General features: G+C 38.7%; 10 protein-coding genes across 12 annotated transcripts; 5 read left to right on the top strand and 5 right to left on the bottom strand.

Annotated features, from left to right (window-relative positions):
• Positions 1-3,802: 3,802 nt before the first annotated feature.
• On the bottom strand, positions 3,803-12,538 carry LOC130103450 (beta-1,3-galactosyltransferase 2-like). Its single transcript, XM_056269693.1, has 2 exons — positions 12,402-12,538; positions 3,803-5,089 (listed from the first exon to the last, which is right to left on the bottom strand). Exons 1-2 carry the CDS (start codon positions 12,425-12,427, stop codon positions 4,003-4,005), a joined length of 1,113 nt encoding a protein of 370 aa, XP_056125668.1. The 5' UTR covers positions 12,428-12,538; the 3' UTR covers positions 3,803-4,002.
• A 35,073-nt stretch (positions 12,539-47,611) lies between these two features.
• On the bottom strand, positions 47,612-48,746 carry LOC130103451 (beta-1,3-galactosyltransferase 2). Its single transcript, XM_056269694.1, has one exon. It carries the CDS (start codon positions 48,722-48,724, stop codon positions 47,645-47,647), a length of 1,080 nt encoding a protein of 359 aa, XP_056125669.1. The 5' UTR covers positions 48,725-48,746; the 3' UTR covers positions 47,612-47,644.
• An 8,856-nt stretch (positions 48,747-57,602) lies between these two features.
• aars2 (alanyl-tRNA synthetase 2, mitochondrial (putative)) lies at positions 57,603-68,499 on the bottom strand. 2 transcript variants are annotated; one of them, XM_056269683.1, is made up of 22 exons: positions 68,231-68,499; positions 67,718-67,906; positions 67,024-67,169; positions 66,752-66,943; positions 66,180-66,324; positions 65,942-66,087; positions 65,757-65,865; positions 65,637-65,675; positions 64,815-64,929; positions 64,395-64,522; positions 64,148-64,292; positions 61,539-61,708; positions 61,333-61,446; positions 61,105-61,245; positions 60,891-61,028; positions 60,082-60,185; positions 58,824-58,932; positions 58,628-58,753; positions 58,428-58,538; positions 58,261-58,344; positions 58,071-58,184; positions 57,603-57,994 (listed from the first exon to the last, which is right to left on the bottom strand). In XM_056269683.1, the coding sequence occupies exons 1-22, from the start codon at positions 68,486-68,488 to the stop codon at positions 57,812-57,814; spliced, it is 3,006 nt and encodes a 1,001-aa protein (XP_056125658.1). In that variant the 5' UTR covers positions 68,489-68,499; the 3' UTR covers positions 57,603-57,811. The 2 variants fall into 2 exon arrangements, with proteins under 2 accessions (XP_056125658.1, XP_056125659.1); XM_056269684.1 differs by lacking the exon at positions 68,231-68,499 and having other exon boundaries at positions 67,713-67,851.
• Positions 68,500-70,620: 2,121 nt separating this feature from the next.
• On the bottom strand, positions 70,621-81,788 carry rrbp1b (ribosome binding protein 1b). The gene is made up of 26 exons (XM_056269682.1): positions 81,057-81,788; positions 80,806-80,954; positions 80,589-80,711; positions 79,934-80,086; positions 79,719-79,837; positions 78,700-78,853; positions 78,018-78,156; positions 77,698-77,849; positions 77,503-77,540; positions 77,145-77,252; positions 76,947-77,009; positions 76,803-76,863; positions 76,688-76,722; positions 76,500-76,587; positions 75,726-75,818; positions 75,463-75,555; positions 75,214-75,318; positions 75,040-75,129; positions 73,920-74,012; positions 73,776-73,838; positions 73,516-73,608; positions 72,866-72,949; positions 72,723-72,788; positions 71,805-71,885; positions 71,578-71,709; positions 70,621-71,055 (listed from the first exon to the last, which is right to left on the bottom strand). Exons 1-26 carry the CDS (start codon positions 81,739-81,741, stop codon positions 71,020-71,022), a joined length of 3,096 nt encoding a protein of 1,031 aa, XP_056125657.1. The 5' UTR covers positions 81,742-81,788; the 3' UTR covers positions 70,621-71,019.
• A 6,965-nt stretch (positions 81,789-88,753) lies between these two features.
• LOC130103453 (protein PET117 homolog, mitochondrial) lies at positions 88,754-89,551 on the top strand. The gene is made up of 2 exons (XM_056269696.1): positions 88,754-88,960; positions 89,389-89,551. The coding sequence occupies exons 1-2, from the start codon at positions 88,865-88,867 to the stop codon at positions 89,539-89,541; spliced, it is 249 nt and encodes an 82-aa protein (XP_056125671.1). The 5' UTR covers positions 88,754-88,864; the 3' UTR covers positions 89,542-89,551.
• A 1,326-nt stretch (positions 89,552-90,877) lies between these two features.
• Positions 90,878-97,541, top strand: kat14 (lysine acetyltransferase 14). Its single transcript, XM_056269685.1, has 10 exons — positions 90,878-91,136; positions 91,311-91,432; positions 91,666-91,787; positions 91,882-92,063; positions 92,673-93,092; positions 94,543-95,123; positions 95,204-95,337; positions 96,403-96,578; positions 96,665-96,855; positions 97,034-97,541. Exons 1-10 carry the CDS (start codon positions 90,878-90,880, stop codon positions 97,205-97,207), a joined length of 2,361 nt encoding a protein of 786 aa, XP_056125660.1. The 3' UTR covers positions 97,208-97,541.
• A 1,728-nt stretch (positions 97,542-99,269) lies between these two features.
• dzank1 (double zinc ribbon and ankyrin repeat domains 1) lies at positions 99,270-109,189 on the bottom strand. Of its 2 annotated transcripts, XM_056269688.1 has the most exons (20): positions 109,062-109,189; positions 108,835-108,988; positions 107,069-107,192; positions 106,916-106,958; positions 106,426-106,526; positions 106,239-106,327; positions 104,286-104,403; positions 104,078-104,191; positions 103,897-103,989; positions 103,652-103,774; positions 102,947-103,102; positions 102,643-102,865; positions 102,450-102,553; positions 102,192-102,275; positions 102,007-102,097; positions 101,120-101,205; positions 100,950-101,033; positions 99,891-100,018; positions 99,712-99,786; positions 99,270-99,636 (listed from the first exon to the last, which is right to left on the bottom strand). In XM_056269688.1, the coding sequence occupies exons 1-20, from the start codon at positions 109,168-109,170 to the stop codon at positions 99,465-99,467; spliced, it is 2,271 nt and encodes a 756-aa protein (XP_056125663.1). In that variant the 5' UTR covers positions 109,171-109,189; the 3' UTR covers positions 99,270-99,464. The 2 variants fall into 2 exon arrangements, with proteins under 2 accessions (XP_056125663.1, XP_056125662.1); XM_056269687.1 differs by lacking the exons at positions 106,916-106,958; positions 107,069-107,192; positions 108,835-108,988; positions 109,062-109,189 and having other exon boundaries at positions 106,420-106,616.
• A 1,710-nt stretch (positions 109,190-110,899) lies between these two features.
• On the top strand, positions 110,900-117,635 carry polr3f (polymerase (RNA) III (DNA directed) polypeptide F). The gene is made up of 9 exons (XM_056269695.1): positions 110,900-111,189; positions 111,826-111,943; positions 112,031-112,098; positions 112,336-112,403; positions 112,517-112,629; positions 112,715-112,858; positions 116,627-116,734; positions 116,820-117,011; positions 117,361-117,635. The coding sequence occupies exons 1-9, from the start codon at positions 111,134-111,136 to the stop codon at positions 117,436-117,438; spliced, it is 945 nt and encodes a 314-aa protein (XP_056125670.1). The 5' UTR covers positions 110,900-111,133; the 3' UTR covers positions 117,439-117,635.
• A 1,934-nt stretch (positions 117,636-119,569) lies between these two features.
• Positions 119,570-123,594, top strand: nptxrb (neuronal pentraxin receptor b). Its single transcript, XM_056269689.1, has 5 exons — positions 119,570-120,499; positions 121,681-121,915; positions 122,005-122,246; positions 122,326-122,505; positions 122,913-123,594. The coding sequence occupies exons 1-5, from the start codon at positions 119,807-119,809 to the stop codon at positions 123,144-123,146; spliced, it is 1,584 nt and encodes a 527-aa protein (XP_056125664.1). The 5' UTR covers positions 119,570-119,806; the 3' UTR covers positions 123,147-123,594.
• A 3,561-nt stretch (positions 123,595-127,155) lies between these two features.
• On the top strand, positions 127,156-131,539 carry dnal4b (dynein, axonemal, light chain 4b). The gene is made up of 4 exons (XM_056269745.1): positions 127,156-127,262; positions 127,750-127,832; positions 130,721-130,804; positions 130,892-131,539. Exons 2-4 carry the CDS (start codon positions 127,761-127,763, stop codon positions 131,054-131,056), a joined length of 321 nt encoding a protein of 106 aa, XP_056125720.1. The 5' UTR covers positions 127,156-127,262; positions 127,750-127,760; the 3' UTR covers positions 131,057-131,539.
• Positions 131,540-131,859: the final 320 nt, after the last annotated feature.

Raw genomic sequence — 131,859 nt, 5'->3', positions numbered from 1 at the left:
AGGTGCAGGAGCAGTGAGAGATGCAGTGAGGGGTGCAGGAGCAGTGAGAGATGCAGTGAGAGGTGCAGGTGCAGTGAGAGATGCAGTGAGAGGTGCAGGAGCAGTGAGAGGTGCAGTGAGAGATGCAGGAGCAGTGAGAGATGCAGTGAGAGGTGCAGTGAGAGGTGCAGGTGCAGTGAGAGATGCAGTGAGAGGTGCAGGAGCAGTGAGAGATGCAGTGAGAGGTGCAGTGAGAGGTGCAGGTGCAGTGAGAGATGCAGTGAGAGGTGCAGGAGCAGTGAGAGATGCAGTGAGAGGTGCAGGAGCAGTGAGAGATGCAGTGAGAGGTGCAGTGAGAGATGCAGTGAGAGGTGCAGGTGCAGTGAGAGATGCAGTGAGGGGTGCAGTGAGAGATGCAGGAGCAGTGAGAGATGCAGTGAGAGGTGCAGTGAGAGATGCAGGAGCAGTGAGAGATGCAGTGAGATGCAGTGAGAGATGCAGGAGCAGGTGCAGTGAGAGATGCAGGTGCAGTGAGAGATGCAGGAGCAGTGAGAGATGCAGTGAGATGCAGTGAGAGATGCAGGTGCAGTGAGAGGTGCAGGTGCAGGTGCAGTGAGAGATGCAGGTGCAGTGAGAGGTGCAGGTGCAGTGAGATATGCAGGTGCAGTGAGAGGTGCAAGAGCAGTGAGAGATGCAGTGAGAGGTGAAAAAACTGATTAGCTTTTTCCTGGAATGCTTTTGAATGTGAACATTACTGTACATGTGGACATACCGTTCCCAACCAAGAAATGTACACTGTAAACCCTAATGTTGTCTTTACTTAAACAATCAAGTGTACTTGACTAAACATTACTTTAAATTTAGCATTTTGCCCCTGTCACTCAAAAATATAAGTTCAAATAACTTACAAATAACAAATAAACTTAAGATTTCAAGTGCTGTGAGCTCAAAATCCTGATTAATCCTTACTAAAGGTCATTTTCATAAATGTTGTTTTCTTGACTGTGAAATGAATACATTCATACATGCTTTCTTCAAGTGCAAGGTGTCATTCTTATTTTACCAGAAAACAAATGGCTTTCATTATATTACAATTATTGATCGTAATGGAAATAAACAGATTTTTATTTTTAAATCTGATACTTTAAACTTGATAAATAAACTTTAATACCCATATACAAGTGTTTTTGTAATACAGTACATCTCCAGTGTTTAATTTACACATTTCAGTGTTTATATGAGTCCACACTCAAGAGTGTTATAAGTAACACTGAACCAGTGTTAAAGTTAATGAGATAATTAAGTGATTAATTGAGTGATGATTGAGCGTCATTTGTACAAGTTCTGAAAGTTAACACTGAAAACACTAATAAGTTGATTGAACTCAATTGATTTGAGTAAACTCGTTCCCTCAATTTAATTGAGTAATGGGGTCTCCCAAAACGTGCATATTTAAGTGTACTTAACTTGGTGCTTATGTAGACTTGACTTAAATTGTTTAGTTCACCAAACTTGACGATTATTTAATGTACTTAAACAATAAAGTTAACTTAACTTAGTGTTGATTTCAAGTGTACTTGTATATTTAAGTGCACAGCAAAATCCCCAGTGTTAAATTAACACTGCTCAGTGTTTATATCAGTCCACACTCAAGAGTGTTATAAGTAACACTGAAGCAGTGTTAAAGTTAATGAGATAATTAAGTGAATAATTGAGTGATGATTGAGCATTATTGAAGTTACCTGATGTTAACAAGCAGAATCACTGAAGGAGAAAACCATCATTTTTAAGTCACCATTATGGTGATAAGTGTTTGGTTTAGTTGGGCTCTTGATCATTAACTTTATATTTTGTTTGACTGCTGTAACTCAGTTATAACAGCCAGGTGAACAAATAGAAAAGGTGATCTGATGGTGGTGATTGTGTTTTAACCTAATCATTATTTCACAATCTTTTGACCTGAATCCTTAACTAAACTCATTTAAAGCCCAATTTCTGAATTAGATTTATGTTATTAATTATAGCAACACTGTCAACAAGCATTACATTTTCAACGATTACATCATAATGCAAACAATTTCTTTGAAGTTGTTCTTATACATATTACTGTATATTATTTTTAGACACACAGACATCAAGATTTAGCGTATGAATCTCAGCAATGGTGATAAACAGATAACCTCTGAACATAAGCTCATTATTTATTCATGCAGCAATGCATGATGGGAGCCATGAATGAGTTTTGATTGGTGGCACCCAGAATGCACTGCAATATGCTTTATGTCACCATTGTTGAGATTCAGAGGCTGATTCTTGATCTCTATGTGTCTAAAATAATATGATCTACATATTTTTTATTATAACAACCTTAAAAGAGAATATTTTGATTAAAATTTAAATGTTACAAATATTATATAAAATATAAACAGTGCAGGTGAACATGATTCAGCTTTATATGACTTCAAAGATTAAATTCCATTCATTATGAAATAATGATTATGTTAAAACACAATTACCACCATCAGATGACCTTTTCTATTTGTTCATCTGGTTACAACTGAGTTACAGCCATCAAACAAAATATAAAGTTAATCAGTTAAGGGTCAAGAGTCCAACTAAAGCAAACACTGATCTCCACAACGGTGACTTAAAAATTATGGTTTTGTCCTTCAGTGATTCTGCTTGTTAACATCAGGTGTCTTCAATAATGCTCAATCATCACTCAATTAATCACTTAATTATCTCATTAACTTTAACACTGCTTCAGTGTTACAGTCTACATAAGCACCAAGTTAAGTACACTTAAATATACACGTTTTGGGAGACCCCATTACTCAATTAAAATGAGGGAACGAGTTTACTCAAATCAATTGAGTTCAATCAACTTATTAGGGTTTTCAGTGTAGTGTAAAAACGGTGGATTGCATGTTTTGCATGCAAATACCTGTAAAACTGAAACATCAAAGTCTATGCAGTTTTTGTAATGTCAACAATAGCCAGTATTTTGAAACCTGGTGTACTTTGATTGACTGCAGGTACCTTGTGAAGTGAAAACAAGTGTTATTCTTTGACAGAATAATTTAATTTTGAGTCAGATTTCCAGTGTTTTGGTAAAGTTAGTGTGTGCAGAGAAAGATGTGTTCTCTTTTGAAATGAAGAGTTAGTATGTATTTAACAAAATGTGTTTTTGAGAAGAAAATTATCCATTTGGCCAATTGTGTTTTGTAGGTGTGAGTATGTGTTAAGAGTTTAGAAAAAGTATCTGAAGTATGGGTAAACGCTTGTTAGCGATTGAAAAAAACTGTAAACCGAGATCATTGTTTATGGCTATGAACCTAAAAGTTAAATAAAAAATAATTGTACAGCAATGATTACACAGGTTATACACCTCAATTTAATTTAATTATATATATATATATATATATAAAATATGAAAACTGTTTTCACAAAGCACGGGTATTTTTCATAAATGTCTTTTGGGGAAGGTTGCTAACTGGTGTCATATATATTTTGTAATTTTATACAATTAATTAATTCTATTTTCTGTTAGCCAGAAGAAGGTTTTATATTTATGTCCATTAATATTTTTTTTTCTTCTTTTTACTGTTTTGTGGATGTCATTAATGATTTATTCTTTAAATATTGATTGGGGGAAAAACAACATAAGAGGGAGAAATCACATTTTCCTAGATTTTCCTAGAAAACAGACTGCCAGTCTAAAAAGAGCAAGTATGTAAAAAGTATTTAATTTGAAATATATATATATGCGTTTTCAAAACCCACTTCCCCAATAACAGAAGTTCAATTTTAAAAACGCATCTCAAGACCCCATCAGAACTTATTGTTAACAGGTTGTGACCAGCTTTAAAAATATTCTTAAATAAACATCCACCATGTTTCATGTCTTTGTAAACAGAAATCTGTGTTTCTCATTTTTGTTTGTTTGTGCTTCCATCCCAGACAGGGATATTGAGATACTTTTATGTATCCCAAATGATACTTTTAGGAAAGTTTGGGATACCTTTATGTGGGTCTCTTTACGTCCTTCCAGATGTCTATTAGCTGCTGTGGGGATCCTAGGATTGTTGTAATAACCCTGAGAAAATCCTCTCGATTATATTGTCCCAGATAGGCTCTAAACTGTGAAGGGTCTGGGGGGGATAAGGGTGCAATGCCCACATGTTTCACACAAGCGCCCACATATGCGTCTTCTATGTTGAAGGGCTTTATTTCCTTGGAAGCCTCAACTATTTTTTCTGGCAGGTCATTGGAGAAAACATATCCCATTCCCAGCAGGTAAGTGGGGTATTTCAGTTCGGGGTAGAGCTCCTCTGACACGTACCATTTAGAATTTTTGTCTCTGACGACAGGCCGGTCCCACATCACCATTCCAGTGATGTAGTTCTGTCTGGGTGTGTTGGGTGCCAATAGAAGAGTCATCAAGTTTTCCATGTTTAAGTACATGTCAGAATCGACCTTCATACTGAAATTGGCTTGAGGACAACGAGTGGCCAACCAGTCCATGATCACCATCGTCTTTATGGTCAGGTTTAAGTATGAGTCCACAAAGTTGCTCTGCAGTAAGTCTCCGTGTTGTCGGCTCTCTTCCTCCAGCTGCTGTTGAGCTTTTTCAGAGTCGGATCCTCCAGTCAAACCCACCAAGAACAGAGTCATCACTGCTTTTCCCTGGACTGTGCTCTCATTCCCCCACGTGCTCCGGATGGCGTTTCGAGCTTCTACCTGATGGGGCGCCACAGGGACCATCAAGACCAGGAATGGATTCTGCTGACATTTATCAGGTTCATCCAGAATGTAATGATAGTTGCTTGGATGAGCTATATGATAATAAATTGTTGAACCTCTTTGTTGTATTTGCTGATTGGGCAAATGTGCTAATGTATCTTTTTGATTATGATCGGTCCAAATGCTGTCAATTACCTTATATTGAGTCTGATTCATGATTTTAGTAAACCATGTTTGAGGGAACATAATTGTGTCCAAAGTGAAATCAGAGGCGTAAGCAACGGCAAACAATAAGAATGTCGATGTAAGCAGCAGAAAAAATGCCGTTTTAATTTGATGTATAATTGGACCTCTATCCTGAGCCAAACTGCATAGAGAAAAACAAAAGAGAAACAGGTCAAAATTAGTCTCACAGTGAAACATCAGAATTTTTTAATTAAAATATGATTTATCACAAAAATAACACTGTTGCAAATCGTTAACTATGGTTACACGTTACATCAGTTAGTTATGATAGTGATTTAAGTTTCATGAACTTTAAGTAGGCCTACACAGCTTTTGTCAGAAATATTGACATGGACATCACTTAAAGATAGTTTGCAGTAAGTTGCATTCTTTGTCTGATTCAGAGAATTTGTTAATTGAATGAGTCATCAGTCGGATTCAAATGGCATAGGATTTCCAAATCTCGGGCTGGAGGATGGAGGGGCGAGAAAACACAGAATTGTTACGTGCGAAACAATTCTGAACAATTCATTAAAGGAACTATCTCATAAGAGTCATTTGTTCATAGATTGCAGGCGAAAAATTCCTGTATGACTTTTTTTGCCGCAATTTCGAAGAACGCATCTGATGTAGGCTCTTTGTTCATGACGTTAGGAAATAGTCGTCATCATAAATAGTGGGGGAAAGCAACCTCGTCTGTGAATCCAAAATGGTGGTATGTACAGTCTGGGTTTTATTACATTTATGAATAACGGTAGAGAAATAAGTTCTTCATCAAATGCAGAAGTGTTTTGACTATAGCCCTACTGCATTTCAAGATCTTTGATGGAATCTAGAATTGATGCTTGCAGGTGATTTCATTTCCTGGTAAAGCCAACTTAAAATATTTTGAGTCAATAACAAGACATCCAATTTGTTGTACACCTAAATACACCTCTTAGATCATCGGTTCCCTTTCGTAGTCACTTCGAGTTACGTTGAATGACGACGAAATGGGGGTTTCGCTTAGAAGCCTATCACCTTCGAGTGTTAAAAAACGAGCCAATGGCAAAGAAATGCCATGGGTTTGCAGAATTTGCATAGCGTAGCTCCGCCCCACCTCGTGGGTATATAAGGAAGAACGCTGGCAAGATGCAGATATGTTTCTGCTTTGGAACCAAGAGGTCCTCTTCACTCCTGCAAGCCTGATTTCTCTGCCTGTCATTGAGTGTCTTTGAGACGAGCAGCTCTTTTGTCTGTGTTGGTGCAAAGGCGATTTCCAGCGAGATTCACATCCCTGCCTGCTGATCTGTGCAGAGGTCTGCATCCAGCGTGTGTGTTTCTCCCTGGCCGCTTCAGCGTAGGCTGCTGAGCGTCCTCTCACAAAAAGAGATTGCACGGGCACGTCTTTTTCAAGATCTCTCGCCCGTGTATTTCTGGGTGCGGTCGTTCCATTTCTCCCTCTGATGGGCATGATCGCTGCCTTGCGTGTTTGGGCTTAGAACACGCTAAGGCAGCTGTCATGGGTGAGTCATGTTCTCACTGCGGGAACATGACCATCGCTGCGTTGAGATCGAGACTCCATGATCTTACTAAAGGTAGAGTCCCCTCTGCCACACCCCGATCTACCCCCTCCTCGAGAGCTGGTACTTCGGCTGGTGGCCAGGGTGATCTGAGGGTGACGGTGTGAAATTCTGCCCCGGCGATGCTTCCTCGGGCCACACCCCCCTCACCAGCGCAGCAACCTGCGAGTTTCTCAGGTGCAGCCGCGGGGCCGTCTTCGGATGTGCCTCTCCTATCATTCGGGGCTCCAGAGGAGGATATGATGTCGATCGCCGCATCACAAGGCGAGCTGGAATCTTCTGGGGATGAAGATTCGGCTGTGCTGCCACCCTCCAGGGTCCCAGCATTGTCCGAGTCTGACCCGGAACTGACAGCTATGCTCTCCCGGGCCGCCGCGAGCATCGGGTTAGCGTGGAACCCTCCACCCTGCCCTGAGCGCTCACGCGATCCTGGAAGGCCCCGTTGTCTTCCGGCGATCGTTCGGCGGCCTCCTCCGCCTTCTCTACCCTTGATGAGGCCGAGGTACACTGGGGTTCCTCCTGTTGAGAGCTCTGTTGCGATGCAGTTGTGTCCTCAGAGTGCTTCTGTCATGGTGTGGTGACCCAAAGCACCCCTCCAAAGCCTGTAGGTTTTCGTCTACCTTGGTGGCGAAGTCCTACAGACTTGCGGGGAACGCCGCCGCCTCGCTGCATGCCATGGCCATCCTCCAGGTCTACCAGGCCAGGATGCTCAAGGACATGCACGAGGGTAGAGCTGACCAAGGGCTCTTTGATGAGCTGCGTGCCACCACCGACCTTGCTCTCCGAGCGATGAAGGTGACCGCACGCTCCCTTGGTTAGGTGATGTCCACAGCTGCGGTCCAGGAATGACATCTGTGGCTTAACCTGGCCGATATACGGGATGCTAAGCGGACCCGTCTGCTCAACTCCCCCATATCCCAGGCAGGCCTATTCGGCGGTGCAGTCGAGGACTTCACCTAAAAGTTCTCGGCTGCCCAGAAACAGACTGAGGCTATTAAGCATATACTGCCCGGGCGGCCAGCTGCTGCCTCCACCCAGCCGCCGGCTCAGTCCACTCAGTCTGTTTGCCGCCTAGGACGCCCTCCTGCGACTCCCGCCCCTCCCGCATGGCCCCAGCAGCAGCCTTCACCCAGGCCGCGCCGTGGAGGTAGTCGCAGGAAGGCGTCCCAGTCCGCTCAAGCCCCGCCGCCCGCTAAACGTCAGGCCAAGCGGCGCTCCTGATGCGGCCAGCTCAGAGATGGGCTACAGTTCTGTCAAGGAGGTGGTAGCAGGACCACTCCTTCCCCGGGTGGAGGGCTGGGGGAGAATCTTTTGTGGTTTTTAAATATAACGCACATTTTTGTTCATTTAGCCTACTTTTATACATTGTAAGCATTTAATAATTTATTTGTAATAAACACTGGACTACCACCTAAGTGTTAGGACTATTATGTTAAATTATGTTGTAAAACATATGCGCAGAGTGTGAGGTCATATTGTGTGTGCGCGTCTATGGTGCGCGTAGAAAAAATTCGTCAGCAGCCTCTCAAAAAAAAAACATTTGTCCGTTCTACTCCTGACCGCAAGTCCACCGTCAGTGTTGTAGGTAGGCACTAGGCAGGTTTTCTGTGTTCATTTCTATTGTATTACTTGAAAGCAGTATCAATAATGTTAAAAATATGATGTGCAGTCAAGTTTTGGTGTGTGTGCTGTTTAAATGAGTGTTCTCACCGATACGCTTGTTGTTATTCGCAGAGTTTTGACGAGTAGTATTTTGACGACTAGAATCCAGCGCTGACTAGAATCACGCAGCGGCGGAATGGATAGTCACAAGCCATTAAAAAGTATTGACCTAAGAAACACTTATATTTTCAATAAATCATGTTGCCATTCACTGCGGCGACGAATTTTAAAATGAATTAAACTAAATTCTATTTATAAGGTAAAACTTAAAAAAAAAAATGTTAGGCATTATCAATGCCAATGCCTAATGCCAAAATGTTTTCTTTGTTCACCAAGTAATTTACTTGTCAGGCATTTTTTGTTAACTCGCAAGACAGTAAGGAGAAAATGACAATTTGATGGATAATTTAAATATATTCTGTAATCACATTTTGGTAATGTATTAATTCCGCCATTACATCTGAGCGCAAAACACTGCTTGGATAGTTTCAAGATAGTTAAAAATAATTAATAATACAATAATAATTTAATTTAATTTAATTAATCATATGTGTTTATTCTTGTTAGAAGATTTTCTTTTTTTTACTGATTATGAACACAAATTAATCACGACAAACCAAATTAATTGTAATTGTATTAATTATACCATTGATAAAAACCAGCTGATACCAAGGTATTTTAGGCCTACAATTCTAACATAATTTTTCATGAAAAATCATGATTGTATTTATTTATTTTTCGAAAGTAAGGTTAATGTAAGTAGTTTCTTGCAATACTCTCCTAAATGAGTAATAAAACCTACGTGCAAACATTACCGCTTTAATGACCGTCCTTTATTTTTCAGTGCATTTGTTTTACAATATATGGCTATTACTGTCATGGGATTAATATTATAACTATTATTATGTAGTAGTGTAATGTAGACAGACACAACTAAAAGAGGTTTGAATTTTCCTTTGTTTAATTTGCACACTGAATATGGGTTGGAGCTTTTAATTTTGAACTCTCAAAGTGCACCAGATTGTTGAATTTAACATTAAAATGCACAAAATTTTCTTACAGGGGGGCATGCCCTCGAACCCCCCTAGAAGGCCCGAGGACCACCAACCACAGATTTAACAAAAAACCTGTGAGAAACACTGCTATTGCTATGCCAATGCAACTTATAGATTTTTTAATCACTGTGGATTGTATTGTTCAATTGTATTAATAAATGACAATTTTGTACTTATTTCATCTGTTAACTCTCACTTGTTCTTGCTCGCTCATAACATGGCATTAGTTGGGGGACCTGGATATTTTATAGGGGGTGCTGGCCCAAAAAAGGTTGAGAACCACTGCGCTAGAGCATCGTCCACGACTCGTCAGTACATTAAATTTCTATTTAGCTGTGACAAAATGCAAAAAATGTATAAACAGTCTTCTGGTGGACAGGGTAAAATGCAAGATTATTGTGATGGTGCGCAATATGCTGGACATCCTCTGTACAAAAACCATCCCAATGCATTACAAATTCAATTATACTTCGATGATTTGAAAACAACAAATCCTCTTGGAACGAAAACAAAGATTCATAAAATGGGGGCAGTTTACTTTGTTTTACGAAATGTGCCATCAGAGAACAACTCTGTACTTCCCAATATCCATTTATGTCTTCTATTTAATTCTATTGATAAAGACATTTATGGTTTTGACAAAATTCTGGAACCATTGTTAACAGATGTCAAAGAAATTGAGCAGAATGGTATAGATGTCACAATAGGTGATGAATGCCAATTACTTTATGGGACTGTGTGTCTGTTGACGGCAGACAATCTTGCCTGTCACTCCCTCTGTGGCTATGTGGAAAGTCTCTCTGCAAACAGATTTTGTCAGTTTTGTATAATTGACAAACCAACTTCGCAGTATATTTTTGATGAAGATAGCGCTGAGAGGCGTACAAGGGAAAACTATGCATACCATGTACAGCTGAATGCTGCAAGTGCAACTGGTGTCAAAGTTAACTCCTGTCTAAATACTCTACAGTATTTCCATGTAACTGAAGATTTTGCCGTGGACAAAGGGGTTCTCTTTTGTGTTAGAGGGAGTCGCACCTCTTGAGGTCAAATTGATGCTTCGACATTTCATTTATGAGGAGAAAACATTTTCTCTGGAACAACTAAATGAAAGAATAGCAGGGTTTGGCTATGGATATGAAAATCAAAAAAATAAACCCATGTAATTGTTAATCTGAAGACGTCTGAAAATGCTATTAGGCAAACTGCATCACAGATGTGGTGTTTACTGCTAGTGTTGCCTTTTCTGATGGGTGATTTAAGTGATCCGAACAGCCCAGATTGGCATCTTTACCTGTTATTGAGGGAAATTTGTGACATAATTTTTGCACCTGTTGTGACAAAAGGGCTTGCTGTTTATCTTAAACAACTGATCACCACACAATTCAAATTTCTTTATCCTGACAGGAATCTAATTCCTAAACACCATTTTATGACACATTACCCGAGCGTCATGACTTTATTTGGACCTCTTTCCAAGTTGTGGTGCATGAGGTTTGAAGCGAAACATGACCCCCTTATGCGACAGGCCCAAGTAGTGTGTAACTTCAGAAATATTTCAAAGACTCTAGCTCATAAACATCAGATTCAGCAAATGTACAACTGGAAATTGAGTTCACCACTCAATTTTGAAATGACAGTACCCAATGCTTTCCCGGTTATGATTGCATCTTTGTACAAGAGCGACAAATTGCTTGACAAACTGAAGACAGACTCCCATTTTTAGACTCTCACTTTAACCAGTTCAATTCATGTGACCAATAATATTAATTTCTTGGGGACATCATACAGGACAGGATACATTCTGCCTTTAAAAGCAGATGAAAGGAGAGAACCTTTATTTGGTGAAATTATACACATAATCCCCCAAAATGAAAGTGAATGTGCACTTATGTTCCTGAGAGTTTTAAAGGTACAATATTTTGATGAGCACCTGTTTTCTTTTAATGTCATTAAAACCAAAGAATTTGATGTGGCAAAGCTGCCTGGTGACTTAATGGACTATAGACCATTAGATTTTGTATTATTTTGTGATCAGCAATATATCACTCCCAGATACAAAATTTTGTTTTAAATAAGTTAGTGTTAGCTTAATTTATTAGACATGTTTGGTTAATGATGGATTTTGATTTGTGAGTACGAAATGTGAACTATGTGTGTCTGTGGTTATTTATTTGACTACAATTTTCAAGTTTATTCGTATATTTCTGTTTGTTGTTATATTTGAGAACAAGCTGAGTAAGTTTGGTCTTATTTTGGAAATGGTTTCAGACTTTGTTCTATTTGACATTGTATTTTAGTACCTAACATATATGAGTTTTATAATATTTGATGTAGGCCTAAGTTGTTGTTTAAAGTGTTTGATGAATGTTTTATATGATTAATGTTTTGAAATGCTTATTTTTTAACAGTATTTTTTACAATATGAATTCCATGTAGAAACCAGAAAAAATGCAAAATAAACACAGTATGTGAACCGTATTCAATGCTTCAGTGTGATTTCATGATAACTGTACATATTGTATTCTGATCTAGCTTTAACACACAGTTGTGTTAGATGTTTACAAAAAGGACACAAGGTTAGGTTAACTAAAGGTTACACATTTGTCTGTGTGTTTTCACAACACATATTCTTTGTTGTATTTTAACACAATATGTGTTGTCCCTGAGCAGTTAACTGCCAATACCACATTTGTGTTTCCCTTTTCTATCACATATTGAAAGACACTGAACAAAACAAAGTGAAATTATATATATATATATATATATACACACACAATCACACATACACATCTGAGCTCCTCCATCTAATCTCAGATATACAGTATTCAACGTTTAGCTCAGCTGCAGTCAAATGATTTAATCTGATTTTGACCCTTTTATTCAAAGGACATCAAATTATAAGTTCCTCTAGTTGAGAGATCTTCAACTCTGCTCCTGGGGACCCACTGTCCGGTAGTTTAGAGTATTTTGAAGCTCTCCAGGATCGCTTGAAAATACACAGGCAGGTGTGTTGAAGCAGGTTGGAAATAAACTTTAAAGGACAGTGTGTCGCCAGGAGCAGAGTTAAAGACCTCTGCTATAGTTTATAATAAGACGTTGTATGTAAACAACACAAATAACATTATAAAATATCTAATAATAAAACAAATAATTAAATGATGGGTTAGCTTACCTGTGCCAAATGTTTTTAATAGCCATTCTTGTGTGTTCAACTAGTAACCATACTACTTCACGTATTCCTTCCTGAATAGTCTCTTAGACCTAATAACCAGGAAGCATTTATTTTCTCTTGCACCTATGAACAAACCCACTGCTGAAACTTGTCCATCTTCAATGATAATACTCAATTTTGAATGCAATCATAGATTGATAGACATATATATATATATATATATATATATAGAGAGAGAGAGAGAGAGAGAGAGAGAGAGAGAGAGAGAGAGAGAGAGAGAGAGAGAGAGAGAGAGAGAGAGAGAGAGAGAGAGAGAGAGAGAGAGAGAGAGAGAGAGAGAGAGAGAGAGAGAGAGAGAGAGAAAAAGAGAGATAGAGAGAAGCTACAGACATCCAGAATCTATGGGAACATCCTCTCGGTATTGTTCTCATTATGGGGTTAGGTTTGTTGCCGTGAGTAACATAATAGCTGCACCTTTATCAGGAGCCCTGTTATTGTCAGAATGAATTTGATTCAAGTGAGGTGAAAAGTTGCTTTAAACCTTGAAGAGGAATAAATGCACAGAATGGAATAATACTTCCTTGCAAAATGTACTATAACAGACACTCCCAAATTTCTAGGGAACAAGGTGTATTTCCAATTTGTTTACTCTGATGATTAGAAACAATCATGAGCTTCACGGTTTTTCTTTGTTCAATAGGCTTAACTGTCTTCTTACAAATGGATGAGTTACAGAAATGTTGTGAAACCAGTATTTCTGTTTTTTTGTTTTTTTTTTGTTTTTTGAGTACTTTGATTTCTAACATTATTCTCTCAACAGACATTTAGATCGATAGTCTGGCGTTATAATTTATTTGCTTTTGGTGTACTGTGAAGTGGGTAAAACTGTTGTTAATGGCAGGCTAGCAGTTACCGTTGACTCGCGCTAGCCTAGCACCGGCGAACTATGCAACTGGAACGATTGGATGAAATTTTTTGAAAACTGTCTCCACTGATAAATAACACCCAGGCTAACTTGGAAATGAGGTCCGATGTCCAAAATCCTGAACCACCCCTTTAACAAACTGGGCATGGACCTTCATGATTCACATCTTTCCTACTCAACCAGACCGCCCACTGCGCTCCTGTCACACCCTCACTTGTATCCAGCTTTGTTCTCCTCAAACCCAGACGGCGGAAAAGATTGAGATCAGCAGAATCAAATCTTCAGGGACAATCTCAAGGCATCAGACGTCACACAAACTACAATAACTCATGCAGAATTACACATGGCCTTCAGGGGATCAATGATTTTGGGGCGGGAATGGTAGATATAAATAAATATATATATATATGTATATATACAGAGATGGCGACAAAGAGGAAAAACGCCAGACTGCAGCTTTAAGTTACTTTAATCAATCACAATTCAACAGACCGTTACAAATGAAAACATTTTCAAGCATTAACTAAATCCATTTTTACACTGCAAAGGTGGAACAAGTTGCATCTGACATGGCATTTATTATGTGTATTTAAGAATAAAAAAAATACAAAGAAGGTGTACACATCCCAAACACCCTGTGCACCTGAGCCCCGTTAGGGCGTTTGGGATGAATCTCTTGCATAAGGTAAATAGCCTATAAACATGAAGTCATTATAGGGGCGAAGCTGCAATATCATGACAAAATCATCATTGCTCTTGAAATTGTAATTATGATTATCAAGTCGACAAAGTTTTCGGGCTACAGACTGTAATGGACATTTTTAATCTAACCAGCTTATACCATATATGGTGTTAAAAGAAACTGCAAGCATAGCATCGTCTTCCTTATTTGCTGAAGACGAGTTGAGAAGAACATTCGCAGAAGAACAATTTGTTTCTCTCTAAAACGGATAAGCTCGCTTGCACTAAGAGAAAATGTGTTGCAGTGGAAAATATACTTAATGACGTAAGTGTGTGCGTACAACCTCATCACCCTATTTTGAGAGAACAACCGGCTGGATGTACATTATCCCTTACATAAATCATTAAATACATGCATACATAGGTTACAGTATGTATGGTATAATTAATCCTTAGGTAGGGTGGAACATAGGCTTCTATTACAGGCACTCATATGCAATAGTTAGATGAGGTATTATAAGCCATTGGCTTACTTTTGTTCTCCCTTTTCTGAATCGTTTGTTCATCTATTCAAAACTAGAATGTTGCTGGATCCAGTCCAGACAGTTCAGCTGCTGCAGCAAAGTCACATTGCATGGACGTAGGAAGACAGCAATGAGAGAGACACACACACCCTGACACAGATGCTGCCAGTTTCTTAAAACTGGCACTAATTATCTATTAGGAGGAACCTGTGGAACAGGTGGCACACACACCTTTTCACCACACACACAAATGCACATGCAGCACACACTAGCAACACTTCAGCATACTTTAAGTTACAAATAATTGTAGGTTATATTATAATAAAGGATTTAAAAATGTAAAAATATGTTGGCACACACACACACACACACACACACACACACACACACACTATCACTGCTGCTACTATTTATAGTTTTTGCTATATATTCTATCCTCTTTTGTGCTATTGTTATTACTTGTTTGTATTCATGTGTTTCAGTTCAGTTCAATTCAATGTTGAGAGAGCAGTCAGTGAGAAAACATTTTGCTGCAATGTTTTCATTTTGTGTTCATTAACTAGCTGGAATCAGTACAGCCAGAGACCCCTGCTTTTCCAATACCAGTTCTGTGAGGAAGGATGCTATGGTAGGCCTAGCTAGCAGAGAGGGGGGAGTTTGGTAGAGGTAGGGAAAAAACAGTGACACACAAATGTACTTTGGGTTTGTAATTAACTCTACATTGTAATTAACTCTAATATAGCAGACAAACGGCATAAACAGACAGCACACAGACTCTACAACATCCTCAGATTCTTTTTCTTTGGTTTTTACTGTATGTGTAAATTTGTTAAACGTGTGCTCTTTAAAAAGTATAGCATTGTTTGCCAGTCACATAGCCTACCGGTACATTAAATGTTTGAATATCTGTTACATTCAGTACTGCTTATTATTTCACCATCTGTACACAAATGTAAGCAGTGAATGTGCCTGTCTGTGGGTGTGGTAATGTGGGCTGGTGTGGCTATGTGCCAGGGCTGAATTTTTGTCCCAGTCCGCTAATATGTAGTATTTCAATATTGTTGTGTTTTGATTTAGAATATACATTTTTTATGAAAAAAGTCAATTTTTTAATGATGGTTAGGGGAGAGCGGGGCACATCGTAACGCGGGGCTAGTTGTAACACACTTGTTTTAAATACTTCCACACTAGCATGACGAAACTTAGTGTATTTACTAGTTGCCATATCAACACTAGGCTATATATAGAATAAATTGCGCCAAAAATCTTTGGAAGATATCACTGAACATTTATTTAACCATGGCAAAAGTCAATTTCTTATGTTAATTTTTCGCGTTACAATGAGCCCCTTTTAGAACTACGCTATTTTATTCTATACTTTTATGAATTATATTGAGAAAACATGAGAAAAAGGTGAATAAAGACAGAGTCGATGTTCAGACATTATTAATTATCATTATGTTTTGAACGGTGTTGTATAACTGTTTTCCGGTGTGTTCGTTGTCAAACTCAAAAATGTGTTTATTTTTAATTATTAAAACATTGCATTATTTTATATGGAAAAAGTTAATAATGGTATTTTATTCAGACAATATTTTAGTTTGTCTTGTATATTTTTTTTGATTAGATCAGATAGCATTTTAAGCTGTCACATGGTCATGTTACAATGTGCCCCTCACATGTTACAACACTTGGGCATGTTGTCACATTTCACTTCCATTCTTTCGGGGTATAGCCTATCAAGAAAGAACTTCGAAATATACACTGTATTAATAAACCAAAACCACATAATTGTACTAGACGTGTGAAATTAATGTGGGGGAAAATAAATACTCTGAACCCTAAGTAGATTTACACAAATTGAGAAAGTCAAAAAGCGTTACGTTGTGCCCCGCTCTACCCTAAGCCTATTCACTCATCGTGCCCTCGAACCAGAAACTCACATCAAGCGCCAGACAGAATGCGAAATAGGTTTCAGCTAGGGTGAAACCACAACCAGTCTGGTGACGTTTTTATGAAAGCAGAACCAAAGTATGCAAATTACACCCCAAAGTAATTATAGGAGCAGCCGTAAAGGAGGCCGAAGAAGAACACATTGAGCTCATATACACAAGTTTACGCGCCAAATCATGGGCGCCGCCATAACTCTACTTAAATGCACTTCATTTCCGCCGGAAGAGGTTTGCACACAGCGTCTGCCGGTGTACACAGCGACGGTTCCACGACTGGAGATGGCGTTACTATCCCCCACCCGAATTCAGTGCAGAACACTAACATGACGACGTGGCCCAGCATAACGTACAGCGAGATTTGCTCCTACTTCGTGCAATCCATGGCAATAGATGGAAAAGCAATTGGACAATCTGAAAGCCGTCGAGGCATATCAATATCTGCACAGCAACAAAGTCGGTTGTGTCATGTCATACACAGCTAGATAAAACAGACATAACGTGCAAATAACTATCAGTTTATGTCCGTGGTAATAGCAAATGTATCTGTGTGTTACTTTAATGTTTCTTTTAACATAATAACAACAATTGTGGCTAAATAAGTGTTTGCAGTTTATAGCTTAATCAGGGAAGACATTTACATGATTATAGGAAATAAAAGAAGCATGTTGTTGCGGATGGAATACGTGTTTGTATTTGGAAAACGGACTGTAACCTATAACATGACTTACTGCTGAGCTATAAATAAAGACATGATCTCTTTTGCAATTATCCTTATGACTCTGCATTGTTTTACCTGCTGTGTACCAACCAACCATTTTACCGGTTAAAATACCTTTAAATGTCGAAACTAACCCCTTAAAATGCAGTAGCCTATTCTACTTACAACAAAACGATTGAAGCCTCTACTTATTGCAATAAATAATGCAATCACTTTTCGCCACCGTGCCGGATCTCCGGCGTGCGGCCGTGAGAAAAATATTTTCCCGATTCATTTTTGTCCAGCTTTAACGTGTTAAAATATTTAATGCAAACGCAACATCTGTTCTTTCTGTCATCCTTTTGCTAGGGTTATGACCATTCTCTTATTCACGCAAATGCTTTAACCACTCATGCGCGACAAGACAAAAGAGAACGCGCTGTCAGTGAATGTCCTCCTGACGATCCGAACTATATCATAGGCTTCTTAGCTAGAGTGCAAAGTGTGTGTGTGTGTGTGTGTGTGTGTGTGTGTGAGCCATGATGATAATAATTAGGCGATCGAACTGTGTGTGAGAGAGAGGCGCGGGCGCGATACTGTGTGAGTGTGTTTGTGTGTAAACAATGGAGCGCATGGACCTCTTCGTAGCTGGTTTGCGGTCGTAGAACTCTCTATCTAACCACTCGTTCAGGTGCTTTCTCGAGTGTTTACAACCAACTATCACACACATCGTTCCCGAACCACCTTTCTTCATGTTGTAATTGTTATGTCACTGCGATATCAGCGCTTTGTCGAAGCTAGCTAGCAAAACAAACCCAGACCGCCAGAACGGAAGTGGGTTGCATCGACGGGAGGAGTTTAGGATGTAGAGCGGAAACGGCTCATAAACTTGTGTATAGCACAATGAAGTAAAAAAAAAAAAAGTCCTCAAACAATTGTTCAACTGTTCAAAGGAAAAAGATACATTTCCAACTTACCGGTACATTATGTTATCAATAACAGGAACAGGGCGCCGGTGTTGTGACACCAGGATATAGTCTAACAGTTTGTTTTAAACCTAATCTCTGAGTTGGTGTGTAATTAGCACTACAAACAAGTGTAGCCTACTTAAAATCGTGCGGCTTATTGAAAAAAAGGTGTGTTTTTATCTGTCTAAGCGATCAGAGAAGTAAACAATTGAGACATGTTCTCTATTGTGTAGCCTACTTTCGTCAACCCTTTCAAGATTATGTTGGCATTAAAAACCTAGTTACACTGGATCACTTACTTAGAAAACGAAATGAAATGCTGCACAAAACAAACTCCCTTTCTAAATGGCACCAAGTCACATTTCTTTTCTGATACTAACGGTCGTCCTGTAACGACAGTACAGCTGTGATGCCTCCCTCTAGTGGCTCAATTATGAAGGTAAAAGAGCAGCAATACTCGAGAGCACGTAGATGTGAATTTGAGAACTTGTACAATAAATATTCGTACTCGTATGTGAACATTTACACTCACAGCTCCAATGTGAAAACCTGTAAAATAAAAATCTGAAGTTGAATGTTGAAATTTGCCCTCGCAGATAATAGTCACAAACCTGTGTTCTGCATTTGAAGCTGCAGACAAGTAGTTACAACTGTGTAAAATGTATGAGGCGCCACGTAGGATTTAAATCAAACTTCGCTTATCAATAGTACATACATAACACACGTGCATATAAACCTATACATTACTCGCATATACATGTATACTATTGGATGTTCAAAATACATATATGAAATACACGTGCACACTAATGAAATTCACACCATTATGTTAGTAATAATGAATGCATATAAACTTCACTATCAGAGCTACACCACATTCAAAATGGATATGGTAATGTGCCTACAATCTGTAAATAGTGGATTTGGTCTCATTTAACTCGAAGAGATAACAGGGGGCAGTGTGTTTAGTAATGTTCTTAATGCAAAAAGGATTTAGCCTAAGTTAAGAGTAAAAAAGACAAGAGGCTAAAGTGTTACAATGTTTTAAACGTTTAATTAAATTTATTTTCAAGTTGGTATACTCTTGAATGTCTTAACACAGTTAAAACTGTTTGTTAGTAAAAACTGTTAGAAAGCAATATCAAATGTCAAAGGAATAGTTCACTCAAATGTAATCTGTAGGATTGTTTTTTTTTTTAGATTAACCTTAAACAATTTTTCATACTGCATAATGTTTGGCCTAAGTGCAATAAAGTCTATACATATAGTGTGATATACATATACACACGCACATCAAATAAATAAAGTGACCCCATTTAGATTCCCACTGACTTTAATTGTGATAAAAAATTTTTTGGGTGAACTTTTCTTTTGGCATAAAATTTGCATTAATGTTGAAAACTTATATACATACCACATGTACATGTCAAAAACAATTAAAGGATACCAATGTTGAAAAAATGTTTGGCACCTGTTGGTAAACTCTAGTAGTTGTATAAAAATAAAGAATGTTATTTTCTACCAATAAATATTGTACAGTGGGTAAATATGGAAAATGAAAGCTCCACACCTACAGATTAAGCAGTGTGTACAAAAAGGCAAGAAAGCGTAAATGGAATTTGGCATGGACTAACTTTCAGTTAATCTCTCAACATACTGGACAGTGCTAAGATAGAGGTCTACTCCATAAGACTCAGAATGTTGCATGGGGTTGATGGTTTCTTGAAGTTGTGCCATTTCATCGTCAGTCAATGAAATGTCAAGCAAGGGAACATGCACCCCAAGGTTTGGGTCCTCCAAGTATCCGCTATCCTCCCATTCAATGTTGGGTATGGCTACATTCTGAAGAAAACAAATTTCATAGATAATTTTACAATATTTTTGTTTAAACTTTTACACATTTAATATTTGCCTCCATTTTACGTGGATGTCAAATTTACCTCTGGATCCATAATTGGGTTTTGGAACTGGCCCACTTGCCACAACTGAATGGGTGTTAGATTGTGTTCTGTTCTTATGGGATGGTTGTCCCACCCCTCAGAAAAGACATCCAAGCTGGCCTGGATGCGTGGCAGGAACACATAATGACAGCTGAATAAATGGCAGGAGTTGCTGATATCCAGCAGGTGACTGTCCTCCAATGTCTGCAGAATGTTGTGGTAGATGCTTGTTACCCCTACGAATACATCACGCCAGAGACGCTCTATTCTGTATAAAAAGAAAGAAAGATAGTATTTAGCCTAGTACAACCAGCATTGATTAAGCACACCACATAAACGTTCATGTTGAGTTTGTGTGAACAACATTTACATCTGCTCCTGATCTAAAGTAAATGATAAGACATCAATATTTTATGTCCTTTGTCCAACTGTCAAACACTCTTCCATTTGTCAGTTATTGGACACTTTCACTCATGGATTAAATTAATCATGACTTCATGTGAATATATACATTGGTAACTAAAGACTATGGATTTCTAATGCTGCATCCAGCATGCTAGGTGTCACTGGAGCTTCTAAACAACACTTGCAACTTATGGTGAACCCATATAGTAGGGGGAAAAAGTGAGAATAGTATATCCGAATTCATAGTATTCATAAACAGGTTAAAAGCACCCAGATTACCTACTATTTCTGCTGAGGTGTACATTTGATGAACACTTCACTATCCCATGAGGCCATGGGAGAAGATTTTTGAATTGGCAGTAAAGCAATACCACTGACGCCATAGCACACTAAATGTGGTATGTTCAAATTCCATTTATACTACACATATTTGTACAATATAGCAAATTTTTAATGGTCATGAAGAATTTACTCAAAAGAAGTACATAATCTGAATGCACCTTTAATGCTGTCAGAGCACCAACATAAAAGTGAATTTACCTCTGATTATGCACACTTTTACCGACGATGAAGCTGTTGTCATCAGTGCCACGAACTGAAAACATTAGTTCTGCAATTCCCACATTTTCACCGCCATGATCTCCTCCCACTCTGAAACAAAAACATCACACATTTTGATGGGTTTCAATTATACACAATTAACTTAACTTTAGCAGATTATCCAGAAAAGTACAAAAGTATGTGATAAAATAATAGAAAAAAAATAAACGTTTTGCAACTTATTATTAATTAATACCTCTGTGGAAACCCATGTGTATTCACTGCCTCTCTGAAAAAGGCCAAATGGGTGTCTGAGCGGTTGTTGTCTGAAATCTTCAGGTACATAATCTGTAGAATATATTTAAACATACAGCTGGAGATATACAGTAGTAGAGAGAGATGTTTCTGTACCAACAGATGGCAGTACAAATAAAAACAGCTGCAAGCAATGATTATTGGGGTTCAAGCTCTTTAAGACCTTTATCGCTTCTATTCTGTTTTGGTCTAAGCCAACCCGAGATGTATGGCTGACACCAGAACACATCCATGATGGAGAATTCACAAACACACACAGAAATGAAAGGGTTAAACTATAATACTTAATACACACCAAGCATACTCTCACACACACAGACACACGGTGCTTCTCAATTCTTATTTGTGCATCCTCATTTCCTTTCCTCGCGTCTCAGCTCCACCCCCTGTAGGATGCGAGGGAAGGCTGAAAGGAAAGAAAATGAGGACAGAGGGATCGAAGGAAAGCTTATTTATACATTGGAATACTCGATCACTTGAGCGTCACATATATCACATCAACAGCGCTCAAAGCATCTGCCCTTGTGTTGTTGAAGTTTGGCTATTTAAGAAATTAATAATAAAGCAAGATACCCTGTTGAAATATGTGAGATGTGTGGTTTATTTAAACTGCAAAGGTAAAGTATAAATTAAAATGATAGTGACCGATGTGAAGGGGGAGGAGAAATTATACGTGTCACATTTAGTAGAAAAAACTCATAACTCCTCAGGAAGCTCCTCACTCCTCGATCCTCGCCTCCTCGCGGTGCAATTAGATAATTGGCTTTATGCCACAGCTTCACTACTTCCTGAACTTCAGCCACCCCTTTGTTTCCTGTCTGTCATTATTGGACAAACTGATTAATCCAGGTGTGCCTGGCCTCAGTAACAATAATCAGGCACAGCTGGATTAATCAGTTTGTCCATAATGACAGGCAGGAAACAAAGGGCTGGCTGAAGTTCAGGAAGTAGTGAAGCTGTGCATAAAGCCTATTGAGATGTCCTTCAAGATGGCTGAGCTTGATCAGTTTCCGGGTCATAGGATGTAGGACGGAGGAGCGAGGAGACGAGGAGGGATATTGAGAAGCACCCAGAGTTTATTGTAGATATATATATTTGAAATAAATGATAGATACCAAAATGCTTATCTGAAGTGTTCTTTATAATACCATTTTTATTTTTACTATTATTCATAACATGGAATAATTGTAAAAAATGATACCACAGTACAAATGAATGTGCAATAATCTATCTGTGTGCCAAATTTCACAAACTTTTTACCATACGGTTCTATGGGCTGCCATAGAGTCAAGATTGGAAGAGAAGAAAAACACATTCAGGCTTAACACCTTTGGTGCATGGCTCTTAATAATAATAATAATTATATAATCCTTACAATTACAATAGTGTTTCAGTGCCTTTACCTCTGTACAGATAAAAGGAATTTTTAAGGCCAGACAAATTACAAAAGTAATTTGGTGATGTCAATTTGTAAAGAAAGACTACACGCCAATGCACATATATATTCAAAAGTGCATACCTATAGACTAAACACATAATAATCATATGCATGTTGTGAGCGCTTTCACAGATTCACATTTTTTTAAGTTTATACTGAAATAATAAAAATCTTCAACATTTTCCACTGCTTGTAACCTATTTCAAGGTTTGCGTTGAAACACTGCACAAAACACTGTTGTTGGCAAATGACGGACCGGTGTTTGCGCATTGAGTGTTTTCTGTTAAAACGGTATCGGTGTCGTGTTAATAACTAATGATCTTTACAACGGAAGTAAATCAATCAAAACTATCTTTAGCTGGACAATAACTTTATTCTAGAGCTGCTGTAAAGCCAAAACAATCTCTGTTACTTAAAGGAGAACTCCGGCGCAAAATGAACCTTTGGTCTAATTACACATTGTTACCTAGTCAACCGTTATCTGAGATTTGTTTTCATGATTATCGAATGTAAACAGTTTTATCTCTAAAAACAGTTTAGCCTATAAAGCTAGTATAACGCTAGTATATTGGGCATGGAGTAATGACTAATAAAAATCGCTTGTTGTTATTACCACTAACAAGGCTCTAAATAGCCCCACACTAACACGGTAGCATAATGAGGGTCCCTACCTTCAAACCGAAGCATTGAGAACTTTGTCAGTGTCCAGACAGTTTAATAAGAAGATATTTTTTACATACAGTCAACTTCGCGTATACAGGCAGAAGCCATCTTTGAAAAAGAGTCTCTACCAGTTGATCTACGAACGCCGATCCAAGTGCGCTGGTGAGATGTGAACGAGCTATAAGTTGTGATAAGGTGAGCGCGAACAGCAGGCTTGGATCGGCGTTCGTAGATCGACTGGTAAAGGCTGTATTTCAAAGATGGCTTCTGCCTGTATACGCGAAGTTGACTGTATGTATAAAATATCTTCTTATTAAACTGTCTGGACACTGACAAAGTTCTCAATGCTTCGGTTTGAAGGTAGGGACCCTCATTATGCTACCGTGTTAGTGTGGGGCTATTTTGAGCCTTGTTAGTGGTATTAACAAGCGATTTTTATTTGTCATTGATCTATGCCCAATATACTGGCGTTATACTAGCTTTATAGGCTAAACTGTTTTTAGAGATAAAACTATTTACATTCGATAATCATGAAAACAAATCTCAGATAACGGTTGACTAGGTAACAATGTGTAATTAGACCAAAGGTTCATTTTGCGCCGGAGTTCTCCTTTAATTTCCTATTATCACTGTAAAGCTGCTTTGAAACAATCTATATTGTTAAAAGTGCTGTATAAACGAAGGTGACTTGACTTGATGTGCTTGCCTTGAACCATTAACAAACATTTAAACAAGTCTTACCTTTCTTGAATAACCATCTATTCCGCCGAAGATTACCATGCTGTACCTGATAAAAATTAAAAACACTTAAAAGTACATGGCCTGTGGTTATATCAGAAGTGTCAAGTTTTCACTATTTCAGATGACAAAAAAAAATAGATGGTTGAGAAACAGGACATTAAAAATCTGAGGATTAATGATGTCTATTTAGTGTTATTTTAGAAAAGTTAATAAATACCAAGCTTGCAGACATACCTGATGAGTTTATGGTTGGTGTCTATGTGCATCAGGTACTTGGGGTAAGGAACACTATATCTTCTCAGAGCAATACATCTCAAGTTGGTCATCCTGGAGAGAACACCAACACTGTCCACACGATGCATGGATGCACACACCCTATCCCACTGTACGCGGTGCCCCTGTGCCAGTAGAGCCCCTCGAACCATACGATATCCTGCGTCTGGCATGGAGGTCTTAATCTCTGTGACAAGGGCATCAAGCTCTTCATCTGTGCATGTGCTGTACAAAGCTCTCACAGATAAGTTGTTTTCATTCATCCTCCTGAACAGTGTTGCACGAGACACACCAAGTAAATTTGCAATAGACTGGGTTGGAAGCCCGAGTTCTATTAGATGGGTAAGGTTGATCGTAGAAATTGAAATTCTTGGACGTCCACGTCCATGTCCTGGTTCCAGCTCCATTGTTACAGATACCTCCTCCAAAGCCTCCATATCCCTCTGACGCTGTATAAGGTTGCTCAGATTTGTAAGAGCTACCATTACATCCTCTGACATTTGTACTATTTCAGCCAGGGCACTAATAAATACTAGTTCCTGTCTGCAAATAAACTCTAGGTAGTCAACGTTCAGTGGCTGTCTCTCCAAGACATGAACTAAACGATCATGAAGTCTCTGAAGAATATACTGCTTTAGATATTCCTAAATTATAAGAAGAGAAAGATGCATTTCAATGTACAGACAATATATTTACATGTTAAACAACAATGTTTCTAAATATCTGATGTTGTTTATCTTGATCAAACTACATTGCTTCAACGTAGTGGTTAACAGTAACTAGGCTACATATTTTGAAATGTATTACTGTAAAAGCAAGTTCAACTTCACACTGACCTAAAAGACATTAATTTATAAAACAAGATTATTTAGAATTATAATTTCACAACACTCAAAATGTTACTTTAGTCTTTACAGGTCTTTCTTTTTACTATCCTGATTGCAGTTTAATTTATAATTACTGTAACTGTCCTGTTACAACTGTATGTTTTTTTCTAGTTTTCTAACTATAAAAACTGTCTGGATTGAATGTGTAAACGATAAAACGTGTAAACTCAGACTTTTATGAAATACACTAAACTCTTACCCGTGCTTCCCGTTCTTCGTTCGCCATGCTGGATTACTGATGCAAGGCTTAATTTCCGTTCTAATTAATCCATATTGCGCAAAAGGTGCGCAGAATCGTGCTCCTTGAATGGTTGAATGGTAAGCTCGCATCTGATTGGCTAAAGAGTACGACTGCTCTGTGTAGGAGGAGAGCGTTGCCAGGAAAGTCTCAAAAACACACACACACATCCAAGGCGATTCGTACGTGAATGACGATTTGCACATTCACATTCAAGGATAAACTCGTACATTTTAAACATTCAAAGGTTTTTGCGCACAGTTGTATATCTACGAATAGACCTTATTCGCAAACACCGGAAGTAGCTAACCGCGGCCATATTGTTGATATGACAACTTTTCTTTTTTCTTTTTTTTTTTCTTATCACAATAAACAATAAAAACGTCTGACAAAGAAGAAAAATATGACATCCTCAAAATGTACAATATAACCTTATTGTATTGCAAACTAAGAGTCACACCTCCTGCAAATCATCTGAAAATACATTTTCTATACTGTTCACATGACAAGGGAGAACAAACTAGATTGAAAGAACTCAAAACAATAAAAATAAACAAAAACAAAATAATAACATAAACAAACCAAAAAGAGGGACTCAGCTCATCTGAAGTGTTATTAAACGATTATACAGTTTTTTAGCCTGGGCATTCTCAACCTTTATAAGACAGTTTTGAAACAGCAAAAGTTTGTTGACATGACAACTGTCCTGGGGCCCGTTTCAATAAGGAGGTTCAACCAACTCCGAGTTAAAACTTGAACTCTGAGTTGACTTACCCTGAGATGGGAAACTCTGAGTTTTCGGTTACAGAACAGCTGAAATGAGTAAGTTCAATCAACTCTAAGTTGACTGACTCTGAGTTAAGCGCGTGCACCACAACTATAAAAAGCCATTATCAATGGAGCGCAGATATTATGAGTCACCATGGTAACAGCGCCAGACAAAAAGAGGTCTGCATATTTCTCACCAGCAGTACGCAATTTTTTTTTTTTTAAGTAACACGGCAGCAGCGCTGCCGTGCAAAGGCAAAAGACCGTAACTTCGTGTTTGGTCGAAAATTAGTTTTTTTTATATTTTTGGCACATTCAAGACCCCCTTTATCATGTGGATAAGTATCTTGAGTCAATTCCGTCGTTTTTTCGAGAAAATAATGGGTTGTCTTAACAGTAACTTCCAAAAGCCCGTGAGAAACCAAGGCAGAACACTGTAACACCAGTTACCGCTCTTTGGCTTAGTTTTGGAACGCTCATTTTGAGTTACGGTACTCAGGTGTTTCTCAATGTCAAGGAAGGATCCTCGAAAGCCGGAATTTCAAGGATGCTACGTCATCGACATCCGTCGAAGGACTGTTCCAATGTCAAGGATCCTCAGAATTTCAACCAAGGGCGGAGTCCTTCGTTCGAAAAATATCCCATACACAGGAAAGGATGCATATGTGTAGACTTCGCGCTCTTAATCACCCACAATCCTATGCGCGCAGTTTTGCTATCTTGTTAAAAAAAAAAAAAAATGGCGGACGTTAGCGGAGTCGGAGCGAAAACGGGGCAATATGCTTTCAAGTGTAAGTATATTTACTTTACCATACATTTGTTATAACCGTAGTACATATAAGTAAAATGTAACGTTTAAATGCCAGTTCAAATTACTACCGTATTGATATTACAAATTACGTTACTGATGGTTAACTGAAACGGACCTGTCATTTAACATGTTAACTTGGTTGCCGTCACCGCATTTCTTTTATAAATAACTAGTTAAGTTGTACAAAGTAACTTACTTCAATATTATACCATTCACAGCGTTATTCGTAGCTTTCTCGTCTTTTTTAACAGGGACCAAGGAACAAACGGAGGCGTTCATACGTCTCCGTGTAGACAACATTCAGCTGTTTACCGGGGGGAGAGACACCGCGGCGAACGGATATCGGTGAGAAGCAAATTATTTAATGTTCAGAAGTGATAGCTGTGTAATCTTCTTTTTATTTCTCCCCCCCGTCATTCACATAGGCTTATATTGGAGAAGATGGGGCTCGAAGGGAGGGTTTCCCACGCCCAGGCCAAAAAAAAGTGGGACAATTTAAAAACCAAGTACAAGGTGGGAGACAAGTATGGAAATAATTGTCTATGCACATTTTAATGTAACTTGTGATTTTTTTTAAAGTAAGCCTTGAATGTAAACCTGACAGACTTGGGCCTGCTTCCAGTAAGTATAGATGCAGTGCAGTGGTGTACAATAGTACTAATAAAACACTACCGTTCAAAAGTTTGGGATCAGTGAGAATAATATTTTTATTTTTTGGAGGAAAGAAATCAATATTTATCAAGGAATAATTAATTTGATCGAAAGTGACAGTAAAGACATTTAAAATGTTACAAAAGATTCTATTTCAAACAAATGCTGTTCTTTTGAACTTCCTATTCATCAAAGAATCCTGAAAAAAACTGTACAACTGACAGACCAACAATTCTTTTCAACATTGATACTAATAATAAATAAATAATAATAAATGTTTCTTGAGCATCAAATTCTCTACTGATTTGTGAAGGATCATGTGACACTGAAGACTGGAGTAATGATGCTGAAAATTCAGCTTTGATCACAGGAATAAATTACACTTCACTTATATTCACATAGAGAACAGCTGATTTACACTGGAATAATATTTAATACTAGAACTGATTTTTGTTGTATTTTTAATCAAATAAGCGCAGCCATGGTTAGCAGAAGAGAATTTATTTTAAAGCATTTAAAATCGTACTGACCCCAAACCTTTGAACGGTAGTGTACATCATCACAACTTTTTGATCTTCACTGTTTAGGAATGTAAGTGTCCTGCCACAGGTCAAGGGACAGAGGATGGCAAGGCGACGGCAGGAAATTGGCCCTGGTTTGCCCTCATGGACGAGGCATTAGGGCAGTCTGCAGCTGTCTCGCCCCCTTGCCTTATTGCCTCGATCCAAGTGGAAAAACCAGGGCCAAGCACTGCACAAGAGATAGATGAAGGGAGAGACGAGGATGAGTATGAGGATGAGGAGAGAGTGAGAGACAGCAGCAAAGAGAGAGCAGGGCACAGAGGAAAGAAAAGGAGAAGGGAGAGAGAAGATCCAATCCTACAGCTACTGAAGGAGGATATTAAATACCAGAGGGAGGCAGATGAGAGGAGGGAAGCAGAGGCCAGAGAGAGGTCAAACCGCTTTTTTTTGCTGTTGGAGAGGTTGCCGGAAAAATAAAAAATAAAGTCAATTAAATTGAACTGGTTTTGTCTTTGCCCCTTAATTATTTAACAATATTGAACACTATTTTCACCCTTATTTACGTTTTGTGATTAGGTATTCTAAGCTCTACAAAAAACATTAATTTCATCTTTGTTACATACATTTTTTTTATTTAAACATTTCTATATTGACAACTATATACATGAAGCAGCAAATTCATTTAAACAACATTCTCATATCTACAACTATATACAACAACTTAAACATTTACAACTATATACAAAAGTAGTCATGATCAAGAGGTGCCTCGTGGAGTGCAGACACCTCGTTGGTCAGCGCAGCCCGCCAAGCAGCTCCACTCCGGCTCTCCCCACCATCAAGCTCCACAGGTGGCTGGTTGTCCTCCTCCTCCACAACCTCTTCCAGCACATCCCCGACACCAACACAAATGTTGTGCAGAATCGCACATGCCGTCACCACCTGTGCACAAGGCAGAGCAAAAGGATACAGAAGATAGTGTGACTTTAGCAGTTGTTAAGCATTCACTGTTATTTTGAGTAGGATACTATGATTTGATTAAGAAATTCACTACAGAAATATTGCAATGATTTATTACCTTAGGGACAAACAGTGTATGTACTTCAAGTGCTTCTAAAAAGATGCACCTGAAGCGGGTTTTCATCATTCCAAATGCACGCTCAATGATTGTGCGACCTCTGGAATGATGGTAGTTAAACCTTTGCTCTGCCATGCCTCTCACTGGCCTCTTATATGGTGTGATAAGGGCCAGGGGTTCCTGTAGGGTAGCCACCATCAGCTAGGAGAAAATACCCAGGCGGAGGGTAAGTCCCCCTAGTGTAGATGGGGCTGTTCTTGATGATGCGTGCATCATGCACACTTCCTGGGTAACCCACAAAGATGTCAATAAAGCGACCCTGATGGTCACAGACTGCCTGGAGCACCACAGAAAGGGAAAAGCTTTCTGTTGTTATAATCGTGACCATCAGGGCCGCCGGGACATTTTATTCTTATATGGCAGCCGTCTACTGCCCCTGCTGCCTTGCCAAATGCTTGGTGATTAGCCAAGCGAGCAAAACCACCACCAACCACTTGGAGCTCCTCCTGTGTGCGGGGGAAGTGGACGAATTGGGGGAGCACAGCCACCACCTCATCCACCATCCTGTGGACAACCCTGTGCACTGTTGGAAGTGGCATGCTAAAGACCCTGGAGACAACTCTGTAGGCTGAACCGGTGGCCAGCCAGAACAGGAACACGAGTGTCTCCAGGGTCGGGCCCCATCCATGCTGCCTGTCTGTCTTCAGGGCCACCATCAGCTGCTGCATGGCCTCTCTGCCCAGCCTGAAGTCTGGCCGAGTGTCCTCCCCTCCGTAATACCGCTGCAGTACAGGCACTGTGGCATTGATGGAACAGTAGTGCCGAGCCTGTACAACATGAAAAAGAGAGGAAGGTTTAAGTATAATTTCAGTTTTGCCATTTATTTAATGTTTGTTAAACTATTAAACATATCGGCTCAACTGATTTGCAGAGGGGGATTTAAAGCTGTTCCCTTTTACTGGTAATTCTGACTTCATATAGCTTTATAGCTTTTTTTTTTTGTTGATCACATATTTTACCATTTCATGCGTTTTAACAGCTAGAATTTTGCTATAGACGCAGTTCTGTTCACTCAGGCAATAGAATCGTTTTTAAATCAATAAACTCCTTTATAAATCAATATTTGACAAAATAAGGATTTAAAAAGGATTTTATTGATTTAAATCAATAAATTTGATTTATTGCCTCGCTATACATTATCCCTTACTTTATTTAATTTTTTCTATGAGGGCTGACAAGACAAAATAAGGACTGTCAAGTGTGTTTAAACAGTGCAGGTCAATTTGACCCACATTTTACCATTGCATGTGTTTTAACAGCTAGAATGTTGCTATGGACGCAGTTCTGTTCACTCAGGCGATATAATCGTTTTTAAATCAACAAACTCCTTTATAAATCAATATTTGTTTCAAATGGTTGATTTATTTGGTAGGTAGCCATGTAATAAGCGGGATAATGTATAGCGAGGCGGTTGTTATCGAATACAAACCCTTCAGGCTGATTCAAGACCCCTCCGCGTCCCGTAGAGAGGCCTACTAGGAAATGTTAATATTGTCTACACATCAAACAATCTACACATTCAAATTTCTTCACATTATTTATGTAGAGTATAGGCTATAGAATATAAGTTTAATTCTAAGTATAAACGGATATTCTTATCTCTCCCCGTCCCCAGAGTGTGGAAGAACAGCAGGAGGAAGGTCCATCAACTTCTGGTGCACAGATAAACACAGTGATTTTCAGTGAATGCCACAGTTTAATTCTGTAGAATGTGTTTAGAACTACATGATGTAACTCTAATCTACTGTATTTTCAGTTGCCAGTTAAGGACTTATATTGACTTCATCTTGTTTAAAAAAACAAAAAACAAAACAAAAAAACAGCAATGAATAAATGTACCGAAAGAATGAATGAGGTGTTTAAACACCGCTTCCTCTTTAAAAAAGGGGAGGAGACCGAAATAAACTCTGGGTTTACGGAAGTAAACCTGCTCCCGACCAGGTTAGGTTCACAGAGTAAGTTACCATGGTAACTGACTCTGAGTATAAGTTACCTCTCTTTCAGAAACGGGCTTGACTTACCCTGCTTTCTCAGGTTTGACTTACCTCCCATTCTGAAACAGAAAACCCAGAGTTTCCCTCATTTCAGGGTTAACATACTCAGAGTTTTCACTTAACCTCCTTTCTGAAACAGGCCCCTGCTGCCCCTAGCCGCGCGCAGATTTGACTTGAGGGGAGCAGTAGCCTGGCTTCATCTCGTCGGTATCAAGAGAAGATAAGCTTGATTGGTGTGGACCCACATCAAATAGACCCAATAGCATTAAGTAAAGATCCGTCCTTACTGCCAGCCGTAACTTATCCGGATATTTATAACTATCTCGTTCATACAGTCCGTATACAAACTACAATTTACCTCAACAAGGCAACATAATGAACGACACTCGTCTCATTCGTGGAGGTGAAAAAAACAAGTTGTGACATACAAGATTTGTTGTATTAAAATGTAAATGCAAAAGAAAAGGCATGAGAGTCGGTTGTGTTTGTCAATTTTAAGTTTTAATTTAAAATGTTTGCGATTTTAATATAAGTACATGGTTACATATTTGACCACTTGCTTGAGCAACTTAATATATAGAAGTAATGCATGGAATAATTGGCTTATGTTGTTAAATAGTGAGTATGTGTTAAAATAAACATAGTGAGTACCGGGGTGTATGTGGTACAGCCGCGGATCAGTTACGCACTGAAAACGCAGCATATAAAGCACTATAGCGTGTCCTGCTTCTGTACCGTATACGCACCGCACACGCATTGCACACGGATTATGTGTGAAACCTGTGGTAAAATGATGGGAACAGACTTTTCTGTGGGGAGTTGGCTGAAAGTTAGCCTATTTATCCTAGCTAGCCTCTCCTGCGCTGGCTCAACTCTGTCTCCTTCCCTTCACGTTTTCTGACAGTCGGTAACTTACGGTAACTTATCGCATAAAAACTAACTCCGGGGTTCTCACACCTTTAGTTCCACTAAAGCTCACAAATCAGTTTTTTTATAACAGTAAACACTCTTGTCATGTAGTCGCGATGTATTGTGTTATGTTTATCAAAATAAAACTGATTAAAAAACGTTGATTCCACTTCTTTGATAGTAGCTGTAGGCTTATGTTGAACTTTATTCTTGTTCAAACAAACGCTGTATGAAGCAGTACATAAAGTATTGAATGAAAATGTCTCTGAAACATCTGTGTATTTGGCAAATATTGCATTTATTTCACTTCAGCTGTGCTAAAGTATACAAACACCACGTGAGCGGTCACTACAGGAACCAGAAAGTGTCCGACTTCACGTCTCCGTTTGCAGCTCCTCCCCGCCTGCACGCGGCAACTCTCGCCGATCGCTTACATCCAGCCGCAGCCGATGTCGAACACACCTCTTGTGTTCTTGTGAAACGTCATCTTTTGTGGCCCAAGTACTGTCCCAATACACAAGTTTGCATTTTGGCAAGAACCCAAGGGGGTAATCCATCGACCGGAAGTTGAAGCCGGCCGGGTGCCGCCATGTTGTAGCAGAACTTCACTTGCGTTAGCATTTCCATTGACTCCCATTCATTTTGGCGTCACTTTGACAGCGAATAACTTTACATCTGAGGTGTTTAAATACTCCATTTGTCCATTATTTATTTCTAAAGAAACACGACAATGTATAAAGTGCTCCATTACCTTCTATGTTACATTATGGCCCCGTAGAAACAGATTTAGTAAAAATAGGCTAACGATTGCGTCATAACCACTCGACTCTCTGTCGCGCTGTACAGAAATTACCGTACAGACAGGAGGAGAAGCTCGCAGGCAATCGGGGGGACGTCCCGTCAAGGGAGAAGCCCATAGATAATGAGTCCATAAAAGCAACGGAATACTTACTCCTGCTCACTCACGCCAAACAACTCTTTGCTCAAGTTCCCCGTCTCTGCAAGATTAACGTTGGCAATTTTCACGCACAGCTACTAGAAGATTAACGTCTGTCAGACAGGTTACTCACGTCATCAAGCTTAGTTTGAGTCGGTTTGAGTCTGCGCGTCAGGAACGGAACTGCTCAAAAATCGCTAAAAATGGGCTTCAACTGTCTCAACTGAGTTCCAATGAGATGGCTCTGTCCATTTCTTATACTGTCTATGGCAAGAACAGTTAAAAATCCCGGATGTGTTCTTGGCACGCCCATTTTACCGAGGATGCATCGGTTGGTAACTTGTGTGAACTTGACGGCAGAAATATCCCAGCATTCAATTCGGCATTCGAGGAAGGAGAGGCAGGTCAATACAGTATTTCGTTTTTCTACAATTACGTACACTATTTCATCACTAAATTCACTTCTGAGAACATTTGATGCGAGAAATCAACTGTGTAGATTTCAAATATTGGCATTTTTACGAAAATTTATGGCTTATCGAAAATGTGCTCAAACTTTTTCGGAAGTGAGAATCTCCATAAGCGCCTGCGGGTGTAACGTTAGCTATCGAGCCAACCGGCCAGTTTGCTCACAGACTCGTTTTACCCCACAGTCATGAGACCATTGCAGCCTAGCTGTTATCGTCAATAATTCTCGTTATGTTTGGGTACTGCAGACGGTGTCTGTGCGGGGGTATTATTGCGCAATACCAGCAAGAACACATCGTCTCAAACTGTCAGCAGCGTTCTGTGTGCTCGTCACCTTGTGAGTTCATTCTTCCAAGAACAACTAGCAAGAGCGTTCTCCCTAAGAACACAAGTCCGTTCTTTGCATTCTTGGTTTTGAGAAACACCCTATGTCTGCATGCTGCCGCAACGCGTTTTACATTAATTAAAAATTAAGGATAATTTTTGGCTTCAATATCTTGTGGAAAAGAGGTTTTCCCCTAGCGTAAGATTTTACGCAGTACTCGTTCCCTCTTCTAGAGAGAACCGAGGTTGTTAGTAACCGAGTACAATTTCATTATTATTGTTGTTGTTGTTGTTGTTATTATTATTATTATACTGCCACAGAGAATGATGGGAAATGTAGTTTGGTCACTCATGCCTATCAGCTCATAAACTGGCTAAAGGGACACATTTTGTGATGGATTTCAACAAGTATTTACAATATACTGTCTTTAAGTTGTGAAATATATGTATTATAATATTTAATATTTAAATGTGTATTAAAATATTAAAATCTCCAATGTTTTTAATCGTGATTAATCATGATTAATTACAGGAAAAAATTGTGATTAATATTTTTTTTTAATTTATTGACAGCACTAATTATATTATATTATATTATATTATACTGCTACTTGTTATCAACATAACCGTTTTAGTATCGCCATCTAGTGGTTTAAGGTGATGCTTTAATGAGTGACAGCAGCAGATTCCGGCCAGCAGGGCGGCGCTCTGACACAACGAAAGTTGAAAAGCATTTCCTAATGATTTTTTCTACAACAACGAACAAAACTAAAAGTCATATGGTTATTGAAAGAAAGAAAGAAAGAAAGAAAGAAAGAAAGAAAGAAAGAAAGAAAGAAAGAAAGAAAGAAAGAAAGAAAGAAAGAAAGAAAGAAAGAAGCAATTATTGATAATGGAACATATTGCTACATTTAGGCTCAAACTTAAACTGTTTTGAATGTAAATGTTTTGATTGCATACAAAGTGTAGCTTACACATGAAGCAGACAAATAATTAATAGTTAATGTGTTTAGGCACATTTTAATGCACACCTTCCCGTCAGGTTTATTTAGCCTTCTCTTGATTTAAGAGAACCATGAAGCAGATCTCGGGGAAGACTGCATGATAGTTCTGCACATTTTATTTGCATATCAGGCGCCGTATTCACAAAACACCTTAAAGCTATTTATACTATGGTCTGGGTGAATACTCGATTCTGATTGGCTGCAGCCTGCAGGGTGTCCGTTAAAAAGTGATAGAGGACACCTAGTACAGGAGTTCTGGTGAAACTGCCTGTTGACCATTCGAAATTAATAAATAAATGCGCTGCCTCCAACAGCGGTGAGTAACCATAGCAACAGGCAGTCAAAGTATCCGTTAACAATAGGCTTTATGCACAGCTTCACTACTTCCTGAACTTCAGCCAGCCCTTTGTTTCCTGTCTGTCATTATTGGACAAACTGATTAATCCAGGTGTGCCTGATTATTGTTACTGAGGCCAGGCACACCTGGATATCTCCAATAGTAACCGACTGCAGAACCGCAGAACCATACGTCATAGCAGTGTGAGGACGACAGCGCCAGCCTGACAGTCTGATGCCGGAAGTGGGCGTGGCCAGGCATTGCGCTACTTCTGTGTTTTAGAACGTTTAAAACAATGCTATTATGAATATATTTTTTAACGATTTCATTCAAAATATATATTTAAGAGATAGGCCTATATATATATATATATATATATATATATATATATATATATATATATATATATATATATATAAAATATTATAAAATATGATATTTATAAAATTATAAAGTATAATAACTATGTTTTGTCCTATTAACAAAAGACAGGCAATGTAGCCTATTAACAAATGTTAATAGTGTTTTTTAAGTTAAAATGATACTTTATGCATCTGTTTTGTGTCAAATGATTAACAATATAAATTGAACAAAGCTTAAAACAAACAAAATAATAAAACGAAAACAAAGCTTGAGCATTTGAACATTTGATTTAATTGAAAAGCATTTTTTAAATAAAATGTGTTTTTTTCCCCCCTCTGAAATAGCAAAAGCATCACACACTAGCTGTACCTGCTCCAAATAAATAATAGTAATTAAATCAAAATAAATAAAATAAATAAATTATATAAAACAAAATCAAACCAAAGAAAATAAATCTTATTAAAGTTATGCAGGCACACATTTAACAATAATTTTCAAGTGACAAATAAACTAAATAGATCAAAACTCCATACACATGGAGTTAATCCTGATGATTTCATGAGGCGCCTTTCGTCATGACACTCGCTTTTATTTTCTTTGGTTTGATTTTGTTTTTTATAATTTATTTTATTTAGTTCGATTTTTTATTTTTATTTAATTACTATTATTTAGCTATTTAGAGCAGGTACATCTGTGTGTGATGCTTTTGCCATTTCAGAGGAAAAAAATAATTGTATTTAATTAATCATTTTTGTTTCAGTCCACCATAGAATTATGTTGTTTGGTCTATGAAAAAAAATTGTTAGTTGTGAAATGGTTGAGTATTAACAAAATTGTTTTTTAAAAGTTAAAATTATACTTTATCCATTTGTTGTGTCAAATGATTAACAATATAAATTGAATAAAGCTTTAAACAAAAATAATAATAAAATTAAAACAAAGCTTGAACATTTGATTGAATTGAAAAGCATTTTTAATTGTAGTAATATATTGTCTTTTGTTAATAGGACAAATAATTATTATATTTTATAATATTTGATATATATATATATATATATATATATATATATATATATATATACATACAGGTGAAACTCGAAAAATTCGAATATCGTGCAAAAGTTATCATTTTGATAATTATGGCTTACAGATTATGAAAACCCCAAATTTAAAATCTCAGAAAATTAGAATATTACATGAAATCAATAAAAAAAAGGATTTTAAATACAGAAATGTCGGCCCTCTGAAAAGTATAATCATGCATATGTATATAGTTATATATACTAAATATATTAGTTTCACCTTTTAATTTGAATTACTGAATTACATGAACTTTTGCACAATATTCTAATTTTTCGAGTTTCACCTGTATATATACACACAACTATATATATATATATATATATATATATATATATATATATATATATACACACATCTTAAACATATCTTTAATTAAATCGTTTAAACAAATATTTATAATAGCATTGTTTTAAACTTTGAAACGTTCTAAAACACAGAAGTAGCGCAATGCCTGGCCACGCCCACTTCCGGCATCAGACTGTCAGGCTGGCGCTGTCATCCTCACACTGCTATGACGTATGGTTCTGCGGTTCATATGTGCTACTTACTGGTTATGCGCATGTGCAGACTCACAGTTTTGTTCTGCGTTACCATGCCCATAAATCTATGCATCCTTGCTGTGGAGGCTTGACGGTGAGCATTGCAATATCTTTTATCCTTTTTCTATTACATAATTTGACATCTGAACGTGTAAATGTTAGCATGCACACCTTATTTTCAGCATAATATAGCAATTAGCTATGAATGACCTACGTTCAGCGTATGTTCTACTTCTTTCAGAGTTTTGAAAGTTTGGAAAATTCTTGATTTTTAACCTGTATGTTTTCAAGGATTGAAATGTGCTTACATTTTGAATATCATTATTTAAAATGTGTGATATTTGTTTTAATAGAACGTCTCGATTAAAAAAAAACGACAAACATTTAAAGATCAAATCGTGGATCATTTACACATCATTACAATTTCACGCGAGCACATGACGTAGTACAAATGGCGCCAAAAAATTGCATCCGCGCCATAGACGGGTTTCTTGTATACAAATACAAGAAACCCGTCTTGTATACTTATTTTTTGAGATATCAACCTAAAATTTGGAACACAACTTCTTAAGATTTTTGGCTTTCATTTTCTTGCAGTTTTAGAGTAAAATATATTTTGTAATATATATATTTTATATAAAATATAAATAATAAAATTTTTACATTGTTCATTTTCATTAACTCAAACTTACATAACTTTTTTTCTGTTTCACTTTCATAATTATTTTCACTTCTATTAATTTGGCAAATGTCTTCTTTAAAACAAGACCAACCATAGGTCTATATTCCAAAGCATTCTTGACTTACAACCATTTAAGTTTGGATAGTGATTTTCATGTCTATGCGAAAATAATAGAATTTTTATTTTATTAAAAAAAAAAAAAAAAAAAACTTGACAAAAATAGTCTTTGAGAATAACTTATTATAAATTAAAATCCACAACCTGAAAAAAATAGGCAAATATGTGCAAAAACAACTAGAATTCACAAGCCTTTCTACAGAGGCTGTAAATCCATCTAGTGGTTAAAATATGATATTGCATGATAATTATGCTCACTACATCCACCAGATGGCTCCAATGTGATTTAAAAAAATGTTTTCTATAGGCCAAGGATCCACTTTAACCTGAAATACAGCATTAATTAAAAAATTATAAAAATAATATATATATATAAATTTTCTATTATATTCAATGGGAAAAAATTGATCATAATTATTGCATAAATATTAATTATTTTCATAAAATTCTCTCAAAACACCAAAAAAGAAAAGAAAAAATATTATTGAACAAAAATAAATTTCATTGATTTTTCTGAAAAAAAATAAACATTGATTTCAGGGGTCCGGTCACTTTTGACCGCGAAGGTCCTGAGTGTGACTGGAAAACGAAGAACCCCAGAGGGTTAAAAATAATGGGCATGTCAGTATTAATTTTAGGAATTTTTGCTCAAAGAGTATTCTCACAAAGAATTTTAGCACTAAAACCGGCTTCCAAATCTGTGAAAAGTTCACTGTAAAAAGTGATCAGTTGACTTAAAGTCCCTGTAAAGGCAATTCTAAAAACTAATTCTAAACACATTATAAATGTTAGAAATGTATTGCTAAAACATATTACAAAGGCTGTGAACTGTGAAGTACTTAATTGTGGAGTAAGACCGGAGACCAACGCTACTTTTGCGTCATCGAAGGGTAACGCCCCCTTTTGGGGGAAAACAAACGGATTCCCCTGAGAACAGGATGCTATTGAGATCTGCTAAGTTTCTTGATAGCAAAAATGGCACAAACTTAAAGAAGCTACTGTATACGGGGTTACAGAGGTGTCCCTTTGAAATGGTCGAAAACTGGATTAATGACCCCACGCAGTGGCCAAATATGGACTATTCAGACATCTAACGTTACCACCATCTCGTGGAATCACCAAGTAAGTAACGTTAGCCTATTTTTTTTTTTTGTCATTAACACACTCACAGTATGACAAACTAGACGATGAGGCCATGTCACTTGTATCATATTTAACTTGGTTTAAGCTATTGACATAGTTGTGTTGTCGACTAGCTATACTAACGTTAGTTAGAAAGACGAAGCTGCTAAGTTAGCAGCTAGCTAACGTTATGTGATTAGCTCTCACTAGGCACGCTACCTTGGCTGTTAACTGATTTTACTGTTGAAATAGTGGCAGGCTAGGACTAAAGTGGACTTGGCTGGTTTCTGCTTGTGTCTAGAAAGTGCTTTAGGCCTATATGACTTTTCGACGACCACTACTCTGGGCTACATGTACGTTAACAACACGAACGGCAGTAGATCAAGCCTTCTAGGCTAGATAGGATAGCGTAATGTCACAACATCCAATTTGATAGCCCCGTACATACATACATTGGTCCTATACATATTTTGCCGTAACGTTACACTGTAAACCTTTTTACAACTTTCAAAGTCCTAGCACTTTCTAAACACAAGTAGAAACCAGCCAAGTCCACTTTAGTCCTAGCCTGCCACTATTTCAACAGTATAGTATAGCTAGTCGACAACAAAACTATGTCAATAGCTTAAATCAAGTTAAATATGACCCAAGTGACATGGCCTCATCGTCTAGTTTGTCATACTGTGAGTGTGTTAATGACAAAAAAATAGGCTAACGTTACTTACTTGGTGATTCCACGAGATAGTGGTAACATTAGATGTCTGAATTGTCCATTTTTGGCCACTGCGTGGGGTCATTAATCCAGTTTTCGACCATTTCAAAGGGACACCTCTGTAACCCCGTATCCAGTAGCTTATTTAAATACCGCTCACGGTCCTCGGCAGAGTGTGTATGTTTGTGCCATTTAAAGGGTCATGAAACCCTAAACCAAATTTTCTGAGATTTTATCAGAGGTATGTGTGTTGAACAACATTGAAGACTATGTTAGCATCTGTAAGATTTAATAGTAGGGCGAAAATGGTTAAATTTTAGTTTTTTCCAGCTATTTTCATCTTCTGGGCTTAAAATCTTCATCGCAGGCTGTGACGTGGCAGTGCACAGTGTAGTGCGTTGATGACTCATCGGTCTCTCATAATTATTAATGAGACTGAATTTTTATATCCTATGAGAAGACACTGTCTCTTAATTATTCATGACACCACGTGGATCTTTCCACAGACATGTCAAACTGTGATATCGCGTAGTAAAGGAGAGAGACAATCATGGGACGCAAGTGCCGCAAACATTTTACCCGGCCGAGAGAGCTTCGAGAATTGGAGAATGGTGGACTTCGGCCTTGTCGATGACCAATTAAGTTACGTCTTGCGAGTAATGCGGTACCAAGTCCTGAGGACTTTTCTATCCCTTCAGAGTGTTTTGTCTAAAATGTAACCCTGGTCATTTTACTTGCCTTTTGTTAAATAAGCGGTCGTTATGAACATTTTAGATATTTCGATAATATATCAATTGTATGCTTAATGCGGGAGACTTGTGAATGTGTAGTGTTGACGTGCGGGCCGGGCGACACCGTGTTGTGTGTGTGTGTGTGTGTACGTGCAGGCAGGCGAGCCTGCGAAATGATTCGGGGTCAGAGAGAGAAGCGGTAGGATGTGTGTTTGGACGAACGACTGAGATTATTGTTCATTATTGATCGTACATTGTACAGAGGTCAAAATTATTGTAAAAATACGATAATTATCGTACATCTGGCAACACTCCCCTGCTGTGCCACACCCACTCCCTCCCTTCTTCTCACAGCCATCCACGCCCATTTAAGTTGCATTTTTCAAAAAGATTATGAGCTAGACTTGAGCTGATAGAGGGGGGTTTCATGACCCCTTTAAGAAACTTTGCAGATCTAGAGGGAGTTCTGTTGTCAGGGGAATCCGTTTGTTTTCCCCAAAAAGGGGCGTTACCCTTCGATGACGCAAAAGTAGCGTTGGTCTATTGCTATTTCCCGGATTTTTTGGGCGGGGCTAAAACGGGGCTCGATGACGCACTGGAGCCCCTGAGCTCGTGGACACGCCCCTACTTGATGACGCACTGAGGCCACTGAGGCTGGCTCCTCCCCTAACAATAGAGCACATTCACATCAGTTCGCCGCTCAATCGCGAGTTACTGTCAGTACTATTAGTTACTACAGCCTGCAGTTTGTTAGCTAGCTATGCCTTCGACACACTACCTGGATGCGATCATGTACAAAACAGATCGGTGTCTTTATTTAAATTTCCTAAACAAGATCACATCAAGAAGAAGTGGATTAATTTTGTGAAGAGCCAACCTTGATGGAGAGCTGAGGATCACCACCAACACCCGCTTCTGTATTGATCATTTTACACAGGATAGTTTTATAAACTTTCATCGGAGACAACTATGATTCACTGATAATCCGCTGTTACTGGTGAATGGAGCCGAACCGACTCTCTCCCGCCTCGGCCTTGATCTCCCCGTCCTGAAAGCAGTATCTAATATCACCGTCGGCTGCTTTCCCGCGAGTGGTCGTGGTTTCAGCGCAGCCAGCAGACACGCCCCCAGCGTTTGAGAGCAGAGAATACTGCTCATTTTTGCAAGATTTTGATAGTTTATTTTATGTACTTGCGGGCTTTTTTTATCATTCAAATTTGGCTGGGTGGCTAATAACCAGTGTTGGGGAGTAGTTAACTACAAGTAGCGACGCTACTAACTTAACTACATTTTTCAGTAGCTTAGCAGTAGCTCAGTTGCTTTTTAAACAGTGTAGCTTTTCCAGTAGCTAACTACTTTTTGCAGCAAGTAGCGGTGTAGCGCGAGCAAAAGCTACATGTGTTTTGTTGAGCCTGCGCGAATCATAGACAGTATAAGAAATGGACAGAGCCATCTTATTAGAACTCAGTTGAGACAGTTGAAGCGATTTTTAGCCCATTTTTAGCGATTTCTGAGCACTTCCGTTCCTGACGCGCAGACTCAAACCGACTCAAACTAAGCTTGATGACGTGAGCAACCTGTCTGACAGACGTTACTCTTTTAGTAGCTGTGCGTAAAAAATTGCCATCGTTAATCTTGCAGAGACGGGGAACTTGAGCAAAGAGTTGTTTGGCGTGAGTGAGCAGGAGTAAGTATTCCGTTGCTTTTATGGACTCATTATCTATGGGCTTCTCCCTTGACGGGACGTCCCCCCGATTGCCTGCGAGCTTCTCCTCCTGTCTGTACGGTAATTTCTTTACAGCGCGACAGAGAGTCGAGTGGTTATGACGCAATCGTTAGCCTATTTTTACTAAAACTGTTTCTACGGGGCCATAATGTAACATAGAAGGTAATGGAGCACTTTATACATTGTCGTGTTTCTTTAGAAATAAATAATGGACAAATGGAGTCTTTAAACGCCTCAGATGTAAAGTTATTCGCTGTCAAAGTGACGCCAAAATGAATGGGAGTCAATGGAAATGCTAACGCAAGTGAAGTTCTGCTACAACATGGCGGCACCCGGCCGGCTTCAACTTCCGGTCGATGGATTACCCCCTTGGCGCGAATCAGCGCGATGCAAGGATATTCTTCTTCTTGTTAGATTACAAACTAATTTGTTTTGCCATTACCGCCACCTGTTGTTTATTCACGCATCTTGCGGCTAACGGGTTCACTGACGTACAGAAGACCTCAAGCACAAATTTAAGGACGCACATACAGGTGATTAATGGCCATTTTAAAATGTATTAATTATCCTGCTTTATTGTAGCCTGGCATGCCAGACCTACATCAAGATGTTAGGTCTGGGAACTCATCATTGACAGGGCTCAATCTGATGGGCGGGATAAACGGTTGTCTTTCAAATTCTCTCAGCACGCAATTGGATAGCGCTTCAACCAATCAGAGCAACGAAGAAGGGGACGTAGTCAGCGGAGCAAGTTGATATATTAAACTTTTACCGTATCCAGTCCATAGCTAGCTGTCAACATTGAACATTGAAAATAAGGGAGATTTCCAGGAATCCATCCCCAAAATAAGGGATTTTTTTTGTTTTTTACACGACCCACAAACTTTAAAAATAAAACACTAATCATTAAAAGTCTAAAGAGTTTATAACTAGCCTATGTGTGAGAGAGAAAGAGACAGTATGTGTGTGTGTGTGTGTGTGTGTGAGAGAAAGAGTCATTAAAACATTTTTTGTCATTAAAATAATAATATCATAGAGAATGTTTAAATACTAATATCAGCTTACGAGGGAAACGGAGGCGGAGTAGTATGCTTCGGAGTGCTGGAGATGATTCGGAGGTCCTTTACCGATCAGAGCGCGCGCTGACACGGAGTAAATAAAGCCTTTATACTCGACGCGTCCGCACGAGTGCGGCAAAAATGACAAGTTGATCGTTTCGCCACAGCTTTTTTGTAACAGCGCGTGCGGCGCCGCATCCGAGGATGAATGACTTCAAACCGAATATGTCCGAGCTTGCTCTGCCCGTCGCAACTCTGCCGTCATTGTGTTAAGCCCGCCCACCAACTCTATACACGATGTGATTGGCCTGACCAGTTTTTGGTTTTTCCAGCTAAAACGTCTATGGAGAGTTGCTAGACCACACTGGCAGCGAAATGATTTTTGCTGCCGCTAGGGTGCGTCTAGATTTCTAGGCTAGCTTTATTGCTCTCTATGTTACATCAAACTTCTATTTCTGATTTAATTACAATGAACCGCCATGATCTGTCCGCGTTTGGTAATGAACATAAAAGACCACTAAACTAAAGTTTGCGCCATCGTGTTTCAGTTGAACAAAAAATGTAATCTTAGTTTGTTTATCGCACGACAAAGGCTTTGATCTAATTAAATTGGTGTATAGATGTGTTGTGACTGGATCCAGAGCGAACCGAACTGTGCTCACAAGCAGCTTGTGATTCAGGTTCTTCTTTCACAGTAAATTCTGCGAGCTCCATCACTGCATGTGAGCGAGTTTAACGTGCATTGTCAGTGCCACATGTGAGTGGTTGATCAATGTATTTTGCAATGTAAAATGCAACCATCTCACAGTCACAATCGGTATTTTTGAGAAAAAGTCTATACATGCAATTTACGTTGGATGTATATTTTGTTCTTGCAATGTTGTATTTGTTGCAATTTTGCACTTTTGACAAACAGTCTGAGATATTTGAGTGTTGTGTGTAATAAAACAATAAAAATCATAATTGTATTGCATTGTTTTAAACACTAAATATTTTACTTAAAACATTTCTCAGACACTTATTCAGTTATTTATAATATATGTTGTTCAAAAAAAGCAAAAGTAGTTTCAATGTAGCTAGCTACTTTTTGATCGTAACTTGTAGTGTAGCTAACTACTTTTCCAAAAGGGTAGCTTGACTGTAGTTTAACTACTTTAACTAACGAGTAGCTTGTAGCTTGTCAAACTACAGTTTCAAAGTAGCTTCCCCAACACTGCTAATAACACACTTTTCTGTGGTGTGACAAACTCAGAACACATACTTAATTTTGACTTTACAGGGACTTAAATTTTTTTTTGGAAACCTGTTGCCTTAAAATGATTGCAATGTATGATGTATGTAAAGTAAAATTGATGAAAGTAAATCAAATTAAAAAAAATTAAGTTATGTGAACTTGACAATTCCAAGTTGAACTATTTTAATCTACTTAAGTTGCAATTACTTAATGTCAATCTTCTCAACTAAAAAACTAACAAGATTTTCCTGAGTTCTTTCTACTTAATTAAATTGAGGAAACCTGCTGCCTTGAAAAAAATGAAGTAACCACAACTTATGGTACATGAGTACTTAGAATTCACTAGAGACTGATTTTAATGTAATCTGATTTTATACATTTCTTTGAAAGTCTTCACCAAAATTGTAGGCTATACAATTCTTAAAAAATACAAAATTTTTCAAAACAACATTGTGTTTATTCCCATACATCCATAAACCGCAAAAAAAAAAAAAAAACACTCTTCTCTGAGAGTAGATAACATTTAAAATTGTCAATCTGTAATTATACTATTATACTTTCAATTTCAATACATTCAGAAAAGCAAAAACTTTATTCAACTAAGTGGAGAAAGCACTTTTTCACATTAAAACACAGAAGGTTCTACTGATGCTGTAAAACACATTGTCAAGAAGACTCCTAAAACATTGCAGTCAAGCTAAAAATGCATTTTGTTACTTTGGTCTGCATCACAGGCTCCAACCTTTAAAATGTGGACATCACAAATCGCTACATGGTTACCACTTGAAAAGCTCACCTACGATAAACATAAAAAATCTGACAGATTCTGGCTCATGGTCTCCCCTTTGGGAATATATAAAGGAACTCCCTTAACAAGCATATCGGACCGCTTCTAATTTCTGCTCATTTTCTCAAGTCAATGTGACCTTGATTATCTGTGGTTGTTATTATTTTAATTTATTTCACTTATTCCTGTCTTTTATGTTTTGTACACCCTGTAACACGAATAGAACTTGATGTTGTGATACTGTAATGTTAATTTTCTACTGTGGGCAAACAAGAAAAAAATAAAAATAAATTGCAGTCAAGTTGAAAATAATTTCCCATCATTTGCATCGATAGGATTGTGGGCAGTGAGTTCCAGGTCGTGGACCTTTCCCGATCCCTTCCCCACTTTCTCTCTCCCACTTCGCTTTTTGTCTACTGTCCTATCATAATAAAAAGGCAAAAATGCCAAAAATAAATCTTTAATAAATAAATAATTAGGCTACGAATGATTGAATAGAGTAAACGAGTAAAATAAGAGTAGGCTATTTAGCGTGCCGTCCAAGGGGATTAAGAACTCCAAGCTCAAAATTTAGCCTAAACCCAAAGTATTCCCGGCTGGGAATAGGAACCAGCCGAGTGTGAGGAGTCTGGGTGGTGGAGGGGTGCAGGAAACTGTCGAGGTAACTAGGTAGGTGAGTCGGCTGTGTATAGGCTACAATTAGCTGAACATATACTCGTTTAATTAGTGACACACAGCCTTCATTTTTAAGTCTTTATTTGAATAAGGCAATATAATACCTCGTTCTACAATATTTAGGCCTATATGATTAAATCACTGACAGAGACCCTTACGCCATCAGCTACTAATTTTCGTAGCCTATGCATTTTTCTGTATTCGTCATTCAGTGGCTCTGAATTGTCAAAACACCTCTTAAAGGGATAGTTCGGCCAAAAATGATATTTAACACATGCATTACTCACCCTCAAGCCGTTCGAGATGCATATGTCAATCTTGTTTCAGACAAACACATTTTCAGTTATTTTAGAAAATGTCTTAGACCCTTCAGTGGATATAATGTGAAGCAATGGGGTCCACCTCCTTCAAGTCCCAAAATGTGCATATATCCTTCACAGAAGTAATCCATCCGGCTCCAGGGGGATAAACGAAGGCCTTATGAGGGTAATCCGTGCGGTTTTGTCGTAAAAATATACATATTTAAAACTTTATAAATGAAAATATCTGACTTCCGGCAACGATCGACGCGCGTTCACGGGTGATGGAAGTCGGCGTACGAGGTAGGACGTAGCGTAGGAACCGTCGTGACGTAGACGTTGTTTTGCTCTGCTCTCTGGCTGCGCAGGCGCGTTCGTTCTACGTCACGACGGTTCCTACGCTACGTCCTACCTCGTACGGACATGTGTTAAATATCATTTTTGGCCGAACTATCCCTTTAAAATGCATGCAACAGATGCGAAAAATGCAGAAAATTTAACATGATCTGAATTTTTTACTCAATTACGTTTACACACCTACCTCTGAAACTTTCGTTCGTCATAAAAATTATGATCGGGTTCAATTTTCTGCGTTTTTCGCATCCGTAGCAAGTATTTTGAGTGGTGTTTTGACAATTCAGAGCCACCGTACAAGCAAACCCCAAAATCCAGAACTGTTCAGGATCAATTGGTTCACAGAAATTGGTGGTCTTTTTAATATGTGGCTCCAGTCTCGCTAGCAAAGCATCAAACTGAGCCACTGACATCCTAAAGTGAACTTTAAATCGCTCTGGATGGACCAAATATTTCCTCAACAAAATCATCTTCACTCCCTGAAGGCTCCATTTTGTATTGTTTTGCACATTTTTTCGCAACGGGTTAATTAATAGGCATCGGACTCAGTGTGCAAGGACCTTTAGTGGTAAGATAAAATGGTATGTGAATACGGCCCCTTTTGTGTAAATTTATACAAAAATAAGTTGAAATTGCAATACATAATGACTTGAATTTACCACTTTAAATTGAGCATGTTTATAATTTGTAAATACAATTTTTTTAGGGGGTATCAAGACAAAAATGTCAGTGGGATATTTTTTGCAACACTTTGCCAGAACTCTATTATCTGTTTCGGTGACCTCGCAATTGTTGTAATGACCTTGGAAAGGTTGTGACTTTTAGAATCCTTCATAAAGGTCCGAAACTGAGAAGGATCTGGTGCGCGTGAGGGTTTAATGCCCAACCGTTTCAGACAAGTGCCCACATATGCGTCCTCTATGTTAAAGGGCTTCACGTCCTTGGAAGCCTCGACTATTTTTTTGGGAAGGTCATTGGAGAAAACATATCCTACTCCCAGCACATATGTGGGGTATTTCGGTTCGGGGTACAGCTCCTCTGTGACGTAATATTTAGATTTTTTGTTTCTGACGACATGCTGGTTCAACATCAAAAAACCAGTGATGTAGTTCTGTCTGGGTGTGTTGGGTGCCAATAGAAGAGTCATCAAGTTTTCCATGTTTAAGTACATGTCAGAATCGACCTTCATACTGAAATTGGCTTGAGGACAACGAGTGGCCAACCAGTCCATGATCACCATCGTCTTTATGGTCAGGTTTAAGTATGAGTCCACAAAGTTGCTCTGCAGTAAGTCTCTGTGTTGTCGGCTCTCTTCCTCCAGCTGCTGTTGAGCTTTTTCAGAGTCGGATCCTCCAGTCAAACCCACCAAGAACAGAGTCATCACTGCTTTTCCCTGGACTGTGCTCTCATTCCCCCACGTGCTCCGGATGGCGTTTCGAGCTTCTACCTGATGGGGCGCCACAGGGACCATCAAGACCAGGAACGGATTCTGCTGACATTTATCAGGTTCATCCAGAATGTAATGATAGTTGCTTGGATGAGCTATATGATGATGCACTGAAATGGGTTTGGTGCTAATGGATGCAGTGGGTTTGTTCAGTGCTGTAGGTGTTTGCTTGATTTTCCAGAAAAAAAGTTTGCCAGACAAGCTCTCAGTATAGGACTGAGTCTGATTTACAACATCAAACATTGTGTGATGGTGCGTAACTTGCTTGAGAGAGAAATAGATATAAGCCATAGTAGACAATGATAATGTAATTGTGAGCATCAGAATGAATCTTGTTTGACACATTAAAGCTCTATCCGTCAAACCGCATCTGAAGAAGAAGGAGAAACATTAAAATATTAAATGATCTCCATTGGATTAGTTTTTGTCACAATCAGTCCTAATTATTTCGAAAGATTGAGTAGCACTACATTTATTTTTTCCATGCAACTCAGCGAAAGCTGAGTAAGTTTTAGTGCCAGACACACAGCCAGTGACAATAACACCGTTATACCATAATTTGATCATAAAAGATCAAATTGTTTGCTGTTGGTATTAATATCAAACACATACAAAGTACCATTTGTCTAGGCCGTTTTTGTGTGTATTTGACATTCAAATATGTTATGAAGCTGATCCATCGATCTCATGAATAAGCTGTACAAAAGTGACCGTGCCGGTTTTCCCTGTCTGTCTTTCACTCTCTTTCAAAATGTGTGCTGAAATATGTAATCATATTATATGATTCTACATAACATGATATTCTACATAACAACATACGTTTTTAAAACATGCAATTTGGGGAAATATAGTTTATCTTTACCTTCATGCACTTTGGTCAGTAGTGTATAGTTGGTATAGATAGACTCAGGCATTGTTTCCACTTGTTATTGTTAACTATGACTAAAACTATTAAAAATAATTTTTGTGATTGAAAAGTTGAGATAAAGCTAAAATATAAAATCTTAGATGGGGTTTTACACACACACAAAAAAAAGTAATAAAAATGACAGAAGCACACAATTAACTTAAGGGAATTTTAAATCTCATTCAAAATGTTAATAAATACTATAATAGTATATAAGAGTTTTTAATAACTGAAAATTTTCAGGTATTACAATGAAATATAAAAGCTATTGCATAGAGATCAGCAGAAGTATAAAGTATCAAAATATGACAAATTATAACCTCATATTTACTCATAATTGTTTTGGCTATTATGGGTACTGCATGGTGTTCATTAAAGTGTTGATTTTATAGCATGAATGAAAAAAACATAAACAGCAAATAAAAAAAAGGGGCCATACCTCTTCCACATGCTTCCAAATGTCCTGACTGCACATCTACTGTAAATTAACTTCTGTAACATGCATCAGGTTTTTTGAATAAGTAGTTGGGTGGAGCTGTGCATCGGAATGACTGCATTTGTGATGTAACACTCTGAATCTCCTTCCGATATTATTATAAGAGGAACTTTCCACAAATTTACTAGGCTCAAACAGAATTGTTCTCACATATAATAGTTTCATGGAAGACAGTGGGGTCATTAAAAATGTATGACCCGTCATCACTAGAGCAAGAAGTTCTGGTTGAAAAACAGAAAAGAAACTTGAACTATTGATGGCTAACTGTGATTACAAAAAATGACAACAACGTTGCTCTGCCACTATTCTACACCACTTTTCAACAAGTCTCTCCCTCACAGAGGTATGTGTGCTTCTAACAAAACTGCAAGAACAATATTATACACACGCACATACATACTTACAACCCCAAATCAAGAAAAATTTGGGACATTTTGTAAAGTGCAATAACATTTACAATATTAGGTGGTAGATGGTGAAAGACCTAAATTCTTTGCAATCTTGCATTGAGAAAACTGATTTTTGAATTTTGTGACAATTCTCTCATGATATGTGGCACAAAGTGGTGATGGCCCATGACCCATCTTTGCTTGCAAAGACTGAGATGCTCGTTTTACACTCAATCACGACACTATCACCTTTTACCAGTTCACCTTATTGTGTACTGCTTCAAAAGAGTTTAAAGGCCCACTCAAGTGCCTTGAAACTCGCAGCTTTGTATGATGCGTTGACGTAATGTCCACTGAAACAGGAGGCTAACTGTACGTTCACACCGCCGCCGACTTGAGCGGCAAAGAAGCTCTGGCCGCCCTGTCAAGGACACTTGTCAAAAAGTATGGCAAAGAGTATAGAAGTAAAGAGGCAAAACTCCGTTGCAGTTTTGACAGCAATTGCTAGATGGACTGAACCAACGGCTTTACCGTTAGCACAACTATACAGCATTAACATTATGTCTGGAAATTATTGGTTAATAATTTGGTAACAAGTTTTTATCAGTCAAGATGAATTAAATTATAAAAAAACTAAAGACTAAAACATATAGAACAGCTATTATACTTACCATTGTCATTCTATTTGTAGTAAATATGTGCACTTTACTTGCACAATGTTTGATTTTTTGTGTGTAATGCAGGCAGAAATGATGCGGTGTGATCTACTTACCATCACCAATTTTGTTAATTTTGTGATGATGTTCTATTACTATTAAATATTCTCTCTTGACTAATGTGTTGTCCCTTTCACCTACTCACTACTCACTGTTCATTGTGTTTTGGCTTTTTCAAGGAATTTGTCAATCATTTCATGAGGAACATGGGCTGTTGTTACTGGTGTTGTAAAATTGTGCTGTGTATGAAAACGTCTCCGGTTACTATCGTAACCTCGGCTCCCTGAGAGGCGGGAACGAGACATTACGTCAGCATGACGTATATGGGAACTTCTCCCTTCTCCACTTTCGCTGAAATCTTATGGGCGAACGCCAGCTGGGGACAGCTGGCCAATTGACGCGAAGCATGGAAATACTGACAGGTTCGTTGGCAGTATAAAATGCATGGGCGCGACAATTACGTCAGAATCACGACTGAACGCTAGCACAGCTGACCAAACAGCAAGCACGGCGGCTAACGTAATGTCTCGGTCCCGCCTCTCAGGGAACCGAGGTTACGATAGTAACCGGAGACGTTCCCTTTCGAGGCGGTAACTTCAACATTACGTCAGCGTGACGTATATGGGAACTGAATTAAATCCCGCCGTGAGAGCAATGAAGATAAGCCCTGAACGGGGTCAAAACACACCCAACGTAAGCAAGACAGTTCTAGCCAATAGTTGCGTCGCTAAGAGCGCTCTCATCTGATAGGAGGAACTAGACCAAAGAGACGCCTGCTCCGACTTTATCAAAATCTGCATATCTCAAAGCAATGGAACTGAAGGCTGCTCTGAATAGGCCAGACACAACACAATAAGCACTCAAGAATGAGAGTTCAACGCATTTTCAACAGCGATTGCGGTGAAAACTGCATCAACTTTATTAACCATAACACAGAGTTATCAGCTAGGTTACTACTGCATAGCTGGTTAAAAGATAACAAAACATTTTCAGTAAAATTCAACTCACCGAAAGTACGTGTGACTCTACAGAGGGTACATCCAGCTTGTATAACCTGGCGAATGTGTTTTGAGAAAACCAGCCAGCTACATAAATCCTGGATAGACATACCTCTAGCCCAGGTCCAAGAGGAAGCAATCGCCCACGTAGAATGAGCTCTGATGTTAAGGGGACAATATTTCCCCTGGCATTCGTAAGCCAATGCAATAGCATCCACAATCTAGTGAGAGTCTCTGTTTTGAAACAGCACGTCCCTTATTACATCCACCAAAGCACACAAACAGCTGGTCCGACTGACGAAAGAAGGCCGAGCTATCCACGTATGTCCGCAAAGCCCTGACCGGGCAAACAATGCACTGAGCGTCGGCATCACGCGAGGCTGACGGCTCAGCAGAAAAGGCGGGCAGTGAAACAACTTGTGCTCTAAATGGTGTGTTGAGTGACTTCGGAACGTAGCCTGGTCTCGGTCGTTGAGTGACGCTGCAGTCGCCAGGTCCGAAACAAATGCAATCGTCGTTCCCCGAGAACGCGTGTAATGCGACCCGCCAATAAATCCAAAGAAGAAGAAGAAGAAGAAGAGAACGCGTGTAAGTCTCCAATGCGCTTCGCTGAGGCGAGAGCAAGTAAGGCCGTCTTCAGGGAAAGCTCCTCAACCGCAATCGAAGCTAGGGGCTCGAACGGTGGTAGAGGCAGAGCTCTCAAAAACAGAGCTGGGATCTCACGGCGGCACGGAGGACGGCCGTAAAGGACACAATCTCCTCGCTCCCCTAAGAAATCTGATCACCAGAGCGTGCTTACCGATCGATTGCCCGTCAACCGGTAAACAAACAGCAGCAATAGCGCCCACCTACACCTTAGCGTGGATGGCAAAGTCCAGCTCTCCATTCTGAGCTGTAGAAAGCGCAAAAAATCCAACACGGAACGATCCCCGGGTCAAATCGATGTCCTGGCACCATTTTTAAACAGAAAAACTCCCCATCTCAGAGCGCAGAGGTGATCTGGTAGAAGGCGCGCGCGCCTCCTCGACTATGCTCAGCACTCGTGTTGCAGAGTGACCCGCTCATTCAAGGTCCCTGCAGCGGCCACACATGAAGGTTCCACAGCTCGGGGCTGGGGTGCCATATTGTGCCATCCGCCTGAGACAGCATGGTCCTTCCTGAGGGGAGCCACCATTAACTCTCTCAGGTCCGCGAACCAGGGCTGATTCGGCCAGTTCGGGGATACGAGGATACTGACGCTCTCTTATAGAACAACAGGCAATAGCATTGCTCCTCTGGGAGTGCTCACAGCTGATAGACAGCTCAGCTCAAGTACACCGGAATTGCATATCATAATCACATATCAGTATACATAAACAAAGCGTCAGTGGCCTTAGCGACAACAACTGTGAATATACGCAGTTAGATAAGAATAGCCAGTTGCACTGAGCAATACAGGGCAACATAACCGTATAGACTCATATCAGTATGAACATAAACACAGCGTCAGTGGCCGTAGCTACAACAACTGTGAATATACGCAGTTAGATCAGAATAGCCAGTTGCACTGAGAAATACAGGGCAACATAACCGTATAAACACTTTTCAGTATACATAAACACAGCGTCAGTGGCCTTAGCGACAACAACGGTTAATAATATACGCAGTTAGATCAGAATAGCCAGTTGCACTGAGGAATTCTCAGAACGGGACGTTTTGAGGCAAAGTCAGTGACGGACCCATGCCTGTTTTTAGCCTCGGATCGTTCAATTCAATGACAGCTGTGTTGCATCGAAGATGGCGGAGCTGCAGCTCTGCGCATGGGTGCATTTGTTGCAATGGAACGTTCTATTGAGTTTCACCTCTTGGTACTTCTATACTCTTTGAGTACGGGGAAGCTTGTTGACGCTTTGGACGCTCTGACGTAGCAGGGAGAAGAGAAGTGTCACAACATGAAATGTAATAAACAGAAAAAACAAGCAATACATTGAAGAAACCTTTTATAATGACAGTATTTTTATAAGCGTTTTGGTCACATTTGGTCGGAAAAAAAAAGAATAATTAGCTATTATTATTATTATTATTTGCATTAGGCTATTATTTGCATTAGTGCAATTGGTCAAATCGGTGTCACCGTGAGCAAATGAATTGCATTCCCGCTTAAAACGAGCGTTCGTAAATATTTCAAATAAAAGTTGCGCTCATTCTCAAATGTCTATGACTGGATCATTATGGATAATCGCGAAGTTGTTGTGTTTGGTGCTGCTTTATTGTATTTGCGGAGAATATTATAAATCATCAGCACGCACTTCACCAACTCACCGGAGACACCAACTATCCCAGCTATTTTATCCCATGCCTCGTTCTTTTGTAACTGGTCCCTATAAGCAAACATCATCATGTCATAAATGATAGGAAACCCAGCAACGGCGATTATTAGCTTCTCCATTTTCTCTGAACTAATGTTTTGGTAGGAACGAAAGTTTACATTGTATCTTTCTCCGGAATCAGCCAGCGCGAAGGATGTCTATATTCCGATTGGTTGCTGGTGTTTTGCCCATAGACAGTAAAGGAAATGGACACAGCGACCCCATAGACTTCAACGGAGAAAAGTGAAGTCAATTAGAAGCACTCACTTCCTGATGGCTGAGCATACTGCGCAGGCTCAAACTGAGCTTGAGTACGTAGATGTGACGTGAGCAACCTGTCTCGCAGTTGTACGTCTTCTAGTAGCTGTGCCAAGGGGAATCTGAATCATTCCCTTCCGAATCTTGCAGAGCCGGAGATCGTGACTATTAGCTGTCCATGAGCTAGTAGCAGGAGCAACTTTACAACTCTCTATGGGCTTCTCCCTTGACTTTATGCCTCCACGTCCCCCCGATTGCGTGCGAGCTTCTACTTCTGTCTATACGGTAATTTCTCTACTGTGCGACAGAGAGTAGGCCAACCAATGGTGGCCCCTGGGGAGACTTCAGTTTCCGGCTGGTGGATTACCCCCTTGGTTTTGCCGCTGCTTGCCGCTGAACCGCGTCATAGCTCATTACCATAAAGTTGAGCTTCTTTCAACTTTCTGATTGACGCTCAAAACGCTGGATTTGACGCTCCTTGCAGCTGAGAGAAGCTAGCTTCCATTGAACATGAATGACTTCCGGCAGCTTTGGAAGCTCAAGTCGGCGGCAGTGTGAACGTACAGTTAGGCGGGACATATTGATAGGCTCCTCTGCCTTTTCAAATAGCCAATAGCATTTTACCTCACAGACTGCAAGTCGTACTTGACAGCACCATGGAAACGAATCCGAATGCTGGATTCAATAGTAACGTTAGAGGTGTGAATAAATTCTAGCCATTTCATTCTGAAAACAGAATAAAACTTGAGCGTCTGAGCAACCGAACACACATCTCCAACCCATATTGCTCCGTGACGTGACAACGAAAGTGATGTCCGGTCCGGTCGAACCAGTTCACCAAATCGAACTGAATCGTTCAAAATAGAGTCAGCACTGATCCAGTTTTCTAAAGTTACTCGCTTTCAGACGTGCCTGCCTGACAGTCACTCCGACTCGAAATAAACAATATCCTGGAGTATATGTTACTCCAGTAACTCCGACAGTTAACTTATGGAACTGATGAGCACGAGCAGCTGACACTGAGCATGCGTTTACTACCGAACGTACAGTCGGGTACAGCCACGGTCACTTTGGCCAGGTGGTATTTATAGCGTAGTGGGCGGGATGCTTCAGATTCTAGAGAGCATTTGATTGGACAGAAGATGTGATGAGAAGCTGAAGTCCGCGGTGATGTCAAAAAAATCTGCGATCCATTTTAGCGGAAGTGAGAGACTTTTTGAATGCTTTTATCTCCTAAATGCAAATTTTGTCATTATTTTGGAACACACCAGCTTATTTATAACATTAAGGCTAGCATATATTCATCCTAAGAGCTAAAAAACTAGCATTTTGATTCCAGGGGGCCTTTAACTTAGACACTCTAATAAGCCTTTCACTTTTATTTGGCCTCTGTCCCCACTTTTTTTGTTGTGTAGCAGCCATCAAAATCAAAATTTGTTTATACTTACAGTCAGAATACAATTAAGTTGTTCAGTGAAAACACTGAATCGTTATTTGTACTTTTGTTAGTTAAATAAAGTTGAAAGAGAATTAACAAATCCTGGATTCTTGATTGTATTGCATTTTACAAAATATTCCAACTTTTCTTGATTTGGGGTTGTGTACTGATGATGTTTTATTAAAAAAGTTTTCCACATTCCACTAAAAGATCAATTTACTTCCTGAGAAATGTCATATTTATCAATAAATACAATTAGAATAATAAGACCATAGAGCTGTTTAATCAAATTAAATGACTATCACCAAAAAGAAGCAGAAATTGCTTCTGAATTGGTACAATTACAACTGAATAAATAATAAACAGAGCAATTCCAAGAGGGTCCCTCACACCATCGTCCCTCACACCAAATTGTTCGTTTGTAACAAAAAAAAAAAAAAAAAAAATCAGTATAAGGTTTCCAATCTCATATTTGTGAAAACAGCTCCATTGCGCTCATTGTGATATTGCTTAATTATATCGTGTTATATTAAAAAAACAAGATTTCATATAAGTACTTTATATCAATTCTTACATTTTGTGGGCATTAAGTGTTAATTTTGCTGGCATTTTTCACACAATCCCCCGTTAATTTCTGACGTGCAAAAAAGAAAAATCCATTAGAAATAAGTCGATTAGAAATAAGTCATTGATTTTATTTGAAGCAGGACGTTTTACAAATAAATCAGCTAGACGATGGTTTCAAAAATGGTTTTGAGAACGACAATTTACAACTCTCAGCTATTTCTGTCTGTAGGCTATATAAAACTACACAAACGTTTCTGAATACATACCTCAGGGGCGTCATGATGTTTTTTTCAATTGGTAGCCTATGGCTATACAAGAAACTTAAAGACATAAATGTTAGTTGGTAGGTAGCCTGGTTGCCATGGCGGAATGTAGTTAGTCTACTTTGTCTCTCGAGTTGTAGTGCTGTTGTTTGTTAAACAAATGGGAACCAATCAGAGCCGCAACCTGTTTACAGTTCATGTCCTCAACACAAGTCGTGTTCACGCGCGCGCGCACACGTTCTTCTCAGTAAATGGAATAAGACCACATTCTTTAATACATTCCAAATCAAACAAAATGGATGTTAAGCAAAATGAATTAGCATTCTGCGTATGATGAAATTCTTACGAAAATTAACCATTGTTTTACATGGTTAAAAAACCCCATTGTTTTTGTAGTTAAACCACGGTAAACGAATTAAACATTGTTTTGCTACACCAACCATAGTGTAACCATGTTATTTGTAATAAAACTGGTTATACAAATGATAAATCCGCAAAAAAAAAAAAAAAAAAAAAATAACATGGTTACTACACTTTTACTAAAATAAAACTATGGTTATTTTCGTAATAGAATGAACATTATCAAAACACAATGGAAATATCACACACACACACGATTTTGAAAGCACCAGCGTAGAACTGCAAGCAGGCGGGAAAACACTGAATAGACTGTCCACAAACTGTAAAGAGAGTCATTTCAAATAGGAATTTGAGGTAAGTTCAGTTTATTTCGACATCATTTTCGTGGGTGAGTTTTTAAAGCGTTTTTTGTCTCCCTCTGGTGACAGAATACTGTGATTCTCCGATGAAGAATAATAGAAGATTCTAGCCAGCAGGGCGGCGCTCTGACACAATGAACGATGCTTTTATTTCATATATATTATATAACTTACACAATCAGACACATTAGATACATTAATTATGTATTCATTATATGGTATATGCCCTACCCTTTTAAAACAAAGGAACAGGGTCATAAAAATGTGCTAATTTTGAGGAAGCATATTGTGGTACGCTGGTACTGCGTCAATGATTATCCAAGATTAGTTTGGTCATGATGCATTTCTGATTTTGTTGTGAGCAAATTCTTCAGCCCACTGTAGGACCTCTGTAACATCTAAGATTTTGGTTGCATTTCCCACACCTTTTGCAACCTCGTTTGAGCCATCTGCATTTCCTTCCAAGCGTGCGCACACATGAAGAGCCCATTCGATCGCTGAACCACCAGCAGAGCCCTAGGAAGATAGAATGAAAGCAATCTCACACCTGTGTGGTTATACTGTAGTTGTGTGATTTTTTTGTGTGCTGTACCTTGGGTACTTGGCAGGCAAAAAGCACCTTCCCTGACTGCTGCAGGTGAGCAAACAACATGACCAGGGAATCTGGACTGCTCTTGCTCAGCTTGAGCACAGTCTTCATCAGCACCTAAACACGATAACATGTATACCAAATGTAAACATTTGATACAAATATAATCGTCAAAGATCATCACAAAACATACCGATATCGAGTCCGTCTGGATCAAGTCCACCAGCACAGTTTTATTAGAGTGTTTGTCCAGAAGCTCTTTGGCTTTCAAGGCAGCCTGAAGCAGAAGAAACCATAAACCATATGCCCAAACAACAAATAATATCAACAACTAGCAAGATAACCTATAGATGTTTCTACCTCCGTGATCTCCAATTTTCTGATGGCGGTGTTGCTGCTCTTCTGCATCGCTTTCAGGCGAGTCTGCAACTCTCGTCTCTGCCATTGTGGGACAGGTGTGTTATCAACCACCTAAAAAACATAACACGTTATAGACAAATGAAATTCACCCATCATGAACTGACTTTCCAATGAAGACGAGAGGTTATGGAGTTACGCACATTCATTAGGAGGCCGATCTCTTTGGAGAGTTTCTGAGCTGCCGGTTTAGACGGGACGCTTGCAACTTCTATCCGTGCCACCAAAGACTCCAACTCCTCCAGCATGGTTTGGCCCGCCTCACGAGCCTGGGTCACAGGAACAGTTAGCATCACAGAAACGGAACTGCTGCCCAATGGTAGATTTCGTTTTTCGAACCTTTTTGGCGTCATCTCCAGTAACAGCTATGATTCGGCTGATGCCTTTCACCATCTGTCGCTCAGACACAATGACGAAGTCTCCAATTGCTTCCGTCCTCAATAAATGCCTGATAAAAGCAACAAAATATCGGTGAGCTTGGCTTAGGGGTGGGTGATATGGCAAAATACCATATCGCAATTCTTTTCAGACACGATTTTGTTGAATTCTAAGACTATTTTTTCAAGTTACTTAACAATAGTCAAACTAATTTCCGCATTTAGAACATTTAGGCCTACAAGATGAAAGAACATGGAAGAATAAGATATATTACAAAAAAAAAGGCCCAGTTTCACAAACAGGGCTTAGATTAAGCCAGGATTAGACCTTAGTTCAATTAGGACATTTAAGTAGCTTTAATAAATGTGCCTTAGAAAAAAAAACATTACTGGTATGCATCCTGAGACAAAACAATGGCACTGATATATTTTAAGATTTATCAGTGCAAGTTGCTTTCAGTTAAAACAGATTAAACATGCATTTTAGTCTGGGACTATCTTAAACTTCGTCTTTGAAACCGGGGGAAAGTATTAGGATCATTAGGCTACAGTCACTTTAAGACCTAATGCACAGATGCAATATTCTCAACTACCTGCGATTTCTATCCCAGCTGTTTACATTCACTTGAAGCATAACTGATTGTGTTTATGTAAACCTTCTGTTTTTGACAGGTTAAGCGCAACGCAAAAGTATGCGCTGTGTGACCGGAAAACACATATCAAAAGTTCAAACTGGCAAGGCTTTAAAACGCATGCAAATAATAAACTTTTGTGATTACGAAGAACAGCAAGGTCACAATTAAGAGTAATCGCGATAGAGGTGATAAATGAAAAAAACTGAAACGCCAACTGATAGAATGTGCACTGTAGCAAGATACTTACAATCTCTCTGTACAGGCAGACCGTTGGAGACATTTTAATCATTTACGATCATTACGGACACCCCTACCTTGGCTGCAGCTTGGAAATGGTCAGATGTACAAGTGGTTCGCCCAAAGCAGCGATAACCAACACTGATCCTGGAGGGCTATCCTGCAGAGTTTAGCGCCAATCCTAGACATGGCACATCTGAACCAGCCAATCAAGGTGTTCAAGATTATTTGAAAATAACATGCAGGTGAAAAGTTGGAATTGAAGTCTGTAGGAAGTAGCGGCCCTCCAGGAGCAGGGATGGCTAACCCCTGGTCCAAAGAGTTCCAGCAGTTTCAGAAGAACCTTACGTGCCACAGCAAAGCTCCACTGAAGCTTGTCTAGCGGTGTTTGAGGTAAGCAGATCCGAAATAGGCATAGCCACGGACACCACTCGCACTGGATCCGGATACACCTGAAACAAACAACATGGTCAACACCTTACATATACCCCAGTTTCCACCAACAAGGTGTGGGGCCAAAGTTCTGGCCCCGTTACCACCAAAGAATAGAAAGTCCTGGGATGGTAAGCCATAGTCCTTTTCTGGGCTGTCCAATCCTGCTCCTGGAGGGCCACTATGCTACGGCGTTTCTCTCCAATCCTACTTAAACACACCTGAACCAGCTAAGCAAGGTCTTCAGGATCACTAGGAGCTTCCAGACAAGTGTCTTGAGGCAGGACGTTTGCAGAATTGGACACCCCTGTCTTACACCTTCGAAATACATTTGCTACCTCTAGGGATGCGCCAATCTGTTAATTTGTTTTTTGTCAGATCAGGTGTAGGCCAGATGGGACTGGTCAAAATCTGATACTGTGCGTTATGGTTATTACTGTAAAGCTCGAAAAACGTATTATGAAAGCACCATAAACATTGTCATGCACTATATTCCAGGTGTTCTGAAGACATTTGATAGCTTTATTTGAGGAACAGACCGTATAATTAAGTTCACAGAAACTCTTCTCTCCACTGCAGCTGTCAAATGACATTTTCAATTCAGGGATGCACTTTTGTGTTGCTCTGCATTGGAGCAACAATAGCTTTGCGCAATAAAAGATTTCATACTGGTATTGGATTGACATCTGTATTGGAAAAGTGGGAATCAAGCCATCCTTATTTACCTCATCTATAGTTCTCAGACCTGGAATCAGTTTAGCTCTGGACAGAGGGACCTCTTCTATGTGCACCTCTGCATTTTGATGGATGATGTCCTGGACCAACTCCTCAACTTGCTGTAGCTCAGATACACTGAGGGAGCCCTTTATACAAGCATATACATGTATTAGCCAGTTTGGAAATCATTAAATCCCTGAGGCAGCCACACAGCCATTGTACCTTCACACTGAAGTCGAATCGGAGGCGGCTGGCAGTGCAGTGTGACCCTCGCTGGCTAACAGAGGGACCTAGCAGCTCTCGCAGGGCGAAGTTTAGCACGTGTGTGGCAGTGTGCTTCACCATGCAGCCCAGGCGCCGAGCCTACAGGTGGAAATGCAACACTTACCAAAAGGTATCTGCATGATACGTTACCATGTCTGATGGTACTTTTACTCCTACTTCTCCCACCTCATCCACATGAAGATGCACTTGGTCCCCAGTTCTCAAAGTCTCTGCTGCCGTGACTTGATGTACCACGTAACCCCCAGCCAGACGGACACAATTCACAGGGAACAGCACATCCTGAAAAACATAACCGCAAATGGTAACTTAATCTTGTCAGCTTATCAAATATATAAAAATAAGATGAGATGGGATGTGATTTGATCAATAACCTGTAATCCATCCTTGGTGAAGTAACCCTGGTCGTGCGCCTGCCCTCCCTGCTCTGCATAAAAGCTGGTCCGGTCCAGAATCACACCACAGCGCTGACCCTCACGCACCTCTGAAACCAAAGAGCCCTCACAGTAGAGTGCCAGGACTGACGCTCTGCAAGGCTCAAACACTGAGAGGGGAAAAGAGTCAGGATCATTGTTTAGTCTTATACCGTGTCCCAACCTGGTGTGATGTAATAAAGCGACAGGCAATAAATCCTAATACTTCCATAATAACTAGAGTTTTTGTCCTAATCAACTGAAATGCATTGAAATGTTAGCCCAGCCAACAGTGAAATCTCACTGGTCCAAACCCTGCTCCATATAACTGCGTAGTGGTTGCTAGGGTGTAGCTATGCAGAGTGTATGTTGTTATGTGGTTGATAATGTGTTCTGAGCAGGGGCGGACTGGCCATCTGTGTGATCTGGAGAATCACAGAACGGCCGGTACTCCAGGACGGCCGGTGGGCCGGCCCACCACCCGCCACACACGCAGTCACAGACATCCCAAGTCTCCCGGAAGTTCCCCGCATATTTATAGCGGCTCACTGATGCCCGCAAATTAGTTAAAATCTCTCGGAATCTAGAGCGAATAAGAGTGCGCATGCGTAGCGCGCGCACGGCAGAAAGAGGGAGCGAGCTAGAGACCTTGCGTGTGTGTGCTAGTGTGCGCGTGTGCCTCACGAAGCGCATGTAAGGACCCAACCAATCAAGTGCGGGCGGGCTTTTATCTCTACTACTGCATACCTGTCAAGTATCCCGTTTTGGCCAGGAAAGTCCCGTATTTAACCCTTCTTTCCCGCCGTCCTCCCGTATTAGGATTTTCCCGTAAATCTCCCGTATTTTTGCATTATTGAAAAATAATAATACCGCGGGCGGAGTAAAAAAAAAAAAAAAAATCCAATCTGAGCTGTCACTAGCCTCGCGATAACTAACGTTCCAGGTACTGTAGGTGGCAGTTGTCGCGATGTTAGTTTGTGAGGTCAGATGATGAGTGACAACGCGGGGCAAACAAAAAACAAACAAAAACAGAGACGGATGATGGACGCCATGACAGAGCAAGGTACTCTTGCCAAAAAAACAAAACCCTCATGTACTAAATACCGCGATCGATCAATGGGATAGCGAATTTACTTTTCTGAAGAGGAGCAGGGTAGGGGACAGTCACGCGTTTTGTAAGTTTTGTAACTGCGACTTTAGTATCTCACACGGGGAAGGAATGATGTATGTCAACACGAGAAAGGGTGATTTAGCATGGTACGAAAGATTGTTACACAGAATAGGATGACGTTAGACAACAGAACTGTTTGCTCTACTCTCATGTAAAATTAACCACTCTGGCCCAGCCCACAAATACACTCCTTCCAAAACAGGTAATTACAAAGTCTGCAACAATTTTTTTTTCAATAACTCACTAAAAGAGTAAAGAAAAGTTATGTGAAATGAAAAGAAAAACTGCAAATGAAAAGAAAAACTGTAAAAGAAAAGCAATATGAAATGAAAATGTGTGGAATGAAAATAAAATGTAAATGTAAAGACAAGCAATGTTAAATGAACAGAAAATATGCAAATAATCCTTTAAATAAATGCTCTTAATACCCTATAACGTTACCATACATAGGCCTATTAAGACAGGTGTTATAGCCTAAATGAAAAAACACACACACACATATATATATATATGTGTGTGTGTGTGTGTTTTCATTTAGGCTATAACACCTGTCTTAAAATGTAAGGGATACTGGAGCTTGGTTGGGGTGGTGGGACTGCTCGCGGTGGGTGCCGGAAAATTTCCCTTATTTTCAAATCTAAAACTTGACAGGTATGCTACTGACGAACCAAATTAATCAGAAATTACTTTGCAAGTTACTTGCTAGGGATGATGTTAGGAAGTGATATTCAGCTTGCTACATTTTTAATGATTACAGTAGTTAAAACAGCTAAACTTCAACATTTTAGCTGTAAAATGCCACATGCAGTAGCTAATATTAAGAAATATGTTGTGCTTTTACTTTTAAAAATGTTGGTAACGTTACAGTTAATGCTTACAAACTTTGAAGATTTTGAATACAGAAGTTACATTTGTAATGGTGTAGCCTATTTTCATTTAGATGTGGTATTATTATTTGTGCAGTAGCTAAGATTAATTACTGCATAAATTAATTAAGATTATTAAGTAATAAATTCATTTTAAGACAGCATGGAATAAATTGTATAATTTGCTGTTAGCTAGGTATAGTATTATGAGCCACAATTAAAGTCTTGTGACACTCATGCCAGGCAGCAGGCGTTATTGTTGTTGTTGTCGAGTTTCCGCGCGCCGATTGCTTTGGGCCGGGCCTAGTCAAAGTCCAGGGCCGTTTTTTAGTCCCAGTCCGTCCCTGGTTCTGAGAGTTCTTCAGTGTTCTAAGTGTTCTTTAGCACGTGGCTTTTTTTATTGTGTTAGATTTCTTTAGTCTGTTGCTTTCTTCATGATATCATTTTTAGTGTCACGTCTGGTCAGGACACAGTTTTAATCATTTAACTGCCTTACCAACTCTTGCACAAATAATCTTTTAACCCTCCAGTACCATATTGTCCATCAGACCCCAGACTGTAACAGTATTTCAGCGAGTCGTCCGTGTGAGGAGCTCCTCGGCTTTGTAGCTCCGCCAGGCTATGAATATCCAGCTGGTCCACCCTATCTCCATCATCCTCCTCCGACTGAAACCTCAACTGAGAAAAAACAAAAAACAAGTTAGTCCATATACCCACAATAACAGATAAATCAATAAATCAGATGCTGGATTAAAGAAAGCCACATGCTAATACCAGTACCTTCTCATATTCATCTTCAAGAACCTCCATTTCTTTTTTATCAACCATCTTGCCCCTCTCCTCCAGCATCAGGTCAATGAGATCGAGAGGGAAGCCTAGGTTACGATGTAGCGACCAGGCAACCGAGGCTGAGTAATAGATACAACAGAATGGACACAAGAGAGTAGAACAAATCAAAAACACAGAAATAAATATTCATGCAGGTGCTATTCACTGAAATGGGGTAGTGCGTGGTAGTTAAAGATCAGGGCTGGTAACTGAAAGGTTGAGAGTTTAAATCCTACAAGAGACATTGCAGTTATCATCATGCCCTTGAACAAGTTGTTTAGGATAAAAGTTTCAATGAAATGCATTTAATATTACAGAGCCTGCACAGATAATAAAGGGAATAAAGCGAATTACACCGCTTTGTGGGTTTACCTGGAAAAACAGCAGAGTCTTCGTCCAAATTGCTGAGAGTCCTGTCAATCACCCTCCTGCCCTGCTTCAGCGACGACAGGAACTGGGCTTCATTTTGATTAATGAGATCCATGATCTACAGAGGAAGAACGCAAATGTTTTACAAATTTATCATGGGTAGAAAACAAAATTCATGGCAGGTTTTCTAAGTTGAAAAAAATGCCACGGTACACTGATATATACCATAAACACAGAATTACGGATTCGCCAATATTAAAATTGAGGCTAATGCAGATAAACCATTAACTATTTTCATAGTATGGCCGATAACTGATAACGGCTGATATTAAAATGATTGTTTCAAATGCTACAAATAAATGTAAGCATCATTTTGAGATTTGCTTAATATTACATTTAACAGTGTTATTAAATAATTAGTGTTTTTAAAGATTCACTTGAATTGCTTTTTAGAACATGGCAATACACTACCGTTCACCAAGGCTGCATTTATTTGATAAAAAAAATGCCGCAGTAATATTATATTGTTATATTGCAACAGTAATATTGTGAAATATTATTACAATTCAAAATAACTGTTTTCTATTTCAATATATTTTAGAATGTAATTTATTTTTGCAATGTAAAGCAATATTTTCAGCATTATTCCAATCTTCAGTGTCACATGATCCTTCAGAAATCAGTCTAATATGCGAAGATGGAAAGTATCTTTCCTGTCAATTTTGAACAATTTAATTCATCCTTGCTAAAAAAAAAAAAAAAGTATCACAGTAGTATATCTTTTTGTAAGAAACTTAATACTAAGGTGTTTTGTAACATGCTTACCCTCTCAGACTCAGTGTTCAGCTCAGGAAAAGCATCACCCTAAGAAAAGGGAAGCGAGAGGGAATATGAAACTTAAGACACGATGCAGTGATGACAGTAATAAACTGATGGGCATCTCACCAGTATATGAGCTACAGTAGGCACCAGGCTTGCTAGCGTACCCTCTGGGGCCTGCAGCACTTCTGTAGAAAACCTTACGGCACGTCTCAAGATACGTCTTAACACCAGCCTATCACAAAGACGGCATATTTCAGAAATTGTATGTGTTAAATTTACCCTGCATACTTCCATGAAGTCAAACTCACTCAGCGCCTGTCATGCCTGGATAAATTCCGTCAGCGATACACACGCAGATTGTTCGAATGTGGTCCGCCACGACCCGATAGGCCATGTCCACCTGACCCGCATCGGCCTCTCCAGTCCTGCCCTGATATGCAGGAGCCTTAGAGCCCTACATGCACAAACAGAGATAATGTGGCTTCATTTATATTGAACCTGGAATATTATTCTTTTAAAATGTTAAATGAAGGTTAGAGAAGAGACCTGGTGGATGGCGGACAATAGAGGTGTGAAAAGATCTGTGTCATAATTGGAGCGTTTTCCCTGCAGTACGGTCACCAGTCGCTCTAAACCCATCCCAGTATCCACGCTGCACTGGGGCAGAGCTCGCAGGCTACCATTGCCCTCCCTATAACATAAAGAGAGTCCATTTTCAAATCCTCACAATGTGTGTTACTAACATATTATTTCACAAATAAATGGATGCAACAGGAAGGTTAAAATTGTTAACTAAATCCAAATAAATCATTTTTGTTAATTCAAATAATAAAGCTGAAATAAATTATAAATATTAGATGAAAAAAAAATCCATTTGGAAATGTTGCCTTGGCAACTAACTGAAATAAGTTGACGCTGAAGAAGGCACTAAAATTACTAACTGGAAATAAATAAAAACTAAAACTTAAATAAAAATAAAAAATAAAGTATTTTTATTATAATTTTGATCATATCTTCAGAGTGAACCATGCCATCCCCACAGAACAAGCTTTCACTGCACATAAAAAATAAATAAATATATATAAATGTAAAATAACACTGGAAGTGACTTTTCTAACCTGTTATACTGCATAAAAACTAGATTCCAGATTTCCACCACATCCGGACTGTCCGCATTGACCAGCGAGGTGGCGTTCCGATTCCCAACATGATCGTAGTGAATCTCCGTGCAAGGGCCACACGGACCTGTCTCGCCCATTTCCCAGAAATTATCCTTCATTCCAAACGGCAACACGTGATCCGGCTGCACTCTGCACGGGAATGCCACAACAATCCAGTGAATCTCCAACGGAAAACTAATCACTTTTGCTTTGAACTGCTTTGAACGTACCCTATGCTGAGCCAGATTTGCCGCGTTTCCTCATCGGCAGGGAGACCACTGGCCACGTCCCCAGAGAAGTACGAGACATACAAGCGCTCCGCAGGAATGCCGTACTCTTCCGTTAAAAGACGCCAGGCCATTGCACAGGCTTCCACCTGGATTGTGAATCATTCATTTATTCAAAAATACATGAACATGCTACAGAGCTGTATAATTATCGGGTTCAAATAACCCGTATGAATTGAATGAGTCCCAACTGACACAGTCCAGATACCCTACAGAGCCCATAATTGGATATAGTGATGAGAAAAAATTACAAATGAGATGGGAGGAAAAAATATATTTCAATGCATTTGCATTCACTCTCAAAACTTTTGCCTTCCCTGAGAAACTTTGCATTAGCTCGCAGGTGTGAGGGAAAACAATTTCAGGCTTTTTCTCTGGGATTGTGATGCTTTTGAGAAAGAACACAAAGTTTCTCTGGGACCTCAATACCTTTGAGAGAATGCTAAGTTTTTCCCCCATCTAGTACACAACATCTTTCCCACACATAACATCTTGAATAAACCTCTTGCACAATGAACATATTCATGAAATATTCATGAAATTTATTTTGATATTTTTTTAGGGTCGTAAAATGTCCTGATGTCACAAAGAAGAAGAAAAAAAAGCCTAATTAAAAGAACGAAATTATTTACCAAACCTTGAAGTAATCACCAAACGACCAGTTCCCCAGCATCTCGAAGAAGGTGTGATGGTACATGTCTTTCCCCACATCCTCCAGGTCGTTGTGTTTGCCTCCGGCACGGACACACTTCTGACTGTTCACCACCCGCCTGTATGATGCCATCTCACTGCGGGGGTCCGCACAGCCCAGGAAAATTGGCTTAAACTATGGGACAACAGTCAGAGACCATGATAACCTAACATCAAAATTATCATTACAGAAGACAACCGCCCCAAAAACACTTAAACCACACTTTAAAAATAAATGCACTTTTTAAATATTAAAAATATATAATAAAATAAATGAGAATAAATAACTTTAAAGTTTATATTATCCATCTAGTTTTTTGTTGTTGTTGCTTTATTTGTTTATTATATCTTTTTTAAAGAGTAAACCCAACATTTTCCTTACAGCATTACCATGATACGTGTCCAAAAAACACGTTTATACGTTTAATATCTTGCATGTATCATTATTGATTTTGAGTACCTGGTTCATTCCTGCATTGACGAACAGAAGACTGGGGTCTCCTCTCGGACGCACGGAGGAGGACGGCACCACTCGGTGTTCATAACCTTCCTTGAAAAAGTCGATAAACGTCCGCCGTACTCTTTTAAATGTGAATTCTTCATGAGATCTTGAGTAGGACAGGGCAGAGCATGTTCTTATTCCCGTCAATAAAGTGCATAATTTTGCATTTGAAAGTGCACAGTGGAGCTGTTTCCCCAACACTATGCGCGCAGCCATCTTGCCGAGTCACAGCGTCAAACAGCAGCGTCCAATCAGCGACGAGAATGAGATGAAACTGAAGCTAAACATGACAATGAAGAAATATATTCAAATGTGTTATGTACATATATTATATTATTATTATAATGTGCAGAAAAAAATCTTATAAATAAAATATTAATCTTAAACGTGAGATTTGTGTAAAATTTTAAATGTATAAAACAATTATATTTACTAATTCAGTGTGTATATAGGCTACCGGTATATACAGTCAAACCAAAAATTATTCAGACACCAGATATAATTTTATATATATATATTTTTACTAGTGGGTGCAGGACACTATAGTTTATTTATGTAAGTGAGGATAGCAAAATAAAGTAAACTGACAGTATACCCAAAAATCCTTCATACAGTGGACTACCAGTAAAATTCATAAAAATTTGGGACCAAAAATTATTCAGACTTTTCTTTTTTTCACTTTTCAATTGTCTTTAATGGCTAATGTGACATTTTTACACCACAGGCTGAACAAAATTAAGCATTGCTTGCAATTGGTTGACCTAAATTTGGTATTATCTAATTGTGAACTTAAATTTAACAGCTATTCAACCTAATTTATTTGTGAGACAGTCTAACAGAAGGATGGCCAAAACCAGTGAAATGTCAACTGTCCTTTCTTGTCACTTGTAAACTATAGCAAATAAACTGTAATGTGAGAAATGTTGAAGGTGTCTGAATAAATTTTGGTTTGACTGTATATAACAGTGGGGAGAATTTTAAATCAGACAAATAATGTATTCATAAACTCAACTTACAAAGTGTTTAAAGTCCCCCTGTGGTGAAAATCAAGCTTTTAATGTTGTTTATATGTCTATGTGGTGTTTTCAATATGCTTTAAAACAATCCATTTGCAAATCCATAATTTAACACCATTGCTGAGTATTTTCTCCTTAAAACTGCAGTGAACCAATTACAGGGCCCTATCATACCGCGCAATGCAGCGCCCAGCACGAAGTGTGTTATGCTAGTTTCAGCCCGACGCAGTTATCATTTTCACGTCCTGCGCCACGTTGTTTAAATAGCAAATGCATTTGCGCCTATTTGTTCAACCATGGGCGTGCTGGTCTGAAAACGAGGTGTGTTCGGCGCGTTGCTATTTTTAAGGGAACTGAAGACTGCGCCATTGACCAACTGAAACCTGGTCGAAAGTCAATAGCGCAGTATTTTCTTTGTTATTTAAAGAGCGCGTTAGTAATGTGCGCGGGTCCACAACACAAGGACGCACAGCAGCACGCAAACTAGCCAAAATTAAAAATAAAAGGATTACAATGTAAAATATTAATATTGTGTTCATAAAAATATTGTGGAATCCAGCTTGTCCAGTAGATGGTCTGCTTGCGTGCTTTAACCTCGCGCACGAGCAGATCCGTTTCCTCTCCGCCGAAGCGTTCAGTCTTTCCGCTTGCAGTCTTTTCCTAAATGCGCTTGCACCATGCAGTTAGATCATTAAAATAGGGTCTCAAAAACGCGGTTTTGAATTGCTGGTGTTTCTGATGTCACAAACTACCTTGTAACCAATCGCGTTAACGTCACGTGTGATCGTCAACGAGGGGATCTCTAAGCTGGTGTGAGTGAGTGGAGGCGGGGCTAATTTACATATTCATAGAACCACATATACTAAATGAGGCAAGGGTGTAGAGTTACATTCAAGCTATTTTAAGGCATGAAGAATGATTTTTTTTTCAAGGAAAAGACATTTAAATGTGTCATTTTGGTGATCGGTGATACAATTATTGACTACAGACTGACTTTAAGTGCTTAAGTTATTAAACATCTCAGTGTTATATGAATGTAAAATTTTTTAATTAAATTATTGAATGTGGCCCTCAATATGAGCATATTTAATGAATCACACCAACAACCACCAGTTACAATACTTTTGTGGAAACCATGACATATATATATATATTATTTGAGTTATTTGATGAAAAGAAAGTTCACAAGAACAGCATTTATTTGAAATAGACTGTCTCCTTTGACCAATTTAATGCATTCTTGCTGAATAAAAATCTTATTGACCCCAAACTTTTGAACAGTAGTCTAATTGTTTTTTTTATTTTTAAGTAAAGTAGACCAACACACAAGTAAAAGTACATACAGTATTTTATTATTATATAATCACATTTGTTAACAGCCAACTACAAAAGTGTAGTAGCTTGTACTGCATTGCTGCAACATGAAATGTTCCTTCCTATGACTCTTATGAGAACATGCAAACAAAAGATAAAAAGAGCAATTGCACAAATCATCCTGTACTGTATCTTTCACTCAAGCACTCCTCCCTTTCAACACTGAGCGGTTTTGCAATAACTTTAGGAGGTGTTCAGTCACCTAATAACAGCTCCAATAAAACAAAAAATATATTATGCTTCCTCCCTTAACAATCCTCACTGGCTAACAGTCGGCACATTTGCCACAGTAGCAGAGAATACAGAAGTAAATAATGCATAAGAATAGTAAGGCACAAGGTTGTTGGATTTTTTCTGTCAAACAGACGTTCCTTCTTTTGACTCTTCAGTTTCCTGTAGAGAAAATCAAATGAATTAGACATCACAAAATCAACCTCCATTTAGTCACCATGAAATCAAATTAGAAAATTCTTGTTTTTTTATGGAATCTTGAGGTATTTATTTATTATGAATGATTTATCGTGCACATTTTTTATTTTTATTCATAGGCCCTCATAATCTTTAACCACAATAACTTCCCCTCCCTCTTGCAGCATCATCTCTTCTCTCATGATGCGTTTACTGGCGCAAGTGCGGGGCAACCTTTCACTCACATAAGATCGACCAATAGCAAAATACAACCATCCAATCGAATCCTGATGGACAAAATCAACTCCAGCCCTACATTTGTTCTTGTTTGACAAGCTGTTTCACTCGGATATACGTCACAATAGTGAAGAACAGACTAATAGCAGCTTCCGTTTCATGCTGACTTTAAATGTTATTACATACAATATATCCGTTTAGCATAGATTGAAGGCCTTACATTTTGTGTGCTTTCCTCTTGTGAATGTATAGGGAGTGTTAATAATGTACCTTGCCCTGTAACTGTTCCGGCAGGTTCTTCTCTTCATCCAGCTCTTCCTGAGAGCTCTTCAGGAGCTGCTGCAGTTCAGAGGCTGCCTGGCCGAGGTCTTGCGTCAGCTTCTTCTCTTTCTCCACTCTCTCCTGACATAGACACACACAAACCACACACCATCAGAGAGCGGAGATCTTCTATATGCTGGTCCACACCTGAGATTTTGAAGAGGTGTTGTAGGAACCTTTAGCTCTTCAGTTGGTCCTTCTCCAGCAGCTTTCAGCTCTTCTAACTGAGCCTCGAGATCTCTGTCGCACTTCTGCGCCTGAGTGGAAAAATACATGTGTGAGCACCCCAAGCATTTCAAATGCCATATAACAGTTTAAATTATATTCTAATTAAAACTTATTTAAAAGAAATTTAATTAAATATTTAATGAAAAAAAATATATATTAAATTTATAATAAATATAATAAACAAAAAAAGAAAAACAACAAACTAAAATTCAAATACTTGTAATTTAAAATAAAATGAATCAAAATAAATTGTATTTTTGTGTAAATGAAATAAAAAAAAATTCCAAAATAAAATTACAATAGTTAATTTAAATTAAAATCAATTAAAAACGAATCAAAACAAATTAAACTGAAAAACAAACCCAAATGAAATTAAATATTAAAACAAATTTAAAACAAAAGCAATTAAAACTCAACTGAAATCAAAATCACATTAACAATCTAAATAAAGTAAATATTAAATAGTTATAATTTATTAAAAGTAATTAATACATTTAAATATAAAGCAAATCCATAATCAAATAAGCAATAAAAAGCAAAAATTCCAGCTGCGTTTTCACAATTTAGACATTGAGGAGTAGAGATTCAAGTTTAGTTACAGTTACAATACCCACACACAGCATATGTATACATGTACACATGATGTGCATGTACTTGAACTGCTAAAGACAAAAAAAAAGCATGCCAGAAAACAGTCTTCAAGCTATGCGGAACATAATACATAACAGACATGCTACACCCTCCTTCACCAAGAGCCATTTATCAATGACAAAGAACACAGGATTCACAAAAAGCACAATGGGAGATGAAAAAGACTCACAGGCACTGCAGCAGATACAGTTAATACACACACAAGCAGTACTGACCTGAGTGGACGGTGTGCTCTTCTCGTTCTCTACCTGCCGACTCACTTCCTGTAGCTCCTGCTTGACCTGTAATGCACAGCACAGCTGTCACTCAAAGTCGAAAGCCGCATGTGCAACATAAGACAAACCGATGTTAAACTTACCAATGAAAGTTCTGCTCTCTGTTCCTGAGCCTCTGCTTTGGCTGATACCAGCTGGACCTGAGTTTCTGATAACAATGCCTTCAGCTGAGAAGAATACGACAAAATATTCAAACATGTTAATGTAAACGTCAGTGAGTCGTTTGATTACACAACAACGATGGACTAAAAACGTAAAAATATTTGGGTAACGCTTCCTATTACAGTCCTGTTACCCATGTACATACTATGTACTTATTATAGTAATTACAATTACTGGGTAATAACTAGGTACTAACCCTGAACCTAAGTACTGTACTGTAAAAGGAAGCGTTACCAATATTTGCTATCAAAACGATTCCCGTTCACACATATCCGGAAAAACGACTAAAACACTGTATTATTCATGCCAGGCCAGTAGATGGCGATGTCACATTGTAAAGAAGCACTACGCGCCTATAGACTGAACACGAAAAACATAAGGTCCCCATAAAAGTTTTCCGTTTTTTAGTTGTCATGTAAATGGCCCCTTAGACATATCTTCTCTTTTTAAATAAAACTCATTTAAACATAAATAAACATTAATATAATATAAACATTAAAAAAATGTATTTACACTTCCGGTCAAAACGGGAAACCTATACAGGAACCTCAGAGTCAGCGAGTCGTTTCACCTGAGACATTTCTTCTGCATACGTTTGACTGATGGTTATGGATTCCAGTTGTTTCTCCAGCTGGGCTTCCAAAAGCATCACCTGGCCCTTCAGCTACAGAGAACAGAGGAACAGTACGTTTCTACAAGTGCAGCGTGAACATTCATCAAAGCTTCTCCTTTTGCATTTCACAAAAAAAAAAAAAAAAAAAAGTTTAGAGCAACATGAGTCAGAAACCCAGTCCCCAAAAACAAAGAACAATGGCAAATGTAAGCATGAACCTGATTGGTGTCCTGTCTTTCCACATTTATCGTCTCCTCCAGGACCTTCACCTGATCCAGAGCCTGTGGAAGATTCACACTTCAGCACAACTGAAGTGTTGTAAACAGTCACGCAAATCCAGCGTCAGTGAAGGATGTTCTTACCGTCTGTTTTTGCTGCTCAGCATCTGTAACCTTTGACTTCCACATGAGCTCGCCGTCCTCCACACTACTCTGCAGAACTTTCAGCGTGCTCTCCTGTACAAAACACACAACATTCAGCCAAAACCCTTTTTAAAGGTCTTTTTAAGTCAAGACTGGAATCCGCAGACCATGAGGTGGCCATAACGAGTTTTGTTTTTGCAATAATAAATGTAACATTTACAGACTTTGATATCATTATGGTTTCATTCTTCTTCCTAAAAATAAACATCATGACATTAATAATGGATATTTTTCAGGTAGACAGTGAATAAAGTAAAGTACTCAATGTAAAATAACACTGGATAAATTAAACAGATGAATCCTTATTAAAATGTACAAAAGTTATTCAGTCAAGAGCAGTGAATGATTTTTCTCTTTGTCCTTTGTTGCTTGATTAACATTAAAAGCACAGACGGCAGCAGGAATATTAGGCTGCTGTCACTTTAAGACCCAATGCAAGGAACCAATATACTAATACACATCTTTCTCGATCATTTACATCCACTAAGCCATAACCAAATATGTTTTCCAGGATACTGGCCAAATTTTTTTGTGAATTTGTCCATTCAAGTGCAAGACGACATGAAAGAGAGCTAAATTCTGTATTTGTCTCTGTCTGAGACGCAGATTTCTGGGCCCGTGCTTCGGTTGTTGGCTTTCACTTTTGTGTCTTCTTGCGCTTTTGCCAATTAAGGCTTAAACTCTTGTGACCATGCAGCACTGGCGTGTCAACTGTCCCAAACGTCGCTCACGTTTGTTCACGTTCATGTTCTTACAACATTGCATAGAATTCATAAAAAATATTACTGGCCAACTGGAGATTGACACAGTTTATATAATCTCATTTGGCACTTGGTGAGTGTTAATTTTAGGCCCTGCTGACACCTACTGGCTTGGATGTATTAAGGTTTTGGTTTTGGTTTTAATTCCAACATGGCAGCCATCACTTTTAAATCACTTTTAAATCTCATGCAAGTGTAAATGAGTTTAAACATATCTGTAAATTTCGTAGAAAAAGCCTGCTTTAAAAGAAAAAAGTGTGGTCTATGTTTGCATGATAAATGTGTGCATGCCACCGTACCGTTTCACTGAGAGTTGATCTGTACTGCTCACACTCAGCCTGAAGTGACCTCTGTCTCTCTTCTGATAGGGCGAGTTTCTGCTGCAGATCCTGACACATAATCAGATAAACATGAGACATGAGAAGAGAACAACCGCGCAATGCAGGTATGTGTCCATAGAGATGATCTCTCACCGTCACATCTGAGCCGGACATTATGTGCTGCTGTTCTGCTGGACTCTGGTGATTTTCTGTCAGGTTCTTCTGTGCTTCATGTGTGAATGCTTCCAGCCAGTTTGTCTACAACATACATAGCAAATTAAAAAAACAGAGTATACAAAATACTATTTAATATTAAATTACCTGTGCTCTAAACTTATTCACATATTTAATACATATATTCACAGGCTCACTTTTCAGAAAGAAAAATAAAGGAATTCTAACCTGATGCGTTTCTATGCTGATGTGAGGGAAGAGCGTCTGGAAAGCGTTTCTGGTGTCTGTCTGGAAAGAGCTCAGCTGCTGCTCAACTTCACTCTACACACACATAAGCCTTTGATCACTAAATTAAATTATACATCAAAACATGTTTAATAGTTATAGCCAACTACAGCCTTTTGATGATAATGAACACCTCATTCATCATGGTTTGTGTGTATTGTGTAGAAAGCGCATGTTTATACTGTGTGTGTTTATATCAGGGTTACCTGTGCGGCCTTGGCCTGGCTCAGTCTTTCTTCACTCAGCCTCTCAGCAGCAGATAGGGCTTCCACTGTGGAATAGTTTTTATCTCGCAGTTCCTGAACACACACCACAATTAGATGTGGATGGATGGGTAGATGAATGTAGTGAGGGATAGATAGACAGGTACTTAAATATGATCTGAGAGGTAATCAATATGGATGGACGAGCAGGTTATATATGGACAGATGGGAAAGGCAGATATACATGGAAGTAGGTATGGATGAATGAGTGGGTATATATGGACAGATGGGTTGAGTAGATAGTAGTTAGATAAGGATGGACAGATAAATTCAGGTGTACCAATAGGTATATATGGACATGTTGGGTAGATGGAGGTAAAGGTAGGCTAGGTATGGTCAGACAGAGTGTGGATATGGATGGACAAATAGATATATTTGAATGGGCTGGGTAGATATGGACAGATATGTAGGTAGGCATGGACAGACAGGTAGATATAGACAGACGAGTGAGTAGATATGGATGGATATGCTGGGTAGATATGAATGGACACATGTAGGTAGATATGGATGGACGAGTTGGTATATATGAACAAGTTGGGTAGATATGGACGCACAGGTAAGGTAGATATGGTCAGACCGGCTGGGTAGATGTGAAAGAACCGATAGGTAAGCGTGGACAAACAGTTTGGGTAGATATGAACAGATGTAGATAGACCGGTATGTAGATACAGTGTGGACAGGTTGAATACATATGGATGGACGTGTAGATGAACTCACGTTGCTCTTGGCCTTCACTCGCTCCATCTCTTCTTTAAGCTGTTGAAGTTCCTCCTCCAGCGAGATCATGCGTGCGTCCTTCTCCAGACTGACAGACACGAAAACAAAAGTCAGTCATTATCAGAAGCATCCAGGAAAGAAAAAAAGAAGACAAATATCTGGAGGAATTGACAAAAGAGATCTCTTACTTCTCAAACGGCGGTTCAGCTTCATCAGTATCAGCCTGTGGATATAAAATGAAATACCAATTCACATGTATTACACACATGCAAATATTAACAAATGATCATATGCTCAACTCACACTTTCCATCTTCTCCAGCTGAGCCTGTAGAGATGCCACCGAATCTTCCTTTTCTTTCAGACTGAGGGATAGTAAGAAAGAAATGTATTTAATCCATATTGTCTCCAAAATATACTTGAAGAAAGCATCAGCTGTATTGTTTACCTAGCTTTCAGTTGGTCGATCTCAGCTGTGTATTCCCTTCGTTCCGTGTCCGCCTCATTAACCCTGAAAAGTCCATGTTTAGATCAGACACCAGAGAGTGGCACATTCACTGAGGTCTTAGAAACAACTGGTGTCATTGAATCGATCTTAATTTGAAGATAAATTCAATTCATCAAGTTGAAATAACAAAGACAGTACCTATTCTGAGTCTCCTCAGACTGAGCTCTCTTTAATGTGTCAAGCTCCTCCCTCCTCTGATTAAGCTCCGTCTCCATTGATGTCAGCTGGTCCTCCCTCTCTTTCAGACTACACACAATATATCAAAACATGGTGAATGTGGTTTCACCAAGTGAAATAAGTTCCAATTAGCCAATCAGATTTGAGGGACACATTTACCGTTTATGTCAAGTTTAGTCTTACAACCAGGGTTATAACTTATGGGTAGGGTTAGGGCAAACTTTTCAGGAAGCAAAATGTGTTGATCCAGGAACATGTCAATTAAAAATTAAACTGTAAATGTAGTGACTCAAATTAAATGTGAACAGTTTTACAATACCTGCTCCTCAACTGTTCAACCTCCTCGCAGTTGATATTCTATACAGAATCAAAATAGGGATGAGAATAGTATTGTTTGTTATTCCAAAAGTTACACGCAGAACAGTATGTGATATTAGCATCTCAATGATCATGTCAAAAACCTGGTTTTGCTGCATTACATTGGCAACTAGATCACAGTGCCAAATATTTGTACCTGGATCTCAGCCTGTACTGTTGCTTCTGTTTCCACAGAGGGCTTTTCCTCAGTAACCTGTGGTGTCTGAGACAGCTGTGCTCTCAATATCTCCAGCTCTTCACATCTGTCTTTCAGCTCTTTTTCTGTAACACGCATACGCTCCTGGAGTTCTGTAAACAGAAGTTATTTCCATCTTAAAAGGTACAAAAACATAAAATGCTACAACTAGAATATGCCCCCTTTAAATGTTTTTTTTTTTTCAACTCACTGTTTCCATTTGGAAACTGAGCCAAGGGAATGCATAATAAGTGAAACAAGATGTGTTTGAGAGTACTGACCAGTAAGGGTCTTGGTTTGCTCTTTTGATGCATCTACTTGAGTCTGTAGGGTGGTGCTTCCGTGCTGAGCCTCATGGAGTTCTTCACAGACTCGATCCAACTTCTGCTGCAGAGCCTTCTCTGCCTCCATACGGGACGCCTAACACAGACACAGAGGATTGTCAAAGGAATAGTTCACCCCAAAACAGCACCAAATATTGCCATACAATAAGTCAATTGCAAAGTTATTGTACAGATTCAGACTTGGAACCTGATAGCCCCTGTTCACCATCTACTTTCATTGTATATGCATGCAGGTTTGGAACAACAAATGTAAATAAACTGAGCAATTCCAACAGGGTCCTCACACCACCAGTGCTCGGGCCCTAATGATGACTTTTGACGAACTGTCTCTTTAATATCAAAGAATGTATTATTGCTAAACATCCAACATGGGAGTTTAGCCACAGGGGTTTACATTTCTTGCATAGCTAAGCTGGGGGGAAAAAACCCTAAAATAAATACACACACGAACAGACAAAATGTCCTGAAAGAAATACAAGTCATCACAAAGACAGATAGGAATTGCTTTTAAAGTTAATGTATATGGTGAAATTCCTACCTAGGGCAACAGAATTGCCATGGTACAAAGACCACAATCACCTAAAAGAGATGAGATAAAAGGAAAAAGGTCAGGGCTTACTTGTGTTTGTGCTAGCTGTTCTTCAGCAGTGGACATCTTGGTTTCAAGAGTCTTCCTGCGCTCTTCCTCAGCATGCTGAGCAGCCGTGCGCTCATTCAGCTCTCGGTTTAGACGCACACAATCCTGACGCAGCTTTGCCAACTCTGCATTCTGCCTGTGCATGTGGAAAGGCCACAGATTTACAAAAGGGAAATGGTTAGATAATACATTTTATAGCTGGAGGCAGGTTTAGTGTTAGCTTGAGTTGTTTAGCTTTTATTTTATGGCTTTTGCCAGGAAATTACAAGGGGAGAAAGAGGGGGAATGGGATCAGTACATGACACAGGTTAGATTTGAACCTGCATCTCCAAAAATGAGCACTAAGGATAATAAATGTTCTGTCATTTCTGTACCAATTAAATGTAAATAAATGTAAATTAGATTTTTATATTTTCTGAAGAAAAACCTTTGATGCTTGCCTGGGCAAAATGAGGGGGCATGGTTTGTCAATGCGTTGCTATGTGATTGCTAAGGTCTTCTGAGTGTGTTTTAGCAATATGGTTGTTATAAGGTGATCTGGACAATTGCTTACTGCCCCCCCCCCCCCCAAAAAAAACCATGCTCAAATCTCTGGTCTCTAGAAATGGATGAGGTCCCTTCCACCCGTTTTGGTTGGCATCCACCAGGCGAAATCCTAAGTATGGCTTAGGGCCCATTCACACCAAGGACGAGAACTATGAAGATAAAGCTTTAATAATAGTTCTTATTCTATAAGAATAGTGAAGTATACACCACAGCTATAAACAATAATGACACAGAGGAACTGTGACTCAGATATAATGACTCAATCAGAATTCTCTCTAATTGAAAGATCTCAAGATTTAAAGCGTCATAAGTCTGCACTTATAAATAAACAACATTATCATCCGTTGGTGTTGTGTTGGTATTCATGTCCGTAGAGAGGCGTAAAGAATTACCCCAAAATGTTGATACTTCATCGGTTTCACTGTAAGGGTTTAAAAAGGGACTATGTTTAATACCTGCTTTCAGCCTGGCTAGTGGCTTGATTGAGGGCATCTCTGAGAATTGAGTTCTCTTGCTGCAGACGGGCCAGCTGAGCATTCGGACCATTCTCTAACTGCTCTTGCAGGCTTTGGATCTGGAAACACACATAAACAACTCCTTTAATAATCTAACAACACACTACACAGGATAGCAAGAGGGAAAAAAGTGTGAGAGGCTGTTGACTTGTGACCTTGCCGTTGAGCTGTTGTGTCTCGTTGATGTGCTCCTGGTAGGAAGTCTGCATTTGAGCCTGTAGAGCTGCGATCTCCTGGCCACGGGCGCTCAGCTCAGAGCTCATACGTGTCTCTAAGGATGTCATCTTGCCCTTTGAAGAACTCAGCTCCTATTGGCCAGAGCAATGAGAGTCAGAGATCTGGTTAATGACCAAGACCCTCAGGCTTAATGTCATTTTGACAAATAGAACATGTTCCTGATCAACATATTTATCAACCAATCAAATTTTTGAGATCGGGAAAAGGTTAGAATTAGGTGCTTAGGGTGGTGTGTTATCAACCAATCATATTTCTGATTTTTAGGTAGTAAATGGTTATGGTTGGAGCACAGGCATGGGTTTGGTTAAGACTAGTTTTCAACAGGAACATTGCTCCACCCATTCTCAAAACTCCTTGTTCTTTGTAGCTTCGCAGGGATGCTGGAGCGTATCCAAGAATCTCAGGCGTATGCAGGGAAATACCATGGATGGATGGCCAGTCCATCACTGAACATTGCTCCAGGACCAACAAAATTATTTTCAACAGTCACTCATGACCTTGCAGTGAAGAAGCTTGATTAGGTGTAGAAACTAGTTTGAACCTCATTGGTTTGTCTATGCTGGCACGTATTACCTTGGTAAGCTCTCGGACACGGTTTTTGGCTGCAGCTATGTTGCCCTGCTCAGCGGTCAACTGCTTTTCCTTCTCCTCCAGCTGCTTCTTCAACGGCGCCAAGGGGTCACCCTTCTGAGATGCCTGCCAATGAAAGAAGGAAAGAGACATGAGTGCTAATAGAAGGATACAAGTATTAGCAGTTTGAAGAAGGGTTTATTAGGTGTCGGCTTAGTACCAGTTGGCAGGAGTCCTTTCCTGCCTTCTTGCTGATGATCTCAAAGAGTTTCTGGGTCTCGGATTCACTGAACGATGCACTATTCAGACTGGAGACCAGAGTTTTATATGGTGACGGCTGGGGGACATCAACCGTTTCCACAAAAACCACTTAAAAAAAAAAATCTAAATTAGTATAGACTGATGCGAGCAGTGCAAGTTTGAACCCCTACTATTACCTATTACATCCGTCCTAGATTGATATGGACTCACCTGGCTCAGCTTTCTTCTTAGACTTCTTCTTGGTTGGAGCTTCAGTTTTGGGTTCTTCATTTTTAGGGGGAGCAGCAACCTCAGGAGCAACTGCTGCTTTCACCGCCACCGCCACCTCTGCAACCACTGGTTCCACCTTAACTACAACTTCTGGGACCTCCACAGGCTTGACGGGGGCCGGTTCCACCTTGGCCACCTTCTTCTTTTTCTTCTCTTTTGGGGAAGGAGCAAGTGGGGCCACCACAGCACTCACAGTAGGAGGGGCAGCACACTCAACAATCTTAGGAGATGGTTCAGGTACAACTGGCTTGGGCTTAACTTCAGGTTCAGGCTTGGGAACAGGCACAGGTTCAGGTTGGGGTTCTGCTTCAACTTCGAGTAATGGATTGGGTTCACTGTTTTCTACCACAGGTTCAGGGATGGACTCGGGCTCAGATTCTGGAAGGTTCCCATTTGGCTTCTCCTCCTTCTTCTTGGCCTTGTTTTTCTTTTCAGATACCCTTTTCTTCTTGTCAGAGCGCTGGGGTTGAATCTTGCCGGAGTCTTGCCGTTGTTTGGCCAGGGCTTCTTCGTAAGATGTCTCCTTCATGGAAAAAGTTGAAACGAGCGTAATGCCAATGGCGGAGAACACCATGAAGCCACCAAACACCACAATTCCCAGAGTTTGAGGGTCGTACACATCCATCTTTGCTCAGTCCTGTCCCTCCTAATCCTACAAAAGTACAAAAGCCATCAGCACCTTCTAAGAAAAAGGTTATGTTCTGTTGACACACTCAAATGTGCAAACAAGGACTATTTAATGTTAATGGACAACAACATCCTCTGAGCATTTCACACAAGAAGTCGTAGGACAGACTAAATAACCACTGCTAAAGTATATCCTGTAAAGTATCATTTTTGAACATTTCTCACAAATAAATGCCCCAATCAATAACTCCTGTCCAGTTGTAGATGTCTTTAATAAAAGTTTTGGAAGATGTTCTTTTTTTAGAATGTTTTCACTAAAGTTTTGTTAATGTTTCGTTGGCTAATACGACTGTGGTCTATGACTTTATACTGCCACATGCATGGATGCAGCATTGAGAAAAAGCAAAAGCTTTCAGTTACTGACAATAATATCCTATTCACCAGCATTTCTGTTACCTATAAGTCATTTATACTGCTTGGTCATGTATTTGGCTTCCACGAGGGGGCAAAAAAGATAAATAAATAATAAAAAGACCCTTCATTGCAGAGCTGAGTGGATGTCAGAATGTTTTTTTTGCCTTGAGACAATGTGAAAAAAAAAAGTTTGAAAAAAAGAAAAAAGTTATTTTCACTGACACCAGCACCTCCATATCTTTTGCCCACTAGAGTTCATGTTATGCAACACCCCGCAGAGACCACACTCTTCAACATTCCCTCACACAAACAGAGAGGGGCATACATACAGTTTCCAGGGGACAGGTCTGTGTGCAGCAGACCACAATAACCTTCCCCCAACCTCACGTTTTGACTAGCAGCCAGTGCAACTCTTGCGTGGAAGTTCTAGAGAGGGGTCTCTAAATACCTGACTCAGGCACTCAGGTAAGGGGGAGAATACTGACTGGGCTTGAATGAAATAGGCTACTCTTAACAGCATATAACTTATATGCATTATAATCTATTCACTGCTTTGCTTTTATTGAATAGCCTATAATGCAACCCATTACAAAAAAAGCAATGTGGCAGTAGTGATTACACACTACTTCTAGGGAACCTAGATTCTAGGGAATTAACATTGTATGAACTTATTTGAGGAACTCCTAGTATTATAATGGTGCATGTTCAAAATCATGGTAACGCTTCTGGTGATCATGAAAGCCTCAGATCTAGTTGTCATCAAAAACAAGCAAATACTTTTCTTTTTTTTTTACCATATAAACCACTTAGGTCTTGTTTTATCACAAAAGCCCATTTCTTGCAATTATTTTCCTAAAATGATCGATGTGGATAGATGGCTATCCTAAAATGGATCCATGTGACTCAGAAGAGAGAGGACTCAGCAGACACAGGAAATACAGAGTTCCTACATGCAGGAGCAGGACACATACTCCTCATCTCAAAGGGGGCTGTTTTCATATGTCGGACATTAACCCTTTCAGCAACATTGCTGAGTCGCTGACGTTGCATAATAATAATGGCTGAAAGAATTTAGTTTTTAAGAAGTATTTATGGGAACTTTGCCATAGGGTTATTTCCCCTTGTCCTCTTAATAATATTTATTTGCTTTGACAAAGTTTAGAAGGTTTTTCTTTTTTTTCTTTTTTAATCTTCTCCTCTTGAAAAATCATAGAATATTAAACACATTTTCATGATGATTACAAAAAAAAGAGCAAATGTAAAGTTCGTAAAAAATGAAGGTAAATAGAAATTTTGGATAATTATTAACATGATTCATTCATTAAATTTGTAGGAAGATACCATTAACTTTTAATGTTATCAATATTATTGTTAAAGCCTAAAAATGAACTTGCTCTTATGCTTGATGAAACACCTCCAAACTCGAATAGCATGTTAAATCAAATGTAAAAGACACACACACACACACACACACACAAAACAATACAGCTACAACTCAGAACGGTACAAAGGCAGTAAGCGCAGCAAGACATTATATAACGAAAGACTAAACCTATAAAGTGACAAAGTCAATGAAAGCATCAGTAAGGACACGTACGCTCGAGCAGAAGAAGAAGGATGCTTTGAATTAGATTATCACAATGCACAAGTTCAAACTATCTGAGAATACAAATTATTTTCAAATACAACCTAAACATCAATATCAAAACCATTTGTCAGACTGACAAACTTTTCACTGGTGGTGAAAAAACACATAACGGTGATAAAAAGCGTGCGCTTACCTGCGTTCAAATGTACAGTGATAAAGAATCGCCGCTGACTTTTGGAGTCGTGGCACTTTTTGCGAGTTGGCGCAGCGCCCGCCTCTGAAGCTTATTCGCGACCTGATACTGACATCTGATTGGATTAACGCCTGTCAATCAACGCCCTTTAAACCAATCGCGTCACGCATAGTATCCAAAAGCGTACGGTGGGAAGCGCAGAGGGCTGTGAGTATTCGGTGGGACGTCGGATGATAGCCTAAAAGTTTTTAAAATATTTAAACATAAAACAGACACTATAATACTGTAAAAGCATTACTTATGCATTAAAGTAATCAATTTTATAATACCACCCTTAAAGTACTTCAGTGGTATCATAGTACAGTCTACAGTTACTGCTCTGATAGTTTGATATGACAGGAAGACCACGGTTAACGTTAGATGTCACACTAACCCCTGTTAAATGCTTGCCTTAAAAAAACACTAATTTAGAGTTAAGGTGACTTTTTTTTTTCTTTTCTTTTTTTCTGTAGCCTATTGTCAGTCTTTCTTGACTGAACAGTCAAGAAGGGGAGAAAAGTGTAAAAAATGCTAGCTAGCAATTGCAAAACCCACTATCTTTTTCCGATCAGCTTGAATAAAGCTTAACTTAAATGACAATATGTTCCTCTCAAACATGTGTAGGTGATGTAATTATTAGCTCTGGAAAGACTTCCAGTAATCTGAGATAACTAAAGATTACACTGAGTGCAAAGAAATGTCACAGAGTAACTGAAAATCAATAGGCTACTTACTAATAATACTAAGTCTTAAGGTGTTGTGCTACTGTTTGTTAAGATGTAGGTTGTGCTGAAAGGCCTTGATATTAAGATGAGAAATAATTGACTGAAACTCTTCCCAAAAAGTGTGTTTTACCCCAGTCATTCATTAAACAAACAAGCATAGGGCCCGTGGCTGCCGTCTGTTTGCTAAGGATTAAAGTCTTTGCTAACAAACTTCTACTGTAGTTGTAATGTTTGTATGATTATAATAAGTGGTGCTTTCTAATGTGCAACTATATTCCACATATACTTAAGGTTAAAGATCTGAACAATCCAGTAAGATTGAGGTTTAAACTTCAGTGCGCAGCTCTGTTTGTGCTAGTGTAAATGACACCAACATGTAGCTTGTTGATGAGACGTGCAATTACTTTTTAAGTGGGCAGACTTACAAGTTTGGAACAGGAAAGAAAGAAAATGTTGCTTCAAGAAATGTGAAAATCTACTTGCGTATTATTAGTTTGCGGAAGCTCGTTTTCACCTTAGTGATACTATAGTGAGATATAAATGCAAATGCGAAAATTACGAAAAATAGTTGCAATTTTGGTAAACAACATTGAAATTAGGCCAAATAAAGTCACAATTATGGGAAGTAAAAACGCAATTGTTTGAGATATATTTGTAATTGCAAGATATAAAGCCACATTATGAGAAAAACAGTCGCAATTGCAAGATTTAAATTCTCATTGTGAGAAATAAAGTTGCAATTATGAGAAATAAAGGCACAATTGTTTGAGATAAATTTGCCATCATAAAATATAGTCACACTGTGATAAATAAAGTCACATTCACTGTAAAAAGTGATCGGTTGACTTAACTTAAAAAAAAAGTGAGGAAACCCATGGCCTTAAAATTAAGTAAGAAAACAATGCGTAATTGAAAAAAAATAAGTTATGTGGAATTGTCAAGTTCACATAACTAGTTTTTTTCAATACATAAAGTTTATTTACTTAATAATTTTACCGCAACGGGTTTCCTCACTTTTTTAAGTTAAGTCGATCACTTTTTACAGTGAACGTATTGTCACAATTACAAGAAACAAAGATGCAAAGTCTCATTGTGAGATATAAAGTCGCAATTGTGAGAAACAGTCACATTTCAAAATATAAAAATTCAGAGAGATATAAAGTCACATTGAGAGACAAAAAAAATAACACAATTATGAGATATAAAATTGCAATGACCTTGGAAACTGGCTTCTATTTTACTCATATAAATAGTGTTCACCCAAAGCATTGCTCCAAAGTTCATTGAATGTTTGAAGATACATCTAAAACACTGTTAACACATCCACCCACTCGCACTAACATAGAATGTTTCTTTTTCTCAGAAACAGGTTAAAGTGAGGCAAGGTAAAACATCTGGAGGCAGGCGGTTCACACATCGTTTCCAGACCTGATAAAGAAAAGGATAGTCTACAGATCAACAAACAGCCAGGGAATCGGTTTACTTGGTACCAAGACGTCCATTCCCAAGCTGATTTCTTCCAGGATGCTGCTGTGCTGAGTAGCACCCTGCTGATAAGTCTACTCCACTTTAAAGGTGTTGTTGTTGGCAGCACATCAAAACGGTATGAGACGGACCGAAAAAATGATGAAAGATGGAGAGAGGAGTCACTTATAATCATGTTTCTGTGTGCCAATACACACAACAGCAGCATTTCCGAGATACAATTCCCAATGTTCAAGACCAAAAAATCTAAAAATTGAAAGTGTTGAGGCAACATATTTGCTTAGGGTTCCCTATTTCCAAAATCTTTGTTTGAGCCCAAGCAGTTTATGGCCTTTGGGAACAACCAAAGCTCACAATTACAGAGCCGTGGAGGTGAGGGGGTGGAGTGGTGTTTGGGAAAGCTGGATGTTTGCTTTAGCTGTCACTGACTAGGGGGTGTCCCATCAAACAAACCTTTATGTCAGCCCCACAGCTGAGGAACTCAGAGCACCAGATGTGCATGTTCATCCTTCTGACTCAGGCTTTGACTCGCACAGACGCATACATATTTTCCACATGCAGTAAAACAATTACACTCTTAAAAATAAAGGTTCTTTATTAGCATCTGTGGTTCCACGAAGAACCTTTGGCATCCATGGAACATTTCAAATGCACAAAAGGTTCTTTATATTGGTTTGTTAAGATTTTAAAAATATTCTTCAAAGTAAGAAAATGATTCTTTGGGGAACCAAATATGGTTCTTTTATGGCATTGCGGTTTCCATTTATGTGCATGTCTTCTTACCGGATAAAAAAATGATCCGACTCAATTGAGTGCATACGTTTTTTATGTGCATTCTTAGAATTTATGCACATCTTTGCATTTCCAAACCGTGTTTTTTTTTTTTTAATGCGATATCCCAAAATGTGCATAAAAATAGGTGGATGGAAACATAAGCGCGGCTGTGGTCGGACATGTGAAATTCGGAATTTACTTTACTTGCAACAAAACATAAATGATTACAACGTATTTCGAGTAATTATCCCTATTTATTTCCAGTAAAATACATTGTTTTCTCAATTAGCATACACATATTTCTATAAACTGAGTTTAATTAACAATACTGTGAATGTCAAAATAATAAAGTCATCAACCACATTTTAATTACACATCAATATTGTTTTCAGAAAAAGGTTTTGATTTTAAAATTTAGTGTAAGCTAACATTTTAAATATTGATTTTGAATACAAACTGATGTTTAGAAGTCCATTTTAAGACATTTAAAGTAAATTAAAGCCTAAGTTGTTTTTTACACCATGATTAGTTATATAAAATATATTATACATTAGTGCTGTCAAATCAATTTATCACAATTAATCAGATTTAACATAACATTTTGTGCTATGCAATTAATCGATCTGACAGCACTAATATATATTTACACACATATATAATTACAAACTTTTATCTAAGATGCAATATGGTTGACATTTCAAATACTGATTATTGTATCATCTATTGAATAGCTCACACGTTGTGTATGATACACTGTAAAAAAAATTAAGGTTTCAAAATACTATAAAATAACCATTTTTTTCTTAGTATGAAGAACATTTAATAATCTAAAGAACCCTTTTCCCACTATAAAGAACCTTTCAATAGAAATGGTTTCATGGATGTTAAAGGTTCTTCATGGTATGCCAAGAGTGTAACATGTTCATGGGTGATTCATAAAAAATATAAAAAAAACATACACTTTAATTTAGGGAATATGCAGTTGAATTCATTTTTGTTTTATTTATACTTCCTTGAATTCACATTTGAATTACAAATCTGCATTCTGTTTTCTCCCACATTTCAAAGGGGAAAAGTGTTTGGAATGGCCAGACAAAATCCCGGGATGGTGTGCAGAATACACTATGACTCTTAACATGTGGATTCAGACTTTGGACAAGAAAAAAAGAGAGGAAGTGAAGAATGAGTGTAGGAACCAAAGTTGTTATTTCACATTCGCATTTCTACATTAGCGAAGACCTTCTTGTAACCCGCTGCCCTTTTATTGATTTTTGGTGACAGATCAATATATAATCAGTCTTAGTTTGCACCAGACATGGGATTTTGATAAAAACATGTTGGACTATAGATTGCAAGTAGTAAAGATAAACATTTAAATGCAATTAGGCCTACTGGAATAAACAGTTTTGCTTGGAATAGCTTATTTCTGCATATTATACATGCAGCGTATAGTATACATATTATGCAAATATATATACATTTGCCAAAAATGTGCAGTATACAACAGACTTAATATGTGGGATATATCGCAAAAATGATCAACACTTAATTTTCATTTTCCTTTGTGACTACCGTAATTATGACATCTCGGTCATTATTTGATAAAATAATTACATAAAATATTTGGTTATGTTGGATTGGTATACACTGGAAATCAAAAATATGTTTTAATTCAATACTGTGCAAAATATCCTAACAATTTGGCAGTACGATCAAATAATCAAGTGTAAATTGCGCATGCGCAGTGGGCGTATTGCCGCTCCTGGTCGGCAGGCGGCAGTAAAGAGCCTGATATCCGATTGAAACCAAACCACCACAAAGGATTCAGCTCCATTCTGTTATCAAAGTGCCCTAGCCATCTATTATCCTACTGTAGCTGTATTCACAGTAATGCATCATAACTATGTCTACGGTCTCTAAGCTTGTCTTGGGATTATCGGTAGTGCTCACTATCAGCACCGTTGCAGGCGTTCATCTCAAGCAGAACTGGGACAGACGGGTAAAACACTCTTGTCCTACTAGCCAAATGAGCACCATGCCTTTATGAGGCACTGTTATTGAAGTATCCATTCTGTTTAACCTTTAGTGTACAGTATGCGTGCAATCAAATTTTTTTTACTGTTTTGTCTTATGCAAAACATTTTACTGTAGTGACGCCGACGCTAAGTTAAGTTACTCGGGTATCTTGGCTGACATGTTCTGTTCAGAGGGAATCGTTTTATTCTCTGGCAGTTGTTTCAGTTTACGTGTGTAAGCTACTGCTTAATTAAAAAAAATACATTTATATAGAAACTGAACACAGATATCTTACCATTGTAATGAGCTACTGTAGCTTTACCTGTCATTATTATCAGGGGGTTACTTCAAATATCGCATCTTAGTATAAAACATGCAGTGTTTATATGTGAGATGATCATGTGTTCGCAGAGGCTGCACGACGGAGTGCTGCGCGACCTGGAGCGCGTGGAGCGGAAGCGCGAGAACCTGCGCGTGCTCGAGGAACAGATACTACTGACAAGAGAGCTCGTGGCCGCGCGAGACCGACAAGAGGCTGACACGCCGGGGACACACAGTTCATAAAACGACTGGTACAACACATATTACTATAACAGACATCCCAAGTCTCCCGGAAGTTCCGGGAGTCTCCCGCATATTGCTAGCGTCTCCCTGATGCCCGCAAATTAGTTAAAATCTCCCGGAATCTAGAGCGAGATAGAACATACTGCGCGCAGAGCTTTGAAAAACTCATATTTAACGGCTCTGACTGCGCGCATAACATAGCCTACAAAGCGCGCGGCGCGTGCAAGGCAGAGAGGGAGAGAGACCTTGCGAGTGTGCCTCAGGAAAGCTAAGGTTAGTCAACCCGACACACCATACCCCCCCCCCCCCCCCCCCCCCCCCCCACTTTTACAGTCTATGATGATTGTCACACACACACAAACTTAAAACATTCTTTTGATAAATAATAATGGTAGCACTTTGTTTTAAGGCGTAGTCACACGTTAATAAGTGTACGTCCTATAGTAATTACAGTAAATGCATAATTACAAGTAACTAACCCTAACTGTAACTCTATAGAAAGTAACGTTACATGAAGTTAATTCATATTACTCAGTAGTACTTATTTGAGTAAGTGCACTGTAACTGTCACCTTAAAATGAAGTGTAACCCTAATAATAAATGTTATTGTTTTCGTTGTATTTGACATATTGTAATCTTGTATGACACCAACATTTTAGATCAGGTAATTTCTATATCACAGTGAAAACTAGGCTACTTACATAGCTAATAACATTTTTAAAGACAAATAAACAGTCAAATGAACAAAATAATGCAATAGAAAAAAGATACAAATGAAACAAGCAAGAAATAAATGCTTAGGTTTAACAAAGTAGTATTCAGGTAAGAAATGCTACAGAATATGAAAAAATAATCAATTGCGAAATAACAACGCATAGTCTTCAGTGTATACATTAATCCTTATTAAAGCTGCAAAAGTTATTCAGTCAAAAGCATATTTTCTTTGATTAAAATTAACAACAGAGACGGCAGCGTATATATTAACTGTTTACATTCCCTTAAGACATAACCGACTGCGAGGATACTCACCAAGACGTGCATTTTAACCATTTTTGTGTGTTTATCCATTCAAGCATATGCTGCAAAAGAGAATGCAGTTCGGTTCTTGGCTTCTTTCTTCTGGTGTTTGCGCAGAGAAAACCGTCAGTGCATGAGTACTGAATTGAGTTCTCTTTCGTGTCTTGAATGTTTAAATCGGCAAGACTTAATTAAGTGGAAATTCGAACCAATTCCGTCAACTGTCCTGAGCGTATTTCATGCTGGTCCCGGTCCGTCGGGCAGCCCTTATTGTCGAGCCCTGTATCTAATCGCTTCCTCTAATCTGTTAGGTGGAAAAATGGACAGTGGGGACCAGAGGGGTCTCACGGCACAGGACGAGGAGACCATGTGCACGTCAGCCTCTGAGGGTCTGGAGGAAGGTGAGGTGGAGGGAGAAACTCTCCTCATTGTGGAATCGGAGGACCAGGCGTCTGTGGATCTGTCTCATGACCAGAGCGGAGACTCTCTGAACAGCGACGTCGGTGAGGACGGAGAGGGGAGCTGGAACGAGGACATGTCGTTCTACTGCGACAAGTGCCACAAATGGATCCCGGCCGGTGAGAAGACCATTAACAAGGGACGACATGTCTGATACACCCATATGTGACCAGTTTTAACATGTGATGTTCAATTTGGGCTGCATTTGTTCACTCAATAAAGACTGATCTGAAAAAAGTGTGCTTGGTCTCAGAGCTGTCTTTTCCTTGATTTTTCCCCCTTGTTTGGTTCAGCTCAGCTACGTGGAGAGCAGCCCAGCTACCTGAAAGGAGACAACTTCTTCAAGTTCACCTGCTCGGATTGTGCGGAAGACGGGAAGGAGAGTTTTGAGAGGATGAGGCTGACCTGGCAGCAGGTATGCACTCGGGAGCAATTGAAATAAACAAAAAAACGTATTTAGTTAGCTTGACAAAAGTATCTGAAAACACATTTCAGGATTTGTCCTGAATGGAAATCTGTGTTTATATACCTAAAATAGCATTACAAAAATGGAAAATCTCATAATTTTCAAATAAAGACTTATGAGATGATTTGATTCTGCATTCTGCTAAAAAAAAAGGTCTGAATTGTTTGATTTTATGCTTATAGGTGGTTATGTTGGCCATGTATAACCTGTCTTTAGAGGGCACCGGACGACAAGGTTACTTCAGATGGAAGGAAGATATTTGTGCATTTATTAGTCGGCACTGGACGTTCCTACTTGGTTCCCGGTGAGACTGAGTATCAAACGTGTTATATTTAGTTTTAAAATCACCTGATTTTTAAAGGCGAGTACGTTTATATTTTATGATTATACATGCTCAGAAAGAAGACGTCCACGTGGTGGAGCACCGTGGCAGGGTGTCTGTCTGTCGGCAGCCCAACATTTTTCCGCTCCGGTGCGCAGGAATTCGGAGAACCCGGCTGGTGGAAGCTAGTCCAGAACCGGCCACCGACTCTGCGGCCCGAGGGGGAGAAAAGCTCTGCGGCCTCAATAAAGGCCAAAGGTAGTAGTTTGGTGAACGTGATTTTACCAAGTACAACATGTTGTTGGATCAACATCTTTGTTGATCCTGGAACAACATTTCAATCCATTTCCAATCCAAGCATTTCCCTCTAGCATTTTGAGCACTGATTCTTAAACACCTCTGATTGGCCATTGTGTTGACACGCTCAACATATATGTCTGATTGGCTATGGCTACAATGTCATCTTTGACGCTTTTCAGCGAGCGTTTGCATAGATACACAGGGGAGCGTTTAAAAGCAGGCGTCTATCAGCAGATCCCTAATAGATCCGCTTCTAGACGGATCAGCTGATAGACGCTGCTTTCAAGCGCTCGATGAAGAGCGTCAAAGACAACATGTTTTTGAAGTGCTGATCATTGCAGCCAGTCACATACATATATGTTGAGCGTGTCAACACAATGGCCAATCAGAGGTGTTTAAGAATCCGTTCAACAGCGCTCAAAATACTAGAGGGAAATGCTGGTATCATCACATTTTTTAAATTTCAGTACCGAAGTTGGTACTTTTGACAACTCTAGCAATGCAGTATATTTTCCTTCATTTTAACCCTAAATGTAACATTTTGGGGTCTGCATGTTGTTATTCCAGCCGTGTCGAAGCCGTCCCTCGACCCCATAATCACTGTGGAGGGTTTGAGGAAGCGTGGAAGTCGGAACCCGGTGGAGAGCGCCATGCAACTGAAAGAAAAGCGTTCCCGAACACAGGAGGCAAAAGAGATCCGGCGTGCACAGAAGGAGGCGGCCGGGTTCCTTGACCGCAGTGCCTCGTCCACACCTGTAAAACTGGGCAACCGTGGGCGGCGCTCGGATCCGTATCTGGAGAAGGGCGAAGTCATTGACTTTTCCTCTCTCAGCTCGTCGGACAGGACCCCGCTCACCTCTCCCTCTCCCTCCCCCTCTCCCGACTTCTCCGCCCCTGGAACGCCCGCCTCACACTCTGCTACGCCCAGTCTGCTGTCAGAGGCCGATCTCATCCCGGATGTCATGCCCCCTCAAGCTCTGTTCCACGGTGAGATGATGCTCATGCTTACTGACCAAACACTTAAGGTGATGATACACAGGGCAACTTTTTGAGCAATGTTGCAGGGCAATGTTGCTGTTAACGGGCAACCAGATGAGACATAGGGCCCACGACCGATCTAAATTATTCAGATATAAATTTATTGTCCATTTTCAATGGGAAAGTGCCCAAGCAACAATCGCTCGGCAAGATTGCCCAGCAACATTGCTCAAAAAGTTACCCTGTGTATCATCACCTTCAGGCCTTGTCCACACGGACACGGGTATTTTTATAACCGGAGTTTTTCCTCCTGCGTTTAAAAAAAAATCCCGCCCACATGAAAACGCGCTATCAAGCGCTGTCAAGAGCATGCGGCGATATAACCCTAACCGTAAAGCCACGTTGGCCAATCAGAAGCCTAACAAAAAGTTATTACCGTTTCCGGTAGGTGGATAACGGCGCACAATCTGATGTCGCAAGGCAAAAACCCCGGTTTTCCTGTCTACACGACAACACTGTAACCGGCGTTTCTGAAAATCCTCACCCTGGCAGGGGTTTTCAAAAATGTTCGGTGTCAGTGAACTGATACTGCGTTTCAGTGTGGACGAACGGCCGAACCGCGTAAAAAAAGTCACGGTTATAAAAATACCCGTGTCCGTGTGGCCAAGGCCTTAGTTACTTTTCTAAACAAACTTAGGCCGTGTGTCCAACAGTTGAAAACGCTTAGCTGTGGGCGCTTGAGGGTTTTGGCAGCGCAGCGTTTTTTTCAGTTGATAAGCAATATCAGCGGAAGTGTTACTATTATCTCATTTCGATACATTGTAAAGTATTTGCTCTGGCTCTTGTTTTAAATTATTTTGTTCCGTTATTTTGCTTGTTGTTTTCATCTGTTGACGTTGTATAAGCAGAATGTGGCGGTTGGTCGGTGTGGTATTTGTCCCGCCCCTCCTCCACTGTGATTGGACGGCTGGGTAAAGAGTAACAGTGATGACCGTTGCGTTTTACCCAAAGTTGAACATTCTTCAACATTCTGAAATAAGACCCTCGTTACGCTCCTGGCGTTTTAAGAACGCGACGCTCCCATTGAAAACAATTGGAAAAATACGGTTTGGTGGACACAGGGCCTTACAGTTTCCACCCGATAGATGCTAAGATGGGCGAAAAGATGGCATAGACTTACCTTGAGGGGTCTTTACCTTGATACCAGGTAGCACTCACATAGTAACATTCTAAGAACCACTCATAACACTCTGTACCACCCTAAATACCCCCTGAGCACCCTAGAAATGCCCTAGTGCCCAACCAGAACACCTTTGCAACACCCTAGTAATGTCCTACCAACCACTCCTTGTTTTATAGCTCATATATTGATATTTTAAACATATATTTGGTAAAAAACAGACTTAGTCGCAGCACCTTCATTCATTTCATCTCTAATCACTGTATGACTTTCCATCAGACGATGAAGAATTGGATGCTGAGGGTGTTATCGACCCCGGGATGGAGTATATACCCCCTCCCAGCATGCCTTTGGCCACTGGCACTATCATGGTCAGGAAAAAGCTACGTCCGGCCGAGCTGATCAAACAAGAACTGGAGAGTGAAGACGAGGAGCGGGGTAGAGATGGCGAGGAAGACGAGGGCCAGGATGAAGGCTTGTTGCCGACGGGACGGGGGTGCGGTATAGAGCGGAGGAAGGTTCTCCAGGATAAGGGTGAGGGTTGCGTGTCTTTGCCCGCCCCTCGTTACACGTTCATCAGCCTTTACGAGGAGCGCATGCTGCTCCACAAGCTAGAGGCCTGTCCGCAAGCGCTGGCCGTCACGCCACAGGCCAAAAGGCTGCATCGCAAGCTACTCGTGCGCCAGGCGAAAAGAGAGCGAGGGCTTCCCCTGCTGGATGTGGATCAGGCCGTGAGTGCTACACTCAGCCTGGTGGGGGGCGTGTACGGGGCACATGGGGGTTTGGCCAGCCACAGGACGAGCAGAGAGGAGAAATACAGAACCACCAGCCAGGACCTTCGTATACTCGATCGCTTTCAGGTAAGCCATAAGAAAACCTGTATGGTACGTAATTTAACTTCAACTGAGAAATTTCGATGTGTTGTGTTTTGTTTTTTCAGTCAACAGTGTCCATAAGGAAAGGGTTCTATCAGCCGACAGTGTCCTTCTGGCACAGGCTAATGGGTTCTGATGCCTGCATGGATCAGACCATCAAGAGTCCCTACACATCCAGAGTGCTCAAGCCATACATCAGGTACACACATGGACACATCTGAGCATTGACTCAATGTTAATTTCTTCTTAATAGAGGCTGTTTGAATTTTTCATATTTTCTTGCTCTTTTGAATGAGATAAAAGGACTATATGTCAAGAAAAGTGGCAAGTCCGTCTTGAAATGTTGCAAATATTTTATACTTATACCATTTATTTGGATTTTTTTCTGTTCTGTTTTCCTATTGCATTCGGGTCAGTGTTGACCCATAAAAACTTTTTTTTAATTAGGTTTTTAGTACAGGAACGAAACTTTGGAAATGGCTTTCAATATACACATCACCTATTTATTTATTTGTTTACCTCAGATTTTTAAAGATTTTTTTTTTAGATATAACCATTTAAAAAAATTTTTTTATATGATGTTGTTGTTTTAATCTTTAAAGTTATTATTTATAAGTATACACAGTGAGATATTTTTAAAAATGTTTTTGAAATGAGCCTTCTCACCAAGGCTGCATTTATGTGACTGAAAATACAGTAAAACAGTAATATTGTGAAATATTACTACAATTTAAAAGGACTGTTTTCTATTTTAAAATTTAAGATCCAATTTATTTTTATGAGGTAAAGCTGAATTTGCAGCATCATTACTCCAGTCTTCAGTGTCACATGATCCTTCAGAAATCATTCTAATATGCTGATTTGCTGCTCAAGAAACATTTCATATTATCAATGTTGTTGTGCTACTTCATATTCATATTTTTGATAAATAGAAGGTTCAATGTAACCAAATTTAGTTGAAAGTGCAAATTAGTGCAAGATTATAAATGTCTTCACTGTCACATTTGATCAATTCAATGCATTTAAGGATTCGTTTCTTTTGAAAAACTATTTTTACTGACGTCAAACTTATGAATGGTAGTAAAATTTAGTATATTCCTAATGACCATGGTTTTCACAAATACACCCCTAGTTGATGTTCAGTCCACCCAAATAATTTATGGAAACTAAGCTGCAAACCTGAGTCACAGTTATGAGCCTTGAGGACATTAACATATGACTCAACCATGTTACAGAATCCTTAGTTTTGTGTGTGTTTGTGTAGGAGAGACTACGAGAGTCGGCCGCTGAAGATGCGTTTACTCTCAGAGGTCCGTGCGTACCATCACAAGAAGGACCCGACTTGGGGAGCTGAACCTGACGCACCTATAGACTACTGCTACGTACGGCCCAATCACATCCCTTCTGTCAACTCCATGTGCCAAGAAATCTTCTGGCCTGGTAATCATCATTTCATCCTGTCAAACACAGATTTTTGGATAAAACTAGTTCCCGAAGGAATAAAAATGGGGTCTTGTGCCCATCAGGTATCGACCTATCAGAGTGCCTCCAGTACCCAGACTTCAGCGTAGTGGTGCTTTACAAGAAAATCGTGATCGGTTTTGGTTTCATGGTGCCAGATGTGAAGTACAACGAGGCCTACATCTCCTTCCTGCTGGTGCATCCGGAATGGAGGCGAGCTGGTATCGCCACGTTCATGATTTACCATCTCATTCAGGTGAGAAACTGAAATCGTGATATGGTTTAGGGTGTCATTTAATTAATTAAATAAATGCGCTGCTCGTTTCAGAACAGCTCATAATTTTTAGCGCATTTTAAATCGCACTTAGATTTTTCCCGCCAAATTGTGCAGCCCTAGTTCATACAGGGATCTCTTTCCTGTCTCGTCTCTGTAGACATGTATGGGAAAGGATGTGACCCTTCACGTATCGGCGAGCAACCCTGCCATGCTGCTCTACCAGAAGTTCGGCTTCAAGACAGAGGAGTACATCCTGGACTTCTATGATAAATATTACCCGGTGGACAGCAAAGAGTGCAGACACGCATTCTTCCTGCGCTTGCGCCGCTGAGGACGTCGCACGATGCACACACAAACTGGAAACAGTCTGAAATGTAAGTCAGGGAGTGTTTGTTGGTGTTTTCACAGTCATATTTGTTGCGTTACTTCCCGTTCGAGGCTTAGTTTGACATGCTATTTCATTTTATATGTGGTTCGATGTTTAAAACAAAGCGAAGGATGTTTTGTTTCTCTGTATACACACCGTGATGATAACTCTCTTCCTCCTTTAATGCGTCTTTTTTGTAGTTAAAAAAATTGGTGTTTATTTTTAACACTCACGTTTTTGTATGCACACACATTATAAAAATGATGCCACCTGTTAAATTAAATATTGAAATGTTCAATATTGTGTTGTTTTTTTCTTTTTCTTGTTAAAGCTGCATTCAGTAATTTGGTGCTAATATTAAAAGTTCTACACATTTTGAAATGAATTGCATTTTTGTGAAGAGTCATCTGAATTGTGTTCACTCACATGAGATGAAGTCTACTCGTAATAGATTTTTTTCTATGAGTACAGTAAGTGTTTTAATTATACAGTATATGGTGCAGGTCGGAGAAAATCCTCACGCTCATTGGCTGCCGCCTTTAGATGCGCCAATAGCGCAGTGTAGTTTGCAAAGAGCGAAAATTAGACAACAGAACACAATTATAATCTTGCTTCATCAACAGAAACAATGGGAGAATCAGTACCTGTACAGTCTCAAAAAAACGTATAAAGACAGACGAGACAAAAAAAATGTGTGTAATTAACGGTACGGCATACACACAATGAAACCAAGTTGCTGCATTTTCTTGAACACGTAAGGAAAGGAAATGAAACTCACTAGTTATAAGTGTAATTTAAATAAATTTCAGAGATTTTAATTCAGCGTTGTTCTGCGAGCTTTCGCGGGCGAAATCCAGTACTTTCAACAGGAGTCCATGTGATGGTGAAGACTGTATAGCAAGGACATCTTGGGAGAGATGCAATGCATTCAAGTTGTTTACGCAAATTTGCCGCATTAAAGGGATTTTGGATTCACCAAAATGTTTTCATTCTTTCATTAATTACTCACCCTCACGACTTTCGTTCCATCTTGGGAACACAAATGAAGATCTTTTTGATGAAATCTAAGAGATTTCTATCCCTCCATTGGCAGCTACGCAACTGATACTTTGACGCTTTAAAAAGTTCATAAAGCTGAATTGTATGGTTTAGTCCAAATTTTCTGAAGAGTCACGATCATTTTATATGATGAGCATTCAATTTAGGCTTTTATTCACATAAACATTCATAAACATGTGGTAAATGGAAGTGCAAGCAAGTTTGCTTGACGTGCGAGAACCAATGAGGTTCATTCTCGTGTTACACAGCACGTTTGAGCTTCCGCTAGAACCAAAGAGGTTTGTTTTCGCGCGCTAAGCAGGTTCGGTTGAGCTTTTGTTTATGTTCACTGATTATGTGAATAAAAGCATAATTTTAATCTTTTTAAAAGCCTAAATTCAATTTGTTAATCATAATGTTTCTTCAGAAAATTTGGACCTAACCACTTGATTCATATGGATTAGTTTTACAATCTCTTTATGAACTTTTTGAAGAGTCAATGCAGGCACAGAAAGCTCTCAGATTTCATTAAAAAGATCTGTATTTGTGTTTGAACGAAAGTGTTACAGGTTTGGAACGACATGAGGGGTGAGTAATTAGAATTTTCATTTTTGGGTGAACTAACCCTTTAACCAACAGAAAGCTGTGTGTGACCTGTGTGTGCTTCATATATTGCTACACTAATAATGCCAATAGACCTTTTTTGCCTGCAAAATTTTGCTAATGTGACCCCAAACTAACACCGTTGTTGTATCGCTTGAAGAAGAGTACATGAAGAGGACAAATATTAATGCTAGAAGTTAGAACTACTGAATAATGCATCTATTTATTCACTGTATTTCTTGTAAACAGTGACAATCAGGAATTCAGATTGATTTAGAACAGCTAAGGGGGTTTTAGGCACGACGTGGAACAACACCCCTTAGCTGGGTAACTCATAATGATCAAATCACATCAAATATATTTAGAAATAAGAATTTTGCATCTATATGGTCCATTATAAATGTTTGGTCCATATGGCTGTAATAAGCAATAATTTGTTTTGAACATGCCAGTTTTGCTGGTGAGATGTGTATCTTGACTTATTTTGGTTCAGATGGAAATTTTAAATCCAGGACCTAAACAAATCTCCAAGTACTGTATTGCACTGATTAGATTTGGTTTGAGTGAAATGTGGATTGTCTCATGAGAACGTATCCAGTCCAGACACGCTCCTGGCCTTGGTGTGGCGCTGTAGCAGACCCTGTCCCATGTGAGCTGCCATTAGAGAGACCACAGAACTGCTTCCGGCGGCCACGGCAATACCATACGCCGTCTGGCCCCGATCATTCTGCTTTCTGATACTTGCGTTACACCTATACAAGACCAAGATATTTTTTTTTAAATCAAGCCTTTGTAACTTTAACACCGTTTGTGTTTGTGAATCTCACCCCATGAGTATCTCAACGCTCTTCAAACCTTCATTTCCCAGAGCTGCCGCCTCATGCAGGGCCGTGTTATTTAACCTGCGACCAACACAGATGATACAAATAGTAGTTTAGCTCAGTAGTTTAGCTCAGATTATTACTGGGCATATCAAAATTAGCTTGAAGCTTGTTTTCGAACTCACGGTCCAGATGCTTGGTTAACGTCGGCTTCTCTCTGCACCAGCACAGGAATGACATCATGATGCCCGTTTAGCACTGCAGCAACCAGAGCAGGATGCCCATCACTTCCCAAACATGCTGGATCAGCACCCTGCAGAGACGCATTTAAAACACACCTTTTACAAGTTTATACAGCTACACAATTAACCCTTTGAAAGCTTGTTTCCATCACGGAATAAAAAAAAAAAAAGATAATTACTGACTTTTATAACTTTTTTCTCTTAGAATTGTTAGATATAGTCTAGATTAGTAATACAGTTAGAATTGCGAGATAATAAACTCGCAATTGCAAGAAAAAAAGTAAACACTTTTTGCAAATATTGGTAATTGCGACTTTATATCTCACAATTTTGACTGTATAACTCACATACAATTGCAAGTTTACATCTTGTAATTCTGACTTTATTTCTCGCAATTGCAAGTCTATTTCGAGATTTCCCGATTCTTCTTGATTTTGCCTACAAACATTGTGAGCGCACCTTAAAGGGTTAGTTCACCCAAAAATGAAAATGTACTCACCCTCATGTTGTTCCAACCCCGTAAGACTTTCGTTCATCTTCGGAACACAAATTAAGATATTTTTGATTCAATCTGAGAGCTGGATCAACACAGAAGCTTTGCGCAATTACACTACGTGAAGTCACTCGAGGCCCACAGAGAAGAAAAGTAATTGTTGAAAAAAGTTTGTTATTTTGGGGGTTTTTGGCGCACAAAAAGTATTCTCGTCGCTTGATAAACTTAGGATTTAACCACTGTAGTCACTTGGACTATTTTAACAATGCCTTTAATAATTTTTCTGGGCTAAAAAGTTTCAATCCCATAGAAGTCTATGGAGGAGTGATCCAGCTCTCAGATTTAATCAAAAATATCTTAATTTGTGTTCCGAAGGTGAACGAAAGTCTTACGGGGTTGGAACAACATGAGGGTGAGTAATTACTGACAGAATTTTAATTTTTGGGTGAACTAACCCTTTACGTCATCTGAAGCTATGAATTTTGCTGTGATTGGTTCTTTAGCCTCACCTCATCCAATAGCTGCTGCACCACTGAGATCCGGCCCCGCCCCTCAGGCCCCACCTCCTTAAGGAGAACACTGTCTTTAGACTCCTGAGAAAGACATTAACATTCTAATCTTTGTCTTATAAATGAAAAGGGTTATTATGTCAGTGTTAGTGTGTGTGTGTGATGCTGACCGACTGCTTTTCTGTATCGTCTGAGGTCCTGATCTTTTTCTGCTTCTTTCTTTTGGCTGATAATCCTGTTGTATTAATGTTACTCTCTGTACAAACAACATATGAAACAAAAGAATAGTCATAATTATCACTTTGATAATTTTCTATTAATGAATAAATAATAAATAGATGTATCAAAAAGAGTAGTAAGAGAGACAAATGCACATGAAAAATATGTATTATTTTAATAATTAAGATGGCATTAATAATTGAAAATATTAATAATGAAAACAATAAATATTACAAGGGCTAATATTTTATTACTAATGTAAATTATTCTATAGTTAAATCTTAATAATAATAATATTTTTTATATTTCTCTTGCATGATTAAGTTAATACATGGGGCCAGTCAAAGGGACCTCACCATGAAAATGGCTTAATAAGCATACTAGACAACAATACAATGGCTTAGTGAACATTTACAAGACAATGATGAACAAAAACAATGAAAAGTTGTTCCTTAGTAGTTTTCGTTTACAGACACTGTTGTCAAAGCGTTCCCCGTTCACACGGACCTGTGAAAACAACTAAAACGCTGTATTATGCTGCCAGGCCAGTAGTTGGCGATGTCACTGTCAAGAAACACTATAATACACACCTATAGACTGAATGTAATACGCATGTAGAATGTAATATGCATGCGCATGACGTCACCGCTTTCATAGTTTACACGAAGACGATAACGGTATCGCTTTAAAAAACTTTTTTAGTTGAAAACAGTGTCGTGTAAACGGCCTATTAATGACATTTGTTTGAAGCTTAGTAGGCAATAGAAAATACCATTAGTTCAGTATAACAGCAGAAGTCAACGGAAACATGACAGAAAACCAATCATGTGTTTTTTACCTGGACTGGCTGAACTCTTGCCTTCTGTCACAGCACTGAGGTTCAGACTCTCTGATCCCACAGATCGGCTCTGCTGTCCTGCAGAAGACGACTGGAAAAAGACAACACACACACGCTGAAACACATGCAATGCTCAAGAGACTCTCTTCAGACTCAATATAAAAGCTCTCAGGAGTGTTTATTACCCTGGATCCCTCCGGTGAGGCACAGATGAAATTGATGTGCAGACTGACTTCATAGCTGTCCTCCTGAATAACAGCAGAGATCATCTGGAGAGCAAAAACATATTCAGGATATGCAAATATATATATATATAAAAAACAAAAAACAGGAATAAAATAAAAAAGTATATAAAATGAATAACAATAACAGTAGTGCAAGTAAATAAATACATTTTAGGAATAAAAAATACATGTAAAAAGTATCAATTTTAGTGGTCCTACTCTGCCCAGCCGAGGTTCTCCAATCAGAGCTCTGAACTCATTATTATTCTGAGTGTAACTGCGCAGATGAGCGCAGATGTGGTCCACCTGCTTCCTCCAGAACCCTGAATTACACATACAATAAAAGCAAATACAAAAAGTCATGCATATTTATTTGTTTCGAAAAATAAAATCGTATTGTAAAGTAGCCTACCTCGGCCTGGACTAATGGCAGTGAGGACGGGCTTCCTGTCACTCATCTGTTCCTGTCTGCTAAGCTCCGCCTCCCTCTGTTGGCTCTGTTTTTTCAGCTCAGTGCTGGATGGGAAAAACAGACCGACTGTCTGCGTCTGTGCATCTGCACACGTGCGCAAACCCGCAGCTGGAGGCACGGTTGTAGATTCAGGCGCAGGAACTCCCTGCCAGGTGGCTGAGGGCTATGTGAGAAAGAGTGAGAGAGAGAATGATATAACACACTGTAGGTTTTTCATGAGCGCCAAACAGTTTGTGTGCTGTACCTGATCAGCTTCCTGTGCGTCCTGTCCCTGGTTTACTTGTGAGGGCGTCCTGGGTGGGCCGTCCAGGAAGACACCACAGACACCACAGTGATTAGCATACGGGTGGCTGCTAGCTCCACACTGAGAACACGTCACGGCGCTGGCTTTGTGGCCGGGCTGCATGTATACACAATGATATTTTGATGAAAAAAATCTCTTTATTATAATTAACACCAAATTTCTAGTCGTTCTAAACCGTTCTGAGAGAAAACAGATCGAAAAGGACATAAAGAACCCATGAAACTGCTTCATGACACAGTTGCTTTCCAACGTTCTATTGAAACGGGAAGTTGAGGCGTCACATATCAAATGGCTCTAGTCGGTGCCTGATTAAAAATAATAGTAAATGTTTTTGTAGTTTTAAGCCAGGGACACATCAAGCCAACGGTCAGCCGTAGGGCAACGTCAGGCTGTGTTTGAGCGTCGGCTGACTTAGGTTTTTCGATGTGTTCCCCGCCGTTAACTAGTCGGACAACGTTGTTTTTTTTGGGGGATATTTGACAGCTTTCTGTTGGCTAACACAACAAATCCTTGTGACCAACTTGAGCCCGTTGTGAAATCTGCATGGGAAAATCTTCCTTCAAATGTAAAAATTTGCCGAACAATGGTAAATGTCACTGAACGTTTAAAGTCCCCATGATATCAAAATGTAAAGTTTTTTGTCACCTTTGCACCACACCAGTCGCAGAATCGAGCATCCGAGTGGTTGACTCTATTGCACTTGGAGCAGGAGACCATTTTGCCCTGTGAACTGGGTACAGGTGCAGCTCTCTGTCCACTTAAAATGGGCTGTGGAATGATAAAGCACCATTATAACCACTGTAGTGTCCTATCACAATCCTAGTAATGATTCAGCAGACTTCTGATTGGCTAAGGAGACTATGCTGATTTCTGGAAGGCGGGGCTCTTACTGTGGTTTGCTGAAGCAGCTGGGATTCACAAGTGACACAATGTGTGATGTGAGACGGGTTTCCTGTCCCACACGAGCCACAGATTAATTTATCCTAGAATAATAGTGATACAATATACTGATTTAGTTTAATGAATCCATTTAATTGACTCAGGATTGATCCTCTACGGATAGACATTTACCAGTAGTCTCAGACTAGCCTGCGGCTGCAGTTGTTGAGCCAATGGAGACTCGCACACCACACATGTGGCCGTATTGAGAGGCACCATGGTTTTACAGTGCACGCATAGACCCATCTGTGAAAAAGCACAGCAAATACTCATATTATTGGGAAATTATTACTGATGATCTGAATATCACGGTATTGTGTAGTAACAAAGTATGAATTACCTGTCCTCCTTCAGTAGGGGGGAGTCTTTGACCTGGTATTGGGGGTACTGGTGATCCACAGTGCAGACAGAATCGGGCAAAAGGGTCTGAAGGGCGATGATTCAGGCACTTTGGACATCTTCAGAAAGATATTGTACACACACACACAATTTTCAGCAGTCATTACTCCAGTCTTCAGTGACCTGATCCTTCAGATATCATTCTAATATGCTGATTTGCTGTTCAAGAAACATTTATTTATTATTATCAATGTTGAATACAGTTGTGCTGCTTCATATTTTTTTGGAAACTGATACACTACCATTCAAAAGTTTGGGGTGAGTAAGATTTAAAAAAAATAATAATAATAATATCATTTTTTTTTATGGTTAATGGAACGCAATACATTTTATGGTCCTACGCCCTTCCACAGATGAGATATATACATGCAAATAAATACATTTAGATCACTTAACTTAGTGATTTCTATCAGGATGTAAAGAGACTTTCAATCCGCATAACAAAAAAAGATTCTGGAACAAATAACCACCCTGCCTTTAAATTGATCAAAAGTGTCATTTATATTGTTACGAAAGATTTCTATTCTTCCTATTCCTCAGAGAATCCTGAAAAAAAATGTATCACAGATTTCAACATTGATAAAATATGAAACATTATTAGTAATTGAGCACCTTTAATATTTTCTAATAATTGAGCACCAAATCAGCATATTAGAATGATTTCTGTAGGATCATGTGAAACTGAAGACTGGAGTAATGATGCTGAAAATATAGCTTTGCATCACAGGAATAGTTATTTTAAATTGTAATAATATTTCACAATATACATTTTTTACTGTATTTTTTATCAAATAAATACAGCTTTGGACACTTCAAAGAGACACTTCAGAAACAAAATAACTTAAACAGGAGATGTTATTTTGAGCATGAAATTATTTAATTGTTAATATAAGTATGTACTATGTATGTAACTGAGGCCAGCTAGTAAAAGTTGTGCATGTAAACCTCACTCCCCTCAAGAGGCGCACTAGCGACTGACACTACAGACTGTGGCCTTTAGTGGTCTTGTATGTCCACCAGCCTCCCATGCCGGAAACATCAGTTTGAATCCCGCTTGGAGCAGTGCGAGTAGAACCGGAGGGGTTATATTGGTGCCGTGACCCGGATGGGAGTGAGGTTTAGGGGGTGATTGTAACAGAGGCCAGCTAGTAAGAGCTGTGGGTGTTAACCAAGCGGCAACATTCTAATCTGAAAAATGAAGCCTACCCGGAAGTGCGAAAAACTGCAATACATCGAAAATCCGCTAGAGGGAGGTCCCAAAAGGGAGCAAATCTCCATAGACCCGGATGTTAAAATGTCAGTTTTCCCAGCATAAATTCATGTTTTTACAGGTTGGTCCCATGGACTTTTATTGTATTTTTCGATAGGTTCCGAGTGCCTGACAACTGTGAGGGGGGTGAATTTTTTTCTAGTTTAGATCGTATTTAGATATAAAATGTATGACAAATAAGCGCGTGATTGACAGCTGATAACGGGCTGCGCCGAGTGGAATTCCTGAAATTTGACGTCTCGGCCATGATCTGACACAACACATCATACCACCTCTGTATCCTTTCTGAACATTTGTATTTGAAATATCGTAAGATTTTCCAAGATGGCACCGCCCATACCCCCCATAAACAGCCTCAAAACCGTTCTTCAGAAAGTCTATGGGTGACGTCACAGACGCTTTGTCCATATTTTTTAAAGTTTATGGTGTTAACCTCACTCCCCTGGCCACAAGAGGTGCACTAGAGGCTGCAGACTTTAGCGTCCTTGTTAGTGGACCTGCATCCCATGCCGGAAACGCCGGTTCAAATCCTGCTCGAAGCGGTCCGAGTAGAAACAGAGGAGTTACATATATTATCTACTAAATAATTTCATTCTCAAAATAACATCTCTCCCTCTCGCTCACCTAAGGAAATCCGTCTCTCTCTGAATCCGTGATGTCTGAGTGCTTGTCAAGCTTCTTAAGGGACTTTCCACAACATCTGCACTCTGGTTCTAGAGGGATTGAGAATGTTGACGTTAAACAGGAAGTTTCAGTTTCAGTTTCAGTGAGGGTTGTCGGAGAGTGCTTTGTGTATGTTGTAAACCTTTACTTGGTTTTCAACTGTCAGCCGTGCAGATGAACCGGGGCCGAGACGCTGTGAGAGGAATCGAGGACCTTTCAGAGCTCTTCGAGATTCACTACTGGGAATATCTGACATAAAAGAATGCAAAAAAGGCACAAGAAAGTCAAAGGACATGTAACTGAGTATGAATTCTGAGATTAACAATTATTTTTAAATCATGGATTATACATATCTTTTTAAACTCTCAAGCAATGTTCAGGTCTTATTTCCCATCAAAATCAAGAGAAAAGTAAATAATCTTTCACATAAAGAAAATATAGAAGCCTATATTTAAGTTTTTTTTTTGTTGTTGCATTGTTACATTGTTTTCATGTCAATTTATGACATGGCACATTAAAACTCCCTTGCCCAAATAGCCTACTGAAATGTGAATATTATTATTCTCATTACCGTAATGCAGGAAAATAATAATAATAATTTGTGATAAATGCACACTGACTTAAACCAAATGATTTACCTAAAAATTGAATAGAGGAAATGCCAGCTCCATTTTCGCTCCCCTTCAAATTCTTTGATGAATCCTGTTCAACATAAAGTAATGTTTACATATTCCTAAATACATGCAATGTTATTACGGGGGGAAAAAATCCATAATGGGTTTAAAACTGACATTCTTGCCATTGATCGGTCTGCCATTCTTCAAAGAGTCCTCCTCATGATCCGTAGTCTGATCCTCATCTGAAGCAGGATCCACTATGAAAAGCTTGGTGACGACAGCACTCTGTCGGCCATCGCTGCATTACATTATAAATGGTCATTATTTGGGTCAATTTGAAGTCAAATTTGTTGCTGGGTGTTTCCCCACCAGGGCATTTTTTACTTTTAGAAAATAAACTCTCTCGCGCATCAAACAAGAATTCTGTGGTTTTTATTTAATTTTTCGGAATATTTCCACCCCATTTTAAATAATGTGTTTAATAGCATTCGGTTACGGAAATGACAGTGACAGAAATGACATTTGACACATTTTTGGAATAGAATGGAAAACTCTTTTGTCTGGCACGTCTTCATACAGAACAGAGCTCTTAAAGTAACATGGTGAAGGAAAAATATGAGATGGAAGGGGAAAATTATATTTCAATGCTTTTGCATTCTCTCGCAAAAGTTTTGTGTTCCCCCGAGAAAGTTTGTCTTTGTTGGCAAATAACTAAAAGTTTTGCGAGTGAGCGCAAAGTTTCTTGAGGGAATGCAAAACATTTGCGGGAGAATAAGCATTGACATTTTCTCCCAATGCTTTTCCCATCAACATGTCCCTCAGGGGCTCCATACTGTATAGGGACATGAGGATAGTAAAAAAAATAAATTGATGGGAATAATTTTTTTTAATGCTTTTGCATTTCGCAGATAAACTTTGTGTTCACTCGCAAAACTTTTGGGATGAGGTGGAAAAACAAAATTTCAGTGCCTTTGCAAAAGTTTCTCAGAGGGACGCAGATGTGTTGCGAGTGAAACAATTTTACGACCAAATGCCAAGTTTGTCACGGAAAAGCAATACTTTTGCTAGAGAATGCAAAGTTTCTTTAGAGAACACATTACTTTTGTGAGGTAACGCAAACGTTTTGCAAGGGAACACAACACTTTTGAAAGAGAACAAATTTTGGGAGCGAACACGAAGTTTGTCAGGGAAACACAATACTTTTGCTAGAGAATGCAATACTTTTGTGAGGTCACGCAAACGTTTTGTGAGGTAACGCAAACGTTTTCTAAGAGAACGCAAAGTTTTCCAGGGGAACTTCTATACTTTTCTAGAAGCAAAGTTTCTCTAGATAACGCAATAGTTTTGTGAAGTACAAAAACATTTAGCAGGCGAACGCAAAGTTTGTCAGGGAAACGCAATACTTTTCTAGACGCAAAGTTTCGTTAAGATTACGCAATATTTTTGTGTGGTAATGCAGATTGTCAACGCAATACTTTTGAAAGGGAACTCAAATATTTTGTGAGCGAACGCAAAGTTTGTCGGGGTTAAGCAACACTTTTGAAAGAGAATTCAAATATTTTTGCAATCGAATCCAAAGTTTGCAAGGGGAACGCATTTTGTTTTGTGAGGTAACGCACAGTTTCTCAGGGGGACGCAATACTTTTGCGAGAGAGCGCAAAAGTTTTGTGAATGCAAAAGCATTGAAATTTTTCCTCCCATCTTTTCTAACGCCATGTCATCTTAGGGGCTCTGTATGGTTTTGGAATATAAATAAATACATTCAAGGCAAAAGTAGTAAGTTCCAAGACAGTTTTAATGTAATGCACAAAATATAATAAAAATAAATCTCTTAGTTTTAATAAAAAAAATAAAAAAAACCGGCCCTGGGACATAATTATACCCATAGTTGAAGAAACACCCAGCAACGTTATAAACAACACACTATAAAATGTACCCACGCGGTGACAGCCATGGCTCTCACAGACACTTTCCCCACAGGTAAGCGAATAGGTTCAGTGAACTTCATAGTGCTGTTGCCAGAGCCCGGTCTCTTCATCTCCTCAGGCTTACTGCCATCCAGCGTGTACAGCAGCACACTCACATCAGAGGATTCTGGGATACATGTGCCATATATCAATCACATGACGAGCAACAACAAGCGTGTGTTAAAACCGCACTGACTCACCTGATCTGATCTCTACAGGAGTGCAGGAGTCAATCTCATGCTTGGCTTTACCTGGAGGAGGCATGCGAATGGGAATTATTTGAGGTGCTGCCACTGAACCTGCTGTCATGTTTGCACTCTTCAACCTGCAATATATCGGAGGGAAAATACATTTGTACAGAACTACAGATGCGTTTAATTCAGCACGTGCATTAAAAGGTGAAGTACATTAGGCTATAGAAAATATGAGCTACTATCCTGACTATTTGTGTGTTTTAAGTAGCTCGAACCTGTAAAAATTTGAACCACAAACAAAATGAACGTTGCGGAAATACTCGCAGTGCACCGCTGTATCCAACGACGCTGTAAAGATACACGAAACGCTGTTGAGTCGTCACGTATCCCATAGCAACTGAACAGCCTGGTACGCATGCGCGAACCCCCTTTGGATAAATAATCCAAAAGTTCTGAGATAGTGCGTTTTTGACAAAGCACATTAAATATGAGATGATATGAGATATAAAACTTACACTGTATGGTTGTATCACTGTGTTGTTGCGTTGATTTAAACACTTCAATACAATTAAACGTTTTCTTTGTAACTTGTGTTAGTTACAGTCCATTTACTGACTGTCGGATTCATATTGCATAGAAAAATGGAAACGCTTGTCAAAATAATGATTTACTCAGCTATTCTGACCTTGAGTTATGCCTGCAAAATAACTAGTTTAACCCTCGCAGGAGGCCACAGGGAAGTGCTAGGGGCCCTAAAACAGTATAAAAATACATAAATAATAAGATTAAAATAAATAAATAACAAAAATATGAAAATAAACGCAAAAAAGATTAAAAAAAAATACCAATTAAAAATAATGGGATAAATATAATTGTAATATTAATGTCATCATGGCAACAGAGGAGTTACAAGCAGAAATGTGAAAGACTATATTTACCTAAAGTGAAAACAAGAATTATTATTTATTATAAATTCTACATTTAAAAAAAAATGTAGAATACTACATAAAAGTGTCTACATTTTTTTATTTTGTGTGAGCTAATGCTTCCCCCTACAGGCCAGTTATGCATTTCTCAATAATGCATATGAAACGAAACATAATACAGAACACATTTTGTATAGATAAGTATGTATTATGTATTTAATTATGTATTTCATAAGATATGTCCGTCAATGGCAATGTAAACACACTGATGCTTCATTTTAGTTTTTCCCACAAACCCAACCTTTTTAACAGAAATGCCTGCTTGTTTATTTAATTATTCTTATAAAAGAAGATAAGTGTCATTAGGAATCTGCTTTTTTTTTTTTTAAATTAATGCAGTAGAGTTTAGAGGTTAGAGATGCACAAATACACACAGTCCAATACATCCAATATCATATATATATATATATATATATATATATATATATATATATATATATATATATATATATATATATATATATATATATATATATATATATATATATATTTATTGATATGGTTCAGGCATTTTAAAATGCATATATCAGTATAGGAGAAGTAATAAGGATTACCAAACAAACACGAAAGAAATAAAAACAACAACAACAAAAAATTTCTATGATGCTGAATGTCATTGAACAAATAACAACACCCGATGTTTTATATTAATTCTTCTCGTACTCCAGCAAAGTAGGTGGCGGTATGAAGCTTTTACTTGGTTCGCAATCTGCTTGTCTTTGTTGCCATGTCTTTCTTTTATTCGTGTCTTTGCATTTGTTTGGTTATAAATATTGTAAATCGCGTTTGTGGAATTTATCGGCATACTTCCAGATTAAGGAGTTAACGACAAAAATAGCTTATTTTCACTTATTCAGAAGAAGAAAGTCGCTAATGTTTGCTAGTGTTTGCTAAAGCGTTTGCACGTTTATTTGGAGCGATCTGGCAACCCAGCCGCCTGTAAACTCTCCCCGCCTACCGCGAGACTTCATGAGTGCAGACTGACATTCTACTACAGCGTTTCACTTCAACTTCAAATGGATATATGAATGTATTATTACTATTATTGTTGACATTTGACTTTCTCCTCAAGTTATTCCTTTCGCATGAACAATGACAGAAGTTAAAGTAAAAAAAGAGTCAACGGACCCTGTAGATATCGAGAATCGGTGAGTTCAGCGCAGTTTTAACATGCGAGTCTTGGCCTGTAAACACAACATAACGCGTGGATAGATTTGTAGAAGCAATTAAAGTTAACATCAAAGCTATTTTGTAGACTTTGTTTATTGTAAGTACTTGAGTTAATGGCAAAACGAACCAAGTTTAGATCCAGAAGATGAGCGTCGTGGTAATGATATGTGAATGTTTTAATGTTGAGAAAGTTTAAAGGGATAGTGCACCCAAAAATGAAAATTCTGTCATAATTTACTCACAAAAACAACAACAACAAAATACTATGAAAGTCAATGGGGTCCATCAACTGTTTGGTTACTGACATTCTTAAAAATATCTTCTTTTGTGTTCAGCAGAAGAAACAAACTCTTACAGGTTTGGAACACTTTGAGGGTGAGTAAATGATGACAGAATTTTCATTTTTGGGTGCACTATCCCTTTAAGTGTTTTTGGTCAGAATTAAATGTTCAGTTTTGATCTTTCTTTTTGAGCTAACTGAGACAGGAAGATTTTTATCACCCTTTTAACATAACGAAGAGCAAAGGAATGTTTTTTTGTTGTTGTGCTTTGCAGAGAATTTCGGCAAATGTAGTGGATATTGCTCAAGGACCTTATTTTTTCCTCTATTAAAGGATAAAAGAGCTGTGTCAGCAGTTTCCACAAGGGATCACAGACCAGGTCATCCAGAATGACATGCCGCACGTTGAGGCGCAGCAGCGAGCCTCGGCCATCAACAGACTGCTGTCTGTGGTGAGATGTTCAGCTCCAGCTGACGGTGCATGAAACACGTGTCTCTGCTCTTTATACTCATGTGTGATTCTTCATTTCTGTTCTCAGGGTCAGTTAGACTTGCTCAAGAACAGCAATGGCCTTTTATACAGGCTTAAAGATCTTCAGTCTGCAAGGTTTGTCTCTTTAAATGCAAGCACATCATCTTAATTTGCTATATATAAATTTGTGTGTGTGTGTGTGTGTATATATATATATATATATGCTTGTGTGTGTGTGTTTTATAAATGTGCATACAAGCTTAATGAATTCAATTATTTATATATATATATGCACAGAAATTTAAATGTAAAGGCATTAAAATTCATTTTAAAATTTTATTATGTATAATTTATGCATTTATTTTTTCACAGTAAAGTAAAAGGCTCCGATAACCAAGAAAAACTAGTTTACCAAATCATAGAGGATGCTGGGAATAAAGGTAAAATGCATTTATTTATTGTTTGTGTTTAGCATTGTGTCAAGCATTGTTAAGCGACTGATCTATCTATATTGATAGAGTTTATTTTTAATTGCTTTTTCTGTTTTCTAAAGGAATTTGGAGCAGAGACATCAGATATAAGAGTAACCTTCCACTCACAGAAATCAATAAGATCCTCAAGAATCTTGAGAGTAAGAAACTCATCAAAGCGGTGAAGTCTGTTGCAGTGAGTTGATCTCCAAACATTTAGACGTTTAAAATGTTTAATTTACCTTAGACCTACTGAAAAGTCTTGGATTTTTCCCATCCAGGCCTCTAAGAAGAAGGTCTACATGCTGTACAACCTGCAGCCGGACCGATCTGTGACAGGAGGCGCCTGGTATAGCGATCAAGATTTCGAGTCCGAGTTTGTTGAGGTTCTCAACCAACAGTGCTTTAAGTTCCTGCAAAGTAAGGTTAGATTGTAATGTTTCATATTCCTCTTAATCTTTGTGATCTTGCATTTTTCACACTTTGAATTCTGCTCTTTCCTCGTTACCATAAAAAAAAAGGGACCAGTCAGTGCCAACATTTAATAATTTTCACAAAAATGTCATGGCCCCCAGAATATTTTGTTGTATGAATATCGCAACATACGATATATCAAAATAAAGAACAGAGCCTCTGCTTTTAAACAAAAAAACAAACATTTTATGCATACATTTTGAACAAAAAAACAAGAAAAGACTACATCCGGATCTGATTCAGAACAATGATCAAAAGATATAACGGGTAGATGAAGTCCATCAACACCCCCAAAGCTTCACAGTCCTATACATCTTCCTGGGCTCGACATTTCATTCGGTAACATTAGGCAGTTTTGATTTATATGATGATTAATGTTTGCTGATCGCATTAGCTTACCTATGCGTAAACAATGCTTTTATCGCATGTTACTTCTGCTTTGCCTGTGTTTTGATCTGAAGATTTTGTACTATTTCAGAAGAGGTGTAATAGCGCCCCCTACCGTATAACAGTGAAAACATGAATTGCTGGAAATTGTTGTGTCATCATAAATGATAGGGATGTCCCGATCAGGTTTTTTTGCCCTCGTCGAGTCATTTGATTTTGAGTATGCTACCGATACCGAGTCCCGATCCGATACTTATAATACATAAAAAAAGAATAAAGAAGAGAGAAAAAACCAGAGATGGGGGACTCGAGTCACATGACTTGACTCGAGTCGCAAATTTAAGGACTTGAGACTTGCTTGACTAAATTAAGAAAATGACTCGACTTGACTTTGACTTGAGATCCAATGACTTGAGACTTGACTTGACTTGAACTGTATGACTCGAGAATGACTTGATATACATTTTTATATAAATCATCGCAACATCCATTGATAAACAAAATGAAAGCAACGGAACCATTGACGTCAGTCATCAGATTCTGCGCGATTGCGTGACGCTGCACAAGCCCAGAAATAGCCTACATCCCGGTGAGCGCGCTAAATACAAAAACATCTCCCTGCATCGTATCTTTTTGGATATAAACACTAGAAAATTACCATATTCATGCAAGAAGATTTGTTGTACGCATAATAACTGGCAAGGGATATCGGACGACCAACCTCGAACAGTCGAACTTCATTCACCACGTCTAAAAGTAAGCTATGGCTTGTTTAACCTGTTTGTTATAGTTAATTTGACTATCTTTAAATCTAGAGAGAATAATATTGGTCAAAACAGCATGCCTCTTTATACACAATTATGTTTTCAAATGTAGCTTAATGTTGTCAATATTTAAATGATAATTAATGATGGTATGTTTTGTATAACATTTGCCACATTTCTTTTTAAATCATGCTTTAAAGCCAAAAATGTTGTTCTTTCCAATGACGAAAAACAATATAGAAAACTGTTAGTTTTGTCGTTTATGTTTCTCTTAATGTTATCAGGGGTGGTGGCAAAAAATGCCAGCAGAATTAATATGCACCCAAAATTCAAAATGTGGTGGAAAAATGGCCCTAGTATGAGTTATTTTCATAATTATAACATATATAAAAAATTAAAAAATATTTCCAGATTATTGGCGCGATTGCACATGTGATGATTTTATAAAACAGTTCAGTAAACAAAGAGTGAATATTGTGATGTGACATTTTAGACATAATATTCCAAATATTTTCTGTTTTTGCTCTATTTCTCCAATGACAATAGTTCCAAACAAGCCACAGAAAGAGTTATGCATATTTGTGATTCAGTGACCTAGTTGCTTAGTTCCAGAACGAATCTGTCATTTTGAACAAATCAGTTGACTGCTTCTATGACTCGTACATTAAGACGGTGATTTGGCGCCACCTATTGGCGGTTTTAACTTCATAATAGGCTAAATGCCAACGGCTGTTATATAACTTATATAAAGGGGATGCCAGTTTGAAGAATGCCATTTGGTGGCATAGGAACCATTATACTTGAATTGTGAATTGTTTAATACCTTTTAATGGTCTTCTGCAATGTTTGAGGCATATTTATTTTTTCATGCTTTAATGTTGGCCTAATTTCAGTTACATTTACATTTTAGGCTATGTAGTTTGAAATTGTATTTATTTTTTAGATTTTTATTGTAGTAACCACTCAGCTGTATGTGGAAATGCATATTTAAAAAAAATATGCTGCAAATAAAACCATGGTCCACAACTTATGTAGTTTTAACTCATTTTAATATATAAATTCAGTGAAATTATCAAACGTTTGAATGACTTGCCAGTGACTTGTGGCCCAAGCTACGACTTGACTTGACTTGCTTGACATAAGGCAGTGACTTGACTTGACTTGCTTGCTTTTATAAAAAATTGACTTGGACTTGCTTGAGACTCGAAGGTTAACACTTGAGACTTGCTTGTGACTTGCACATGTGTGACTTACTCCCACCTCTGGAAAAAACAGATCCAGAATGTTCCTTATTTTTTATTTAATTCACCTTATTTTAACATTCAACAAATCTGTTAACAAACAGAGCACTTCTGTGAGGTAGCTTGAACAATCAAGTAATAAATAACATAAAATCTTCACTTTTGGATTTTAGTGCAACAGTAAATATAGAAAAAGTCTAATATAAAAACAAATAGCACCTCAACTTAAAATACCCGGCAGTCATGTAAACAAAAAATAAAAATGTTTTAAAAGTGTATAAAAAAATAATGAGAATACATTAGGGGTGTAACAGTTCACAAAATTTGCGGTTCGGTTCGATACGATACAGCAAAAAGAAAGAAATGCCAGAGAAATTTCCTATTTATTAAAAGAAAAACTATTTTTAAATAAGTTTGAGTTTTCCTACATCTTGAAACTTTCAGGTTTATAAATGGGGGTAATCTTTGAAGGATGAACAAATAATGTTTTGGTAATCACGTTAAAAATTACATTTAAATATATATTTATATAATATTTGAGTTTTGAAGTTCAACATTAAATCCATGTTCATTCACGGTACAATGTTTCTCCTGGTTCCCACGTCAGCGCTGTTTGATCTAATAGAGATCTACGGTTAATAACGGAGAAATGTGAATGCTTCTCACTAGATCTCGCAGCGATGTTATTACTTCAGTGGCGAATTCAAATGTTTTCTTCACTGGATCTCTTAGCACAGTGTCGCTTGACCTCGCGCTGCACAGATGTTGCTGGTCCGAACTGATAAACGGTCCGTTAAGCACAATATAATGAGTAGCGCAGTTTCGTTCCGCTTTCATTACGTTTGCCATTTGATGTTGAGCAACGTTGTGGTAATCGCGCCAGCGTGGATTTTGTCTGCAGGGAAAATGGTCCTAGGAATCGTTCGGTTTGTATGCGTACCGAACCGGAAGCCTCGTACCGAAACGGTTCAATAATTACGAATACATGTACCGTTACACCCCTAATTTACATATATCCGAGTCCTGATCGGGAAGTAACGTCCGATTCCGATCGAGTCTGAAACCACGTGACGCGTGATCGGATCGGGACATCCCTAATAAATGATGGACAATTTCTTCAATGGCAGGGAAGTGTTGTGTCCTAAATGACAAAAAAAATCATTTAAATGGCGGTAAACACAACTGTTGTAAATTATGGACAATTCCATCATCGTTGTGTTGTAAACGAAGGAAAAAATCCGTCAATGGCGGGAAAGCATTGTGTCGTAAATGACAGAAAATTCCACCAATGACCGGAAAGAGTTAATAGAAATGTGTTTGTTTTTAGGCCGAAGCAGCGAGAGACAGTAAGCAGAGCCCCATGGTGCAAAGAAACAGCTCATTCGCCAATTCTCATGAAGTGTGGAAGTACATCTGTGAGCTCGGCATCAGCAAAGTGAGTGGGAATAATACCTTAATACTGCAGAGTTATTAAACGTGAGCTGAGTAGGTTTATTATATGGTGATGTTCCTGTGCGCAGGTAGATCTGTCCATGGAGGACATCGAGACCATCCTAAACACACTGATCTTTGATGGCAAGGTGGAGATGACCATAATCGCTGCTAAAGAGGGGACGGTGGGGAGTGTCGATGGACAGATGAAGCTCTACAGGGGAGTGAATCCCATAATTCAACCCACAGGCCTGGTCAAAACACCATGTGGATTGTGTCCGGTAATGTTGATATATTTCGAATAAATCATCAAAAGTCCGAATTTAACATGTTAATTTAATTAATAAATTATGGAAAACATAATGTGTTAAAATGCTTAACACATTTAATGCACCCGCCCCATCTCTGACCTATGTAGTTCATCTTATATTTCTTACAGTTGATTGGTGACAAACATGCATGGGCAACAATTCACTGCATAATGTAACTTATAGATCGCTGTTAGGTTGCTCCTAAAGTTCAATATATTGGGGCACAAAGTTGTCAGCCCTAATAATAAATAGGATAAAACATATTTTAGTTGATTACATCATGTGGTTTAATGTGCTAAGTTAACTCTTTGTGTTCTAGGTGTTCGATGACTGTCATGAAGGGGGTGAAATCTCTCCATCTAACTGTGTTTACATGGTTGAGTGGCTGGACTTCTGACCAGCCCAGCGGACGTCTTTGTTTTTCTCTGTGGAGAAAGTATTTTTCATGCAGCGATTCGATGCAGCTGAAGATTTCTTTTATTTATATTGAACATTAATGGCTTTAATAATACAAGCAGAGCAACACTGAGTGGATAAGAAGCAGCTTACATCAGCTTACATTTGGAGTCATAAAAAGACTGATGTATTTTTTTCTGTTTTGGTAATTGTTTTTGTTTTTTCACCCATAGATATGTCTTTAAAGATATACCTCAACCATTTCAATAAATAAAGGTTTGATCATTTGTTGATAGGTAGTCTATATATTGGACTGTGTTTGTGCACCTCTATAATTTCAATGCACTGCATCCATACTTTAGCAGATTGTTAATGACACTTATGTGTTTTTTTTAATAAGACAAATTCAATAAATCAGCACTGACCTCAAGTTAAAAAAAAGACTTGAATCTGCATTTGTGATTTACAAAAATTGCAAATGAAAAATATATTTACAGACAAAGCATTTGTGAAGACAACTGTTGTCATGACGGGGCATATTTTATATATTAAAAATATTTTATTTTATAATTGAGCTTTTATATGTCATATTACATAATTTCGCATGGTTAATATAATGCTTCAAATGTTGTTCTTAAACTCCTTTAAAAAAATCGTCAAAGCTTTTATATATATATATATACATAGTGTAATTTGCTCACTTGAACTTTTTTTTTATTATTATTTCCACGTTTTATTTTATTTTTGGGACTCTTTATTTTACTTATTCGGACAATTACGTTTTCTTTACTGGAATTTTTGCATATGAAGGATTCTAAATATTGTGGTCGTTGTTTACGAGTTTTTCTTTTCTTAAATGTTGCCCTTTTTCAAGTGAGTAATTTTCGCTATGATTGTTCAAGTTGTATTTAGTGCATACAAAACGTAGTCACGACTCCAAGACCATGGGAGCGACTTTACCCGCGTAAATTTGGTTATAGCCTAGTCTATTTTCAGTGTATTCTTCATGAGGTGACTGCAGGGTGAAGAGTGAATAAGGGCAGACTTTGGGAACGAGTGGGAGAGGTCCGTCGGGGAGGGAAGCAATGGAGCCGGTTTAGGGCAGTTTAAGCCCTACAGCCAACAGTGTCCCGTGTAAAGCGGTCACTTCTCACTTCCACTTTCCACAGTTACAAATCTATATCTGGAGTTTACGGCGATACGACAGTAGGTGGCGATGACTGGCTGCTCTTTATGAGAGAGTCATCATTTATCCAGCAGATTCGATCAATATAAATTCATTCAGGAATGAAACGAGGCGACGAGTTACTGAATAACTATTCACTGTCTCAGAATAGAGATATGCTTTGGCTTTGTTTGGTACTATTGTCGGTGATGGAGCGAAAATAGACAAAATAATTGGCAATGTTGTGTCTAAAATATACTCTATATACAGTATCATATTTATATTATATATAAATACCTGATAAATACACACACACATAAACTACTGTTTTTTTTTTAAGGCATACATTTTTTTCAGCAAGGATGCATTAAATTGATCAAGAGTGACAAATATTTACATTGTTGAAATGACTTTCAAATAAATGCTCTTCTTTTGACCTTTCTATTCAAATAACCCTAAAAAGTTGTATTACGGTTTCCACAACAATATCAATCAGCACAACATGCTTTCAACATTAATAATAACCATCAGAAATGTTTCTTGATTATATAATTATAAAATCATCATAGAATAAGTAATAATGCTGAAAATGCAGCTTTGATCACAGGAATAAATTACATTTAAAAATATATTCGAAAGTTTTTATTTGAAATAGTAATACTATTTCACAATATTACTGTTTTTACTGTATTTTTGATCACATAAATGCAAACTTGGTGAGCATAAGATATATTGGGTAAACTTAAAAGTTATACATACATTGTACAATGCTTGTGTTCAAAATGGAATCACTAAATTTTGGTATAACAATTTTATTCACTCATTATATGTTCTAATAGGCCATGCATTTTCTTTTCAGCATCTCGGTCTGTTCGCATGTTCTGCCAAAGCATTCATAGATGATGAAGAGACCAAAAGGTGTTTATTACATCTATAATGTGACACATCACGCATTTTTATCACAGTCTCGCGCGCAGTAGCCATAGTAACCGGCCAGAGGGGCGCTTAGCAACACGAGAGGAGGAGGCGCAGCATCATCTACCGAGAACGAAGGAAAAACAACCGATGCATCGACCTTCATTTCATCCACACCTGCTGCTGATGGAGAAAACTGAATGTGATATCGTTTACATTTTGTTTTGTAATTATTAAACACCCTTAAAGGTACATTCAGCGCTTTTTATTGTAAATCTCAATTGGCGCGATGAAGTTCGTCGTGGTTTTGGTGTCCGCCGGCCTCCTGGCTTTTCTTGGCGCGGTCATCTGCATCATCGCCAGCGTGTATTCGCGATCATCCGCCGCTGCGCCCCAGGCGCTCTCCGACAACCGCTCGCTCTCACTGCTGGAGCCGCTGCCGGGATCCGTGGCGCGCGCCGGCCCGCTCGGAGCTCTCCATGGTGCTGAATCCTATGAAGGAGGCGGATTGGACATCGGCCTGGAGATACCGTCGCTCAATGAATTGAGCACTGGGGACGTGACTGGGCCGAGTCCCAAGCAGTTCACCCTCGATCGACTCATTTGTACCCCTGTTCCCATCAGTGATTGCAAATCGAGGGATTTGAGACAACAAGCCGATGACCCGTTTGCCGACGAGGAGGACTGGAGCCTCCGCACCACTGCTGAGGAGCTCCGACAGATCGTCATGCAACAAAACGACCAGATCCTCATGGACCAGAGGACCATCACGGAGCTAACCGGGAAACTCACGGAGTGTGAGAACGGACTGGAGGAGAGGACTCTGCACGAGCGGAGTATGGGAGTGTGGGCGAGCAACCGGCGCCACATGGCCGGGGATGATGTGAGCAGCTCGGTTGCAGTGCAGCTGCAGACGGCGCGGGCTGTGGAGGAACTGGAGAGAGCGATTCTTCAACTTAAAGATCGCATAGAGAAGTTGGAGGTTGGTAATATTAATAAACTCTTTAAAACTTGTCTGTATAATTCTCTGTCTGAAAGGGAATTTGGTGCCATGGGGCAGGGGAAACAGTTTTGTAAATAAACTTGTTTGCAAAGATGCATCAAAATGCTTGGGGGTTTTGGGGAGAAGTGTCCCTGTTCATAGATATTGTAGTATGTCTCTGTGTCTCTTTCTCACCTTGACATTGATTCCTTTCCCCTCCATCTTGTTCATCTCCTGAAAGGCATATGCATAAATCATGAGGGATGAGAGAATAGTACAGGTTCTCAGCTGATTTGTAGATGTTGTGATATAGATTTATGGATCAGAGTAAAAAAAAATCGTTTTTTATTAATTGAAATAAAGCTGGAATAAAATAAAATATAAATATCATGTGGGAAAACTGGTCAACTAACTGAAATTAAATAAGTTGAAGTACTAAAATTGCTAAAATTATAACTGACATAAAAAATACATTTAAAGCTATAGAAATATAAAAAAAAAAATAAAAAAATTACAAAAAGTAAAATTTAAATGAAAATTTAAAATATAAGCTATTTTAAAATATTTAAAATAATAAAATACATAAATAACAATGTTACGGATTAGTATAGTCAATAATGAAAATGGTGTCATCATTTAAAGAGGTTAAAGGTAATATCTTGATTTTATGCTAGATATCCTGTTCATTAGGGCAAAATTGCATTATAATTGAAACATGCATTTTCTGCAAAACTGCTTTGAAACTATATGTATTGTGAAAAGTGCTATACAAATAAATGTGAATTGAATTTACTCAACCTTTTGTCGTGCCAAAGCCATATGACTCTATTCTGAGGAACCATAAGTTTTGAAGAATGTTGTGATCGCTCTTTTCTATGCAATTAGGAGCGCTCAAGCTTCCAAAAGGATGTAAAAGCAACAAAAAATAATTTAAAAAGTAGTTTGTATAACTCATACATCATATTTCAAGTCTTCTAAAAACATATAATAGGTGTTTGAGGGTCAGAAATAATACTAACATCAGCTCTTGCTCTCTTTGAATGCGAAAAGTTTTTCTAATTCAACAGCACATCATTTTTTAAGTTCTTGTAATGCAAATTAATCTAATATAATCAGATAAACATGCTAAACAGGATAAATTAGGTTTTGCAATAATGACCTCTTGCATAATTCTCTCTCAGTTGGAAATCGGCCCTGCAGCGTTGAACCACACTGAGCACACTGTGAGCACATTGGGGAGCGTAGTGGTGGGCGAGCCTGGCAGGCCTGTGGAGGATCTGGAGGGAGAGCTGGAAAAGAAGATTAGACTGCTGGAGAAGGAGAGGAAGAACCTGCGCAAAGAGACCCAGAGCCACCACCAGCACATCGACCAGGGACTCAACACCCTGCAAGAGCGTATTGCAGAGCTGGAACAGAGTAAGGAGGAGGGTTGGGTCCAACACAGGCGAAATGGGGGGAAATTGTCTCTCGATTTTAAACTCATTCTCTTAATCTTTTCTCCTCAGGTCTTACAGATTACAGTTACCCCCAAGGGTATAAACTTTCCTTCCCCGTGCGGACTAACTACATGTATGGGCTTGTCAGGCGGAATATTCCAGAGATGTACGCCTTCACGGCATGTCTGTGGCTCAAGCCTGCCGAGAGTGGAATTGGGACACCATTTTCCTATGCTATACCGGAACAACCCAATGAAATTGTCCTGTTGCAGGGAATTCATAATCCTGCAGAACTACTCATCAATGATAAGGTAAGACCCGCCACACCTTCCATTCGCAGCAACCTTGCAGAATACAGTTGATGGACTCAACCGTTCCCTCCATTTACAGGTGGCACAGCTGCCTCTATCTTTGCCGCAGGGCATCTGGCAGCACATATGTGTGAGTTGGACCCTACGGGATGGAGTTTGGAAAGCATATCAAAGCGGAAAGTTGAGAGGACGGGGTGAAGGGTTATCCGCATGGCACCCAATCAAATCCGGGGGCGTCTTGGTATTGGGACAGGAACAGGTGAGCAAAACAGGGAGTTCTGGAAGAGTCTTGAAAGTACCCCTTCACTCTCTGAAAAAATTGCTCAAATTTGAACCTTTAGGCGTGCAACAGCTTGTCAATGGGGCAGTACCCTTTGCACCCCATACAAGTTTCATAGTAGTGCCCTAAATGGTAAATTTTTCAACTCTAAGCTACTAGTGCACCAGTGACAAACTGTTTTACCCCTTAAGGTACAATTTTTGCAATTTTTTTCCCTGACACTGTTTGCGTCCTTCAGGAGTCGTTAAGGTACAAAGGTGTAGCTTTGAGGGTACTACCCCTTTGACAATGTGTTGTTCCTTGAAGGTACCATTTTTGCACATTATTTTTGATGCAAATGTGTATATCGATGTGTAACCCTTCGGCTCTCCTTGGCTTCACTGCAGGACACCCTTGGTGGGCGGTTTGATGCATCCCAGGCTCTTGTTGGGGAGCTTTCATTATTTAACCTTTGGGACCGGGTGTTGTCGCCAACAGAAGTGGCCGCTCTGGCGGCTTGCCCAGAATCGCCGCGGCTGGGGAACGTGGTGCCCTGGACGGACCGAGATGTGGACGTGTTTGGTGGGGCTGTCAAGGACCATGTGGACCCCTGTATTCAGAGCTCCCATCCCCGGCAATGAACGGGACCATACCTTTCTTTTTTAAGGAGGTGGTAAATAAGAAAAAAAAGGCTTGAAATGTATGACAATTGTGCTGTGGTCCCGGTCTAGTTAAAGAATGTATTTACCGTAGAGCTACACTCTCTCTGAGTGTCCGTTTCTGCAGGGAAGGGATTTGTCTGTGTGTGTGTGATTGTGTTCGTTCGGATAGAGCTGCTGCCGATGGCTTTTAAAGGCCTGTTTGTGTCTCGTGTTGCTTGTGTTATTTCATGCCCTTCTTCTTAAAGCATTACCGCACAGTGGTCCCTTCATATTTAGAGAATGTTTTAATAAGATGGATGTGGCTCATTATCACAGCACTTGTCTTGCTCTTGTTTCATTATTTGTGTAAAGTGGAGCTTTCGCTTCTTTCCCAGAGCAGCCTTTTGCTTACTTGTTTTTATTACACTGCTTTTTCAGTCCGGCAGCACCTAAAGGTGTACAACGTCTTATCTTTATCAGAACATGTCTTAAAATGTTGATATTTTTGCATCTGGTGAAATGGGTCATTACTCTGCAATGTATGTTCAGCGAGATCCAAAAATATTTGAACCAAAACGTGTTATTTGAAGCTTAGTATCTTAAACGTCACACTAAATTTTGAAGATCTGATGTGCAGCCCACTCACTATGAAAATATGAATGTAAAACAGTATTTAGCATCTTGTCGTGTTACCTTTGCATTGCACCTATAGCCCTCCTTGCCCCATCACAGAGAAAAGCTTAGGGAAGTGCCTGTCTGTTTCTTTGACTCTTGCTATTGGTTGATGATCAGCTGTAATGTCAGTGTAGTGCTTCTTCATATTTGCACCACCAAGGATCTACAATGATTTTGTGACAAATGTGGATGAAAATATTAAAAAGGTGAAGAAAATAAATATGAGAGTGCATTGTCTTGTCTACCTGTATATATGTTTACTTTTTAAATGTCATGAAACTTAACAGCAGAATTCTTGTTTTTTCTATCTATCTATCTATCTATCTATCTATCTATCTATCTATCTATCTATCTATCTATCTATCTATCTATCTATCTATCTATCTATCTATCTATCTATCTATCTATCTATCTATCTATCTATCTATCTATCTGTCTACCGGTATCTATCTATCTATCTATCTATCTATCTATCTATCTATCTATCTATCTATCTATCTATCTATCTATCTATCTATCTATCTACTCGATCTATCTATCTATCTATCTATCTATCTATCTATCTATCTATCTATCTATCTATCTATCTATCTATCTATCTATCTATCTATCTATCTATCTATCTATCTATCTATCTATCTATCTATCTATCTATTGATCATGACTGTTATAAGAGTTTAAAGTGGATTTATTATTCACTACTCCTTAGACCAATCCTAAGCAAAACATGAAACATATACATGAAGTAACACTGTACATGCACAATGAGATTATAATTGGCTCAATGTTTAGAATGAAAATCTATGCAAATCCTGGTTATTCTCATTCTCATCCTCTCATTCACTCTCTCCATGCTGCTGCTGAATAATAGATGTGTGTTAATCACCCCCTCCATCACACTCACAGACCCCTGAAGCTTCTCTCCCACCAGAAACCTTCTCTCTCTCTCTCTCTCTCTCTCTCTCTCTCTCTCTCTCTCTCTCTCTCTCTCTCTCTCTCTCTCTCTCTCTCTCTCTCTCTCTCTCTCTCTCTCTCTCTCTCTCTCTCTCTCTCTCTCTCTCTCTCCCCCTCTCTCTCTCTCTCTCTCTCTCTCTCTCTCTCTCTCTCTCTCTCTCTCTCTCTCTCTCTCTCTCTCTCTCTCTGTGTGCATTTCCTCTGCTCTGTACAATCTGTATTTGCCATTTCACTTAATTTCATCTTTTCAATAATGTTTAAAGTTATATGTTAAAGTTAAATTATAAACAAGCAACTGGGCAAGAAAACAAAATCACATAAAAAATAATACCATAACAAGGATGGTGTACAAAGGCTACCTTTATTCCCTGCAGCATCTGTTTGACACATTCATAAAGTGACTCTTTTTTAGTAAGTGTCACTGTGTTCAATGTGCAGCCAGACTCTCATCTGTTGCAAGCCTCTTCTCTCCTTCTCATAAGGTACCATTCTTAACCTCCTTTTATATTCTTGCTCACATCAGAGGTTAGATTATCCCCTCCCCCTGCTTTTATTTGTAAATCTATCTAGTAACTGAAAATCCCCTATAATCCACAAATCAAAGCATGGTCTGTCTGGGAAACTCACGGAAAGCTTTTAGATGATCAAATGCTGTGCCGCAAAATCCGAATGCATTTAAATACTGCATATCCTAACCTACAAATGGCTAGCTTAACGCTGTCCCTGAATATACTAAATTGGGATATAGGAGAAAGTATTTAAAATCACACACAAGCTTTATTGCACTGGTGTGAAGTTTATCTGCTGTTAACTTTTAACCGCAGAGCTATAATTCATGCCTTTTATTTGACTGAAATGGGGAACTAAAAAGGTTTTTATTTGGTCAAGTAAGTGATTATTTTACAAAAAATGACAGTACTGCAGTAGTGTAAATTATAATATAACTGTAAACTCTTGCTGGCAGGTCTCAGATCAGTGTGACAGTTATCTGGGCCAAACTCAGCAGCTGTGCACAGATGTATCTAGAGCTTAATGCAGGTCAGTAAAAAGTGAGAGAAAACAACAAAGATGAATGCAGTGGGACAGATGCAGCATCTAGAGGGCAGTTTTCTGACACAGATGCTGTCTGTGCTCATAAAATACTGAGCTTAAATGGATAGTTTACTAAAACAATTCTGTTTTCATTTACTTGTTGTGTGGATAAAATATGTGTTAATATGCAGCGTGAAGTTTTGGAATGACATGAAGGTAAGTAAATAATAACATAGCTTATATTCATTTTTGGGTGAATTATTTTTAAAGAGTTTTTTTGCAAGTAATAATGTTTATTATATATTTTAAAGTCACTGTGAAAGTTGACAATTCTTTTTTTTTTTTTTATGGAATATTTTAGTATTTATTATAAATGATTTATCTGTGCACATCATTATGTTAAATCTACATGCCCCTGTAATCCTAAGTCAAAATTGCAGTGACATCTCTTCTTTTCTTTGATGATGCGTTTACTGGCATGAGGGCGGGGCAACCAATAGCAAACCAGTTCGCAATAAACAAAAGTCCCACCCATTTGTTCTTGTTTGAGAAGCCATTTCACGCGGATATACGTCACATTAGGGAATTAAAGACAACCATAACTTCTGATTAATGCTGACTTTATACATAAGTGATCCGTTGAATGTTTAAAGTAACCTTTTCCAAAAATATACCAATGAAATGACCATTATTTATTACTCAATGCCACAATAAGAGGTATTAACCTACATTATTAACAGCATTAGCTGCCAGACAAAAAAAGTTACATAACATTCCAGTGCTTTTAAAATATTACATGTTTTCATTGCTTTAGTTTTGTTTTAAGTTTGTTCCAAAAGTTTTATTTATAATTTTAAGTCTATAAACTATTGTTTCTTTTTTTGCCAGTAAAGCATTGTTTTGTTTGGAAAAGTGCTATATGAATAAAATGTGCTTGCTTGCTATAAAATGTATAAATGTGGATTGCAAAGATCCAACTTCTTGTGAATTCTGTATTTTCTTAATCAAATTAAAAACATTGCATGATGTTTAGCCTTTTAATCTTTACATTCCATATCACCCCAGTTTTCTTTCAAAATAATCCTTCCAAAATAATCTTGAGTAAATGCAATGATAATAAAAACAAATTCAAATTGTTTCATTTTTTCCCAAAACATTCTTAACTGTATAAATCCTATGTAGTATTTTCAGATACGTATTTAATGTGCATTTTCCATGCTTTGTCCCAACAGACATTACGAAATAAAGAAAATCTCGCCAAATGACAAAATACAGGTGCATGACGTATTCTTGAACTCCTTGACCGACACGCCAAAGGACCAATCAAGATGAGCTTAATTTTGCGAGAGGCGGGGCTACGCTCTCAGCTGACGCGCAGGAGTGGTTGCTATGGTGGACATGTCTCCTTAGCGACGTCTGTTTTAGCTCACATAACTTGAGTTTTCTTTCACTACGGTACGTAAATGTCTCTTCACACCTTACGGATTCGTTTATATGCAACGTTAAATGCTTAGGTAGTGAAACGACTAGTGGAAATAGAAGCTAGAGACCGAGTCAATCAAGTGAGCTAACAATGCTAACAAGCTAGCAGGTTTCCTAATATTATACTGTTTGCTTTCCAAAGCAAAGCTAGCTTCATAAACATGCAGAACTATTAGTAACCACTTTAAAATATGCTTTTATATTACATTTATATTATCCAAAAAGTACTATGGTATTAACGTTGTTTGGACAATGTAACTTACCATGGTAATATCATGTCATTAAATTAAACCCTTATAATAGAAATGTCATTGTATTCTTTGAAGTACGTTTTCTGTACTATGGTATATATCAAAATACCATGGTATTAATGATACCACAGTTTCCCATTCTCATCTTAGATTTATTAAAAGATTTATGATTTCTGGTATCTTACATCTGTTGATGTTTCCTCATCTAGAGCTAAACATCATGGCAGAGACAGTTGATGGCAAGAAGGACGAGGCAGACTATAAGAGACTACACAGCTTTCCTCTTATACGGGTAAAAATTGTTGCCTAAATGGATTTGAATTTTCCTCAATCTCATTGTAATAGGTTCAAATTCTGGGTATGGATTTTTATGGTGCAGCTTGTCAAATACAATTAACCAAAAATCACACTTTGGAAACCAGCAAAAAATCTTGTAACATTAATACTTCTCAGTCATTACAAAAAAAAAAAAAAAAAGAAAAGAAAAGAAAAAAGGAAACACTTTACAATAAGGTCTCATTTGTTAACATTAGTTAATGTATAAACTAACATGAACTAACAATGAGTAAAACATTAGGCCTATTTATTAATCTTTGTTAATGTTAGTAAATAAAAATACAGTCATTCTTTGTTTGTTCATGTTAGTTCTCACAGTGCATTAACTGATGTTGACAAATATATATACAACTTTTGATTTTAACAATGTATTAGTTAATGTTGAAATTAACTAAGACTAATAAATGCTGTAAAAGTATTATTAATAATTAGTTTGTGTTAACAATAGTTAACTAATGAAACCTTATTGCAAAGTGTTTCCAAAAATTAAATAAATAAACATGAGAACATTTGATGTATAAAATCATCATACAAATACCCCCCCCCCCCCCCCCCCCCCCCACAAGTTATGAATATTATAAACTATGGAAGCTTCTATCCGCCAAAAAAAAAAAAAGAAATCTTACAATTCTCACAAATGTACCCCCCCTCCCCCCTTAACACAGTGTACGTTTCTTTGGACAAAAGCGTCTGTCAAATGCAAAAATGTTAATGTCAATTAGAGCTGCACGATTAACCGTTAAAAGATCACAATTTCGATTGAAACGCACTTATTCCTTAATGACAATAATTCTCCTGTGTCTATTAAACCTTTGACAAAATCACAGCAGAACATTCAGATCTGTGTTTGTGCTGTCGCTGACCCAGAGAAAGCAGTTGCCAGGTACTAAACAGCTTCACAAATAGTATTTTCAAAATCACAGTATCATTATTTCTGTTACAAATATTCATAATATCATAGAAGTACTGGGATAAAAGTTTATAGTTCAGATATAAACACTGATGTCTACAGTAGTGATTAAAATATAGGAAATATTTACACGTTAAATAACGATTGAATCGATTACATCGTTACACCAGTAGGTGGCGACAAGTGACTGTTAAAAATGTATTTGTCATTGAATCATTCAATCAAGAGGTTCGTTCAATAACGCTGATTGAAACGTTTCAGTAATTAAACAAGTGAAGTATTAATGAGCGAGTCATTGAATCATTCATTCAAACCATTTTTTGTCTAAATTATTCATTCAAATTAAAGCTGCAGTCCGTAGCTTTTTTGGGTTAAAAATTATCCAAAATAAATTTTTGAAAAATACATAACCAGCCAAAACCTATCTGCTTGCCTTAGCTCGATTCAAAGCAGTAAGCTTGTAATAATGTTTTTAATTCCAGTGGTACTGGTGGATTTCCGCGGGAGATTCGAGCATGTCTTTGCGTCATGACGTCACATCTGTACACATAAAGAAGGAGTCTCGGCTAGTATAAGCTATATTGAGTCATGACGTCACATCTGTACACATAAAGAAGGAGTCTCGGCTAGTATAAGCTATATTGAGTCATGACGTCACATCTGTACACATAAAGAAGAGTCTCGGCTAGTATAAGCTATATTGAGTCATTACGTCACATCTGTACACATAAAGAAAAGTCTCGGCTAGTATAATCTATATTGAGTCATGACGTCACATCTGTACACATAAAGAAGGAGTCTCGGCTAGTATAAGCTATATTGATACATGACGCCCCATCTGTACACATAAAGAAGGAGTCTCGGCTAGTAGGCTATATTGCGTGTGAGGATGTTGGAGGTGGAGATTTATAGCCTTTTCTCACAGCACTTGATATAATTAAACTTATTAATTTGATGGCGGATCCAGAAAGGTTCAAACGACAATCATCAGTGACAACTGGAGACTCGGACTTCGGAGTGGCTACAGAAAAAAAGAGACTGCAACCGGACCCATGCGAAAACAAGGATACATATCGGAAGGACATTACATGTAGTCACGCAATGCTGACGTTGTTAACATTAACAATTTGAGAACAAAGTATAATTTTCACGGTTTTGCGTGATATGATAACTTATAAGCGATTGTTAGATTTAATCAGCGCGATTTTCTGCAATGTCAGAACCAGAACAAAAGTGGATGTTGCATACTTGTTCAAATGACATTTTCCGGCGAAAATTATAATGTTGGTCTTACTTCCAAAAAGAATAATCTGTGATTCTGAATGCCAGTATCGACACCGGCGTGGTGACTGACAGCTGCACAGTCTCCTCAAACACTGTGTTCATCCGCACTGTGCCGTGTCGAGGGTGTCGAAGTACAACTCATGTAAAGTTGATAATTCTGCGAATGACTGCAATTGCAGATTTCGAACAGAGATGGCGACAAAGAGGGAAAACTGCGGACTGCAGCTTTAAGAAAACATTTAAAAAAGACTGCAGCAGTTACCATTTTGTCAGAACCTCTAGTAAATTACATTATTGTGTTGTCTGTTTAGGATCATGGGAGAATCGCGATCTCTATTTGAAACAAAAAATCGTGATCATGAATCATGCAGCTCTACTGTCAATAGTCCCCTCAGACACTATGTGAGAAACTGGCATAACAAAAAAAGGTTTTATTTTGTGTCTGTGCAGCTGCCTTTAACCATGAAATATGCGGGTCAAAACATCATAATTATATAAATGCTGTACGCACATTCCACAATACGTCAGAGTGTCGACACTTTGCAGGCATGTTAATGACCCTTTATTAAAAATAAAAAAAATCACAAAACATCAAACCACCATGAATCGATGTGGGTCAAATTGAGCCGCTACATATATTCCCTCCACAGCACACAGATATGCCTGAGGAGATGCGGGTGGAAACCATGGAGCTCTGCGTTACGGCGTGCGAGAAGTTTGCCTCTAATAATGAGGTTAGCTCACATTCCCATCTAGGAGAAGTAGTTGAGATATTAATAAGATCTCCTTTGTGATTCCTAACGTTATTTCCTTCTCAACAGAGCGCCGCTAAAATGATTAAGGAGTCGATGGATAAGAAGTTTGGGAACTCTTGGCATGTGGTGATTGGCGAGGGCTTTGGTTTCGAAATTACACACGAAGTGAAGAATCTTCTTTACATGTTCTTCGGTGGAAGTCTGGCGGTGTGCGTATGGAAGTGTTCCTAACTCAAAACACTGAATGACTCACTTTTCATGTGCTTTCTGACTTTATAATGGATGTGCCACAAGTATGTATATGTTTCTTTATTGTTTGATTATATATCCTGTACTGAACAGGGTGCATCATTTTGTACATTTATTTTTGAATGTAGCATTTTATGTTTTCATCTTCATATTAACAGTTGGCAGGCAGGCCATCTGTGGGTTTTATTGTCCATCTCTGCCACTCTTTTTCTCCATCTGTCTCCTTTCTGTCCGTCCTGTTTATCATTTCTATTCCTTCCATTTTTTTTATGAATGGAAAAAGTATTTTTATAAGACAAAATACTATTTTTTTAATTATTATGTGAATACGTATGATCTGCTTTGAATACTTCCGATATTTTATAAGAGTTGTACATTTTGCACAGCTGCAATGTGTGTTTGTTTTTATTAATTAATGACTATTATGTCATTGTCTTGTGTAATAAAACCCCAATAGAAGTGAAACTCTTTTGTACCTTTTTATCTTACACTCTTAAAAATAAAGTTACTTAAGGGAGGCTTTTTGCACCATATGCCAATAAAAAACTATTTTTGGTTCCCCAAAGAAATTTTCAATGAACAGTTGAATTGAATTCTTTGAATGAACAACATCTTAAAAATGTAGAACCTTTTTCCACTATAAAGAACCTTTGGTAGAATGAAAACATTCCATTGATGTTGAAGGTTCTTCATGGAACCAAAGTGGCAATAAAGAACCTTTATTTTGAAGAGTGCACTTAACTTAAAATGACAGAAAAGTAAGCCATCCCTGGAAAAAAAACAAC

Source organism: Rhinichthys klamathensis, unplaced genomic scaffold (assembly GCF_029890125.1).
Source record: "Rhinichthys klamathensis goyatoka isolate OS25496 unplaced genomic scaffold, OSU_Roscu_1.1 h1tg000289l_1, whole genome shotgun sequence".
Taxonomy (NCBI): domain Eukaryota; kingdom Metazoa; phylum Chordata; class Actinopteri; order Cypriniformes; family Leuciscidae; genus Rhinichthys; species Rhinichthys klamathensis.
The sequence above is the reverse complement of the archived record's forward strand: the minus strand, read 5'-3'. Positions and strand labels throughout refer to the sequence as shown.

Excerpts from the sequence above, each read along its gene's own strand:
- LOC130103450 (XM_056269693.1), bottom strand. The coding sequence starts at position 12,427 with ATGGCTATTAAAAACATTTGGCACAG. Across the intron at positions 5,090-12,401 it reads ATTAAAAACATTTGGCACAG|TTTGGCTCAGGATAGAGGTC; the intron begins GTAAGCTAACCC and ends TTCTCTATGCAG.
- LOC130103451 (XM_056269694.1), bottom strand. The coding sequence starts at position 48,724 with ATGTGTCAAACAAGATTCATTCTGATGCTCACAATTACATTATCATTG.
- aars2 (XM_056269683.1), bottom strand. The coding sequence starts at position 68,488 with ATGGCTGCGCGCATAGTGTTGGGGAAACAGCTCCACTGTGCACTTTCA. Across the intron at positions 61,709-64,147 it reads GGGGTCTGATGGACAATATG|TGTTTGAGCCTTGCAGAGCG; the intron begins GTACTGGAGGGT and ends TTCCCCTCTCAG. Across the intron at positions 58,933-60,081 it reads GTGGAGCTTTGCTGTGGCAC|GCATTTATTGAGGACGGAAG; the intron begins GTAAGGTTCTTC and ends TGCTTTTATCAG.
- rrbp1b (XM_056269682.1), bottom strand. The coding sequence starts at position 81,741 with ATGGATGTGTACGACCCTCAAACTCTGGGAATTGTGGTGTTTGGTGGC. Across the intron at positions 77,541-77,697 it reads CAGTACAGGCTGAGATCCAG|AATATCAACTGCGAGGAGGT; the intron begins GTACAAATATTT and ends GATTCTGTATAG. Across the intron at positions 73,839-73,919 it reads CTGAGCAGCAAAAACAGACG|GCTCTGGATCAGGTGAAGGT; the intron begins GTAAGAACATCC and ends AATCTTCCACAG.
- LOC130103453 (XM_056269696.1), top strand. The coding sequence starts at position 88,865 with ATGTCTACGGTCTCTAAGCTTGTCTTGGGATTATCGGTAGTGCTCACT. Across the intron at positions 88,961-89,388 it reads AGCAGAACTGGGACAGACGG|AGGCTGCACGACGGAGTGCT; the intron begins GTAAAACACTCT and ends ATGTGTTCGCAG.
- kat14 (XM_056269685.1), top strand. The coding sequence starts at position 90,878 with ATGGACAGTGGGGACCAGAGGGGTCTCACGGCACAGGACGAGGAGACC. Across the intron at positions 92,064-92,672 it reads GGCCTCAATAAAGGCCAAAG|CCGTGTCGAAGCCGTCCCTC; the intron begins GTAGTAGTTTGG and ends TTGTTATTCCAG. Across the intron at positions 96,856-97,033 it reads TGATTTACCATCTCATTCAG|ACATGTATGGGAAAGGATGT; the intron begins GTGAGAAACTGA and ends TCGTCTCTGTAG.
- dzank1 (XM_056269688.1), bottom strand. The coding sequence starts at position 109,170 with ATGACAGCAGGTTCAGTGGCAGCACCTCAAATAATTCCCATTCGCATG. Across the intron at positions 102,866-102,946 it reads ACGCACAGGAAGCTGATCAG|CCCTCAGCCACCTGGCAGGG; the intron begins GTACAGCACACA and ends TTTCTCACATAG. Across the intron at positions 101,206-102,006 it reads CAAGAGTTCAGCCAGTCCAG|AGAGTAACATTAATACAACA; the intron begins GTAAAAAACACA and ends TTGTTTGTACAG.
- polr3f (XM_056269695.1), top strand. The coding sequence starts at position 111,134 with ATGACAGAAGTTAAAGTAAAAAAAGAGTCAACGGACCCTGTAGATATC. Across the intron at positions 112,404-112,516 it reads AGAGGATGCTGGGAATAAAG|GAATTTGGAGCAGAGACATC; the intron begins GTAAAATGCATT and ends TGTTTTCTAAAG. Across the intron at positions 112,859-116,626 it reads TTAAGTTCCTGCAAAGTAAG|GCCGAAGCAGCGAGAGACAG; the intron begins GTTAGATTGTAA and ends GTTTGTTTTTAG.
- nptxrb (XM_056269689.1), top strand. The coding sequence starts at position 119,807 with ATGAAGTTCGTCGTGGTTTTGGTGTCCGCCGGCCTCCTGGCTTTTCTT. Across the intron at positions 120,500-121,680 it reads ATCGCATAGAGAAGTTGGAG|TTGGAAATCGGCCCTGCAGC; the intron begins GTTGGTAATATT and ends ATTCTCTCTCAG. Across the intron at positions 122,506-122,912 it reads TGGTATTGGGACAGGAACAG|GACACCCTTGGTGGGCGGTT; the intron begins GTGAGCAAAACA and ends GCTTCACTGCAG.
- dnal4b (XM_056269745.1), top strand. The coding sequence starts at position 127,761 with ATGGCAGAGACAGTTGATGGCAAGAAGGACGAGGCAGACTATAAGAGA. Across the intron at positions 127,833-130,720 it reads ACAGCTTTCCTCTTATACGG|CACACAGATATGCCTGAGGA; the intron begins GTAAAAATTGTT and ends TTCCCTCCACAG. Across the intron at positions 130,805-130,891 it reads AGTTTGCCTCTAATAATGAG|AGCGCCGCTAAAATGATTAA; the intron begins GTTAGCTCACAT and ends CCTTCTCAACAG.